This window comes from Rhinichthys klamathensis, unplaced genomic scaffold, assembly GCF_029890125.1.
Source record: "Rhinichthys klamathensis goyatoka isolate OS25496 unplaced genomic scaffold, OSU_Roscu_1.1 h1tg000172l_1, whole genome shotgun sequence".
NCBI classification, from domain to species: domain Eukaryota; kingdom Metazoa; phylum Chordata; class Actinopteri; order Cypriniformes; family Leuciscidae; genus Rhinichthys; species Rhinichthys klamathensis.
In genome coordinates, this window is record NW_026606702.1 from 364,425 (window position 1) to 507,500 (window position 143,076).

Genomic DNA, 143,076 nt, shown 5'->3' on the forward strand with positions numbered 1-143,076 from the left:
GTTAAATTTAAATACACAATTAGATAATACCAATTTAGGTCCACCAATTTCCAAAATTCTTAATTTTGTTCAGTCTGTGGTGTAAAAAGGTTGCATTAGCAATTAAAGAAAAAACACTTAAGCAAAACATGGTCAGATCAAAGTGTCTGAATAATTTTTGGTCCCAAATTTTTATACATTTTACTGGTAGTCCCTGAAGAATTTTTTGGTATAATGTTTGTCACGGTTTACTTTATATTGCTATCCTCACTCACATAAATGAACTAGTGTCCTGCATCCACTAGTAATATATATATATAAAAATGATATCTGGTGTCTGCATAATTTTTGCTTTTACTGTGTGTGTGTATATATATATATGTGTGGTATATATATATATATAAATATATATACACACACAGTAAAAGCAAAAATTATTCAGACACCAGATATAATTTTTATATATAGTTTTACTAGTGGATGCAGGACACTAGTTCATTTATGTGAATGAGGATAGCAAAATAAAGTAAAATAAATATATATATATATATATATATATAATATATAATATATATATATAATATATTCTCTCTAAAATAGAGAATATATATAATTTTGATAATTTTATCAAATTTCTAAATTAATTTTTAGAGACAGTCTGAATAATCAGAGAGAGAAAGAGACACCCAAACTATATAGATCAGACAGTAGAGCCTAATCACAGTTTTACACCTTTATTATAAAAAAAGCATAGAAAACAAATAAACAGACATAAGCTTATGACATCTAACATCATGACGATCTTCACCATCAGTGTCACTGAACAGATCCAGGCTTTGTCACCCAATGACAACAGATCCCTGACACACACACACTTAGACAAAAAAAAAAAAAAAACACAGGCCATGAGAGATGGAAAGTAAAAGATTAGACAAAATAAACTCAGTCTGGTCAGCTCTTTTCTAAGCACACAGCCTGAGGAGGTTAATGCTGTATCCTGATTGGCTGAGAAAAGTCTTTCAAACAGGTCTTTCAAACAGGTGAGGAAAAGCAGATTAGGGACTGGATGGAGAGAGTGTTTTCCATTTCCATTACAGTGCATTAAGAGACAGGAAAAACTAAAGTGAGAAAAGAGGGATAAACAGAAAAAGGTAAGAGAAGGGCAAAACAAAGAGAAAGAGATATGTACCAGTGTGTTAATCACATTTTTGTATACAGCCTTTTAACACCACAAACCAAACTCAGATTCAACTCATGATCTCTTCAATTTATGCACCATCTTGAAAATACACCAATCAAAAACACATCAACATGGATTAAATGAGCACTTGATAATTTTCAGACGATTGTTCTTGTTGTCTCCCTTGTCCAAAACAGAACAGTCTTTTCAGTTATCCATGATAATGGTACAGAAGAAAAAAAGATGAGAAAATAACCATTCTGATGCTCCTCAGATAGTGTGAGGGCACAGTCTTCAATTTACATTATATTTGAACCAGAGTCCAGGATTCAGACATCACCTCATTTCAACCAATCAGCTGCCACATACTTGACATAAAATGTGCAAACATCATCAATACTAATATTCTCCTTACTGCAAGATAAAAATGAATTAAAGTGTATCATACAAGAGTGGAAAAATATAAATATATTCTGTAAAAACAGTCTGAAGTGTTTTTGTGTATTTGAACAAGAGAAGTGCATTTTCTCCTACGTTTCACATAATCCTCCTCGTGTCTGTACTTTAATGGACGAGGAGTAGCACAAGTGATCTGGAAGTAGTTAATGCATCTGAGCGGTTGCACCTGCACTAAATCAGATGACAAAAATGTATTATATTATTGAACAGAGGTAAATGCATTACCTGATTTAATAGTAAAGTCAAGTCAGCTGAATTATATGGTAAACGTAAGTGTTCTCGACCCCCTGTGTAAAAAAAGTATGAAAAGAACGCAAGATGGAGAAAGTGAGGAGAGCAGCACCATCTTTATGACTGGAAAATGGAAACCTAAAGAACCATGATGGGAATCAAAGTCATTCACGAGGGAGGAAGAAAGGAAGGAAGGAAGGACCACTCCGGACTAGAATAAGGCAGAGGTGGCGGATTAGTTGATGGCAAGGTAGTTTCCGTGAAAACCAGAGAAGAAAAAGCACCACAGTCCAGGAAGAGTCATGAACATCAAGTCTCGGAGACAACAATAGTAAAAAAAAAAAAAAAAAAAAAAAAAAAGTCACAAAAAGACAGTACTAAAAACAAAATCCCTGCAGTATCGCTGTAGTGAGTCTGTGTGAGGATCATAAAATGTCAATGTGTCCAACCCATAAGATGGCTAACCCTCGCACGTTCAGTCATGCGACGGACCCTTCCAGAACGTGACATTCCTAGATTCAGAGGGTCTGTCGTCAGCCCCTCCTCTTCAGAGTCATCGTTGTATAGAACAGTCCTTCGTCCCTGGTTACGAGTATTAACCCGCCCTGACTTTGCAGTCCTTTGATTTGACCTCTGACTTCCAGTTTTTGTTGATGAAATGAGGTCTTCATCCTCAGACTCCTCCTCTTCCTCATCCAGCTCCTCTTCTTCCTCCTCAGGTTCCTCCTCTTCATCTGGTTCTTCCTCTTCCTCAGGCTCCTCCTCTTCTTTTTCGTCCGCCCGCCGCGCTCGTTTCTCAGGTTCTGTTGTCTGCTCTTCTCCTTTGCGCTTTCGCTTTGCGTTATCGACAGAGGCTGCTTCCTCTTTGCCTTTCTGTTTTTGTTGCGGGGCTTTGCTGTAGTCATGGTCGCCGCCATCTGCAAAGCCGCCCACCTCAGTCCCGCTGTCGTCGCTCTCAGACGAAGACGACGAGGTTTTGGAGGAGGAAGATGCGGATGTCGAGGAGGATGACGAGCTGGTACTCTCACATTCAGAGACTTCTCCCTCTTCTGCTAATGCTGCTCCTCTCCTACGTGAACTTCGACCTTCATTTGGCAGGCAGTCATTGCCACCTAGGACACAATATCAGAGTCAACTTGGAGGTAAAAAATTCTTTGCAATATACATTATACACTCTTATGCTCACCAACACTGCATTCATTTGATCAAAAATAAGGTAAAAACAATATTTTGTTTTCTATTCTAATTGTTTTAAAATGTAATCTATTTATTATGAAAAGCTGAATTTTAAGCATCATAACCATTCTCAGTGTCACATGACCCTTCAGAAATCATTCTAATATGCTGATTCGCTGAAACAGATGCATTTTTTCAGGATTCTTTGATGTTTGAGAGAACAGCACATTTTTAAATGGAAATGTTTGTAACATGAGAAATGTCTTTACTGTCACTTTTGATCAACATAATACATTTTTACTGAATAAAAGTATTAATTTCTCTAAAAAACCCAACAATCTTAGTGACTCCAAACTTTTGAGTGGAAGAGCATGTTTGTTTGTGTACCTCGGCTGCGTGTAACTCGGTCGGCTCCTGCATGCTCTGATGAAAAGGACGAGGAAGATGAGGAAGAAGAGGATGAAGATGAAGAGGATGGCTGACTGTCTTCATCAGCTTGTGCAACACTCGAATCTGGTGAAAGAAGCAAACACTTTGACTCTCCCATGAAAAAAAACCCAGCTGTGACTTAAGGTGGTGTCTCACTAGCTGACTACTACTAAACCTACAGACAGTTATTAGGGGTTCAAGCACAAAGTGCTGAAACCCTATTGTAATTGTAAGGATTTTTATTATTTTTCTTCTGCCGTAAAACGAATCGTGCAGACCAAACCGTAAAGGCTAGAGACTTCAAATTTGGCCAGATGGTAGTACAAAAATCAAGGAGAGGTTGACAGAGTATGACCCAAATTGGCCAATAGGTGGCGCTACAGCGACCAAATGCGTGAAACTGCTCATAACTCCTAGACCAGGGGTGCCCAACCCTGTTCCTGCCGATCGACTGTCCTGCACAGTTCATCTCCAACCCTAATCAAACACACCTGCCTTTAATTTTCAAGTGATCCTGAAGACCTTTGCTGCATCCCAATTCGCATACTATCCGTCCTAAATAGTATTCGAAAATAGAATTAGTACGTCCCAAATCGTAGTATGTTGAAATGAGTGTTCCAAAGAGACCCAGATGGTCTACTATATCCGGTCAGAATCCGAAGTGCAGATCGATGCACTCTAACGGCTGATATTGCCCACAACCCATCGCGCGTTGGACGAGGATTCGGTTAGAACTACAAACACGAGTGAAAAGTGTTCAAAAACTACAAACATGGAGGACGCGCGAGTCCAGCGGTTATGTAGAGATGTTTAGATAAAGGGGTTTAAGTGATTAATTATCAGTATCTAACCTGACTAAAATGTATTTATTCAATGTTGTCCACATTATATTGCATCTGCAGCAGCATTGTGAACTTTTGCAAAGATACGTTTAGCCATTAACTTTTAAATGCATTATTATATTCAAATTCCAAACACATGAGGAGAGTCTCGGCATGAAAGACCCATGACTGGCAGATGAACGTGCTACAACATTTCTCTCCGAAACCGTAAGAAATTAACTTAGATTGAATGGAGGATTTTAACTGTGACGATATGATTGACAGGGCAGTTTACGGTGACATGATGCACGCGACAGATGGTTGCTTCAGGTGTGTTTGATTAGGGTTGGAGATAAACTGTGCAGGACAGTCGATCGGCAGGAGCAGGGTTGGGCACCCCTGTCCTAGACCGTATATCGTAGACTCAAGTGTTTTATATCATTTGAATCCAGACCCTAATGAAGAACAAAACGTATATCTCCGATTTCATTTCCGGAATGCAAATTTTTCCACAATTTTGAATTGTCTTAAAAAACTACCTTTGCGAACTAGTCCTAGGTTTTTCACCTGATCGGAACCAAAACAGTGCATAAAATGTTCTCTGGAGCAGTGTTGGGAAAGTTACTTTTAAAAGGTAGTGTAACTCGTTACTTCTTAAAAAAAAAGTAATCCGTTACTTTACTTAGTTACCCCATATGGAAAGTAACTTTTTACGTTACTCGTTACTTTTACGTTACTTTTATGTTGCTTGACTTTGGGCAGAACCCAATATCTGTTCCTAAATGTGTAGGCCTACATAAAGTTCTACTATGCATAATGCCATATATAATGCCATAAATGCATAAATCAAAATTTTGAATATCTATGAAGAAATGCGTTAATGGATAGGCATATGCATGGGCGGCGCTAGGGAGGGGCTAGAAAGAAAGCCCCCATGAAAGACCAAAGCTCCCCGTTAGCACCCCCAAAAAGAATTTCTGGAAGCAATTATATTCAGGCTGTATTCTATGGAAGTCCTGAACCGCATGGTGAAGAAAAAAAATAAAACTTATCTTGTTATTTCGACATAAGGGGACATTCTAATCTGCATTAAGCCAAATTAAGCGTTCTTATAATGGTTTTCAATGGGAGGAAAATGCTTAACGTGTAATTAAACACGTTGCGTTCATATTCTGGGCTCATCTGATTTTTTTTACATAGTATAGCCTACTTTATTATGATTTTATATCATAATGATTATAGCCTGGATGCCAGCCCGAACCCCGCCCACAACATTTTTTGGTTGGGAAGTTCGGTCTGGACTCGATCCATTGAGGAGTAATTATGATCGGTTCAGAATTAGTGGGGCCAATCAAATTGCCAGGGCGGGCTTTATACGATGATGGACAGATGATCTGCAGTTACGTAATCATCACGTTATCAAAGAGCGCTTGGGTTGAACTGGTTTTCCTCAAAGATGACTGCAGCTGGAGAATTGAGATGTATAGATTCCGCTATCGCGTCTGTTGTAAAAGAAATCGACAGCGCATTCATTTTAAAAGACGAACAGAGAACTGCAATCAAGGCATTTGTCGATCGGAAAGATGTGTTTGCCGTCCTTCCTACGGGATTCGGCAAAAGTTTATTTTATCAGCTGGCTCCGATGGTCACTAAGAAGATGAGACGCAATGAAAACCCTCTGGTCGTTGTGGTTTCTCCTTTGGTCGCACTCATGGAGGACCAAGTAAAACACATTATTTTACTACTTCTTCCAGCGTGCGTGCAGTTGAGTTCTGTTGACAACTTTGTGTAGCTCATAAAAAAACACTTACTGCGTTGCTCTGATTGGTTGTAGGTCTATCCAATTGAGTGCAGAGTTTTTTTTCCTGGTTCGGTTAAGACACGCCTCATAATCAAAGCCCTATGGAGCAGTGTCAGACTCACATTCTGACTAGAATATGAGTATGACGAAGTCAGGCTATAATGATTAATAAATGCACGCACAATTATCCGTGAACTTGATAAATGTTGCAGATATGTTTTACTATGCACGTAAACAAATGCCTTTCAACTTATGTGTGCAAAATTCAGAATTAAATGAATGTGCAGCAATTTGTACAAATAGAGAGTCTAGGCCTACTATACACGTTGTAGCCATTAAATAAGCGCATTTAGTTTCATATTTGTTAAAATATTATAATGTTTTTTTTTTTTCATCCATGTTGATTATGAAAAGTGAACAGCATGAGTAAGATGGATGCGCAATATATCGGGAGACATTGAGTGGGTCAAACATGATTTTGACCACTTCATTAAGTTCAGTTTTGAAGAAAGCCTTTCTTTAAAGTGAATTTCGTTTTGTATAAATTGTATCTTAATTTTAATAAATTTATCATCAACCAATTGCCTGGATTTAATAAATAAGCAGCAAATATATCAGACAATATAATCATGACATGGAGGCGCCGGCGCGGTCACTTGTTGCGCGTGAACTGGAGCGCACCTCATCATAAATTAACCGAAACTCAGCGTATGCCTCACAGGCATGAGAAATATATCTATATATAGAAAGCTTGAAATGTCTTTAAACGAAACAATTCAAAACGAAAAGAAATAGGCTACTCTCTGATTATGTAATCCATTATGTGCATTTCTCTCTGTAGGCGTTCACTACGGAGATGGCGATCGCTGTCAAATCTGTCAAATGACGGAGATCTCTGTCAAATCTGTCCCTAAGAAAAGTAACGTTTCGCCGAATTGAAAAAGGAACTACGTTTCCTTACCAAATTTTCAGTAGTAGCGCGTTACACTACTTTTTACCCGAAAAAGTAGTTACGTTACTGTTACACACAACACTGCTCTGGAGTCTGAAAATCAATAATTATCAAAAAAAAGTTGAAATTTCGATTCACGGTCGCCATGGGGCGCAAAACGTATGTTGTGGGAGGAGCCTATTTGACTAAAATGGCTATAACTCGAGAATTAAATTACATATCTTCACCAAAATCGGTACACATATGTATGAGTTCAATCTGAGGTCACAATAAAAAAAAAAACGCTACAATTGAACACTGAAATAACACTATAACATGAAAAAAACATAAACAGGACTATGACCACCTGACCGTTAGTCCGATTGACTTGAAAATTGGTATGCAGTGTCTTGGTCCAAGGTGCCATGTATGGCTATAAGGACATTGGCGTAACTCAAAAAATATGGCCGCCATCAGCTAATGAAGTTTGAGCATCTATTAGACAAGGTTAACGGAGCATGTTCGACTCATGGCCCTAGAGGTCTTTAAGAATTTTGAAAGAAATTGGCCACTAGTTGGCGCTAAAGAGTTTTACGGCTCTGTAATCACGTGGTGTTACAAACATCCACCCAATATGCTTATCACTTGATAGGTCTCCTCATACTGATCAAATCATTCATTAAATATTTGCAAATATTTCAAAAATCTATTTTTGCAAACTGGTAGTGCTGCCGTGATTAGTCGACGTGTCGTTTTACTATTGACCGCCTATTTATTTTTGGTCTCCCGTCTCAAACGGCTCACTGTAATTCGCTTCCACACACCAGTCTGTGCGCTGTGCGCACCCTGCTGGTTAATATGCTATCCTCTTTCTTCCCCCTCCCCCGCCTTCACTGCTTTGATATGAAAAATTGTGGAGGCAGGTGACGGTGCTTTCACACTGGGCTCGTTTGCTGCGGTCCGAGCCCGAGCGCGATTGTTCCCGGGGCCCCCGAACCCTGATGCGGTTGCGTGCATCTTACACGGCGCATGATAGAAAACAGAACGCGGGTCAATATATATATACTTTTTTATTAATTCTGTGCTATTATACACAGCTGAGTGAACAACACAGGTGCGTGTCGCATAAGGTGGCCGCCTGCTGCTTGCAAACGGACTCTTGAGGAGCCAGTGGATTTCCAAATTTGTTGCCCTGATTCCACGCACTATGCGCAAATTATTATTTTTTATTAGTCGTTTAGATTAGTCTACTAATCGAAAAATGAGTCGTTAGTGGCAGCACTACAAACTACCCGCTATAACAGGGTAATTTAAAAAATGGGCGAAGCAAAATACGCTCAAAAGCCTATAAATCCTAAACGAAAACTCTATAAAAGGAAATAAAACTTAATGTATTTTTTACGCATGTGTGCTTAAAGGCCATAAATACTTGAACCCCGATAAATGCAGCTTTAATATACATGTTGCTTTCACAAACCTGTCACCTCAAAAACTGGTTAAAAATAGCATTTAAAATCATTAACATTTCTATTCTACCATTATTGTTGATTTGAGGCAACCCCAATTTCGAAAGTCAGGGTTCAAAGAAAACCCAAGTTCACACTGGTAATTACAACATCTCTAAGACTCTTACACACCTTGAGAGGATTTCCTTGAGCGGGACTTTGGAGTCGTCTGGGAGGTTTTCTTTCCAGATTTCTGTTTTCCTTTGGGGCTGCCGAAACACACAAAAGTTTAAAACGGGTCAACAACAAAAAAACTGTGTGTACCATGATTTGATATTGAGTGTACATGTTTTACCTGTTGGGAAGGGAACTCTGCAATCTCTTGCTGCAACTGAGTCTCTGTTGACTCCTTCGCTGATTCTGAACAGCAGATTTGTAGTCTGAGATTATGGGAATGATTTGATTCTCAAAGAACGCCGACAGACTCAGAGTCATACTGTAGATCTAAACAAAAAGCAATATCAGTCATACTGTGGATCAACTGTCAAAAGGCCTAAAACATACTTTATACATGAATGCAATATGTAAGGGTTAATGCCCGACGAGGTGTCCATTGTCAGGTATTAATGGACGACGGCGAGGCGTTAACCTTGCCTCCGGCGAAGTCCGTTAATACCTAGACCATGGACACCCCGAAGGGCATTAACCCACTTATACCATGGTCACTTGCCACATAACAAATTTTTAAAACATTAGTTTATATTTTAATTAGTTTTACAATCGAAATCTAAAGATTTTACAAACAATAACTTTTACAAACAGTAACCAGGTTTTGCTTTTTATTTAGCAACCGGAGATATTTATAGTCCGCTCAGCTTGTAGAACCCTTCAGTTTAGCTAACTTACGAGCCAGAAAGTTAACATTTTTTTTCATGCAAGTTAGGCTGTCTAGCCATGGGCGTTACACTTTTTTTTTTTTTTTTTTTTACCTATAATTAAAACACACAGGTAGGCAAGGTATAACGGCTAACTAGATGTTTGTTTTGATACAATAAATTGTAAACGGATACTTTGACTGCCTGTTGCTATGGTTACTCACAGCTGATGTAGCCAGCGCATTTATTTATTCATTTCGAACGGTAAATACCATAAAACTTCAAATAATAGCCGAGTCCCAAATAGACGCCTGTCTCTTTTAAACGCCTGGTGTGGCTGCAGGTTTGGCTAAATAAAGGCCGGTCTCAAATAGAGGCCGGGTCTGTTTTTTAGTTTCGGGCTGTATTTAATCCTCTAAAACCGCCAGATCGTCCGCTTTTTGGCGGCCGCCAAAGCAAATTTTTGTCCCTCCAAAGCCTTTTTTGGTCGATGAGTGATATAGAATAGAATGACTGCTGCGCCTGACAGGGCGCATACCGAGCAAGAGAGAGAGAGAGAGAGAGAGAGAGGAGAGAGAGAGAGAGAGAGAGAGAGAGAGAGAGAGAGAGAGAGAGAGAGAGAGAGAGAGAGGAGAGAGAGAGAGAGAGAGAGAGAGAGAGGAGAGAGAAGAGAGAGAGAGAGAGAGAGAGAGAGTGCCGAGAGAGAGAGAGAGAGAGTGCCGAAGAGAGAGAGAGAGAGAGAGCCGAGTGAGAGAGAGAGAGAGAGAGAGAGAGAGAGAGAGAGAGAGAGAGAGAGAGAGAGAGAGAGAGAGAGAGAGAGAGAGAGAGGAGAGGAGAGAGAGAGAGAGGAGAGAGAGTGCCAGTGCCGCGCGCACTCTCATGTCTTCAAACAACACGAGCGCTGTCTTGCTCTCTCTCCCTCACGCATATTAATCAAAATCAATTGACGCAATAGTAAAAGGTCGGAAGACCGCAGTTTTACGTGGAGCATTTGGAGATTTTTAGAGATTAGAGACAGGCCTATACACTCAATGAACAACATCTCAACACTAAATTATAAAGGCCCGTCTCATATAGACGCCTGTCTCGAATACAAGCCGGTGCAGAGTTCGACGATTTGGGAAAATAAAAGCCCGGGCTACTATTTGAAGTTTTACGGTAGTCAGTTTCACCAGAACCCCTTTACTAGGTGTCCCTTTAATGGACACCCCTGCAGCCAATCAGAACCGAGTATTCACCCAGACCATGGTATAAACTGTTTTAGTTACTAAAAGGTATCTTTAAAAGCACAACAATATTAGAAAAAAACGTCTATCAACCATATACATTACTCTTCAAAATTTGGGGTCGTTAATAGTATAGAAGTAGTTTTTATGTATCTGAAATACGTCTCTTATGTTCACCAAGGCTGCATATTTATGATTAAAATAAAACCGTTATAATGTGAAATATTATTACAATTTAAAACAATTGTTTTCGTAATCGTTTAAATATATATTTAAAAATGTAATTTATTCCTGTGATGGCAAAGCTGAATTTTCAGCATTATTACTCCAGTCTTTAGTGTCACATGATCATTCAGAAATGATTCTGATATGCTGATTTGCTATCAAGTAACATTTCATATTATTATCAATGTTGGAAACAGTACTGCTTGATATTTTTGTGGATTTTTTTTTTTCTCAGAATACTTTAATGAACAAAAAGTTCATTTGATTTTTGTTTATTTTTTAAAAACAATAGGCTCTGACCAAACATTTGAACGGTAGTGTACATGTAGTAAGAAAATAAATACATCTCATTTCATTCATTGTCATGGTTTATAAAACTGATAATTCCAGGCATTGATTCTGATTGGTTGAGCCGCGTTTGAAGCCATTGTAAAATACTCCACAACCATACACCTGTGACTTCATTAGATCAGTATTACTGCACCACTGCGCATAAATATTTTTATGGACTAACCGTTTTAATAAAAACAATAAGCCTCATGAAGCTGTGGTTTACAGTGAATTTAAAACAGTTAACAACGTCCTAACAACGCGTATTGCTTGATTATAAAAGTGATGAGTGTGATTGCGGGAGATCTGGAAAGAAGGGTGCTGGTCTTACTCTAGACTTCTTGTTGGGCGTGTAGGCCTTTGAATTACTGAAGATAAGCCGCACATCTTTGGCAAACTCTATGGGATTCTCGTAGTTCCCACCCATTAGGGTCTCAGAGACTGTGCCCAAATCCATAGGAGTGTCTATAATATCACGGTAATCCTGATACAGAGAGAAAAAGAATACAATGGAATACAAAAAGTGACAGACATCTTGTTAAATGGATAAGATGAAAAGTACAGGAAGGAAAGGAATGATAGAATGTTGAGGGAAGAATGAGCTACCGGATAGATGAAGAGGTCAACAGGCTGGCGGAACGGCTCTGAATCTGGGCTTGCCATCATTCTCCTCACAAGCTCTTTGCATTGTCTGTGCCATGCGTTTATATCTAGGACCACGCCACGCTTCTGAGGCACATTACTGGACCTCTGTAAATGGTGGGAGGGGTTAAAGAAAACACACCTGGTACTATAACGCTTTCATAATAAGTAGATTACAAAGCTTAATTGACCATGCATGTGCTTGAGTTGTCTCACCCTTTGACCAGTGGAGGTGCCGGGAGTGTCCGAGTCCACATCCACAGTCTCCTACAGAACAAACAAAGACGATGAAGAGTTCATCTTCTTCACACTAAAATATATACAGCAGGCCGCAGCTTTCCCAAAGCTTAGGCACATTGGTCCTGGGTCAGAAGACATACTTATTGTTGAGCTCTGTACACACATAATTCACACACACAGACCCAAGCTCACCTCTTCCTCATCTGCACTGCTGAATTCGGTCTTCATCTTATTGTGCAGATCCAAAATATCTGTACAACTTTGATCCCTACAGACACATGTACAATAAAAATGAAAAAGCTCAGCATGGTCACTGAGCCCAGCAGGTGAACCAAAGGGATCGTAATGTAAAAATGTGTAAGTGATCGTGTCTTCTCTGACCTGATGAAACGCAGCAGGACGTCGCTGACTGTTTTCGCTGCTGTGACAATGGGGCTCTGTGGTTCGTTAAATGTTCGAGCATTGTGTTCGATGTAACGCACTTCCCACATAAGTGCTGAGATTCGCCTACACATACAAACAGAGGCGTGAGAACTCCAGCAGTTGTCTGTGTGTGTACCTGGAGGAACGGGGCACTCATTTATGTCTGATGATGTTGTGGTCAGTGAGCTAAAGGACTGAGTATACCTGTAGAAACGATGCACTAATCTTGTTCTGATGGTGCTGAGGTCGGTGAGATAGGCCACAACAGTGCAGTACAGCGGATATTCCCTCAAATCGACAGGGCAGGAGAATGCCTTTGCCACATCTGTAAAACACACAAGAATATAATTAAGCAAGGAACACGCTATATTATGAATAGATATTTTAAATTGCAACAATATTTCACAAAATTAGTTTTACTGTATTTTTTATCAAAGTTTTTAATGAATACTGATAGTAGCTTTGGGTGGTTTGTGTGCACTTGTGATACCGAGGGTTAGCAGCTGATCTATGGCCGCGATTACTCTCTCGCACTCCTCATCTCGTGTGTGCAGCCCCCACTCTCCCTCCCGTGGGCTGTACAGTAGGGACTGAAGCTCGTCCTCTGTGACCGGGACACTGTCCCCAGTATCCTCTGGGACTTGAGCTGTGGACAGTCAAACACACCATTAGACATGCCAGAATGTGATGCTGATTTACTGACAGAGCTCATGGGTGAAGTAAAGTGTGTCAGTACCTTCTTCAGGGATGGGCTCTATATCCCACGGACTCATCTTCTCTCTCTCTCCATTATCCCACCTGCAAAATAACACACCAATTATTGATACTTACAGCAATAATCAGCAAAAGGTTTAACTTCATACTCTGGAAAAGCGGGTATCAAACCCATGTACCTGACAATGTAGCACTGAAACAGGCTGTCTGGATATTCAGACTGAAATGGCTCCTGACACTCCACAGAACCAAACCACCAGGCATCATCAATGATGCTCCTGAAACGGTGACCTGCACAGACATATACATATTAGCTGTTATTTGCAACTTACATGCTAATTTATGATCATCATAACATTACGTATCAGAAACCTACACACATTTGTCTTTACCACAACAGCATTAATAGAATAATAACCTATGCTATGCAGTCACTAAGGCATTCTACACATTTTATAGCATTTTGCTATGTAGTGGGTGGTCGTTTACTGGCTCAAATCAAAAAAGCCCACCCACAAGTCTCTATGATATTCTTGTATGGCTCGGGTTAAAGGTCTGCAATCTGCATAAAGTCGGGATAAAGAAATGGATTGTGGGCTGCTGCAAAATATAATTATATATCCTAATAATAACAGCACACATAAGTCTGTCACTGGCGATCTGAAGCGTAGTGTGTGTGGAAATTGGAAAAATAGCAAAGTGCAAATTGTAAGCTCAAATCACGAAAAGTAATAGCGCACCTCTCAACAAACCACATGATTTGAGGCATCATTTATAGCCTCAGCGCAAACAAACTGAAGTTCAATACTTTGGGTAGAGGTTAGTTCATATCCTAATCCTGAGCTTGAGCACTAGCTTCAGCGACTCTTGCATGCACCACAATTTAAAACACAAACACACCAGGTTGCCAGTTTCGTGCTTTGGCCTCATTATAAATCTGTTGTAGCACCAGAAAGTCAATGACATCAGGCATATCATGATACCTAAAAAGAGAGATAGAGACAGCCATCATTTACAATCTCATTTTCATGAAGAATCCTATCCTAACATGCATTTTAAATTTATTAATCAGTATTTTAGTAATTATTGTGCTATTCCAATACCAATAATGTTACAATCGCAGTAAACCGGCAAGTGTATTTTCAAAAATAATTCATAAATAAATAAAAATCTAACAAAATGTGCTGGTGTTTTTTTTGTGCAAATATAAAAGCATGCATACTTCAAGCTGAAGGATTCGTTGGTCATTTTCCCTGAGGTGGGGTCCAGGAAGGCCAGTTTGAGGCAGCACAGAGTTGGCGGCCCGACTTCATATTTAATACCCACTACTTTTACAGATTCCTGATCCTAAGAGAACAAACAAACAACATACATGTTCCTGTTGGTCTGCCTGCAGAATGGGTCAACCACGTGTGATGCAGACCAGATTATGCCTAATAACAAGTGAGAATGATCATGAGACAGGAAATTAACTTCTTACCCTGAGATCCAAGCGGTTCCAGGGCTGTTTCTGAGGATTCATGCTGTAGGTTTTGGCACGACACACGGCTCGGACATATGCTTGATGACCCTGACGGAAATATATCAACTACAGAGAGACAGAGAGAGAAATTACTGCAGAAAGATGCATGCATAATGCAAATCCTTGTACTTATTTCTGGTCATTTAGTGAGCATGTTTATATTTATAAGGAACTCACCTCATCTCCCATTTGAGGTACGAAAGGTGATCGTCTTGGAATTGTTTCCATGATCCAAGAGGGCGGCAACCATTCCTCTAATTCTCCAGCAGGCACAGACTAAACACGCACATACATTATTGTAATAGAAAAAATATGGATGAATGAATGATGAATGGATGAATGGATGCTCACCCGCTGTTTAGTCTGTTTCAGTTTCTTTTTCTTTTCAGTCCGTCTACTCGTTCTCTGAGCCTCCCCTTCTCCCTGCCCTGTCCCTTCCTCATCTTCAGAGCTACTGCTCCCGGCGACAGGGGCCGGTCTTCTGGTTGTTCGTTTGGGGGGCTGGAGATTGATTCCCGCATCTGCCGTCCAATCAGAATACTCACTGGAAGAGTCACTGTAAAACAGATTTAAACAGGAAAGAGCTAAATAGACCGCAAAATCAAAAGATGCAAACCATGATCAAACAGCTAATTGTCATTAACTTCACTGAATTAAACACTAAATCAACTCATTCTGAAAGACTGCTAAAACAAACAAAAAATGTATTAATAAATATACAACAGTACTACTTTTATAGTTATTTTAGTATTTTGCCTAATGAATGTTCAATTTGAGAATTGCTAAAAATTATATTCAGTGAATATGAAAATCTCTTTTGTTTGTTTAAGCAATAACTTAAGTTAAAGGGTTAGTCCACCCACAAATTTAAATTCAAAGACTTTCATTCATCTTCCAGTCCTTCCAGGAAAACGCGGAGTTTTTTTGTGATTGTTGCGTGCAAAAATCCTTGATTACGCGGCCCGTTTTCTTTAAAAATGCGATGGAATATGCGGGATATTTATGCAATTTTTTGCAATGAAATTGCGGGAACTTGCAAAAATTGCGGGAACTTGCAAAAACTGCGGTTTGATGAAAAAGAGAAAAAAAAGTGATTCCCCCAACACCCTGTTCTCACTAGGCTCCTACTTTAATGTAAAGAGTCCTTTCTTATTACTTCCTATGATAAGCAAGCATACTACATCACAGAAAGTGCTGGAAATATTTAATTTCTCATCTTGTTTTATTTCAAGAGTGGAAATAAGGTGTGGCTCCTTTAAGAGCTGCGCTCCGTGTTGAACTGTCTGCAGTATTATATTGTGTGTCATGCGCCTCGAAACACCACATGTGTGCGGGTAATTTCTGTTTGATGCTACTTATTTTATCTTATTTTGTTTATTAAGTAACGATGTGGACGGTAGAACGTGTGACAGACAGTTACGAGTTCGATTTGGGAATAAAGTGCGAGTTGTGAGATGCCAATCGCCTCCGTGAGTCTGTCTGGCCTCTGCAATAACTTCAGCTGTGAGCTATCCCTATTTTTCTTCCCGACACAACGCGTTACAAGACCTTAATAAACACATCAAACTTACAAAACATTGATGAGTCAAACATGTTCTGTAGCTTTACTAGGGGAATATGCTACAACTTATGTAAAAATGAATAAATGAAATATTTAAAAATAAAGTGTGCTCCTGTTTTACAGCTTTTCGATGATGTTCACGTCGCGCAATTGCGTCACTTCATAACGTTCCCATGGCAACAGGAGGAAACAGCTGCTCTCGTGTGAAGCCAACGCAACATTTTCCAACTTTCTGCTGAGATATATGTGACTTTTTTGCAACGAAAATGCGGGGATTATGAAATCATGCAAGCCCCGCATATTTTGCGCGGAAATCAGCAATTTATGCGGCGAAATTGCGGAGTATTTGAAAAAATGCGACCCCCGCATAAATATGCGGACTTTGGCTGATTATGCATTGAATTCAGCGATCGCATAATCACGTTTTTCTGGAGGGACTGATCTTCGAAACAAAAATAAAGATATTTAATCAAATCTGAGTGATCTAATCCACATGAATTGACAGTTTAGTCCACGTTTTCTGAAGAGACTCGATGATGATGAACAGATTGAATTGAGGCTTTGATTCACATATAAATTGATAGGGACAGAAATCGCTCAGATTTTATTAAAAAATATCCCCGATTGTGTTTCGAAGAAGAACGAAAGTTACAGGTTTGTAATGGCATGAGGGTGAGTAATTGATGATAGAATTTTCATTTTTGGGTGAAGTAACCCTTAAAAAAAGAAGAAGAATGATACCACTAAATACAATCTCTAACATCTGCCAATATATTGTGAATCCCTAAATAAAATTCATGTGGTTAGACTTTGTTTAATTCCATATGCAGTTAAAAACTAAAAATGAAAAAAATTTAAACCTAAGCCAGTACTAGACCAACTTCACAAGGCTTAATTTGCATTATTGATAGTTTTTTATGTTGTGAAATATATGTGACTAATCGGAGACTGAACCTGGAGCTACTGTCATTCTCCCACTGAGCTTCACCATCAGATGACCCATCACTGTTCTCATTCTGGTCCTCTTCCTGCTAGGTGCACACATACAGAAATGTTGCATATTCAATAAAGCATTTAAAAACTAGCGCTGAAAAAAAAAGTAAACAAAATAAATAAATGTATATCTTGATAATAAGCGCCTATAAAAGATGAGCAGAGTTTGAGGCCAAACACAAACTGCTGTCTTACCTCTGCTTCACTGTCAGACTCTCTCTCACTTTCCTCGTTACGGGTGTACGAGAGCACGCTTGAGCTGCGTCTCCTATCTCGAGTCGAGCGGGTCTGATATGTGTGTCTCCTCTGCTGAGCCTTGCGCTGTGGCCTTCGTAGCATGCGAACGCTGTTACCTACTGGCTCACTCTACAGATAGATGGGGAGAAAGTGAGATTTTTACGTGTTTGTTTGTTTGTTTGTATTGCCATACCAGCATCTATGGCAAATTTCATAGCAAGATCAATGCATTTAAAAAAGAAACAACAGTAACAAACAGTAGTAATGAACAACATCTGACATCTTTGTTTGTGTGTTTGTGTGTATTAAACTCACTCCTATTGTGGGTGCAGATTTTCTCTTCTTCTCAATGTTGTAGAAAGACCGTTCCAACTCTCCTTTAGCAAACCTACTGTCCTCCATCACTCTAAACAAACACAAACATCACATCACATCAGGGTTTGAGCTCACAAAGCTGTTCACAAGAAACCAGCATGAACAGTTTAGTGTCCATGTGTGATTTCTGGACCTGGAAAAGTCATGTATATTATTCAAATCTTATAACTCCATATACATTTTTCAAATCAATTGTTTAGTGTAGAATCAGTATTTTTTTAAATCCTCATCTTTTATCCTATATTGTGGACAAAGGGGTCAATTGTTTATAGTAGCTGCTAGTTTTTGTTTTTTGCTTTGACTATTGCCTTGCTCTTACGTAACCTGAGAAAAATTACGCAAAGATATGTAATATCAAAAGTGAGGCAGAAACAGAGTTGCACAGCCAGCACAAAACTAATCCATTCAGTATGTTACGTTCTTTATTCAATCTATTTTTCTCTTAGTTTTATCTGCGTTTACACTTTAAATAATAAATTCTGGATGTAACAACACTATATTCTACATTCTGTATACATACAATATTGCACTAACAGTTGTTAATTCAGTTTGACCACACTATTCAGATCTCAGATTCGCAAACTGTTTAATTGTCATATTTGTACCTGAAAATGCCAGACTGGACTTCATTAACCACTACGCGCCGGCTCCATGCCAACAGGTCTCTCTCAGTGGCCATCTGACTGCGGGGGGCATTGTTGTGCATCTGCCGTACACCCTCAACTTGTCCGCTACGTCGCAGCCCAACGTTAGGGGGTGATAGAGGACCACCTGCCACTTCAGCACCTACTGATCCAAAAGCTTTAAATGTCACAACCTCTAAACTTACAGATTTCACATAAATGACCTTTAAGCCAACAGGTGACAGTCTTAAAATACAAAATACATTTTAATATATATAAAAAAGTTCCAAATCATATAGTATAGTAATTACATTCTGTGCAGTTTTCCCTCTTCAATGTGTAATAATTTTACCATAAGAAAATACTCCAGCAAACCACTGAAAATACCGTAAAACATTTTGACGGGTTAACTGTGACTTGTTCTCACCTGCAGGATTTCCTGGGTTGCGATGCTCATCTTGCTGGTGCTGGAGCTGCCTAATCAGATCATCCAATGGGCTTTCTTCCTGAGAATCCTCTGCGGTCTGCTGGCCAATCACCTGCTCAACCACTTCGCCATCACCTAAAAACATTAAAAGACTCTCAACAAGCTAATTTAGACTAAACACTAGACTAGTCCTCAAATAAAAGGACTACACATGACATGACAGTAAGAACAGGGAGGATTTCATTTAAAATTAACCCTAATGAGGCCCTCGTCTTCATAGCTTTCAATAGGAAATCAATTTGAGCCAAAGGCCCTGTTTACACCTGGTATTAAGTCGTTATAATTTTTAGGGCTGGACCCAAATATTCAAATATTCGTTCGGTGTGTTGGTATTCGGTTTTAAAATGCAACATTAGAATATTCGGGTTTTTTTGCACACCTGGCATCCCCCTCGAAGCGGTTCTCATTCGCACTTGAATATGTTTTACACTATAAAATCTGGTGAAATATAATACTTAACATATAACTTCGTTATAGCTACTTAATAAATATATTTGCTGCTTCTTAGACTACTAAAAGTGTTCCTGCAACGGGAGTATTCTCTGGCTTGAGCGCAGAACAGCGGAGTTTGTATGGACAGAAGTGCATGCCTGAGCTTGTGTTTTGGGTTAAGCTGCGTTGCTTTGACATTGTGGAAAATAGAATAATAGAAACAAAATGTATTATCCTTTTTACCGTTATTATCAATCTAAATTAATCTACTGTGAAATATTAATAGAAATTTGTGATGTTGTTATTGAAATTGTTATTGCTACCGTGTTCTTTATTTAGACTATTACAGTTCTTCATTTATTTTTCGTTTGTCTTTATTTAAATTTCGTTTTTCTATATTTAAATTTCGTTTTTATTTATTTAAATCTACCCTACATTGTCAGTGAGAATATTATAAGACTATACCTTATTAAAAATACTGCTTAAGTTAAAAGCAGTTCAAGCTGAAGGATTCGTTGGTCATTTTCCCTGAGGTGGGGTCCAGGAAGGCCAGTTTGAGGCAGCACAGAGTTGGGGGCCCGACTTCATATTTAATACCCACTACTTTTACAGATTCCTTATCCTAAGAGAATATCTGTGTGATCCTGATCTGTGTGTTTTATATCACTAGTGCAGTGTCCGTTCTCGGAGCATATAAGCTCTGCTCGCGTGAGGCGCGCCGCTTCTTTATTTAAATCTACCCTAGGCTACTTTGTCAGTTATTTGTTAGTGAGAAAAATATTAGACTACCTTATTAAAAAATTTGCTTAAGTTAACAGACCTGTGTGTGTTTTATATCACTAGTGCAGTGTCCGTTCTCGGAACAAAGCCCTGATCGCGTGAGGCGCGCCGCTTCTTTATTTAAATCTACCCTCTTTGTCAGTAATTTGTTAGTGAGAAAAATATTAGAAGACTTATTAAAAATATTGCTTAAGTTAACAGACCTGTGTGTGTTTTATATCACTAGCGCAGTGTCCGATCTCGGAGCATATAAGCCCTGCTTGAGTGAGGCGCACCGCTTATTTATTTAAATCTACCCTACTTTGTCAGTAATTTGTTAGTGAGACAAATATTAGACTACCTTATTAAAAAAATTTGCTTAAGTTAACAGACCTGTGTGTGTTTTATATCACTAGTGTAGTGTCCGTTCTCGGAGCATATAAGCTCTGCTGCGTGAGGCGCGCGCTTCCCGCTTGCACTGTTCTGTAGTTTATTAAAAGTTTATTAATTCTGAACGTGTTGCGTCTCGCCTGTCTATCTATATTGCACCAAATACGACATTATTCTCGAAATAATCAAAATGCAAACGGACAGACAGACATAGGCTATAGAGATTCCGAAGCTTCGAATATTCGATGTTCATTACTACCGAAGCTTCGAAGCTCAAAAAATGGTATACGGACCAGCCCTAATAAATTTATAAGTTAAATTGAGTTTTTGTCAATCTGATCACAAGTGGATGACGATAAATACAAGTGTAAACGGGGTCTAAAATATTTTGACCTTGTCCACTTTCGACAACTTCCAGAGGTAGTCGAAAACGCATTCGACCGAATTGCTTTCGTAGTGTAGATGCGCTAATGTGGTCGAATGCATTTGAACAGCCACAAAAAGACCGCCTACTGGCCTAATGCTTAAACATTATGGGAAGCGCACTAGCCAGATGGGATTTAAACTTTGTCTGCTGAAGATCCAAGTTTGGTTTGAAGAAAAACATACCAAGCACAATGTTCTCTCACCATTCCTGATTTCTAACACACACTCAGAATATGTGTGGTCTTGCGGCTGTCAGAGCAGAAATGAAAGCGGCTACTCTCCGTATGTTTTCCATCGTTTCGTGTTCATATGTAAATTGTGTGAGCTCATTTTGTCCATTAAACCGAAATTTCTGAAACCCATACATTTACCCACCCATAGACCCTCCCCTCAATACAGAAGTGGTTGAAAGTGGACAAAAGAGACGAATTTAAAACACAGAGGGTAAACGGGTATGCGTCTCCCTCGTCTACTTGTGATCCGATTGAACAAAACGCATCTTAATACCACGTGTAAACATGGCCACACAAGTGGTGTGTGACTGCTTAAAAGGACAAAATAACCAGCAATATTGTTGCTACAGCTATGGCTAGTAAAAAGAAAATCACACAGTATTTTGTGTCGAATAGTACATGCCATCATTTTTATTTAATTAAAAAATGTATTTGGATTTTTTTATTTTATATATATATAAAATAAGGCTGCCTTTTTGCTGTAGCATTGGTATTTGTTTCAAGAATCATGACATGTCAATGGTATAGGCAACTAAAATTCCATTACCATGGAGCAAAGCAGGATGTTTTCAAAATTCCTACTTGAGAAATGATTTATTAACTTGGCTATAATTAGTTGTGCAAATCTATGACTAATATAATTTTAAAAAGACAATTAAAACATTACAACTAATTATTACTATAGCTATACAATTTGCATTAATCGTGAAGCGATGGTTTATGTCATTTGTTATTAGCCATGTAAACCTGATAAATTTACCATTAGCCATGTAGCCGAGCTGTGGCACAAGCTGTTCCTCTTTGCAGTTTTCTCTTCCCGGCACCAGGCGCTGGCAACGAGGTGGGTGGGGGTTCCCATCTACGTCCACCAGGAAAGGTGGAGGCATAAGATGGGGTGCCTGCTGCGTCTGCTCATCTAGAACAAAGTTATTGGAGTCCCGGATCAATGGCCGGAAATCCGTATGGAAGAACATTTGGTCTAGAATCTGAAAGCAGAGAGAAGCATTGGAATGTGAACAAGAGTGGATTCGATCAACTGCACAAAAGGCTAAGAATACCACACATCTGAGACACACACACACACACACACCTTTTCATAAGGCTGACTGCACCCAAAGCCGAAGATGAGCAGATGACCATGAGAGTCTGTGCAGGCAAAGTGCTGCCCATCCATTGAAAATTTACAATCAAAAACAGCACCATGTCCCTGGCCCTCAATCTAAAAGACAAAGAGTGACAGAAAATAATTCAACGTCTGTGATAAGCAGTACTTTTATCAAAATCTAGACTGTAGTATACACTACAGTTCAAACGTTTAGGGTCAGTAAGATTACTTAAAGTTTTTTTTAAAGAAGTCTTGTGTTCACCAAGGCTGCATTTTAATTGATAAAGGTAAAAACAGTAATGTTGTGAAATATTATTACAATTTAAAATAACTGGTTTCTATTTTAATACATTTTATTATTGAAAAAATATTTATAATAAATGTATACATTTTAAAAGGTCATGTATACCTGTAATATTTACAGGTCCATCTATTTTTTTAATAAGCTTTAATTGAAACTGCAGATCTGTCATGTCATCTCACCATATTGAAAAAGTTTCTGATCTTCTGGCCTTTGCTGAGGTCCCAAATGTAGATGTTACCATCATGACCAGCAGATAACAAGATCCGTGAGTCAAAGGGGTGAGCTTCCAAAACAAACACTTCATCATCATGACCCTATGGACAGATAAACATTTGCCTATATGATCCGTACATAGTCACAGAAAGTTCCTCCTATGAATTACAAAACGAGAACCAAAAGGAACAGACTGAATTCTGCCTCTCACACACACATACCGACATCACATGTAGTAATTGGCCATTTGCTGAGCTCCAGACTTTGAGGAGGCAGTTTGAAACAGCTGTGATGATGGACCGATCGCAACGATCCCACGCGACCATGGTCACCACCAACTTTGTCGATTTATCATCGCCTGATATCACAGCACTCCTGTGAACACAATACATATGTCCACATAGACGTAAAAAATCCAATTCAAGGACCAACTACATTTTTTTTTTGTTCTCCAAAAGAACAATATGTAATGTTAACATTTAGATCCAGTCCAAACTGTGCTTGAGAAACCTGCCTGATCTCACAATTAACGAATATGTACACACACACACTGACCCTGGTAATCTGGTGGTCATGTCCAGCACAGTACTCTTCCATTCATGCTGTTGGTAATGCCAAATCCGAGCCGTACCATCCCGACTACCACTCACAAACCTGAGACTGGAGATACAGAGGCAGCCAACACACAAACACACTTAAAAACACCCAAAAATCAATAAAGATACATGGTACATCCCAATGAACAAGCACGAAAGGAACCATAACATATCAAAAACTCACCTGTCGGTGTTATTGCAGAACTGAATAGCAACAACTTTATCCTGTAAAACAAAAACATGCATTAAAATTAATTAAACTTTTAAATCAGCACATTTCTAACATGTTCCTCATTTCCCATTCTACATTATTTTTTACAAGTTCTCCTTTCTATCACTATCTCTCTTGCTTTCTTGTCTGTCCACTGGCTTCCTTCTCTTTGTCTCTCGCTCTCACCGTGTGGGAGTCCAGGTCAGAAAACTTCACAGGCGTCTCTGTGCCGAGGTAGTAAACTCTGATCATGTGATCTGTGCCTCCAGTGGCCAGAAACATTCCACCTGGGGTCAAAGGACACAATGTCAGAATTATAATCTGACTCTGATCATGAGATGATAATAAAGAGACATGAAAAAAAAGTTTATTTGAATCAGATCATTGAGTATTTGGAAGTTGGAGTGTAAGTGTGGGTTAACACACCAGAGCTGAAGGAGCTGCAGGATATCTGAACTCCGGGACGAGAACGTTCCATGAACTTCACAGGCTTTTCACTGCAAACACAAACACACAGCTTATTGCAAAGTTACTCTAAATAATAAAAGTGAATCACTGGCTTCAGACAAAATGTGTCATTTAAAGGACAAGTTCGGTATTTTACACTAAAAGCCCTGTTTCAAGATCGTTTCTGATGAAATAGAACGGCAGCGAATTTTGTGTGAGCATATCAGTGAACACCCCTGACCACTCGGTGAGTTTAACATCTCTTCATGAATTCAAAATTGACCATACTTACTTTGTTTGCCTAAATTGATCGTTTTGTGGTGAACAATTCATCCATGCAAGTCAATCCACACAAAAAAATTTTGGGCTTCATAATCTTTAATCAAAATCTGAAATTTCCCCTCCCCTTTGCATTGGAGGACCTTCCCTGATGACGTAGGTTTGACGGTTTGGGTGTCTGCTTAACATCCGTAACCACGCCCTTCCAACTGACAGTAGACAGGCTGAATGAAAACACCTACTTTTCTAGATCCAATCAGGTGCTAGTTGGAAAAAAAGCCACGCCCACTATTTTGCCTCATTTAGTATTCCGTTTCTCTCGGAAATACGTCACAACACTGGAGAAAAGTCGTTTGCAACTTCCGGTTCACGGGGACTTCATAAGAAACGATCTTGAAACAGGGCTTTAAGTGTAAAATACCGAACTTGTCCTTTAAAACTTACAAATAACACTTACACAAACTTCATGCTGAGTGAGTTCCACTGCCAGAAACACACCATGCCATCAGCTCCAGTGGTGGCCAGATACCGAGAGGAACCTAATGCTGATGGAGAAAACTGCAGAGACAGACAGAAAAATATCCTTTAACCACCAAAAACATCTGAATTAATGTTACTGTAAAATAAAGAGTACTTAAAGTGCCCCTATTATGCTATTTTAAAGGATCCTATCCCAATTCTGTTTTTGAGGTCTCCTACAATATGTATTGCACACCACCTCATTTCTCAAAGAGTCTGAAAATGGTTTGTTCGAAGATTGTCTCTCTAAAGTTTAAACTCCTGCTTTCTGAGAGCCTTCACATTGTGTCTCCTAATCAGGGTTTATTATTATTGGTCTGGTAATGCAGAATTATTTATCTGTCTGTTAGTTGTGTATTGTGTTTGTTTGATGGCTGTATGGTTGGTGGCAAACCAGTTTCCCTATCGGGATTAATAAAGTTTTTTCAATTCAATTCAACTCTACTGTACTCTTGATTGGACAGATGGACGACTCATTTCAGCGATTCTTTCTTTTAGGTGACATTAACTTTATGTCGTGCACGTTGATCTTTAAAACTCTGCAGACCTTTTACATTCACAAACACCCATATTACACACTGCATGATAGGTAATGGGTAAAAAGCATAACTGGGGCTCTTTAGGAAAAATAATAATCTTATTTTACAGTACAACTGTAAAATTGCAATTTATATGTTTGGATGTCTTAATTTTTAAACATTAAGCCATCAAACTTTTATTTTAACGAAAAAACTGCAGAGAGCCCTTAAAGTTTCTTTTTTGCTGAAAACAGCTGGTTTTTAACCACTTCTCATTACAAGTACTGGTTGGTGCATGTTGCGTTCCTAAATGCATGTTATAAGTGACCTACACTCACAGTGCATACAGAGATGAGTTCATGTGGAAAAGCATTTACTGTGAAGCGAGCAGATCTCAAACACTGCCAGGTTTATTAGACATTAAGATTAGGAATCAAGCTAGAAAAAAGAAAAGGTGTGATGTTTGTGTGGAGGTAGGCAGCTTATTCCACCAGAGAGGAGCAGAGATGGTGAAGGTTTTGTGACTTTGTGCCTCTATAAAGAAAACTTGTGTTCACACACCTGTATGGAGGTGATGGAGGCTGTGTGCCCCTGCAATACAGCCACAGGTGCACAGGTACGCAGGCACCACACGCGGACGATCTTGTCACAACTGGCTGAAGCGAGGAGCGTGTTCTCGTAATTCACAGTCATATCTGAAATCTCTGCCGCGTGTCCACGCAAAGTGGCTAGCAGACGGCCATCATCTGTTGCCCAGATCTTCACTAGACAGTCGTCAGAACCCTGACAGAAACACATGTGCATAAACCTTGATTACAAGAGCACACACAGAACATATTACAAAACTACTGATTACAAGACACCAGTGTTTCCTGTAAACACTGATGTAAACTGAGCAATGACATGGAAACGACATCAAAAATGCATGTGCATGGCTTGTAATTGTCTCTGCAAGAGAACAGGAGTCAACAATATTACACAATTCACTTTTATGTCTAAATCAGGCCCAGTTACTGGCCCATTTGATGCCCCATCCTTAACTTCTGAGTGTTATACACACATCCTCTTTACCGTGAAAATGCGCCGTCCAGTGCGGTCAAATGCCACACAGTACACTGATGAGAGATGGCCCAGGATCCTCCGATGCATCTTCATGTGCTGGTAGGTGTAGGAGGGGAAAGCGTGGCCAAATCGAGCCACTCCTGTTTTTTGGCGAGCACCCATAATTGACACTGAGCAGAGAGATTTAGACTGTTACAATCAACGGAACAACAGAAGCTGGTCTACACCGATGGACATTATTCTATCACTAAATAACATGCTAAATAAGTGAAATTCATTCAACAACAGAACAACAACATTGAAGTCGCAATTAAATGACTCTTAAAGGTGCTATATGTATTTTTTAGCGGCCTCTATCGGTGATGTTTCAGATTGCAACCAATTTTTACAAGAGCGCTCGTGCTCTTGCGCATGCTCGAACACAAGAGCAAGCTCATGGTACACGGCCACACTGAGACTTTCAACACACCGAAGAAAGCATCAAACAACATGCTGGAAACTCATGTAAACTCCCACTGCAACGTTACAATAATAGGCTACTTTTATCAGCTTGACGTTGAACTAATGCTCCATGCTCGTACCATGATAACGTTACATTGACGGCATTTAGCCGACATGTGGTGTTATTTAGCATAAGGCATTTCTCTAACTATTCGTGTATATTTCACAATCAACATAGGTGAATGTATAATATGATAATGAAAACGGTGAGTGAACTAGACTGAACAATTTCAGTGTAACAGTAAGATCGTAGGAAGTAACATTACTGTACTGAACATGGCTGGAAATGTGTATTATAAACAATATGATAGTAGTGGGATGAGTGACGTTAGACAGTAGATCTAGTACATAAACTAAAAGTTACATACTAAAGCACCAACTTTTTGTTATCCTGGAACAGTCTTTTGTATTCATTTCATGTCTCATATATGTTGTAGTTTACCTTGCTATTTCATTATAGTTTAACATTATTTCAGCATATCTGAAAACTTGTAATTTATCACAATAAAAATAGCTGAGGTCTCTCCATAATTCAAACGCTCTGCCGATGTTAATCCGATTCACGTTTGGCCTGACGAGCTTCAGCAGATTTTTGTTTTGTTTTGTTTTTTATATTTATGTGGAGTTTGTGTTGGAGTGTGTGTTGTGCTGGAGGCAGGAGTTTTTGGTTGTTATCAGACTCCATGTCGTTAGCTGCAGTGCCGTCGCATAGACTGTATATAAAAAGGAGAGAGGCTCGGGAGCGCGCGTATACGTCACATCTGATGGATTTCGCAGAAAACCCGACCCGGAGACTTCACATAGAAATAGGAATACTGGCGTTCAGAGGTAATAGCAAAACCCGGCAAGTGGATCATTGTAATGTGTGATTACAACCCCTTCACACACAGGCAATAAAAAAAAGGATTCATTTTAGAAGAAAAGTTACATATAGCACCTTTAAATAAGAAATAAGTTTAGGACAGGGACTTGGTTCTATTTATTGGTCATTGATAGGATTTTGAGATGCGAGTTATGAATTTTTTTAATAAACAAAGTAAAAAAAAAAGTCATTTAATACCGACTTTAATCAGCTATCATGAAGCACTATTTTCAATTTGACTCTGCGCACAAACCCAAGTAGTCATTCCTAAAACTAAACCCAAAGGCAGCCAGCACCAGCACCAACACCATACACCATTTAGTTAACAGGACTTACCTATATTTGGTGGTTTGGCACAGTCTATAGGTGGTTCTGGGGGCCGTCCCCTGTGCAGGGCGACCACTGCAGAGCCACTCCATACTGTATGAGAAGAACCTTTGAGAGAGAACAAAAGATTGAATTGTTTTAGATGGAGAAAATGAACGTAAGGGAAAGTGTTAATGTGATCATGTGCTATTCTCAAGTCTTTATAGTACAGAATAACTGAGAAGGGTTCTCATTGTTCACTGTATGTAGTGATCTTGAGTGCATCTCACTTTTTGCCGTCCGTAGTAATGACTGTCGTCCGGTGCCCAGTAAACTGTGGACTCCAGGAACACTGGGAGGAATGTGTTTATCTATCAGTGGGCCAATCTGCTCACACACACGCAACAGGTAATCCGCAGGTATGTGCCGATTTAACAACACCTGAAACATACAGAGATAATTAATACATATGGTGCTTTGATAGACACAGCCAATCTTAATAGCATTAGGATTAAAAAATGCATAGAAATAACTATGCGAGTCATACTATATTAGTGTTAAAGAACATATTGTATTATATAATAATATTGTATTATATTATAGTAATAAACTAGCGTGAATTTTGTTTTATTTCACCAACATATCCCATATCATTCCCGAAAGACCACCCTTTTCCCTCCACAAGCTTCGGCCAATCAGACGGTTTCTCCACCCATCTTTTTCGTCTCCTAAGTAGCAACTGAGGTTTGATTGGCTGCCGCCTTTGGTTGACGCAGCAACCCACCAATCCGCTCTCGATATATCTGCGCTGCAGTAACGCCCCCGGCCGACACGCACAAAGCCTTTCATTTCAAAACAAATACTTTAAATTGAAATTCCTAAAATCAAAACTTTCCCGCACTACAATATAGACTCGTGTATATTATACAAATCTAATTCTCCCCGCTAGCACCACGTTCTCTCATCAGTGCTTTTATAATTTGATGCATTGTAATATAAGTAAGCCAAGCACCTGTGAGAGTTTAGTTCTGTATTTCACGTGCGTGTATGTGTGCGATAGTTTATTTAATCTCACCCAGTCTTCAAAGCTTCGCTTATACAGCTTTCCATCCCAGCTCCAGCGCTTCGGAATGATCTGCACACAAACACAGCGGGGGGAAAACACATCACATGCGGGATTTAGACACGCAGCCGGGCTGGGATGAGGAGGAGATGCTGATGTTGGGATATTTGAGAGAAATAACGGGTTAGAGTGGGAGAAGAGGCATGAAACTCACCTCATATTCGTGCATCTCCTGCAGCAGCATCTGCAAAAACACACAGAGTTACACACACACACACACACCGTAACACACAATCATTGCTACACACCGACACTAACAAGCCATTTTCCGTCTCACCTGAGCGGATTTCTGACATGGTCCTGACTGCAGGAATCTGGCGATCAGGTAATAAAGTTCTGCAGAGAAAAACACAACAACACCAGTCATTAGCTTTAGCTTAGCCTAGCTTAGCCTCGCAGGCTAATGCTAAAACAATGCTTAAAGTCTTTCTAGCGATAAAGACGCAGAAATAACGCCAGAGAGGTGCCCACCGGCTTCAATTTGCGAGCACGGTTCCGCCGCCATGGCCCGGTCCGGGCGGTAAATGGAGGTTGGTGAGGCTCTGCTTGCTAAGAGCGGCCTGTGCTGTATTTTCTCTCAGCGTTTCGGCCTGCAGCCGCCGCTTGCGCTGCTTTGTTTGAGCGCCCCCGCGCGGCGGCCGCACGCCAGTGCCAGTGTAGTACCGCGCTCCTCCGCCAGGGGCGCCATAAGAGTGCACAGGTGAGCTCACAATTTCCACGGGCGGACATTTTGCATGGTGTGTGTGCTGGTGTCTGTTGGGTGATTTGTTGAAACCAAAACATTGATGTATTGCAATAAAAGGACGCATTTCATTTTTAACATCGATTGAGGATCACAGGTCAAGCGTGTGTGGGTTAAACATAAGACCTGTTGAAATGTTCCATACTACAATCAATATAGGCTACCATGTGTTATGTAAGGAATGAGTTATCCATATTACGTAATACAATTATGTAATGTGCATATCGAATAAGTGTTAAAATACATCCATCATACATTTTAGTTATTTAACAAAATGTAACCCTGTTGGATATATGCAGAAATGATTCACCCTCTGTGTTGTTGTTTTTTAGTTTGTTCTTTATTGCATGTTTCACTTCATTATGTAACGTCCATAATACATCTGGTTTATTACAATAAAGTTATTAAGATGTTAATACTTAAATTATTTGTCCTGATATGATGTTTTCTGCATAGTTATGAGGAGCAGAGCAGAATATTTATAGGCTGTCAGTGTGTTGCCTCTCAGATGACTCAAACTTAAGAGGTCATGGATGCTTGCATTCATTCATCAACTAGACACACACAGCAAGGGTCGGAATCATAGCTTTCAAAGCTATCTAAAATGCATTTATGTGCAGTTTTAATGTCTAAGAGACTCAATTTTCTAACACAAAATATAAAAATAAGCTTTTTCTAAAGCAACAAAGTGTTTACATGGTGACTTGTTTTCACTTAATCCTCTGCTCTCTATCCAGTTTGTCTCAAAATCTTTTTATTCAAGATGATAAACAAAATATACATTTATAATGGCATTCATATGTGCAAATAAATAAATAAAGCAATGCACCAATAAAATTGGGGAGGGGAAATAGTACAAATAAACAAAGAGGGGTCTTTTCATATATCTTCCAATAACAGTCCCTTATAATCCCAGCAAATCTGCAGAACTTTTTTACTCTTTCAATGATGGAAAATAGTTGCAAACAAATCTTTAAATCCAGAGAAATAAGATTTTCTTTTTGGAACCTCTTATATTTGTACGGGATGACAGTTTTAATGTATAAATGATTCCCAAGAACGTCTCAGCTTGAGAAAATACTCATCCAGTAACACTGTTTTTTATTCAGTGTAGGCAATGACTTTAAGAGTAAAAACCTATTTTGTCTCATAAGTTATGGCTCAACTAGTATTCACATATTTGCATTTAGAGTGTTTGTCTCAGCTGTTGTGATTAGGATCAATGCAACGTGAACCAGTGGTGAAATCCGCTATTAGTTATATTATTGCATCAACCACTGTTATAAACACTTGATAACTGATAGAACAGCATAACTCTGTATTTAAGACAGTATTTAATATAGTGACCAAATCAGTGAAAAAGACCACAGCAGACATTATGAGGAAAACTCCAATGATGGATTTTTATTGAGTGAGACCGAGAGAATTATAGGGGACACTAAGTACTTTTTCACAGATGAATTTTCAGTGTTAAAAAAACTCCAAAAAACGCTTAAATTTTTTTTTCTTTGAATCCTGTAATTTCAAAAAAGTCCTCTATAATAACAGAAGGGTTTTTCTGGCCTCCTAACAAAGCTCAGTTACCTGTTTCAACAAATTGCAAAGGTGGTATGATTCTTAAAAACGCCAGGAGTCACCATCTAATGCTGAACCTGGAATGTAAGCAGTCTTTAGTTGTTTTCTTTCTTGTCTTCTACATTTGTTGAACTCATTCCTCTTTCTTAAAGACAATCCATTACATTTAAAAGAAAAATAAAACAAACCCCGTACAGAAATGTTACAGACTCCAGAGCAACATCACAAGCACTAACGGACATACAGACTGAGAGCCTCCTCCCACCTCCCACTCCAAAACCAAGCTACAGACCATCCGCTTAAAAAAAAGAAAAAGAATTAAAATCAGAAAATCAACAAAACGAAAGAAAGACGCCGCCTTTTTTCACATCTCTCGTGTTGTAAACACCTAATACAGCCGCGGCCGAACACAAGACTTGTTTAGTCAGCTTTGTTTTTTGTGCTAAAAACCTGAACCAGTATTTACAAATTCGCTGATAAAAATATTCTTCTGGTGTTGATGGGCAGAGAGGAGGTTGTTGAGAGAGCTGGAGAGGGAGAGAAAACTGGGAAAGAGAGGAAGATAAAAGAAAGGAAAGGGGGAAAGAGAAAGAATGGACGGATGGATGGACAGGCGTAGTGCTACTCTGTCTTCGGGTCCTCCTTCTCGGGCTCTCCCTCTTCTTCTGGAGTTTTCTCAACCTGTGAAATAAAAGGGACAAACCAATGAGAATCAAGCAGGATTGCCTTTGCACCAATCAGAATCATTCTTTACAGATAGATTTGGAAAATTCACTTTAGTTTAGGCTATCAATGTCTTCATTTTAGGGAATTAATTGAACTATGTTACTTAGTATTTTTAAAATGTTATTAGGAAGAATTAAAAAGCTTATTTTTTTCTATTTATATATTTCTTTCAAGGGACTAGCCAAGTAAAGGTTGTTTAACAGTGATAGTAATAAAGTGTAAGTATGATTTGAGGTAGACCGATGTGTGTGTGTGTGTGTGTGTGTATGTATTATATATTTACCTCGTTGGTCTTAGTCTCGCCATTTTCTGATTGATTCTCCTCCTTGGATTCATCAGCCTTTGCCTTTGCTTTCTTCTCTTCCTTTTTATCGTTCACTTCCTTCTCCTTCTGTCAGAGAGAGGAAAAGACAGGGCAAAAGAATGACTGTAGAGCAATCCATATGAGACAAACCGAATCATGGAAACAAGTGACACAGAGTATCAGTAAAAGTGTGTTTATTAAAAGTGTAAAAGTACCTTGGGAGTTTTTTTCGGTTTGGGTTCAGGTTTTGGAGGGTTTGGTTTCTGAAGGGAAAAGAAAATATATGATTCATTCACAAACTTACTGTTTGATAAGAAAAATGCACACCTAAACAATGAACATATGAATAGTTAAAATAGAGCACAATATGGTCTTTGTTGTTCTGCCCTATCCTGAATTTTACAGATCATCTTAACGGAAACGTCTGGCAAGACAGTGCTAATAATTTCCGAAACTATGTTTAAAGTTCCTGAAGACATTTGAGGACTTCTTAAAAATAAAATAATTATATAAATGGTAACATTAAAAATCTCTTTAAAAAAGAAAACAACTTACCGCCGATAATCTAGCAGACCTTCTCTGAGGCTACAAAAGGGAGAAAGAAAAAAAATCTATTTATTTGAGGGCAGGTAAGAGAGAACAGATACTTACTGTAATAAAGCCTATTTAAAAAAATCTTGTTCTTTTCCATTTCACCTTCTTGTGTACCAAGCAAGCTTATACTTTAAACTCAGCACAGTTTAAAGTACTACATAAAGGCTATTATTGGCTCTTATGACAAATTGTTTGTGGTGTTTCTCGTTTGTAATTCGATTTAGTAATTGTAATTCAAGAAGTGCCAGCTAAATAAATAAGTGTAAATGTAGATATATATAGGCTAAGTAATGCATTTGTAATGATTGTGATTACTTAAATTTGCAACACAAAATTGCTTTAGATATTCTTAGAATATTCTTTCAGTACCTCCTCCTTGACTTCTCCATCAGTTCCCTGCAAATGAACAAAACAAATATCATAAGTAAAAACATGGTCTATAATTGTATTAACATAAATGGCGGGAAACCCAAAAAGGCAACTTGTAGAAACATTGGGATCTGCGACTCTGCATGTTTGTAAATGTGAGCAACATGCTGGGGTGGCAGAAAAACGTGTGTGGTTAGCTCTATTAAAGTTCAAATATCTTTTATCAGAGAGGCTTTGCGTATAAGTGTATTTGTCAGCGGACGGCAGTGCAAAATGGTGAGCCGATTTTTTATTTATCATTTTTCCCGGAGACATTTCACTTCACAGGCTCCAGACATTTGAATAAGGAGGAGGGGCGCGATTATCCCGCCTCAACGCTGACACCTGGCGGCAAGCAGGCGTTATGACACTCCTCTTCCATGGCGAACAAAGAAAATGCGTTAAAACTGTTTAAAAACGCGAGCGCCTTTTCGCAAAATTGCCCCCATTCAGAAAATTAGAGTTATCCAGCTATTTTTTAATCCCCATTTTACAGCGCCTGAGCCACGATTACGCTTATAATCGTCGGTTTTCGCGTCGCGCTGTGTTGGAGATGGAGAGAGAGAGAGGGCAGCATGGCTGCGGTTCCACGGGCATGAGATCAAGCCGAGCTTCAGCACAGCTCTGCTCCACTAAAACCCTCCTGCTGAACGCACCACCGTCGACTAAAACACCGCGATCCGGCAGAAAAAATCGCAAAATTAACAACGATTTTTTATCTGCCCACTGATTCTAAAGAAGTCGCCTGGATTTTTATTAAAAAAACATTGTCTCGAGGGCTTCCTAATTTCACGACTGATTAGTAAGGGCAAAAGTGTAGCCGTGCGCCGCGCTCGGCTTTTCTACATACCTTTCTCTTGGGCATGTTGAGTTTGGGATATTTTTCTTCTTTTATGCAAAACTAACAGGTTATCTTTTGTGATTCGTAGTTCACAGTTCAGGAGACTGTCGTCCGCTATGCACTAATTCTGTAGTAAACACAGGGCTACATTAGAGAGCCAGTGGTTGAATGGGAGGGTGGGGGCGGGGCCATGTTGTGACTGATGTTCCGCTTGTCCAATCAGCGGGCGTCTGGGTCCGCCACAGAAGAGGCAGATTCTTACCTCCGCTGTGCTTTTACGCGCGAAATCCTGAGGTGTAAATCCAACGGCGGACCTTCCTGTTCAATTTCCCTCCCAACCTGTTAAAATATAGTTTGATGTGAGTGCGTTCTGCACCAAATAATGCTCTGCCATACAGTATTGATGTGAAAAGGAGCTCACGTTTAACCCGAGGAATAAAGACCCTCTTGTGTGTCTGTAGCCTATGCTATAGCTGCATCTGTGAAGTTTTTTAAAGCAGATGAGCAGCTTACCTTAGTTATGAGCTCTTTCTATGAAAACGTTCCTAAGTGCAAATATAATGAAACATGAAATTGCAATCACTGTGCGCACATGTGGCAATCTATAATAGAGAAGAGGAGCCACAAGACTTTTCTCACTTCTGCTTTGTTCGAGCAGAGGCCTAATCTGTGTAAGTGTTTGGGTGTGTGTGTGATCTATAACTGCTTACTTCCTCTGCTGCTACCCAGATCTGAGACGCCAGCTCAGAGAAAACATCTCAGACATAGATATATAGACAGACAGAAGGATATATAGATGAGAGAACTATCTGAAAGTGACACTAGATTGGACATTACTGAGCATTATTGTCACTCTTGAGATTTCTGTTTCTGCAACCATACAAAAAGGCATAGGCCTACCACTCTAAAACTTTTGGTAAGTTTCTTATATCTATTCTTAATAAATAGATAGTTGTGACTAGGCTATAATGATCTGCTTTTGTTTTCTTAACTGGTTGTCTAAAGGGTTTTGTTTAAAATCAGAGTAATCTATATTCTGAAAGGATTTTTATTCATTTTAGATTTTATTAAAGAAATTATTAATGAAGGAAGGAAGGAAGTGCAGTCATGCACTATAATCATTCAGTCCTTTTTAATTCCTCATTTCAGTTTGATTTCATTCATGCTATTTTTAATGTTTGATTTTGCCCTCTTATGTATGATTACTCTGTTTTTGTATTTGATTAAGTTTCTTCTTGAGTAAATAATAAAATGTATATTCACTGGAGCTCGATCTGTGTGTGTGTGTGTGTGTGTGTGTGTGTGTGTGTGTGTGTGTGTGTGTGTGTGTGTGCGCGCAGGGGGCTATCATGCTCGGAGAAGCTTTCCTTCTTGTTCTGAACTGCACAGAAGACACCACGAAACATGATGGACGCTCTCACACACTCTCATCCACCCTCACGACCTGTCCCGACCCCTGCATGACACACGCCACTGCCAGATCACCTCTGACACCACGAACTGTGAGAGGTGAGAGACCACAGAATTCCGGGTTATTAGGATGAGGTTGTGTTAAAAATAACATAAAGTCATGATCTAACTGATGGCATTAGGAGATGAACAATGAAGCAATATCACTTATAGACTATGAATGTGGCCCAGGTCCTGGGAACAGTCAATAAATGTAAAAATAAAATTCAGGAAGGAAGTGTGGTGCTGCTGAGAATTTGAACCCACAAACTGAAAAGCCACTTAAATGCAGGTGTTACATTTGAGCATGTGGTTAAAAGGATAGTTCACCCAAAAATGAAAATTCTGCCATAATTTATGCACTCTCATGTCGTTACAAAGCTGTATGATTTTAATTCTTCTGCAGAACACAGAAGAATATATTTTGAAGAATGTTTCAACTGTTTATATGTCCATACAATGAAAAACCAAAACAACTTTAATTTTATGGAAAAAAAATGCCTACAGGTTTTTGACATGAGGGTGAGTAAACGATGACATTTAAAATATATATAATTTGGAGTGAACTATGTATTTAAAGTCACCATGAAATCAAAATTGACAATGGCCCCTTTTCACGGACTTTGATGACACGTTTCGACAGTTATCAACATTGCAAATCTAGTAAAGTTTTGAATATTTTCATTATTATTATTTACACATTTATAACGCTATACTTTGAGTGACAGTACCTTGCAGTAAATGACAAAAAAACGAATTAACGCTGCAATGCTGTTTCTTATACAACTGCTGAGGGAGTGATGGTAAATTGGACATCTTTTTCTCTTCTGACTGCTGTAATCTATCTATGTATTTTTTTCCCTCTTTTGGAAAGTTGTGGAAACACTATAACAATTTTTTTCTTTTGCTTTTAGAGCAAATGCAAAAATTATATTTGCTGTCATCTCCCATTCACTGCTATAGAAGTTTACCCAACTATGCTGACTTCCGCTTCTGAGAACCCTGGAAATGTGAAAAGGGTCCATTCTTATTTTTAATGAAATATTGCAGTGTTAATTATAAATTATTTATCCATGCATTTTTTAAAAATTCATATGCCCTCATAATCTTTAGCCCCATAAACTTTAACTTCCCCTCCTCATCGCGACAATTCCCTTCCAGCAACCTGTCACTCACAAACAACAACAATCTAATCAATTTGAGATTGTTATTTAAAAAAAAAAAAAGTTGTTTTCTTATTCAAGAACCTGTCACTCATATATACAGCACAATAGAGAATACAATATGATCGTAATTTCAGTTAAGTGCCAAATATAATAGAATAAACCAACTAAATTCCAAGTCCATTTTAGCTAATATTTCAATTCAGTTGAGTGGCTCTGCAGCTACAATACATAAAAAGGAAAATTAAGAAAAATCCAAATACTTCCTCATTTTGGTGAGTACCCATGTGCATTGCACAAAAGCGGCATTTGTATGGAGACATTCAAACTGTCATACAGTGTATCAAGTGAGCTCCAAACTCTGGGCTTTTCTACAAATGTCCACATTTTTTGGCTATTTGTTTTGTGCTATGTTAAGATGAGGCTGGTTATAGCGGTGCCTAAAACATTCTCTCTTCATGTCAGCTGGCAGGCCCGAAGGCCTGGAAAAGCCAAGGCAGTGCCGGTCCTCTGCACCCAGCAACGCTATGCCCATTCTCAGCTGTAGCAGGGAGGAACACTTGGGCATGACTCTATATTGCTCCTGGTGCTGTCCCAGCTTCTACAAGGACTATCCAGACCTCCGGCTCGCAGGTGACCGGCTGGAGCACTGGAGTCCTCATAACCCAGACCGGCTCAACCCACCGGACGACGGACCACTGCTTCAATCTCAGGACTTGATCTCTCTGGAGCCTTCTTTGGAGCCAAGTCAACAAGCAGTGGGTGTAAGCCAGCAGGACGAGGGGTATCTTGTCATGAAGAGTGTTCAGAGCCCAGGCTGGGAGAGAAGGCTCACCAACTCCATGTTGAACGGCTATCTGGAGGTCCAAATGCTGGAGGTGTTTTGTCAGCATATGCAAAACATGGCGTGCTGCGGATCTTCATTGCTGGGCGCTGACGTCATGCCGGCACTGGTGCCCACCAGCCTGACTGTAGCCAAAGAACAGACAGCCAGTCAGGAAGAAGAGCTGGGTTCTTCATCCAATAATGTTGTGCGATACTTGAGCACTTGCTCAGCTCCAGCCACCTCCCACTTCAGCTCACCTGTGCTGCGAATTTCAGAAGATGAGTAGCCACACTTATAAACACACTCCTGCCCTAATAAAACTTCCTGTCTTTTGACCAACACACACATTTTTTAAAGATATCTGTGTTGTTAAAGGAATGTTCTGCGTTCAGTACCCACATCATTTGTGGCATGTTGATTACCAGAGATTTGTTTTGACTCATGCCAGGATTTTTGTAAAGCAAAAATAATGAACATTAACATACACAATGTTTCAAAAGTATAGACCTTATGTAGCCCCGCCCCTTTTCAGCGTTGCGCTCGTTGTGTTCTCGCTTTTCTGGTTTGTATTTCCACAGTATGAAGGTAAGATCTTATGGATTTATGAATGAACCGCTCGTTTTAAATTCTTCCCGGTCTACTGACATTTGTCATGACATCCACTTCAAACATTACAATGCTCATGATAACTTTTGTTAACTCTACAATTAGGTAAATCCATGTCACAAGCTTATTACTCTCCAAGAGCGATGCTATAGAAATATGAGCTAGTGCAAAAACGGAAGTTCAAAGACAAAATTCTAAAGATGGCTGCACGCTTGTTTCTCTGTATACATGTTATCATAGGGTGTGATAACTTGTGCACTTGTCTATGTAAAGTTACACTACTGTTCAAATGTTTGGGGTCAGTATTAAAAAAAAAAAGAAGTCTCTTATGCTCACAATGAAGGCTGTATTTATTCAATCAAAAATACAGTAAAAAACACAATATTGTGAAATATTGTATTGTAAAATGTAATTTATTTAATTTATTATTTCATGTAATTTACAGCCTCATTTCTCCAGTCTTCAGTGTCACATGATCCTTCAGAAATCATTCTAATATGCTAATTTGGTTCTCAAGAAACATTATTAGCAATTCTGAAAAACTACTATGAAAAAACTCTGAAAACTGTGATATAATTTGGTTTTAGGATTTTTTGATAAATAGAAAGATCGAAAGAACAGCATTTATTTGAAATGGAAATCTTTTGTCAAATTATAAATGTCTTTACTGTCACTTTTGACGAATTGAATGCATCCTTGCTGAATAAAAGTGTTAATTCCTTCTTTTTTTTTTTTAAACCTGACCCTTAACTTTTGGACAGTAGCTTACTTCTAAATTGTATACCTGCTATCTAGCATGATATACCCAAGCAATGTGACACAACTATCTGTAATGCCTTGTGTTAACATGGAGCAAACTCCATCCCAAGGAGTATGAATTTGGCTATGTTACAGATAGAATAGTGAATGATGAATGTTTTTTTTTTTTATCATATGAGTGCTTTAACAAACATGAGTCTCACATTTCTATATTTAGACTTTCCAGATTGCTGAACTCTTTACTTCCATTGTAAATACTAAATTGCCTACGTAATTATTACTGTAGCTGCAATTTGTGCTTTTTTATTTAAAAACAAAAAAAAAAACTACTGAGGGACAGTTCTGTTATAATGTTTAAAATGTTTTTTCTGTTATAATAAACATTCTGCCACAAACTCTGTCAATAGAGCTTAACTTTTGTTTAACTCAGAACATTCCTTTAATTTACATTTTCATTAATGCTAATTCATCCTTTCCAGACCTCACAGACTGACAAATTGTGACCAACTGCAAATCCCTCAGAAAACCCACAAACAAGTCCAATGTCATAGCAGAGTGCCTCTTTTCTTTTTACTCATCCACAATCCTCCCCTCTCCTTTGCACTTCCATTGTAAGCTTCCATCAACATGGTTTAGAAGAAGAGGAACCAAAGTCATGCTGTCATGTGTATGCTGCGTAATGACATCTATAAATGTTACCACTTCCTACTAAACAGCCAATCAAATGTTGTTTATCTCCATCAGTCCTGCTGCTAAATGCTACTTTCACTTTCCTTGTAATCATAATAAAGCGGTAATAATGAATTTAAACTTTATTAGCTTATGTCCTCGGTTCTATATATAGTGCCATGATTCAGTTAAATCAATTCATTTTTCCATTAGATGTTTTGGTAATGTTTCAATAATGTGAAACTGGTGTAATAAGTGTTTTTAAATACTGCCACCTGCTGTTCTTACTGTAAAATGACACCCAGGCGCAGAGAACTAATGCTGATACTGTGCTCGCGCCCTCTGCTGGGAGCGTTCGGAACGGCGGCCAATGTCACCATCAAGGGTTATGTCATACTGGCCATGGCATTGTCCTTCACCCAGAGCTGTGAGACCTCAACTGTTGTATTACATCGATGTTTACAGCTAAAATACACGCATTACATTAATATATGCTATATTAAGAATTTCATTTCATTTTATTGTAGTAATGAATGGAAATAGCTTATATGCCTTTGCTGACATGATGTTTTGACGTCACTCTGACGTCACATCCAGGGAGGGTGCAGACATAACTGTTAATTGGCCATAAGTAATGTGTGTTTGTGTGCATGCTGATATCCTGGCACCGGTACACAGGAGCCAAACTCACAGCATCATCAACAGGATTAACTGTTAACTGTGATCTGTAAATGTGTTTGCATGTGTGTGTGTGTTAATCTGATCTGTGCCAACACGGCTACTTCACACTCTTGTAGCTGCTCTGTGGGCATTTAAACGGGCTCTTTAGCCTGGCACCATGTCGCAAACCATAATACCAGATGGACCGCTCTCTCTCCACTAGTCCTGGAAGTTGCCCAGGCCAAAATAACATTTAATCTAGTTCCTTGCCATATTTTGATGTCCTGTGGTGGGACAGGAATGTAAATGCATACGAGTCAATGATGTGATGCTAATTTATGTGCTGGATCTGTAAAGTATTAAGGAAAATACATAAATGGTAAATGAATGCAATTTATAGAGTCAAATACACCTTTTGAGATGTTTGTGCATGTTTTGAATTTCTGAACTAAAATTAATTTTAAAGTAAAAAAAATATATACAGTGGTGTAACTGGAAATAAAAGGATGAAATAAAAATGTAATATATATATATATATATAATAGGCTATATATATTTATGTAAATAGAAACGTATGTACAAAACAACAATCAAAACCTAATACAATGATTATACATTTCTTAGTGGAATGTTTTTTTTAAAGGATTTTCCCTTTTTATCATCTCGCACATTCTTGTTTGTTAGCATACTGTCCCACAGCCGGAGACCCATGCACCCCCAATCTGTTTAGTCTTTCTGTGCATTTGCGATCATTTGAGCAGCACAGACTTGTGTTCTCTGTCTATTTTATCGGGTGACCCGGTTTCCCAGGTTCGGTCGGTTGCGGTTACCTCACTCTGCTGAGCAGCTATTGGTTTAGCTGGCGCACACTCCGACTTTTGCCATACGAGTGATATTGGGCTGCGGTGACGTAAGCGAACGGGCGCGCAGAAATTTTCCAGACGCGGACGGAGGAGCGAGCTCGTGTAGACCCGAAACGGTCCAACCGAGAGAGAGAGAGAGAGAGAGAGAGAGAGAGAGACGCATACAAGCACACATACCAAGTAGCCGTTTACAAGGCACTCGGTTGCGTCTCGCGCTCAGTATCGGACCCAGTGGAGCTGTTCAGCATTTATCGGTAGTGTCACCGAACAGTCCCCACGCTCACGGAACCGCTGACCCATGTGATACTGCAGCGTTGCGAGCGCGGATGGGAGGGGGCGAGAGACACATCCACCCCTGATCTCCACACATCATCCCCCCCCCCCCCCCCCCCCCCCCGCATCTCCACTCGATAGACTGAAGAGAAGCAGGTGCACACTTGGGAGAGAGAGAGAGAGAGAGAGAGAGAGAGAGAGAGAGAGAGAGAGAGAGAGAGCGCGCGCTGGAGGGGGGGCGGGGTAGAGTCGCGCGCGTGGATCTCTCCGTCGCAGTCCTCCGCGAGGATGTATCCAACAGCAAGACTCCTGCCGCGCGCGCGCTGCCGTCAATGTAACGGAATCACATGTGCCCCTGTGATCTAACGGCGGTTCTGATCTGTTTCTCTGGGTTCGGATGGTCCGCGCGCTCCATACACAATTCAACCGGGAAATCAACGCACACCAGCCATGGCGCTGGTCATGGAACCCATCAGCAAATGGTCCCCAAAGCAGGTGCTGGACTGGATGAAAGGTAAAAAAAAAAAAAAACATTTGTCCCCCCGCAGTACCTCTGCATGACCTATAGCCGGTGGGAGAGGAATGGGTGAGCGGGAAGAGCGTCTCGGCTGCATGCGGGCTGTGCTCGTCTCTGCCTGTGCCGTGCAGTGAGGTATTGATCGAGCTTGTGTGCCATTTTGCGCCTTTGCTCGGCGCACCATGGTGTGTGTGATCTGCACAGCGCTACACGCGTCGCGCAATAGGGGGTGTGCGTGTGGTCTGGGGATGCGTGATGTGTATGTGTGTCTGTGTGCGCGCGCTCGCTGTTTTGCAAGTAGATTAGCAAAAACGGTTATGACAAAGGGCGACATGGCGTTTTCATACAGTACCTAAATATACACATACGTGCATGTGCACACACACACACACACACACACAGAGAGAGAGAGAGAGAGAGAGAGAGAGAGAGAGAGAGAGAGAGAGAGAGAGAGAGAGAGAGAGAGAGAGAGAGAGAGAGAGAGAGAGAGAGAGAGACAGTGCTGTTTCCAGCCTCAGTGAATAAATCTCCCTCTCGCGCAGTGATAACTAGCACCATGGACAGATCCAGGCCGTCGCGCGCTGTGCTGCGCTGCAGATGCGCGTAATCTAGGGACTAGAAGAGGGATGACGGTATCTGTGGAACCAGCTGAGGCTTGACAGTCCCCCCCCATGACAAACATTTACTCCTTTAAACTAATTAGTATCTATTTTTATGTCACTAGTACTTGGGGTTTAATTACCATAAGTAATCCATTTGTAGCCTATCATTTTCAATTGTCTAGATTCGTGTGCTTACAGTGACTAGTAGCCTATATTAACTTTGTCACAGTACATACTAGTTCTTATTTATTTGCTTCTAGTCACTATCCTAATATGGACATGTATCTATTCCATTGTTACTGGAAACAGATTGTATATTCAATGCTTCAATTATGTTACTTCTACCTACTGTATAACTATTTATTAGCCTATGTACTAGTTGACCTATTTATTTATTTTGTACTTCTAACAATCATAATAGTTATCATAATAGTGTCAATTTCAGCTTCACTTGTACTTATTTTATTTATTAGATAGACCTTTTTAGACAGAGATTATTGTGTCTATCCCAATTGTACAGTAACATAAAAATAGATGGTATTTATTTTTTAGGAAAACTAGGTAACCCATCCAGAAGGAAGCAGGAGAGTAGGCTATCCGAATGCTGCTTGCCGATAGTTGAAGGCACACCATGCAGGTTTCGTCATGCAGTTATAGCTCAGGGATGTGGACTTGGCCTTTCCTTTTGGGGAAAAACTGATGGCATTTTCAAAAAGCTATGCAATCTGACATGACAATTGGTATCTGATTGGAAATAATTTTCCATTAATGACATGCTCTTCTTTAGATGACATGCAAAGACACACTGATGGATGATGCACAGACGATATAAGTAGAACACAATGGAGCAGCTGTGGTGGAGAGACATAGGGCCGAAATACCAGCAAGATCAGATGCAATCTGAAGTGAAGTTTAAGGGCATTAGTGCACATGACATTCAGCTGCTCATAATCTCTACACATGAGCATTTCAAAGGTCAGATAGCCTTTGCCACCAATCTAATAATGGACAAGTGTACACAGGTGAATCAATAATGGTTGTGATCTGTATGTCCAAAACACCCATACTTTAATGAAATTCTTAAGCCAATTATATGTCCCTCAGGTCTCTCCTGTATCTATTAATGTACAGTGCCCTCCACTAGTATTGGCATCCTTGGTAAATATGAGCAAAGGCTGCTGTGAAAATAAATCTGCATTGTTTATCCTTTTGATCTTTCATTAAAAAAATTCACAAAATTCTAACCTTTCATTTAAGTTAAATAATTGAAAGTGGGGGGAAACTGACATTATGAAATCAATGTTTTTCTCCAATTCATGTTGGCCACAATTATTGGCACCCCTAGATATTCTTATGAGTAAAATATCTCTGAAGTATATTCCCATTCATATTCCCATTTTCTTAGCACACCAGGGTGACTAGGAGCATGAAATTGTCCAGCCAAGACCTCCTGTTCCACTGGAGTATAAATATGAGGAAACACAAAGGCCAAATTCCCTTAATCATCCATCACAATGAGTAAAACCAAAAAATACAGTTCTGATGTGCAGCAAAAGATTGTTGAGCTGTAAGAAAATAGCTAAAGCATTGAAAATCCCCATTTCCACCATCAGGGCAATAATTAAGAAGTCCCAATCAACTAAAGATGGTATGAATCTGCCTGAAAGAGGACGTGTGTCTATATCGTCCTAATGCACGGCGAGGAGGAAAGTTTGAGTGGCCAAAGACTCTCCAAGGATCACAGATGGAGAATTGCAGAGATTAGTTGAGGCTTGGGGTCAGAAAGCCTAAAATGTTTTATTTGAGCACAAAATGAAGCTTCTGCCATGACCATCCCAGTTCTCTGACCTGAACCCTATAGAAAATGAGTGTGCTGAACTGAAGAGAAGAAGCACCAACTTGGAGCTGGGAATCTGAAGGATCTGGAGAGATTCTGTATGAAAGAATGGTCTCTGATCTCTTGTCAGGTGTTCTCCAAACTCATATTTACCAAGGGTGCCAATATTAGTGGAGGGCACTATACTTAGGCAAAAAATGCCCCCATAGTTGATCCATTTCACTAGTCCATAGGCTTCTTCAGGGATTGAACTTGCCGGCCGCGAAAAGTTATTAAAGACATCGTTAAAATAGTCCAAGTGACTACAGTGGCTCAATCTTAAGTTTATCAAGCGACGAGAATACTTTTTGTGCGCAAAAACAAACAAAAATAACGACTTTATTTCAACTATTCATTTCTTTCTCTTTGGGCCTCTAGTCAGTTAACGTAGTGTGATTCCGTAGAGCTACGTCACACGTAGGCTCACTATTGGCCGACGCTGGTCATGTGCGTGATGCGTGTGACGTACAACGTAGGCTCACTATTGGCCGACGCTGGTCATGTGCGTGATGCGTGTGACGTACAACAACAGAAGCTTACGCTATTACACTAGTGAACTGACTCGAGGCCCACAGAGAAGGAAATGAATAGTTGAAATAAAGTCGTTATTTTTGTTTTTTTTGCGCACAAAAAGTATTCTCGTCGCTTGATAAACTTAAGATTGAGCCACTGTAGTCACTTGGACTATTTTAACGATGTCTTTAATAACTTTTCGAGGCCGGCAAGTTCAATCCCTGAAGAAGCCTATGGACTAGTATGGAGGAGTGATCCAGCTCTCAGATTTCATCAAAAATATCTTAATTCGTGTTCCGAAGATGAACGAAGGTCTTACGGGGTTGGAACAACATGAGGGTGAGTAATTACTGACAGAATTTTCATTTTTGGGCGAACTAACCCTTTAACTCTTAATTGTAACATTTCTGTAAAGCTCCTTTGAATCTATATGTATTGTGAAAATTGCTATAACTGAACTGAATTGAATTCTCCCCTGTGCAGGATCACTGATTAGTTCTGTATTTTAGAGAACTAGGTTTCACGGCCAGTTGTGCAGGATGGTTTCCATTTTCAGGAACCCTGTTCACTGTCTCAGATGCAACTGCAAACTATAGCTGCTTGTGCATAATCTTCACAATTACTGCTGACAAAGAGTTTGTCAGACCTTAGAGCACCTGATCCTGGGTCATTTTGCTGGTATTGATGCTTTCTATTGCTTTGCATCACATTTTCATAGAGATTCTGCACTATAGAAAACATCTCTCAGTGTGATTGTTTTGTGTTTATTGTTTACTGTTTATTTCCTAAATTGTAGTCTTGGAGCAACTGCCATTGCCATATTTCTGTTATATGTGTATTTCATTGGTTTTCTTACACTTGGCAGAAGTGTAAATAGAAAAAAACTTGCATGCAGAGATGTGGCATGTGCTGATGGTGTCTAGGGATAATCTGCCGCCTCTAACATTACAGACATCTTGTAATATAAAACTCTGCTGCATGCCCAGTTTTGACCTTTACAGCTTACATTTGAAAAATCATCATGCAGGTTGACATATGATAGGATCTTATACCCAAGATGACAGTTAGGACTGTGGATATGCATTTGGTTCAGCAGTTATTGTTAAAGGGTTAGTTCACCCAAAAATTATTCTGTCATGTTGTTTCAAACCCGTAAGACTTTCTTTCATCTTCGGAACACAAATGAAGATCTTTCTGATGAAATCTGAAAGCTTTCTGTCCCTCCATTGACAGCTACACAACTGACAGTTTGACGCTTCAAAAAGTTCATAAAGAGATCGTAAAACTAATCCATTTGAATTGAGCGGTTTAGTCAAAAGATTTCTGAAGAGACACAATCACTTTATATGATGAAGAAATTTCATTTAGGCTTTCAGGCGTGGGAAACGGAAGCTCAAGCATGTTTGCATGACGTGCAAGAACCAATGAGGTTCATTCTCGTGTTACGCAGCCCGTTTGAGCTTCCGCAAGAACCAATGAGGTTCATTCTCATGTTACGCAGCACGTTTGAGCTTCCGCAAGAACCAATGAGGTTCATTCTCGTGTTACGCAGCACGTTTGAGCTTCCGCAAGAACCAATGAGGTTCATTCTCGTGTTACGCAGCACGTTTGAGCTTCCGCAAGAACCAATGAGGTTCATTCTCGTGGGTCAAGCAGGTTCAGTTGAGCTTCTGTTTATGTTCGCTGATCAATGTTTATATGTGAATAAAACCGGTCAATTCAAATGGATTAGTTTTACGATCTCTTTATGAGCTTTTTGAAGTGTCAAAGTGTCAGTTGTGTAGCTGTCAATGGAGGCACAGAAAGCTCTCAGATTTCATCAAAAAGATCTTCATTTGTGTTCCGAAGATGAACGAGTCTTACGGGTTTGGAACAACATGAGGGTGAGTAAATGATGATAGAATTCTCATTTTTGGGTGAACTATCCCTTTAAGGTTATCCATATAGTTGTAGTTACGGTATGGTATTGATATTTCAGTCCTTTCAAATGTGTTCCGTTTAACAGAAAAAATTGTCAATACAATGTTCTACTTGGAGTGTGTCTCACTGCAGTGGTTCTTCCCAGTATTCCATGCTACTGTTGCTCTTCTGTCACTTATCAGAGCATTTATCTCCACTGTTCTCTGTTAACAAAATGAGTGCACACTCCATAAGCCCTAGTGGCTCACCTGTTTCATCTAATAAAATCTTTCCAGAGGCTTAATTTCATTTGCAAACCTATTCAGCTTGTTTGTATCTCTGTATATTTTAGGGGTTTTAGATGACTGATGTCCATGTGTAAATAATCAAATGCCTCTGCCTTTTCACTTTGTATTATTGCAATGTCAGCAGTATATGTAACTGAACATTGTGTAATCTTTCCCCATTTATCTCCGTTTATTGGTCAACTAAAGTCACGTTTTACTTTACAGGCTTTTGACAGCTCCAAGTCTTTTGTGAAAACTACAGATTGTACTTCCGCATTTTGATATCCCCGGTCACATACAGTTTGTTCGAGCCCAGTGTATTATGGTTGTTAAAGTTTTTATAACTTTCTGGCAAATTGAAACACCACAGCCCGTTTTCTCTGTTTTCTCTAGTCATACAGTTCAGATTGATTAAAAACATTATCCCATTATTTAAATGATCTCAATAAATGTTGGCTGTTTCAAATTCAGATCAGAATAACCTACTATCACATTACTTTCACTGTTGCTGCAGTATACAGCATGCAAATTTTCTGTCAGCATGAAAATCCCGGATGAGCTGTAATACATTTGCCAAAATGTGCGTTATACAACAGAGCTCACTGCCCTGGCCTGAATACTATATTCCATAATGGATTCCATAAGTGCTCAATTTGACCTTCAATTTCCAGCGTGATAAAGAAATCACAAGTTATATCAGCCATCATTTTTTAACACCCTTTTCTCGACTCGTTATTTAAGAATTAAGACATTATAAGACAATAATCAATAAAAATCCTCAATAACCATTTTTTCACATAATAGGTTCATGTTGTAGAATACTTCTGTTTGAGATGTTTATCAATGCATACTGCTTCACATAATGCTTTAAAAAAATAGTTGATAGTTTAGTTTGCAGTATACACTAATATTCTATTTGAACATTGCATTTTCTTATCCAACAGATAAAACTTTAGCACCTCTCCTTGACTTTCAGTTTCATTGCAATTTGGCAGATGTATTCATCAAACTAATCTTATCCCTTACGAAAAAGAAGTATACTTCAAGTTAATTTTATGAAGTATACTTAAGTAATGTTCAAGTATATTTTTAAGTATACTTTATGTAGTAAGTATACTAATGTCAATATGTACTCGTAATAAACTTGTAAGTGTACTATTTTAATACCGCTTGGGACTAAATTGGCCCACTTGTAGTATATAAAAGTATATGTTTAAGTGTACTATAAGTGTAACATTAGTAAACTTTAAGTGCACAACTAGTTCATAATTACGTTTCTCATTTGTACTGCAAGTGAACTTATGGGTATACTAGTAGTTTACTATTTTAATACTTGTAGAAAATTTTTAGTTTATGAAAGTACACTTTGAAGTATACTCATAGTATAAAACTACTAAACTAGTAGTTTACTACGGTAATACCGAGAGTACTACGGTGGCCGAGAGAGCTCAACACGCTGCAACTGAAGAAAACACATGCAAATAGAAAAAAAACTCGTGCAAATAGAAAAAAACGCGTGCAAATAGAAAAAAAACACCCGCAAATTAAGAAAACATCTTCATCAGTTTGTGTGTAGTGTGTATGTTTTTAAAAAAAGTATTTAATAAGCTACTCAATCAACATAGTAAGTACAAGCCAAGAATACTTAGAATACTTAATTATACTTTTAAGTATATCTCCATCAACAAGTATAGGCCAAATATACTTAGACTTTCTGTCAGTATAAGTCAAGTATACCTAAGTGCAATTTGAAGTATATTTCTGAGAAGTACATAAAGTATATTTCTGAGAAGTACATAAAAAGTAGACTGAAAGTATACTTTCTTATTTTTAGTTTAAAATAAGTATACTGATATACTACACTTGAATAAACTTCTTTTTCGTAAGGGATGTCACAGAGTACATAGTTAATACATACCCATGTAATCAAAGTCTGGACATTTGTGGCTTTTAGTTCAATTTAGCTTTGAGGCCATATATTTGCCAGTGTATTCCAAAAACTATTTTATGTATCTATCTTTCAAAAAAAAAAAAAAAAAAAAAAAATCTTTCAAATAGTAATCATGTACTATTTGAAAGGCCCCATTAGAACATACTGTTTCACTATTTACATTTATGGATTTGGCAGATTCCTTTATTCAAAGTGACTTACATTGCTTTGCAGGGTACATATTTTATCAGTCTTGCTTTCCTAGAAATCAAACCCATAACCTTGGTCTTGATAGCACCGTGCTCTACTGCTTACAGGAAGACTGAATATGAAGTAATACTGTGCTCATCAAGCTATTTCGTGGAAATTATTAACAGTCTGGATTTCCGAAAAACTAACATTTAAATAGATGTACAAGACTGGCTGTCTGAAGGCCGGGGGAGATGAGGAAAAAGAGTGAACTCAAAAACACAGAGGTCAAACCGGCACAGGTGATGAGCTCAATTCAAACATTCTCTCCTGCGCTGATTCAGATTCTGCAAAAGAACTTATTTGACGAATGCCTTCAATTTAATAAACCCAAAACAAATTGACTGCATTTGTGGGGAAAGTGCTCTGCACTTCCTCACCTTGCCTGAGCTGAGTGTTTTATCACTCATTATCTGCTATTCCTGAAGCTGTGAAGGTCAGGTTCTCTTAGCCTACTAATACAGAATGCTCCAGGCACTCATTTAAAATGATTTCAAATGGTGAATCACCTTCCATGAACCAAAAACAAATATAGGCCTATCTAAAATGATTCTTCACCACTCATGCATAGACATAAATTTCAGGATTTCAACCTGTCACACCACACGCGTGAAACAGGTTAGTGATAGGAGAAACAAAGCTTTTTGAAACTTTGAATCAATTGTTCCATTTGCCTCATAAAACGAGTCACTGTTTCAAAGCGTTCGAATCGCCAATCACTGGTTTGAAACAAATGATTCGCAAAGGTTTCGAAACTTCATGAAGCATGTTTTGAATTCATTAAAACATTCACTTTCACACTAACAGCGTTTCTGCTTCGTTTTGATAGAGGAAATAGTGATAGGCTATCTAGGTTGCTAAATTGAGTATTTTAAGAGATAAAAAAAGAAAATCACTCAATTTAATTTACATGAGAAATTCAAATGGCAAAAAATCTACACAAAAAGAAACACAAACCCAAAAATACCACAATAAACTCCTCTAGAGAGTCTTTGTGCGACTTGCTGCATTTGTAATTTGCACGAAGCCCGATAGACGAGTTTTTGCAAAAAAGGTGAGTAGTTTGTACATATTATTTTATTTTGAAAAAGACATCTGTTAAACTCGCATGCTACATACAGGCCTGTGCACGAGTAGCACGAAAGAAGCGTGTATTCATTTCAGTGCCCGTATTAACAGGGGTCCGTAATTTATTTTTATTTATTTTTTACTGAAATAAGCCAAAATGCACTTTGAAACTAATTATCTCCACAATGTTTTACAATAAACCTGGCGTTTCTGAATACATCTTTGTTGTTGACTGAATCGCTTGAGTAAATGATTCACAAATTGCTTGAGTGAATGATTCAGTGACTCTCTCATGAGTACAGTTCATGAGTACAGTTGCTTGTTATGTTTCCTTTCTGTGCATTTGACTGAATCGGTTGAATGAATGACTTACTCATTTAATGATGGTTATATGACGCCACCTACTGGCATAATTATAAAAAAAACACCATTCAAAAGACTCCAGTAGATAATATTGTTTTAGTGTTTTTTATTTGACCAAAAATACACAAAAAAAAGAATATTGTGAAATAGTATTTAGTTGTTTTCTATTTTCATACATTTTAAAATGTAGTTTATTCCTGTGATGACAAAGCTGAATTTTCAGCATCATTACTCCAGTCTTTAGTGTCACATGATCCTTCAGAAATCATTCTAATTTGCTGATTTGTTGCTCAGGAAACATTTCTTATTGTTAGGACAGTTGAAAACTGTTGTGCTGCTTAATATTTTTGTGGAAACTGTGATAAACTTTTTCAGGATTCTTTGCTGAATAGAAAGTCCAAAAGAAATATTTCTTTGAGATAGAAATCTTTTGTTAGGCTACATTATAAATGTCTTTACTGTCACTGTAAAGTTTAGTATTTGATCACTAATAGAGTGAGGTTGTACGTTTTGTGATATCATGAAAGAATATAGCCTTGAGAGCAAAGAGACAACATTTATGACATGTTCTGTCATTGATCATTGGGATGGTCAAAGGACTTTCAAGAAGTATGCATACAGGTGGTGAACAGATTTTAAAAAAAAAATCTCCAAGATGTCCGGTGTCCAAAGTGGGGCGTATCAGAATCTGAAACAGCAGCAACTGGGCTTGGAACGGTAGGATGTTTGCGAGCGTGTGTGTCTGAGTGAGTGTTCTAAGGGGTTTCCTCACGATGAGTCACCTCTCTTAGTGGGAGGGACCAGATTCATTTTTCCCTTTGTCAGCTGTTCTTGGATCCGCTAGATGTGTTAGCGCAGATGTGAGATGGTGGGATGTAAACCAGAAGAGTGGACTTGAAGAGATTATGTGTGTGTGTGTTTCTTAAAGGAGGCCATTCTCATAGAGAATTGCATGTAATTATGCATGCTAATGACCGTTTTTTTCCATGGTGAAGTACTCTCTCCTGTCCCAGCTTAATATGCAGAGACGCTGCAAAAGGGGAAAATGGATTATACATCTATCTGATGTGACTTTTAAAAAATACTTTTGGTTGGTGAAATCTTATTTGGTCATGTTAATTTAGTCATATTAAACATTTAAATATTTGTATAAAATAGAAATAGCCAATATATTCAAATATTTTTAGTATGTCATATTTAGCCTATATCTATATCTATATATTAATTTTCTTCAAATCATTTTAAATTTTTCTTTTTTTTTAATAAAACCTAGGGCCTATACCACGAAGCCTGTTTAGGTGGTTAGCCAGGTATGTTTCAGTTTAGTTTGTGCCAACCCTGGGTTTTAGGCACCATGAAAGTGGTTTGCCTTTTAGCAGTAGGCCTATTCATTGCCATAGTAACTTACCGCTCAACGGCTAAAGGTATGCTCACAGTCACACACTACATGATTTTTGGCTGGAATCTGCAGTTTTCCAAGGTCTGCAACAAAATCCTCGGATTGCAGTCAAATTGGTGCTTGTTGCAGTGCCGATGGTCGTAAAGTATGAGCAGGTCACACAGGTACACACGCTACAAGATCACGTGACAATAATATCAAACAGGTTTTAAAAATAACTTAACGTCTGTGACTGCTCTAGACAGGCTAGTATCACGGCACTGCGTTATTTTTTAAAACCTTTTTGATATTATTGCCACGTGATCTTGTGTGTGCAATACAACGACAAGGTGGAGGGACACACAAAGCATTTTGTCTTCATGTCTGAGGCACTTCACTGAATTTGTACTTAGAAAATAAGTAACAAAATGTGGACAATGTCCATAATTGTTTTGGCAATATTGTAAGTATTTATTTGTGTTACTTTCTTGTGAAAAAAAAAATATATATATATACAGTATATATATATAAAAGCAAGATATTTAATAAAAAAACAGACTATAAAGTTATGTCCCTCAGTCTGAACTCAACCCCGTCATGCCAACTATTCTCCACTAACCAGAAATGACATCATTTAGGTCTCTTTAACAGTGGTGCAGGAAATGGCAAGTAATATCCTACTTTTTATTCATATTTTTGAATCGTATTAGTCAGGGAGGGTACTGTCAAGCTTAAAAGGGTAGGCAGTTTCGGAGCAGCTAGCAATAGCAAGCTAGTTTTAAAAGCATTAGATAGATCCCACTCTCCCTTCAGAGCGTTCCCCAAAGCCACGCCTCCTTCAAAACACATGAACGCGCAGGTCGCACACAGCCAGAGCAGATTCAGCTAATTCATTTCGGCATTGTGTTGCCAGAGAAACAGATAAATCCAAGTCTGATTACCTGAACAGCACAGAGTAGAAAGTCACGGTTGCTATCTTGTAATTATACAACATGTCATGAACGAATTATATAGCTCGTTGTTTTGGTTTTGGAGGAACTGTAAAAGGTGGCTGTCTGTAGCGCTGATGACGTGTGATGCACAGAGGTATGGAAAAATACATTTGTTGACTGCCAGGTAGGACATCCTATCATTGCCTTTTGACCCGAATGCAATGATTGGACAAATATTTTTCGGTCCTGAGACTTCTACAGAAGATATAGGCGATGTACTTTTTTTAAAAATATGTAGACCACTTCTATTATTGATTGCTATTAGGATGTGATGAGAGTTTCAACCAGTATAACAAAAAGTGCTTAACAACTCAACCCCATCGCATAAAATGAAGATGGAAAATGATTATTTTTCAAAATGTATAAGTATATACAATGTACTTATTTGATTGCTGCCATATATGCTCTACTCTCCTACACTACAAGAGGAGCAGTGGCCATTTTGTGCAAAATAAACCTCAACCCCATCACACTCAACCCTGTAACATGTATTTCTCATTGTTTCGGGTTGTAAACTAGTGACAGGGTTTTTCACTTCAGTAGTTCACTTATCTATGAATAATTGTAATTAAAAAATAAATATAATAATAATGGTTTCAGTAAAGATATACTTACCAAAATCATGACAACTCATCACATTTTGTTAAAAATAGAATATTTGATGTAATATGTCCACTTGACAAGCATCCTATGTCAGAAATGGCAGCTACTTCAGCAGCAGAAACCCAGAAAGAAGGCCATAAAGACAGAGACAAAATTTGAAGGCAATGTCTCCCTTCAAACCTGTTACAGTCTTCAAAATCCATCATACTATTCTCATCTATTCTTTTGGAAAAAAATAGGGAAGACGATTAAAAATGAAGGCATTTCTTGCTGCACTCTAAAAACGTGTTCAGTTCACTTACTTAAAAAGAATCTAGTAAACCCGTTGGCTTAAAATTATTAAGTAAATAAACGAAATGCTTAATTGAAAAAAATTAAGTTATGTGAACTTGACAATTCAACATTACGTTTTTTTTTTTTTTTTTTGATTAAGCATGACGTTTATTTAGGCCTACTTAATTTTAAGGCAATGGGTTTCCTAATTTTTTTTTAAGTTAAGTCAACTGATCACTTTTTACAGTGCACCTGACATGTTAAGGACTAACACAGTCAAATAGTGGTTTTAGTTAAATATCTAAATTGAATTTTCTTTTTTTACAAAAATAAAGAGACCACATATACAAGATTTGCCTATTTTTAACTTCAGTCCCATAAAAAATAAAAAATGATCATAAAATGTTACATTTGTAGTTATTCAATTGTTATGAGGTACACTTGAGCAGTGGTTGATGTTTGTTTTATAACAATTTATTAGCCATATTTAATGCCTGAGGTGGGAAAAATATAATATGTCGGAGGTTTGATATGTGCCTAATGATGTGGCATATTTAAAAATGAATTACCGCTAGTGTTAAAAAAATCCAAGTTGAAATATTACCGAATCCCAGGAATGACCCTGAAACCAAATCTTTTACTTCTACTGTGTGGTACTGTTAAAAGTAAAGTATCCGATGATCTGAGAGTCCTTACAGGTTCATAAACTGTAAGCATTTTTAAAAGATAGTCTGGAGCAAGTCCATGCAGTGCCTTATAGACGGTTTCAACGGCAACAACATAAACAAACGTTACTGCGCATGCGCGCTTTTGTGGCCCAAACTTAACTTCCGGTAGAGTCAATAACAACAGAGTTCATCTGTAGAAACCATAGACTTTTTGTGAGAAAAAAAGTCTCAATTCTGTCTTTTTTTCTCGCAATTGCGACTTTATTTCTCAGAATTGCAACTTTATTTCTCACAATTCTGACTTCTTATCTCGCAATTATGAGATTAAAAAGTCTCAATTATTATTATTTTTTTATTCTTCATGGCCGGAAACAAGCTTCCATAATTATCTGTTGCTTATCATGAGTTTGTTACCTGTAACGAAGTGAGTGCTACAGATCCTTGAATTCTTGCCTGGCTGCCAAGCCTCTCATCGCACAGCGGTGATCCACGCTCGCCGTCTCCCTTCGTTTTTAGGAAACCGAATTTTTTTATTTTTGATAAGGTATTTGTCCCAGAGCCTCAGGTTGCATCCCACAACACAACAACCTGAGCCCAACTTCAGTCTGCTCATCACCTTAATTTTCACTGCGTTTGTAGTCGGCGCCATATTACCAGAGAATGATATTATGATTATGATATTACCGGTTAACAAACACAGACCGGAAGTTAACTTCGGGCCAGCGCGTAACCCGGGCAACGCGCGTGCGTTCGATGAAACCGTCTATAAACTAATAAAAGGTTTTTAAAATCAACAGGTAACCAATGTAATGATTTTAGTATAGGTGTAATGTGTTCTCTCTTCTTGGTCTTTGTCAATACTCGAGCAGCAGAGTTTTGTATTAATTGTAGTTGATTAATTGTAGTCTTTGGTAGACTTAATCCATTAAACATGAGCAATTTTACTTTAACAATTGATCGTTCGCAGGCCCCTCCCCCAAAACGGCTATTGTCCAATCACACATCATAGCAACCGTTACTATGTGAGCAGGTCCGTCAAACATTGACTCCAAGCAAGATGGTGAAGCGGTGCGGCCACGGCGTTTGTAAATCGGACACTAGATACCCCGAGAGATTGTCTGGAGGAGTTGTGTTCTTTCCGTTTCCAAAGCCGAAAACACAACGTGCGCTGTCCCTACAATGGATAAAACAGTGTGGACGGCCCCACTCCCAGTTAAATGTGTCGAACATGGTTAACTCGCGTGCAGCGTGCGTGAGACTGAGACAATGAGATTGCTAGTCAAAGACACACGGAGAAAGCAGATCAAGACGATCCACAAAGGAAATACGTTTTCTAAAGTGTTGTTGTTAACATGATATTTTAGGGGGGAAATGAGCAGCAGTCACTAGCAGTGGAGGCAGCACCTGCCAGTGGCGTAGGCAGAAATTGTATTTTGGGTGGGCCAGTGAAAATGTGAGTGGGCCTATAGTTTTTCATAGAAAAAAATGACTTCAGTAATAATTAACCTTAGAGAGTAGAAAAATTAATAGACAAACTGCAAAAACAGTTACACCTTTTTTCCGGCAAATCATCATGTTCAACCAACAGAGCTTAATAAAGGCTGGACAAACCAGTGTAGACAATAACCTGTCTATTTTATTCAGCAGTGCAAAGACAGTTCACCCGAAAATAAAGTAAGCTAAAATAATAATATCGCAGCTAGATCGGCGGGTAAACCCGCGTCAGGCTGATCGGGAGAGAGGGAGCAAGAAGCAGCCGCCACCAGCACCTGACTAGCCTTCTTGTGGGTTAATGAGTCTGATCTTCGAAGAACTGGGCTGTGTGGACTCGGTAGATGAAGGCAGTGGTGTGTCTTCTCTTCTTCCTCAACTCTTGCTTTTTTCAAATAGCACATTAAAGAAAGTTGTTTAGCCATTATTGTGGCGCCGACGCCGCTGTGAGTTTTCCTGTCGGAACCCCCAGCAACCATAGCAACCAATAACGTTCCGGAGAGAGTCTACAACTTGCTTCGACAGTTCCATTTTTATTCGGAAAACGAATTAAACACACACAGCAGTCAACAATAAATCAGGTATTAATATATTTTCTTAAATACATTTGAATAAAAATAAACTAAAAATGTATTTTTTATCAAACTTGCCTGGGCGGGCCAGTGAGTAATGTGGGTGGGCCAGTGCCGCCCTGGCCCAATACTGGCTACGCCCCTGCTGTAGACTACAGTTTAGACTAACGTTAGAGGAGTGCACGTTCGCAACGGGGAACGTATGAAGCTTAACAGTTACTTGACAACATCAGTTCATATCAATATCGTAACGAATAGAAATAATGTATGGTTATCTGCATCTTTCCGTCTATTATGTATAGTTACTTTTTAAACACGAAAATCGCATTCAGCATGACACGCAAGCGGTTGCCGTGGTAATGAACAACCTGCTTGTTAAAGCGAATGAATAATCCTGTATCTGAGGCAAAATGACTAAATATGCAGCGCGAGTTATATATTTCTAACTCCAAACAATTAGCCACTGAAACAGCTTATAGAATCTTCTTCAAGGCTGTGCTGGTTGCATTTGAGGTAACGTTACAGGTCATGGGGTTTCTCAGATTTCGCTTGAGACCGGTTTGAGAGCTTGAGAGCATTATTAGCCTCGATAGTAGTCGTGTCTCCTTCATTGCGTATTTTAATATTTTGAATATATCCCTCCACTGCATACTGTAACCCCTTTTGCCTCGATCTGGAGGATATCGCGGAGGTATTGCTCCAAAAAAGGTCACTGACGCACCTCTTCCCGTCATGGCAATCTGTGGCGCTGGTCGTGTTTGACCATTTATTTGACGGGCGTAGCAACAATAACTAGGGGGCGTGGCTTTTGCGAACGGTCAATTATCTGTTAGTTTAAAGTTATGTAAAAATATAAGCTACAGATAATATAAAATTAAAACACGCTTTAGAATCAATATAGATAAAGCTTTAAAAATGACTACATATGAGCTTTCATATTCAAATGATATAGCAAGATATTTACTTCTGGCTGTGTAAATGCATTTATATACTTCATATTCTTCAATCTCTTAATCCTTGGCAGAAGAGACAATTCAATCGCACTGACTCTCTCGCGAGAAGTGAATCACAGTTTTGCACGTTTCAAGGCATGTGATTGGCTGTTTGCTGATGTCACACTTTCATGTGCTCACGCTCCATCAACAACATGGTAAAAAACAAAGCCTGATTTGACTGGTTTGGTTTTGTCAACTCAAAGCTAATCCTGTAACCCTGAGTTTGTTCAACTACCATAATGGTATATGAGCCCCTAGTAAGCCAGAAGTAAGCCATTCCCGCCTGACCAATGGTGTGTGAGTATTTGGCTGGATAATCTGGTCATCCAACCAACTGTTAAATCATTATTGCAATTCCATTTGGTGATGCGAGTGCTAGAGGAAATACACATTTCTTCTTTAATGTGTGTATGTTTGCAGTGTATTTATGTGTGCGCATTTCCAGTATGGATGTGTGTGTGTGTCTGTGTATAGGACTGTAGGAAATGGAGGCCTTTATCATTCCCTGTGCAGGCTTACCTCACCGTCTCTAAGCAACGGTTGCCAAGCAGCCCGTATAGCTGGAGCAGAACGAGAGAATGAAGAGACTGAGCACGAGAGAAAGTCTGTTTAGCTGAAGGACATCCTACACACACACACACACACACACGTGCATGTCGATAAAATATCACATAGGTTATCTTTTGTGTGTGTGTGTGTGTGTTTGAGACCATAGAGCTGTTTATGAAGGACTCTGAGCTTGGGTTCATCTGCAAGTTCAGAATGTTCCCATCTGAAGAGTCTCGGCCAACATCATCCTCTGAGAAAGCAAATGTGTGTCGCTGCATTGAAAAATGCAGGTGTGTCTCTTTCTGAGAGACGTGCCTGTATTCACTTAGTGGTTTATCGGGGATAAAGCACAAACTGTTACAGGAATTAGCCACTTGACATCATTTGCAGGTTTACGATGTGTTTATGCATTGCGTTTGGTGGTGTGTGTGTGTGAGTGTTGCGTATTAATCATCCTAATGACAGCTCTCTGTATGGAGAGAAGCTCCATTATACACTGGGTCACATTTTAAGTTTATTACATGACATAAATGAATTATGATCACATGGTTGTGTTGCACTTCTCTCTCTCTCTCTCTCTCTCTCTCTCAGGGTTGGATGACTGTTTGCTGCAGTATATGAGGACATTTGAGAGAGAGCAGATAAACGGAGAGCAGCTGCTTCACATCACCCATCAGGAGCTGGAAGAGCTCGGCGTGACCCGCATCGGACACCAGGAGCTCATTCTGGAGGCTGTGGACTTACTCTGCGCACTGGTGTGTGTGTGTGTGTGTGTGTGTGTGTGTGTGTGTGTGTGTGTGTGTGTGTGTGTGTGTGTGATTTTGTGAGTGAGGGAAAATGAGACTGGCTGTGATAATGATGTGTTTGTTTTGTATTAATGACACGACAGACATTTTATTCAAACTCCGCTTAACACTGAATGATTAACACCCAGCGGGAATCTCTCAACCAGTATACAAAAAGAGGAGGGAGTTTGTGTGCAAGGAAGGGAAGATGCGTTTTTGGTTCTGATTGGCTGCTGGAGGAATTAATGCATCATAGAATGAGAGGAGGAGTTCAATCTCAGTCAACTAGCTAACTTCCTCACAGCTGTTCATGCAAACCAATTCATCTCAGAAGCAGAATTCAGGTTTATAAGTAGGCTAAAGAGCTGTTTCGGGTGAAAGGATTACATGCAACCGGAGTCTAAAACAATTTGAGATCTTATCGCAGACGACGGCGAAGGGTCGCCTACTCAGTCATAGTCAAATGTTATTTGTCCAGTGTGCAGCAACATTGCAGACAGCAGTACTTGTTGCCTAATATTATTTTTATGCTATTATAGTATTTATTTATTGATTTTTTAATTAGATTTTATTTTTATATTTTCATTTTAGTTATTTATATTTTATTACTTTTTTTATTTAAGTTTTAGTCATTTTGCTTTTGTAATAAAAAAAAAAAAAAAATTTATTTCAATTTTATTTTTAGTCATTTTTGTACTTCAGCTTCAACTTTTACATTTTATTTCCGTTATTTGCTAAAGTAACATTTCCAAGGCAAGTTTTTTAACCTTAAGTTGTTCATCCAATATGTATATTTTATTTAAATTTATTTCTGTTTTATTTAATTCCATAAAAACTATTTTTAATAGTTTTAGTTTGTTAACAATAACAACACTGCTTTACATTGAAATGTGTGTTACACAGGCTTCCGTCTAAAATAAACATTTTAAATGAAATATAAATACGTAAATATAAAATTATAAAATTAATAAAGATTATGAATATCATACCAAAATAGTAATTGTATAAATTAAACATATGAATTACAAAATAATAAATATTATAACAAATAAAAATTGTATAAATTAAATATATACATTTTAAATATTATACATTATAGTCATCAATCAATCAACCACTGTGCTAAAACAAGGGTTTTAAACTGATGTTTCCATTTGGCTTTAAAATAAAATAAAAATAAAATGTGGTGCATTCCTGCCCTCTGAAGCACCATCCCAAAGTCTTTCGCTCCTTATACATTTTGCATTGAACCTTTTTTAAAACAAGAGTCAACTGTCACCAGATCACTCCTAAATTCTCATGGGTTCTGCTGACCTTCTTTTTATTTATTTATTATTATTTATTTGCTTTAGGTCTCTGCTATCATAGCTACCTTGAAACTTATTTAAATTCTAAAGATGCCTCGAAGAGCTTTTAGGTGTCTTGAAGTGATGAACAACATTTCAAAGATCTAACCCGTGAACCTATTTATGTAAGGATCTATTTATAATAGTGGTTGGAACATTGAATGGTGTCTACATATTAATATGCATGGCGGCTGTAATTTATGCAGCGAGGAGCTTGAATTAGATAAAAGAACAACAGTCACAACTGTAGAAAAAGACACGTCACTGCTGCAGATACCAGTTTACACCATATATAGAATAAACGGAGAAGAAGTCCCTCTGCCTATAAATGAGAGATGTTGGGTGCAGCTGATTAACACTATAAACAAACCCAAAGGAAATGTGAGAAAATCTACTGTTTGTTACTTGAAACAGCCAATTGTGAATCAGAATGGTCCGGTTATTGAACTATTTAGCCAATCGATACACAAAAATGATGGGTTCTCCAAGCAGCAGGTCTGAGAAAATGGCATTCATTCTGAGTAATGCATTTTTCCAGATATGAATGGAGACTTGATTGTGTGCTTTATTTCATTCCACAGTGTAGGCAGTGTTTTATTTCTGAGTATCTTTGTTAGTGTGTAGTGATGACCCTCTGAACATGCTGTGAGAATGCTGCTTGATTTTTCTGCTGCTTACACTTAGCTTTTAAGCCTCAGAATGATAAAATCAGCCATAAGATTGACTACTATGCTTCAGACCTTGGACCCTCTTAGGAAAAAACTGCTATTGCACTGTATTGAAAAGAACATTTTAAAATAATAAATCTCTCATGCTTTGTCAGACACACTAACATTCAAAAGTTTGTGGTCAGTAAGATTGTTTTTAATTTTTTTGAAAGAAGTCGTTTATGCTCATCAAGGCCGCATTTATTTGATCAAAATACAGTATAGCTAAACAGTAACATTGAGAAATATTTACAATTTCAAATAACTGTTTTCTATTTTGAAATGTAATTTATTCCTGTGGTGACAGGTCACAAAGGTGACAAATTACTCCAGTCTTCAGTGTAACATGATCAAAGACTGAAGATATACAAAGACGGTTCACTCATATTAGTTATAAATGTGAGAAGCAGCAACGCGCAGTATGGCGCAATACGTCCCGCCTTCTTTTTTATGCTCAAACGCTATTTAAGCATTAGAAACAACATTTTTGGGACAGTTCATATCAGATTTTGTTGCGGATTTGAAATATGTTATTTAATTGTTAGTTCAGCAAGCAGTTTTTTAGATTGAAGGATTCCCCCATTCAAATAGATAGGACTTGATCTTGAATTCCCAAAATAGCTGCCCGGAGGCATTGCAAATATGTCCGCTGAGTGAACAGACTTTCTTTGAAAGGGATTTTGCACATAATCCTTCAGAAATCATTCTACTGTGCTGATTTGGTGCTCAAGAAACATTTATTATTATCAATGTTGAAAACAGTTACTTCATATTTTTGTGGAGATTTTTTACAGGATTCTTTGATGAATAGAAAGCTCAAAAGAACAGCATTTAATTGAAATATAAATCTTTTGAACATTGCAAAAGTCTTTACTGTCACTTGATCAGTTTAATGCATCCTTGCTAAATAAAAATATTAATTTCTTAAAAAAATTTTTGAACAGTAGTATAACTATTTCAATAATGATATTTTTCCTGTTGCAGAACTATGGTCTAGAGACAGAGAATTTGCGGACTTTGTCACACAAACTCAATGCATCCGCTAAGAATCTGCAGAACTTCATCACGGGGCGGCGCCGTGGGGGCCATTATGACGGACGAGTCTCACGGCGTCTTCCAAACGATTTCCTGACTTCAGTCGTTGACCTGATCGGAGCTGCTAAAAATCTACTGGCATGGCTGGACAGGTACTCAAACCTCCCTGAACAGGGAATGAACTCACCTGGGCTGAATAGAACAGACCTGAAAGTCATATGATATCATAGAAATGAATGCAATTGAAATCAAACCTGATAGGTGTGTATTACTGTAAAAGGGAGTCAAATAGCCTTGATAAGCTGTCCAAAATAACAAATAAAAAGCAAACTAATTATATTCTCGTTTGTATAGTGGCTCTGACATATTGTAGTGTGGTGCTCATGAGAGACCTAAGTTTTGAGTCCAGCCCAGGTCTTGTTCCCAACCTCTGTTTAGAATGTGAAAAAAGCCCTCGTCTCTTTATGTATGTGTTTGCTTTGTTTGCAGGTCTCCATTTGTCAGTGTTTCTGAATACTCAGTGCTGAAGAACAACATTGTTCAGCTCTGTCTAGAGCTAACCACTATAGTACAACAGGTGTGTGTGTGTGTGTGAGTGTGTGCGTGTGCGTGTGTGAGTGTGCGTATGCGCTTGCGCGTGCGCGTGTGCGTGTGCACAAACAGCACAGTCCTTTATTATTATTTTAAATGTAAAAATTTTCTTCTCCTCTTAGGATTGCACAGTGTATGAAACTGAAAATAAGATTCTGCATGTGGTAAGTGTTTCTCAAGCCTCACACACTCTTTTACACACACAAACTTGTACACTTATACTTGTGAGGACCCCCACTAACTGTAGTAAGAGCATACTTTCGATTAGCACAGACAATTATTTTGACTCAGTACTGCACATTAAGCAGAAATTCGAAAATTATATTATTGTTAAACCATTTATGTGAATTATTTGTTTAAATGTGTATTATTTGATCTGTGAAGATGTCTAAATCCTGCTGGGACCACTTTTCTAGGTAAAGAACCGTCCTTTAAGACATTCATTTAGACTTTAAATTATCAGGCCAGGAATATCCTCCATCCTCACATGCTGGTTATAAAATATTTTACTATAGTTGTGACTTTATGACATTATGATTTTCAAAACGTATTTCATAAGAATAGTGAACAAGCACACACACACTTTTCATACTCACACACAGGCCTTATATTTATACACTCACCGGCCACTTTATTAGGTACCCCATGCTAGTAACGGGTTGGACCCCCTTTTGCCTTCAGAACTGCCTCAATTCTTCGTGGCATAGATTCAACAAGGTGCTGGAAGCATTCCTCAGGGAGTTTGGTCCATATTGACATGATGGCATCACACAGTTGCCGCAGATTTGTCGGCTGCACATCCATGATGCGAATCTCCCGTTCCACCACATCCCAAAGATGCTCTATTGGGTTGAGATCTGGTGACTGTGGAGGCCATTTTAGTACAGTGAACTCATTGTCATGTTCAAGAAACCAATTTGAAATGATTAGAGCTTTGTGACATGGTGGAAGTAGCCATCAGAGGATGGGTACATGGTGGCCATAAAGGGATGGACATGGTCAGAAACAATGCTCAGGTAGGCCGTGGCATTTAAACGATGCCCAATTGGCACTAAGGGGCCTAAAGTGTGCCAGGAAAACATCCCCCACACCATTACACCACCACCACCAGCCTGCACAGTGGTAACAAGGCATGATGGTTCCATGTTCTCATTCTGTTTACGCCAAATTCTGACTCTAACATCTGAATGTCTCAACAGAAATCGAGACTCATCAGACCAGGCAACATTTTTCCAGTCTTCAACTGTTCAATTTTGGTGAGCTCTTGCAAATTGTAGCCTCTTTTTCCTATTTGTAGTGGAGATGAGTGGTACCCGGTGGAGTCTTCTGCTGTTGTAGCCCATCCGCCTCAAGGTTGTGCGTGTTGTGGCTTCACAAATGCTTTGCTGCATACCTCGGTTGTAACGAGTGGTTATTTCAGTCACTGTTGCCCTTCTATCAGCTCGAACCAGTCTGGCCATTCTCCTCTGACCTCTGGCATCAACAAGGCATTTCCGCCCACAGAACTGCCGCTCACTGGATGTTTTTTCTTTTTCGGACCATTCTCTGTAAACCCTAGAGATGGTTGTGCGTGAAAATCCCAGTAGATTAGCAGTTTCTGAAATACTCAGACCAGCCCTTCTGGCACCAACAATCATGCCACGTTCAAAGTCACTCAAATCAACTTTCTTCCCCATACTGATGCTCGGTTTGAACTGCAGGAGATTGTCTTGACCATGTCTACATGCCTAAATGCACTGAGTTGCCGCCATGTGATTGGCTGCTTAGAAATTAAGTGTTAACGAGCAGTTGGACAGGTGTACCTAATAAAGTGGCCGGTGAGTGTATATTTCAAGTAAAACGTGTTTGTGAAGTCACGTGTATCTGGCCTGCTCTGAAGCAAACGTCAATGTGTGTGTGTGTGTGTGTGTCTGTGTGTGTGTGTGCGTGCGTGCGTGTGCTTTGCCTAAGGTTGGATATCCTGAATAATGCAGATTTTTCTCCCTTCAGGATCACTGCCTGTAGAACAGAGAGAAAGAGAGAGAGGGATGGATAGATGGATACAAATAGACAGAAAAAGATGAAAGAAAGAATATAACATGAATAAATATACATATAGCATGTGACTTATTAATGCAGATTCATTATACATTATGGGTATATTTCATGATGCTGAATGCCTTTCATGTGAATGGTTTGGACTGCTGCAGGGTTGCCAGTATTTACTGCTCCCTCCCAGTTCAACAGCTATAAATAGACTGAGAGATTTACAATGCAATTGCAAACATAGACTGACAACACTGTCTGTTTGTCTCTCATTGTCTTTCTGTCTTTATCTCTCTTTGCAGTGTAAGACTCTATCAGGTATCTGTGAGCACATTATTTCATTGTCGTCCGATTCGTTGGTGTCACAGTCTGCTCACCTTGAGGTTGTCCATCTGACTAACGTTATGCCTAGCGAGGGCCTGGTGAGTAAACAACAGCAATATCCCTTTCATACTCAACAGAAATATGAGAATGTTTAAAAAAGAAGGGTGTAATTGGTTGGATTTTTAGGAACTTTCGCTCATCACAGAGACAACTATAAGAAAGCTTTCTTTAAAAAGAAAACAACTGTTGCTCTGTGGTGATATCAAAAATTGCTCTGCTTGTTTAAATACCCGACATAGCAACATTGACTCAACCAATGGCGTGAGTTTGGGGCAGGACTATTTGTTTGTGTGACCAATAGCAGACAGGGAAAACTGTTTGAAAACAATCATTGTTTTTGCAATTCCATTCAGTGACAGAAATTACACAGTTTAGGACAGTTTGAAAAATCTGTTTAAATCTCACAACACTCTCATTCCTCTTTTTAGGGCATGTACATCAAGTCCACATATGATGGTCTTCATGTTATCACTGGAACTACAGAGAATGTGAGTTCAGAGCTGTATTTATTCTTTACCTGTCTTATAGTGAGGGTCCACCTAACATATATTGGGAGAGGAGCTTTTACATATAAATTCTCCAAATCCAAATCCTAAGATTATAAACCGCTGCTCTCCTCACTTCTTCCCACGGTTATTTAAGAATCCCATCTGGAATGCCAGGATGGTCATTTAAACTTATAGGCATGCCATTTAGGGGTGTGTGATATGTATTGTCTATGATGATATCGTAATTGTTGTTTTAACAATGTGTGAGCTGACATTATTAAGTGTCTCTCACTTTGCAAAAACCAAACCAAACATGCTTTGAGACTCCACATATTCACTAAAAATAGTGAATACAATAGCCAAAAGTAGCCATCTCTAAGCAACACACAGCAGTGTTTTGTTATTGAATGAATCTGAAATCATTTGAGTGAAGGATCCATTCATAAAGACAGGCACTTGCTTCATTTCTAAATGAATGAAAATATTTCAGTAAATGATTCAATGACTCATTAAGACAGGGACTTTCTTCCACCTTCTAAATGTTTTAGTTTCGTATTTAAAAATATTGCTTTATTTTTTGAAGCCCTGTGATGGACTGACCATCCGTCCAGGGTGTTCCCCTCCTTCTGCCCGAGATCCATGGTCTGACCATCCATGACCCTACATACTGTAGGACAAGTTATTTTGAAAATGGATGGATGGATTTTTTTTTATATATATATAATTTCCTATTTCAGTATTCAAAATTTTATTTTTAAAACATCAATTTCATAGTATTATTTAGGGCCAGAGCACCGATGGTGAAAGGTCCCTCTTGAAATTGCTTTGTTTATTATGTATTTGTAATTGCTGTGTACATGCATTTATGCCATTTCTGAGCCACATAAACAGTCTGTGTAAATACATCTAAATGCCACTTTAGATGCAGCTTCTGTGGCACCTCTGCAGTGCAAAAATAGCTTTTGTTAATGCTGCTTTCATTTGATTGGTAACAGCCATAATGGGTCTTATTATTCAAATTAAATAAATAAAAAGTACTGAAATAAGTGTCCTGAGAAATCACACCTGAGTCTGTGACAGCCTTAGGCTCTAAAAACAGCAAAAAATTGTCTTTTTCACTTTTTTAGCCAATCATGGAATGTTCTATACCTTTATGTGTTGGGGATAAGGGAGTCTAATTAAGTGGTTAAGCAGATGTTGGCAAAACATCTAAAAGTTACAATAGCACTTTTTGAACCACCTCTGCTTGTTTCCAAATAAGGTTTTCATTTATGCCAGTGTTTGATATTTATAGTTGATTTATTGCTCATCAGCATGAGACGTGATGTTATAAATACCTACAATAATTTTATCCAGACTGGTTTGTTATAATTGTATTATGTAAAGCACCATCTGAGTTCTTCTACTGTTAGATTAAAACTCCTACATTCTCAGATAAAATGGTAAAAAAGCGGTCACTGGGATGTTACTGGTAACCTAAAAAAGGTTCTAATTTACCATTTACAAGTACTAATATGTACACTTTTGGTACCTTTGAAGTACTAACATGCACTCTTTAGGTGTTGCTTTTGAAAGGGTACCACCTCAGTGACAGCTTTTGGACCTTTTTGTCTGAGAGTGTATAAGTGTTTATGTCAAATCTAAGATCATTATTGATGATGCGATGTGATAGGACTTCTTATTCTGGTCTGGTTTTCTTCATATTGTCAGTGCCCAATTCAGACAGTATTGCTCTATAAAGCACATGCTGTGCTGGAGCTCTTCTGTGGGGACAGCAGAACCAGGTCATCCGCATTGAGCAGGCACTTGATTTCAGAGCTGGCAAGAGTGAGGCTTGAAATGGTGGATTGTTCCAGTGCTGTTGTTAAATCATTTATGTAGATGTTCAGTTGGTTTAAACTCAAACATGCCTTTTTTTTTAGTTGCTGGAAGAACAGAATTCATTGATTTCTCACTCTTAATGCACATTTAGCCCACTGTTCAGCTAAATGGATTTTTACAGATTTTAATGATTTTTTTTTTTCAGTCTATTCAGTCTGTAGAACAACATATCAGAGCAAATGGAAAATCTTCTGAATAACATTCTGGACTGGTGTGGCATGGTTAAGTGGTTAAAGATTTGGAAAAATTGTAAGTTCAAACCTCAAAAGGTTTGAAAATGTCAACCGTTGTACACTTGAGAAAGGCATTTAATCTGAGGTTGCTCCAGGCGGACTGTAAGTCACTATGCATTGAAGCATCATCGAAATGACTGCTTACTAAATTTGAACCGATTATGAAAATATTCTTTAAAATAAACGTTTTAGCTGTTTATGCCTAAGTGTGTGGAGAGAGTAAATGAGCAAAAGCATTGTATGCCTAAGTAGATTGTAGAAAGTTAGAAACCAATGCTCTCCACGATCTACTTAGGCTTACGCAGCCCAGATGAGTGAGATTTTGATGAAAAGACTTTCAAACGTTCTTCATAGGGAAGGTCAACATTCAGGCATGTATGATACTATAATACAACACTGAAATGCCTTGGTAAATAATTGGTGTCAGATTTATCTCTATAATGAGCAGGGGTTATTAATCTCTCTATCTCTCTCCTGCAGTCTCCCGCAGATCAGTGTAAGAAGATCCATGCCGGTGATGAGGTCATTCAGGTCAATCACCAAACAGTGGTGTGTATCTTTGCATGGGTCAGTCATCTGTGCTTGCATCTTAGTGCATAAATGTGCCGATATTATATTGTTTGTGCAGATATTGATTGGCAGTTGATGCTCAAGGGTTTTCAGGTGGACCTCATGAAGCCTGTCAAGAACCTGTCTGCAAAATTTATTTGTAAGAAATGAGAAAACTTTACAATAAGGTTTTATTTGTTAACATGAGTTAACATACACTAACAATGAACAATACTTTTACAGCATTTATTATTCTTAGTTAATGGTAATCTTAACATTTACTAATACATTTTTAAGATCAATTTAATGCTGTATCGGTTAACATTAGTTAATGCACTATGAACTATGAACATTTTTATTATCTAACATTAACAAATGTTAATAAATACTGTAAAAAATATGTTGCTCAATGTTAGTTCATGGTAGTTAACTAATTTTAATAAATGAGACATTATTGTAAAGTGTTACCAATTATATATTTCTAAAGAAAATATTTTTACTTTAGGACCATGACTTTTTTTTGCACTGTATCATTGTTTTCTCAAAAATAATGCACATTCTATTCAAATTCAAAACTAAGCACGTTCCCAGCCACCAATTCTCTTTATTTTAAATTTCAGTTATATATGACAAAAGATTATATTATAGTGTGTGTATATATATATACATCAAATTCTCAGTTATATATATGCCTAGTTCTGTCATGAAACTTAAGATGGCGCAGGCTGATGGGTCCTTAACGCAAGCTGGTGATATTTACAGCTTTAACTACTTGGCACAAGCTGATTGGTTTATGTCGCATCTGCAGGCAATGAGTTTGCTGCTCAACATTTAAATGGCTTGTTACCATTCACTATAGCAGTTTGCAGCGTGCTTTCAGAGTTAGTCTAATACCCTCCACCTTCCCCAGCTCCACCTGTATAGATCGGCTATGGGTAATTGATATGTTATTTGTGCAGCACAACAGCAGCAGTATGTCTTACATACTCACAGCAGCATATCGGCATATGTATTGGCAGCAGCAAGTTCCTGTACTTGCTCTGCAGCAGCAGCAATAATCTACAACTACAGCTAAAATCAACAGCAGCAGTGTAGCAGATCTATTCCGCCAAGACCAAATACATTAACATTGTCATATCCATTACCATGCTAAAAATCTTCAGAGAGTTGTCTATATATATATATAAATATATATATGAGAATTTGAAAAGAAATACAAAAATGTCCTAATTTTGGGTTTAAATATAACCTTCACTCTACCAGTCTAATGTTATTTATGTATTTAAAATGTATTTAATATTTATTTTTAAATCATCTATATCTTTAAGGTTGGCTGGCAGTTGAAGAATTTGGTCAACTGTCTACGTGAGGATCCAAGTGGAGTCATCCTCACGCTGAAGAAGAGGCCACAGAACACTCTGGGCTCCACCCCTGCACTCCTGAAGAACGCCCGCTGGAAACCACTTGCCCTGCAGGTGTGTGTGTGTGTGTGTGTGTGTGTCAGGCTCAGGATAGCTCAATGTGTTTGTTCAAGTACATCCATTTAATATATAGTGCATACGAGTGTGTGTGTGTGTATGAGAGCATCTCAGAGCACTGAATGAGTTCCGTACGGCTTGTTGCCATGGCAGCCAGAGTTCTGTGGTTGCTCTGGATACAAGTATCAGACAGATGCAGTTAACAGCTTGCACATGTGTCCTCTCCTCACAGTCACGACACAGTAGAGCGGAGTGGACGTTCACTCATGAATGAATTCACATTGGCGATTTGAAGGACATAATGATAATTGACATAACCACTGATCAAATTGTGGTAGAACAGGATTTTCAATCCTCTCTGGATGATTAAATAAACATTTATACACTTGTGAATTACTGCATGAAAACAGCACTATAAATAACCTGATGAAAATGACTAAAGAGTAGAAGGGCATATTTACACTTAAATGTTTACATGCAATAAAACGATGCCCATTGATAAATGATAGTGATAAATCGATGGACAGTGTTTTTATGTATGTCTCTCCCGCCTCTTGTTGCCGGGTTGCTTTCTGGTGTTTGTTGCTATGCTTTTCCTCATTGCTAACTGACTGATGCAGCGCTCATGGTTGCTAAGGGCAACACTATCTTCGTTATGAAACACACTCTTGGTCCTCTGTTAATCAAAGGTCTTTAGACGTGTGTGTGACCGATCACTGTCCTGCCCTCTAGTGAAAAAAAACTACAAAAGACTAACATACTGTACAAGTATAATATGATTCATATATGAAAATATATTCCTGCCTGAATACTTTCATAATCCATCATGAGAAATATAAGATGTCTGATATTATGTTTTTTAAATAGCTGATTTTCTTATAATTATTTTCCTTCACATTAAAGGGGCTATATGTAAGAATGTTCATGTATTAATAGTTTTTTTATTAGCTTGTAACGGAACTTAAAAAACAAGACTTCCCTGACTTCCTAGTTTATGAAAGCCTGGTGTAATGATGTGGAGGACGCAGAAGAATCCATTTGCAGCTTTATTTGAATGGTCAACAGGCAGGGTAAATCAGGGGCAGACAGAACGGAGATAACCTTAGAGCAGAAGTGGATGACAGGCAAGGGTCGTGGCCGGCGGCAGGAATCACAGTTCAATAAACAATCCGAGTCGAGACAGGCAGCAGAACAATCAGAAGTCGATATAACAGTCCGAGTCGAGGTAGGCAGCAGAAGAATCAGAAGTCGGTAGAAACAATCCAAGGTCAGTAACAGTTCAGCAAACACAGGGAAAACGCTCAGAAATTGTACGCCGGGGCAATGCAATACTTCGCAATGAACTTGAGAGTGAATGGGGTTTATATGGGTGAGTGTGGATGAGCTGCAGGTGTCTGTGTAATCAGTCCCAGGTAAGCGGCATGATGGGATGTTGAGTTTGTGATGGTTAATATTCTGGTGAAAGTGTCCTACAGTGGTGAAGAGGAGGTGTAGTGGGAGCCTGCTCTGTAACAGAGCCCCCCCCCCCCCCCCCCTGCGAGTAGCTCCTGAGGCGAGAAGGCAAATGGCGCCGGGGTCTTCCACGGGGTCGAGGGGCCGGCATCTCCGGGTGCATATGATGAAACTCTTCTGTGAGTGTGGGATCTAGGATATCTCCAGCGTTGACCCATGATTGCTCCTCCGGACCGTACCCCTCCCAGTCAACCAGATATTGGAGGACGTTACCCCGGCGCCTGGAGTCCAGCAACTTGTGCACACGGTACGCCTCCTCGCCGTCAACCAGGATGGGCAGGGGGTCTGGAGCCGCGACTCCCTCCTCCAACTCTCCTCTCAGACCACCGGCAGGTTTTAGAAGAGATACATGGAATGTAGGAGAAATACGATAGTCAGCGGGCAAATCCAATCGAAAAGACACCGGAGAAATTTGTCTAATAATTTGGAACGGACCAACATACCTGGGACTGAGTTTGCGGCAAGGGAGTCGGAGTCTTAGATTCTTGGTGGAAAGCCACACCCACTGGCCCGCACTGTATTCAGGACCCGGGCGACGATGACGGTTAGCCTGTCGTTCTTGTCGTCTGACTGCATGAAGAAGGTGAGTGTGAGCTTGATCCCAGACCTCCTCACTCTTGTGTAGCCACTCAGTGACAGATGGTAGCTCAGTGGGTTCTCCTGACCAGGGGAACAAGGGAGGTTGAAAGCCCAGGATACATTTGAAAGGGGTAATGCCTGTAGCAGGTTTGACTAAGGAGTTCTGGGCGTATTCGGCCCAAAACAAATATCTGCTCCACTCTGTTTGTTGTTTTTGACAATAGGTCCGAAGGAAGCGGGTGACATCTTGATTCAGGCGTTCGGTTTGCCCATTGGACTGGGGATGGTACCCGGAAGTGAGACTGATGTTGACATTAAGCTGTTTGAAGAATGCGGTCCAAATTCTGGAGGTAAACTGAGGACCACGGTCCGATACTATGTCTTCTGGCAGACCATAAAAGCGGAATACCTGATTGCAGAGGAGTTCGGCTGTCTCGAGTGCAGTGGGGAGTTTGGGTAGTGGTATTAGACGGCAGGCCTTGGAGAATCGGTCAACGATGGTAAGTATGGTGGTATGTCCTTGGGAGTTGGGTAGATCCGTAATGAAATCAATGGCGATGTGGGACCAGGGGCGGTGTGGTGTGGGTAGTGGTGTTAAGAGTCCAGCAGGTAACTGTCTGGGTGATTTGGACGTGTTGCAGTTGGAACAGTTCTGAACGTATTTGGTGGTATCAGACAGTAATGTGGGCCACCAGAAGCGATTTTGGAGCAGCTGTGTGGTAGCGGTGATCCCAGGATGACCAGAACTGGGCATGGAGTGAACTTGATCGAGAAGACGAGGACGAAGGTGGTCTGAAACAAAGAGCAGATTAGCTGGGCATTCTGGAGATGGTCTCTCTTGAAGGTTTGCTTGTTGGATTTCTGTGATAATATCCCATTGTACTGGAGCCACCTGGAGATTTGTATGAAGAATGTTCTCGTGGGCCGGGGTTTGAACTGTCTCCTATGTTGGACGTGAGAGTGCGTCGGCTTTGATGTTCTTGGTTCCTGGTCGATATGTTACTGTGAACTGAAATCTGGTAAAGAATAGAGCCCATCTGGCTTGTCGGGGGTTCAAACGTTTGGCCGAGCGAAGATATTCGAGGTTCTTGTGGTCCGTGAGAATTATGAACGGTTGACCAGCTCCCTCCAGCCAGTGGCGCCATTCCTCCAGGGCTAGTTTCATAGCAAGCAATTCCTGATTACCCACATCGTAATTACGTTCAGCCGGTGTGAGTTTGTGGGAGAAGAATGCACACGGGTACATCTTTGCTGGTTCGCCTTGTCGCTGGGATAATACAGCCCCAACCCCTGTGCTGGAGGCATCGACTTCTACTATGAACTGGCGTTCTGGATCTGGATGATGCAGAATGGGTGCTGACGTGAAACGAGTTTTCAAATCCTGGAATGCTTGGTTTGCCTCCTCTGACCATCTCAGCCGAGCAGTGTGACGCTTGGTCATGGCAGTTAGTGGAGCGGCAATAATGCTGAAGTTTCTTATAAATCTCCTGTAGAAATTAGCGAAACCCAAGAATCGTTGTATCTTCTTCACGGTTTGAGGTAACGGCCATTCCAGAACTCCCTTGACCTTCCTCTCATCCATGGCTACCCCCTCCTGGCTGATAATGTATCCTAGGAATGACGTGCTAGTCTGGTGGAATTCGCATTTCTCAGCCTTGGCGTAGAGTTGATATTGAATTAAACGTACCAGGACCAATCTGACCTGACGGACGTGCTCCTCCCTAGAGTTTGAGTAGATCAGTATGTCATCGATGTAGACAATCACCCATTTATCTAGCATGTCTCGGAAAACGTCATTCATGAAAGACTGGAATACTGAAGGACTGTTTGACAGGCCGAAAGGCATGACCAGGTATTCGTAGTGCCCCGTGGTGGTGGAAAAAGCCGTTTTCCACTCGTCTCCCTCACGGATGCAAATCAAATTGTCAGCATTGCGCAGATCCAGTTTGGTAAAGTACTTGGCTTGGCGGAGCTGTTCCAGCGCTGCAGGAACCAGAGGAAGGGGATAACGGAACTTCACAGTCTGGTCGTTCAGCCCTCGGTAATCGATGCAGGGTCGTAACCCCCCGTCCTTCTTTACGAAGAAGAATCCGGCGGCTGCCGGAGAGGTTGAGGGTCTGATGAAACCTTTGGTTAGCTCCTCATCAATGTACTGTTTCATAGCTTCGGATTCAGGTATAGACAGAGGAAAGATCCTTCCCCGAGGAGGAGAAGCTCCAGGAAGGAGGTCTATGGCACAGTCGCTGGAGCAATGTTCGGGGAGTTGTGATGCTTTTCTCTTACTGAAGGCTTCGATGAGGTCTGCATAATCAGGTGGTATTTTGGGTTCTTCTGGATCTGACGTGGCAGTATTTGGATTTTTAGGAGGAAGGCGAGTGACTCTGGATAAACAGCGGTTTTGACAGGTGGGGCCCCATTGAATTATCTGTCCCTCCCTCCAGGAGATATGAGGGTTGTGGTCATTTAACCAGGGATGGCCGAGGATGACCGAATGATGAGGGGATTGGATGACGTAGAAACTGATATCCTCGGTGTGTAGAGATCCGACGTGTAGTTTGATTTGCTCTGTGGTGCTGTGAATTCTCCCTTCTCCAAGAGGTCGGCCATCTAGCGCCTCCACTGCCAAGGAAGAGAGACAAGGTTTTAGTTCCAGGTTGCATTGTACAGCGAATTTGCAAGATATGAAGTTCCCAGCGGCTCCTGAGTCTATTAGAGCAGTGGTGCTGATAACTTTATCCTGAATCACTAGGCGCACTGGTAAAGTGAAACTAGATGTGGTAGTATGGGTATTGGTACGGGAACTCACCGAGCGGGAGTCAGCAGATGGACGAGCTGGGCAGGCGAATCTCATGTGTCCAGGCTGGCCGCAGTACATGCACAAACGGTTCTGCCTCCGGCGTTCTCGTTCCTCTGGGGTTATGTGAGTAAAACCGATCAGCATGGGCTCGTGCATGGTGGGCGTGTCCTGAGAATAGCGCGGAGGAATTCGCACAGAGCGTCGAGAACGGATCAGGTTATCCACTTGGATGGCTTGATTGATGTACTCGTTCAGGTCTCTTCCCTCGTCACGGCAGGCTAATTCGGACTGGAGTTCAGTAGTGAGCCCCTTTCGGAAGAGAGTTTTAAGCGTATCCTCTACCCAGTTGGTTTGCGCCGCTAGTGTGCGAAACGTGAGTGCATACTCAGCCGTCGTGCTTCTTCCCTGTGATTGAGATAACAGTTGTTCTCCTGCGTTTCCACCCTCCGTGGGGTGTTCAAAGACGTGACGGAATTGTTGAATAAACTCCCCAAACGTGGCGAATGACGAACCATCCGATCTCAAAACCGCAGTAGCCCATTCTAATGCTCGACCCGTGAGTAGTGAGCAGACGAACGCTATGCGACTTGCGTTAGTGGTGTAAAGTGAAGGCTGCTGATCAACAAAGAGAGTGCACTGCAGTAAGAATCCTTTGCATTTCGTCGGATTACCTTCAAAGTTCTCAGGAAATGCCAGTCATGGATTGATTGCCGGGTTTGCAGCGGGTGAGACAGGCTCTGGTGCTACTGGTGGTGATGGTGTGGCGCGAGCGTTGGAAGCATTCCCTATCGCCGTCTGGAGTTCTTGTAACCCCTGTACAAGTTTTTCGGTAAGTGAAGTCAGATGGCTTAACTGTTGGTGATGCAGATTCAAACGTGAAGCTTGTGAAGAAAGTTCCGTAGATAACTGCATGACTGCTGCTGGATCGGAAGAGGGCGAAGAATTCTGTAATGATGAGGAGGACGCAGAAGAATCCATTTGCAGCTTTATTTGAATGGTCAACAGGCAGGGTAAATCAGGGGCAGACAGAACAACGGAGATAACCTTAGAGCAGAAGTGGATGACAGGCAAGGGTCGAGGCTGGCGGCAGGAATCACAGTTCAATAAACAATCCGAGTCGAGACAGGCAGCAGAACAATCAGAAGTCGATATAACAGTCCGAGTCGAGGTAGGCAGCAGAAGAATCAGAAGTCGGTAGAAACAAGACAAGGTCAGTAACAGTTCAGCAAACACAGGGAAAACGCTCAGAAATTGTACGCCGGGGCAATGCAATACTTCGCAATGAACTTGAGAGTGAACGGGGTTTATATGGGTGAGTGTGGATGAGCTGCAGGTGTTTGTGTAGTCAGTCCCAGGTAAGCGGCATGATGGGATGTTGAGTTTGTGATGGTTAATATTCTGGTGAAAGTGTCCTACAGTGGTGAAGAGGAGGTGTAGTGGGAGCCTGCTCTGTAACACCTGGTGACTGGTTTTTCATGTGAAGGACGTTTTTGCCAGGAAAATCAAAAGGATGTGACGTTTACGCATGCTTCCGAGAATCTCTCTTTCGTTCAATGGCACAAGAAATGAATACTACATTGTTCAGGATAATGCCGAAAGAGCCATTCTGTACTGTAATGTGTCATGCAAAGAAATAATTAACTCAAACTATAGTCTCACATAGCCAGATCTATGTAGTTTGTTGTCTCAAATATACTTTATAATCTAACTAACATTTAATGACCTTGTGTGTCGACATGATGCTGGTAAAAAAAAAAATCCACATCACTATGAACGGATGCTTTCTTAACTGCTGCCTTCTCACCGCTGTCATTGTGTGTTTATGTTAACAATTACTGTCACGGATACAAGTACAAAAACAAGGAAGAGAACTCAAGTGCAAAACAAGGAGGATTTAATAACAAAAACAGTACAAACACAAATCAAAAACCCACGAGGGGGAAAACATAATAAATGAACATGAAACCAACACTGACTCTGAACATATGAACATCGACAAGGAACTGGGAAGACGTATGACAACGAACCGACAAAGACTGCATACAAGAGGAGACTTAAAAAGGGAACAAATCAAGAGGGAACAGGTGGAACAACTCAAACACTAATCAGGTAACGAGGAGGAGGGATCAACAATCACAACAGCACATGGCACAACATAACAAAACCCATGTGCAACACAAGACAGGACAGGCATGTGACATAACCCCCTCCCTACGGAGCGGCTACCAGACGCTCCATCAGGCTAGGGCGGGCAGGAAGGAAACATCAAGGCGGAACGGAAGGGACTGATCGGAGGGACTGAAGGGATAGACCAGGGCGGGACAGACCAGGGCGGGACGGGAGGGACAGACCAGGGCGGGACAGGGACATCGGGCGGCCAGGGCGAAACAGAGTCCATAGGGCGGCGAGGGAGAAACACATAGTCCATAGGGCGGTGAGGGAGAAACACATAGTCCATCGGGCGGCCAGGGCGGCGAAGAGCCCTCGGGCGGCCAGGGCGGCGAAGAGCCCTCGGGCGGCCAGGGCGGAGCAGATCTTTCGGGAACAGACACCGGCTCGGGAACAGACACCGGCTCGGGAACAGACACCGGCTCGGGAACAGACACTAGAACAGAAACAGTCACAAAGACAGACACAAACACAGACACAAACACTGGGTCCGGCACCGACATGAGCTCTAGCTCTGGAACAGGCACTGGCTCTGCCTCCGGCTCAGGAACAGGCACTGGCTCTGCCTCCGGCTCAGGAACAAGCATAGGCTCTGCCTCCGGCTCAGGAACAGGCATAGGCTCTGCCTCCGGCTCCGGCTCAGGAACAGGCACTGGCTCTGCCTCCGGCTCCGGCTCAGGAACAGGCACTGGCTCTGCCTCCGGCTCCGGCTCAGGAACAGGCACTGGCTCTGCCTCCGGCTCCGGCTCAGGAACAGGCACTGGCTCTGCCTCCGGCTCCGGCTCCGGCTCAGGAACAGGCACTGGCTCTGCCTCCGGCTCCGGCTCCGGCTCCGGCTCAGGAACAGGCACTGGCTCTGCCTCCGGCTCCGGCTCAGGAACAGGCATAGGCTCTGCCTCTGGAACAGGCATAGCAGAGACCGGCCTCTCCAAGATCCGAGTCAGACGCTCCAGATAGTCTGTCACAACTTTGGCGGCCACGCCAAAAGGGATCTCTGGCTCTGTCTCAGACTGGGCAGACGGGACGTGAGCAGTCTCTCGCTGGGCAGACGGGACGTGAGCAGTCTCTCGCTGGGCAGACGGGACGTGAGCAGTCTCTCGCTGGGCAGACGGGACGTGAGCAGTCTCTCGCTGGGCAGACGGGACGTGAGCAGTCTCTCGCTGGGCAGATGGGACGTGAGCAGTCTCTCGCTGGGCAGACGGGCGTCTCCTCCTCCTCCATCCATGACAGCGAGAAGCCGGCCCAGAACTGTCTTCCACCGGTCCAGGATCGAAGGGGGGCCAGGATGGAGAGTGATGTTGACCCTCCTCTCGACCACCTCCTCCTCCTTTACAACCTCCCCGGGTCCCACGAAAAATTACCTGGCGGGTCCCCCGAAAATCTCTCCTCTCCCGCTCCTTGGCTGGGGAAGAGAAGTCCGAAAACCCCTCCGCTGGAACCCAGGTTTGGCGGAGTCATTCTGACACCGCCGATCGGAGAGAATTGGGTTGATCCAAATGTGGAAATGATGTAATCTGGGCAATCCAAGTCGTCGTCATCAATATACCTCCAGCAAAAATCCTCCATGCTGCTGAGTTCTCAAAGAGGTCGGTTCGTTCTGTCACGGATACAAGTACAAAAACAAGGAAGAGAACTCAAGTGCAAAACAAGGAGGATTTAATAACAAAAACAGTACAAACACAAATCAAAAACCCACGAGGGGGAAAACATAATAAATGAACATGAAACCAACACTGACTCTGAACATATGAACATCGACAAGGAACTGGAAAGACGTATGACAACGAACCGACAAAGACTGCATACAAGAGGAGACTTAAAAAGGGAACAAATCAAGAGGGAACAGGTGGAACAACTCAAACACTAATCAGGTAACGAGGAGAAGGGATCAACAATCACAACAGCACATGGCACAACATAACAAAACCCATGTGCAACACAAGACAGGACAGGCATGTGACAATTACATTGATGCACTTGGCAGACACTTTTATCCAAAGTGACTTACATTGCATTTCAAGGTACACATTTTAAATTCTTATCAGTTCTTGCTTTCCCTGGGAATCGAACCCATGAACCCATGACCCTGTACTGTTTGAGCTACAGGAAAGCTGTACAGGAAAGAGGAAAGCGCGTAGCACATATTTACATATTCATCTAAACGTTGCTCTCAATAGCGTGGACGGCATCGGGATGTTCGTTTACGATATATCACTGCGAAGGTATTTGAAAGGTATACGAAAAACAACTATGTGGTTTGTATATCAGGGCATTGAATCAGTCTGTTACATGTGCACGAGTGTGAGCACGAGCAATAAGTTGCTGGCTGCCATTCACTTAACGGCCACTGGTGTCGCTAATAAGGGTTTCTGAATTCTCCAATCTACATATAGCCCCTTACAATATAACAACAAAGTGCCGTTAGCTTTCTAGTCATGTTATTTTGTGCATGCTTTTGATTGGCAGCCGCTGTCCACCAGTCCGTGCAGTGGTTCTCCTACACCACCGAGCACGCTTGGGTCAGTTGGACTTTCACCTGGAGTGGACACACCTGGGGGACATGATGTTTTTATTCTTTCCCCTGTCTACGGACACAGGTATTTACATATGAAATATATGCAAACCAAAACCGTTAGTCTCTTTAAGCATGTTGGTGTAATTTCTTTCTCTTTTCCTTTTGTTTTCTTTCTTTTGCTCCTGTTGCCATTCTCTTAGAGAGGAGGATCTGGATCGGGGTGGGTTTGGTGTGTTTGGCTCCGATTCTCCAGGGTATTATGTAGAACAGGAGGTACTGGGGGGCCAGTACTTCCCCCTCCTGGAAGAGGATTCTGGGAGAAATACCGGACTGCGACGCAGAGACCGGACCCCAACTCACAGTAAGAACATACACATTAGGGCTGCAACTAATACTTGGATAATACAAATATGCAAATACATAAATGAAAATTCAAATAAATACAAAGTTCTGTCATGAATCTCTAGATGGTGCAAGCTGATTGGCCCTTCACTCATTCTGCTTGCAATGACATCATTCTTTATAGGGCACAGCTGATTGGTTCCTGCTGTATCAGTAGCCAATGCGCTCGCTGCTCAACCTTTAAAAACTCGGTCAGCATCAGCTATGGCAGTGCAGCACGTTTTCAGAAACCCTCCATCTTCCCCAGCTCCACATGTATAGATCAAAATGATTGGATTTAAATGATTTATCTGTACTAATTATTATTATTGATTATATCTATTTTAAGACCACAAATATTTGCATGGAGACAGCATTATAAATGACTGGCAAATGAACAGATGGATAAAATGACTAAACAGTAGAAGAATCTGCACTGCCCACTGATAATAATAAATCAATGGGCAGGGTTTTTATGTCATTTTATAAAGAGAACAAGACCTATTTTCAGATCATGAATATATATATTTTTTTTGCAATTTACCATTATTTTTAATAATTCCAATTCAATCATTTCAGTTCTCTCAACTGTTAATTTAAATTTTATATCATAAAATATGATATTATACATTTTATACATTAAAAATGCATAGTTTACATATCATGGTAGTATTTGTTTTACTGAAATTAATTATGCAAATTTTATTTAAAAAAGCATTGTGTCTGGACAGGATGATTTTGATTGCTGTATTATAGTTTGGATTTAAGTGATTTGAGAGTAATTATTATTATCGATTTTCTCAATTAGTTGTTGCCATCCTAATTCATATAAGTACAGTACTCTAGATTCAAAACAACATAATATTAGGCTACATACGGTTTCTATACACTACAGTATACTGCATTCTCTGTTTTAAATAATATATGAAACATTCCAACCGCACAGTTTCCAACCATGCATTTTTAAATTGTAGTATGCTTGTGCGATGTTACACAATGTACGTCTTACATCATGCCTCGATGGCTATTTTTTAAGCTGGACATAAACGCAGAGTGCATTACAGGAGATTAAGCCACCAGGGAGCTCCGGCTTTAAACTGCAAATCTCAGCCGTTTAGTATGTTGCATCTGTGCTACTGTGTGCATTAATACACACAGAGGAGATTATAGATGCTCTGAAACGCACCACAACATACACACAGACACTCAAATGTTGTATGTCTCTGCCTGTAGGTGAACTCCGACAGGTTACCATGGGAACTGAATGGCTGGCAGAGCCTCAAGAATCTGGAGTTTACAAAAGAGGAAGCAGAGGTGATGATTTTACTTTTTTACTACATTACTTTTTGTTTACTCCACTGGCGCCAAGTTGTATTTTAGATTCATTTTAAACTTTAAAACTTTTAATTGTCACTTTGACGCCCTTTTTACTTGAGCACAACTGGGATTTTGTCTATCTGGCAAGGAATTTGAAAGTGGTTCACTCAAAAATAGCATTAATAGTTCTGTCTTTTTAAAAACAGACAGATGTTGAGGATATTATTTCAGAGCTCAGTGTCTGTAATGTGAGGCTAACATAAATACTCCATCTCTGATCCTTACGGTATTAGTAGGAAAGAGAGGTGTAAGATAAACCAGTGGGTAAGTTGCCCCAATCATATTTCTCCTTTTTTTTAAGTGTCCATCATACTCAGAGATCTGTGACTATATGATCTAATCTAATTATGTTGTGCCAAAAATGTGTGTTAATGTATGTTTATATTTCTAGTTAACGAGGAGCTTCTAGTTATAAACTTCTTCTTGATCACTAAAATCTAGTTTACCAACATCATGTGTCATTCTCAGTTGCATATCCTGGCATTTGCCATTAGTGTGTGATTTGTGCAAGTTGCTTTGACTAACAACACGTCTGCAAAGAACGTAAATGTCACAAAACTGTAGAACTGACATTTTAGAGCATAGGAACTGAGAACACAAACCTGTAAGGCAGCGACTTTTTTCTAGTGAACTTTGAAACCAAAAGCAGGAAATACCGTTATATAGGCTTGTTTGTGAAAGCTGAGGTAAGCAAAGATTTCTTTGAAGAAGCCACCTAAGCTTCAGAAAGCTGGAGGAACGGCAGACAACCATTTCCTTTGCCTTTGGTTGATCAGTACAGCGTAGGACTTACAACTTTTTTCCCCCGGAATATATTTTAATGAGAAAAATATTGTGTGTGTGTGTGTGTGTGTGTGTGTGTGTGTGTTTTTTTAATCAGCAGAACAATGTGAGCATATTGGAGATTACATTTTTAGGCTTTTTGAAACTTAACAGTCCATCACCTTCACTTAATAATAAAAAGAAAGTGTTTACTGCTAAAAATGTTAAATATTAATATAGTATACACTACCGTTCAAAAGTTTGGGGTCGGTACGATTTTAAATACTTTTAAAAGAATTCTCTTCTGCTAACCATGGCTGCGCTTATTTGATTAAAAATACAACAAAAATCAGTTATAGTATTAAATATTATTCCAGTGTAAATCAGCTGTTTTCTGTGTGAATATATAGTAAAGTGTAATTTATTCCTGTGATCAAAGCTGAATTTTCAGCATCACCAGTGTCAGTGTCTTCAGTGTCAAATGATCCTTCACAAATCAGTATAATATGAGGATTTGATGCTCAAGAAACATTTATTATTATTATCAATGTTGAAACAGTTGTTGGTCTGTCAGTTGTACAGTTTTTTGTTTTGTTTTTTGGATTCTTTGATGAATAGGAAGTTCAAAAGAACAGCATTTGTTTGAAATAGAATCTTTTGTAACATTATAAATGTCTTTACTGTCCTTGATAAATAAAAGTATTGATTTCTTTCCTCCAAAAAATAAAAATAAAATTCTCACTGACCCCAAACTTTTGAACGGTAGTGTATATTATTATAAACACTTTAACCAAGTTGTTATCTTTAATTAGTAACTGAAGCAGATGAAATCTAATTTCAGCTGATATTTTTCTTCTTTACTAACAGTTCTTGATGTATGAGAACTAAAAGATTTAACCTTGATGTGTGATATTGACAGTAACCAACTTTCTTTTTTGGGGGGATTTTGAGGTGACAAGTTAACTGTTAACATGTAAACTCATTCATCACTACTTTGTTTTTTTTTTGTGGAAACACAACTTCTAAAATAGAACAGAGAATACGTAGGCGACACTTGCACAGATATAAATAGAAAGCAAACCTCCATTAGAGGAAATAAACCTCACACACACACACACACACACGCACACACACACACACACAGACACACACGCGCGCACATGCACACACACACACAGACGCACACGCGCACGCACACACACACACACAGACACACACACACACACACACAGACACACACACACACAGGAAGGTATCAGAGTAGCTTCATACTGTGGCAAATAGAGTTACAAAGAGTTGAATATTTTGCAATACGCTCAGTATCTGCTACACGCTCCCATTGCGCTGTTTTTCTCTCAGTGTGTGACTCCCTGCTTCCTTTCTGTCTTTCTCCATCAGATTCTGATTCCTCCCTCTTGCGGTTCCTCAGTGATGACAGGATTGTGTTGATTCAGGAAGAGGCAGAGTTTTCCCAACGGGACACAAGCAGGAGATCCAGGAAGAAGAGCCGGAATCCCAGCAGTCCCAGTTTCCCCATCAGTCCCTCTATGCTTGCCCCACCTGTGCGTCTGGACACAGGCCCCCCCGAGGGGCTGCCCTTCCCCGTGCCCGACTCAAACACGATGCCACACTACCATGTAAGTAAAATGTTGAATCTGATCAGAGCTGTCTTTAACTGCTGTGTACTGATGTTTAAATTAATCATTTGATACAACACACTTATTGTGTTCATACATGTTTTAACATTGCCCTTGTTACAGGTATTTAAATAATACCTGCAAGTAATTTCAGTTGTAAATAATTTCTGTAATTACATCTGTAATTATACTATTGACCACACCTTAACTCAGCCTTAAACCTAACCAAACCACGAAACCTTTCCCTAACCTTACCCGTATCGCACCACAATAGCAGCAAAACACAATAAGTACATTATACCTAACAGTTGTTTTATTTAAGTACATAGTAATTAAAGATACAATATAGTATAAGTGACCAAAATTTCAGAATTGCCTCATCTCGCAACATACATTTGATCTATATGGTCATGTGATTGTACATACACAAACTCACACGTCTCTGAAACAGTACTTAACTCAGAACAGGAAATTCAAATCTCTCTTCCTCTCTGTCTCTCTTTCTCTTTGTCATTCTGTTCATTGCCCCAGAGAACGGCAGACACACTTCGAGCAGATGCTGATAGGTGAGTAAATTCATTAAATTTTGAATTTCAGTAAATTCACCTTCCTTAATTTATCATACAGTTGGTATTATTTCTTTATTTTGTATGATATTTTTTATTCCCTGAATTTGACTTACCAAAAAGTTTCAAGTTTTTACAACTAAAAAGTCACAATTTGGTTTTTAGACAATTTTCATCTTTTTTGCCCCTTTTTTTGCTGGTTTGTCCTCAAGAATGTTTTGTGAACGCCCGCTTCACTTGTAAAATGAAGAAAAAGTGCTCTGACAAAAGCTGTAGGTTGCCTCTTTGCATAGCCTGCATTATATTGTGACAGATTCAGAATAGAATGAATAAAGATTTTTAGAGCAGCAGGTGCTACACACAGCCAGATGTGTAGGCGCTATACAGAGCACAAGTTTGCTGGATTTCCCCATCTTTTATTTTTATCATTATTGCTTCTGGTGTTTAGATTAACAGTATCAATTCTGCTTCCTCCTTATTACCAGACTGTGACTGGACTGGCCAAGATTCAGAACATTAATGTCATTGATGTGTAAATGCAGCTGATTATGTTAATATTCGCAATTTCTTGCATCATAAATGCAAGAATGTCAGAACGAGATGTTTCTGGAGATGTTCTTTTTAGACTGGGGAGCAAGTTTTGAGTTTTTAAAGTGACAGCACATCAGTTTAGTATAATAAACTTTATCCCAAAAGATGAAGGAGAGTTTGATTCCTCATGATATCTTATGATAGATAATGGCTTTGAAACCGGTCACTTTAAGTTCAGAATAAGCATTTCAAGAGTTTTGTTTGTTGATGTACAGGATATCAGGATGCTTCTCATGGCTTTGTTCGAGCTTAATGAACTGCCGTTTGTTTATAAATGAGGAACAGAAATTCCTTGGCTGCAGTCTTAAGGAGGTTTTTATTTCCTGTGACTAATGCTGTAAGAGTCTGTGGAGTCTCATTTTGTGGAACGTGTCTGTCTTAACATGGAATGACCTCCGTTTCTCTGCTGTTACGGTGATGCATACAGAGAATTAGATAAAAGAGTGTCTTCTGGGTGGCTAAGATTTTGTGTTTAATTAGTCTACAATTGTGTGTCTGTGTGTGTTTGTGTACAGGTATCACTATAATTGTGAGGTCCAAAAATGTCCTTACTATTTAAAAATATCCTCACTACTGAAGTGAAACCCGTTGAACACCAACTAGTGAGCTGGACCTCACTAGCTAAAATTGGCCAAATCTAGTTTATATTTAAATTTAGTGTTTTGCCCATGCCATGGATGCCTATGAGATGACCTCACTATATTGTGAAACAAACATAAGTGTGTGTGTGTGTGTGTGTGTGTTTGTTGGTTTGAGGGTGTGCGTGAGCATTAGCAGGAGTTTCAGTTAGAATCAGTTTTGAACTCAACCTCAAAAACCAGCATCCTGTCCATTACCTGTGTCTATATTTAAGTTAAATAGGTGCAAAAAAACCAAACATTTTATTTTATTATATATTATTTCTCTTTCTCTCTCTCTCTCTCTGCAGATATGCCAGTTCAGGACTTGACCGACAAGCAGGGGCATCAATGAGGAAGGTAAACCACAAGCACAGTTACAGCATCAGTCGTGGTAATGAGAATACATAGTGTTGGGAACAAGAGGTACAGATACAACTTTAACATTTTCAGTAAAAAAAAGGTGATGAGATACTGTATGCACTGGAGAAGATCTTTATTCATTGGAGAATCTGTATTTGAAGTTTGGCAACAAAAAGTGTTGCGGTAGTTAGAAATTAGTTGATGAACACCAGGTTTGTCATTATATTATTCAGGTTTGGATATTCAACTTAAGGTACATTTTGCACTATTAGACAGGCACAACAAAATATTTTCTTTTTGATATTTTTGATATTATCCATTATATTATTATTGTATTTATTATTGATTATATTATTATATTGCAATGTTTTTGTTTTAATATTAGATTCAATCGTGGTAAATTTAAATCAGGGAACTTTGCAGTAATTAGAATTTAACTTATTTTTTATAATCTAAAATAAATTGATTTATTTGTAATATTTAGATCTAAAGAAGGAACATGTTTATCTGTTATAGTATTTAATAATTAATCATTTCATTATTTAAAAAAAAAAATCCTGCACTTACTTGCAATGCAAAAGTATCACAATTTATTCAGCAACGTTTCGGTCCCATGACCTTCAGCAGGCATTTACCACATGATCATGGGACTGAAACGTTGCTAAAAATTTTGCATTCTTTTAACAAGTTGGGATAGTGTGCGGGATTTTTTTGTTTCTATATTGAGTTTTGGCTATAGCCTTCTCCCCTATCAATTAGCCACAGGTGTGCAAGGTTAATTGTTTATTGATAATGATTTTTATAGAAATCCTCACAACTGTGAATGGTGCAATTATGAGCCTTCTGAAACAAGTAATCTATGAAGCAAGTCCTATATTTCTCATGTGTCCTTTCTCTCCTCTCTCTAGTCTGTACATTATGCCTCTCTGAGGACCAAGCCCAAGAAGAAAAGCAAAGGTATGATGATGAGATCCTGGGTTTACTCTAAGCACTTAGGTAGTGTGTTGTATTACACTGTGCTGTACATATAATATAATGTGTGATTGTATTATTCCAAAGTTATTCTGTCATATGTGGTTGTCATTTAATATGCTGTGTGTGTGTGTGTGTAGGTTCCCTCAGTAGTGCCAGCAGAAGGCGTATTGCCTGCAAAGATCTGGGTCATGGCGACTGTGAAGGCTGGCTATGGAAAAAGAAAGACGCCACCGGCTACTTCACGCAAAAATGGAAGAAGTATTGGTTCGTTCTCAAAGACTCCAACCTGTACTGGTACACCAACCAGAATGTAAGCAAACAAACACAATTCCCTTCCCTCGGGCGGTCAAGGCTGTACAATAGTGTGTGTGTTTAATGTTCTTTTATGATCCATTTCCACTTTTGGCGTCACTGAAAAACCTCATCAGCTCCACATCCAGCAATTAATCTCTACTATTATTACCAATTACACAATTATCAGCACTTTCAGTACTCACTACTTTCATTGATGGCCAAGTCACAGGCTCACAATGCTAGTTTGATGTTTAGTTTTCTTGTCCACAACAATAAAATGTGCATTATATGTTCTCAGTTTCAGAGATGCTGATCTTTGCATTATGTTAACACCTACCATAGTTATGATGCAGAAATGATTTCTCTTGTTCTTTATTTGCTTGCTCAGGATGAGAAAGCAGAGGGCTTCATCTGTTTACCAGAGTTTCGGATAGACAGAGCGATTGAGTGCAGGAGGAAACAGTGAGTGTTAGAAGACAACAATAATAGCTCTTTCTCTCTGTTGTGTTGGGTTTGCTGGTTTTTTGGGCGGGTCTGTGTTTGAAGCCCATCGGCTAGCGGAATCTGGGTCACTGCAGAACTGCTGATCTCTCTAACACAAACACACACACAGTAATTGATTGTAAACTAGACATTTGTGACTGAACATCTCTTTTTCTCTGCCTTTTTTTGTTTCAGTGCCTTTAAAGCATGTCATCCCAAAATTAAGAGTTTCTTTTTTGCCACTGATCATTTAGAGGAGATGAACAGGTAAGTGGTTTCAGAGCTTTTTCAGACTTCAGCTGTCCCTTCCTGTTATTTCCTCTCACGTCTGTGGTTCCTGTTGCAGGTGGATGAATCGTTTAGGCTTGGCTGCGATTGGCTACACGCCTGATGATCCAGTACCACGTCCTGATGAAGGTGAGATCACATCCTGTGATGTTATCATAAGCCCATAGTGTGACTCCATTCCATGAATGATTGTACTTGAAGCAGTTGAAAAGCCTAGTTTGGGTATCATAATCTACTGTATGATGTCATGTACATGTGATCCTGATGTCATTTTTTTGTTTAGATTACTGGAGTGAGAGTGACCAAGATGAGGTTGATGGGTCTATGACACTCAAACAGGAATCCACGTACCACCACAACCCGTCTGTGAGTATAAACACACGTCTACGAACATATATGCATATAATCAGCCAAAAACTCTCTTTGATTTTTTTTAGCACAGACACGCCATCACACTGGTTCTGGTGTCGGTTCCTTATTGACGTTTAAACCTCACATCATGAACCAGTGACATCAGAGGTCAGGAGTCAGGATAATGTCTCAAACTAGTTTTTTTTTTTTTTATTAATTTAAAGGGATAGTTCATCCAAAAATAAAAAGTATTTCATTTTTCATCAATGTTTATATATGAATTAAATTCATATTGAATGAATTAAAGCCTCAATCAAATCTGTTCATCATATAAAGCAATCGAGTCAGAAAATTGAATTGAATACGGATTAGTTTTACAATCTCTTTATGAACTTTTTGAAGCATCAAAGTTTCAGTTGTGTAGCTGTCAAAATGGAGGGACAGAAAGCTCTCAGTTTTCATCAAAAAGATCTTCATTTGTGTTCGAAGATGAATGAAAGTCTTACGGGTTTGGAACGACATGAGGGTGAGTAATTAATGACAGAATTTTCATTTTTGGGTGAGCCATCCATAACAAAACTACATGGTACAAAACTAGATTGTTTTCGTTACAATCAATTAATCTAAACACAAGCAGCCAGTGAAGTGCCTCATTCCTATTCCTATTCACTCCAACCACTTTTTTCCTCATCGGTCTGAAATAAAAACATTTTTGGACATATGCAGCCTTGGTGAGCATTAGAGACTTCTTTCAAAAACCTTTAAAAAATCCTACCGACCCCAAACCTTTGAATGGAAGTGTACGTCATATTAAATCCAGCTCATGATGCCATAAAGATGTTAAATTACATTACTTTAGATGAGAAAATGAGTTGCAAACAAAGACTGATTCACTATGTTTGTTTGTTGCCAATATATGATGTAACATAGTCACTCACAGTGTGTCGTTTTTTGGGCTCACGTCACTGGAAACATGGGCCGGCTCTGAGAAAGGTTTGCTGAGCACCGGCCTTCACACCAACACTATTGTGGTGGAAAACATGTAGCAAACTCACTCTGTTGCTCTCTTTGGCTATCATCTTATACCTCTAGCTCTCTTACTGATAGATTGACAATGCTAATGAGCAGTGATTCTGTTGTCCTCAGGGAACTTCATCCAGTCCATTTCCTGAGCGTCATTTTTCCAGCGGCTCCACATTCTCGCATTCCTCTGCCGAGGAGTCCCATTCTTCTTGCCGATCCTCCCATCGAGAACGCCGCTCATGGCAGGACCTGATTGAAACCCCCTTGACCAGCACAGGTCTACACTACCTGCAGACTGCAGAAGAGGAGGTGCCATCCCTGCTGTCACCTGACCAGCACCGGCAGGCTACGCTTCCCGCCCAGCGCCGGCGTCCTCTGGAACGCGATGGGCCATTTCCATTGACGGACAGCGAGGAGTCCCGGCCCCGCCATCACACTCACAAGCAGCGCAGCCAGAGCCTCCCACGCCACCGCGACACACACGGAGGACACTCGCACCGCAGCGCTCGTACGCACACTCACGCACACACGCACGGCACTCTGAGGCCAAGAACTCATCTCCATGAGGAAGAGGAGGAGGAAGAGGAGGAAAAGCAGATGAGGAAAGCCAGCAGCAGGAGGCCTGAGAGCGAAGAGAAAGTGTCTGACGGCACGGACGGCCTGCAGGAGTTGTACCGATCGCTGGAGCAGGCCAGTCTCTCGGCTTTCGGCCAGCAGAGGCCTTCCACCAAACAAGAGTTCAGACGCTCCTTCATCAAACGTTGCAATGACCCCGCCACCAATGATCGACTGCACCGCATACGGGTTCTCCGCTCCACGCTGAAGGTATGAAAACACAGGGAGCAATGGACCCTTTCACACATGTGGAAGTAAACTATAAACTAGGAAAAATCAGGAAAGTTTGAATGTTTTTAAAAGAAATCTCATGCTCACCAAGGCTGCATTTTATTTGATCAAAAATATAGTAAAACGGTAATATTATCAAATAGTATTACAATTTAAAATAACTGTTTTTTTATTATTTTTTTAATAATTTAAAATGTGATTTATTCCTGTGATTTTCAGCATCATTACTCCAGTCTTCAGTGTCACATGATCCTTCAGAAATCATTCTAATATGCTGATTTGGTGCTTAATTGTTTATTATTATTATCAATGTTGTAAAACGTTGTGCTGCTTAATATTAGTCAGATTCAAAGTTCAACAGAACAAAAACAGAATTTATTTGAAATAGAAATCTTTTGCAACAATATAAATGTCTGTCACGTTTGATCAATTTAATGCATCCTTGCTGAATTAAAGTTTTTTTTTATCAAAAAGATCTCAAAATTTGGAATGTACATTCAAATTTTAATAATGAATATATAAAAAATTATTGCAGTGTTATCACTGTCTGTGAATCTCTGTAAACAAATCTAGAGGTATCTAATGGACAATTCTAGCGGATCTTCATAAACATTTAAGACTAGGACATTGTCAGCTGCCATCTTGACAAGTTATAAACCTCATCAGCTTAGCTCATGAATATTAATTGAGTGGCTTACTGTAGTGTTAACAGATTAAAATTTTTTTTTTCCAAAGCAAAATAAAACTTATGATAATTTCCCACAGTTAGACATTTCTGAAAGCTAAACCAATTACACTTGTTGCTACTCCCCTGCTAGCTGATATTTGTTAAAGCCTGTTATGCTTCATAAAGCAGATTTTTGACGTTTCGGTAACTTGCAGAATTTCAAACGCTTCAGCCAATCAGATGCTTTTTGTACAAATAATGAATTGAGCATCTCGTGTTCTGAATCATCTATTTTCCACCTCTCTCTCTCTCTCTCTCTCTCTCTCTCTCTCCTCCCTTTCACCCACAGGCAAAGGAGGGCGACTTGGCGATAATCAGTCAGGTACTAGACGATCCTTGTTTGACCTCGAGGAAGTTTCGTGAATGGAAGCAACGTAACCACGAGCTCTTCCTGGATATCTGTGAGTTCAGCTCTGCTCCATTGGAACCGCCCAGCGATTCCAACGACCTTTCACCTCTCTCGCCAACGTTGATGATGCACACTCACTCTTTCATAGAAACGCACGTGTGAAAGTCACTGTCACGCACCCGCACGACAAACAAACAGTCACATGCTGAAAATACAGACATAAAGGTATATGAATAGCCTGAGTGGTGTGTTTCAAACCCACACACACACAGACACACACTTTGAAAAACACTGTGGATCCAGACTGTCTTCACTTTTTCCTTGACGGATGACCTGATACTGCCCTCCTCCCGAGCGTGAGTGACACCAGATTGAACCAATACACTGTAAGATCAATGTCAAAGAAGTGACCCAGCCTCCAGAACTACGGCAGACACACACGCAGGCACTGACACCAGAGGGTGACTCGAACTGCTCGTCGTAAAAAGCAAAGTGTTACCTGCACATCTACGGCTCATTGCAAACTCTGTACAATATATTTCATCACAGCCACAGTTTAAGACGGATGGAAGAAAGGCCCCGTGAGGTGCCCGCTGCATGCCTGAAGACTCATCTTTTCAGATTAATTGACCACCAGTTGAACAAAATAGGACCGTATATAAAAACGAATCTCTTATTTTTGTCTCTGATTGGAGTAAAAAAAATGATCTTTTTTTATATCTTCAGAAGATTTTTGTTCATTTGTTTATTTGATTTTTTTTCCCTTCCCTCGGAATGCTGCAGGAAGAGCACTCATGTAGCCATGGGCAACAGGCTTCACTCTGTTACCAAGCAACACCGCCCTACTGTGTTACTCTATACAACTCTCGAAGCAAGCAAGAGTGTTGAAAAGTGTGTGTGTGTGTGTGTGCGTATGTGTGCGTGTATTAGAGAAATGAGAGAAAGAAAGAGAGTCAGATGGATGCAGAAGAGTCTCTTTTTGAGAGTTTGATGACCATTGCGTTCGTATATGGTAAAAGATGAACTCCTGGCAGGTAGTAACGTGTTTAATTTGGCTTCTTTAGAATATTTATATTATAGCTAAACTCATGCATGGTTTAAAAAATTATTACTATATGCTATCAGGCCAGAGAACAGTCTGTATATAAGATCATATTATTTGCATAGCTGCATCCTCTGTTTAAAACTGTGAATTGTACTCGTGAATGCAATCTTTCGACTCTGCCAACGCAGAACCTTTCTACTCTCTATTTTTTTCTACAAAAAAAGATGACAAAAGATGAAAAGCTTTGCTTCTCTGATGTTATGACTGTTTTTGCTTGTTTCCGGGTCTTTGCTGGTCATTACCTCTGAGCTATGGGCTACATTCAGGTTGTTAGTTTTCTGTTTGCTAATGTACGTGTCCCTTAGACAGACTCCACCAGCCTAAAGCCAACGTTTTATTCCCTTTCGCAATTCTGGACGTCAGTGGCTCAGGATTCTAGAATTGGATAAAGTGCAATGGGAGAGAATTTGAGGTTAAAATACAAAAAAACAAACAAAAAAATCCAATTGGTTCATTCCAGGCTGTGGAGTGCAAAACGTACCCCTGCTAAATGTTGTGTGTGTGTGTGTGTGTGTGTGTGTGTGTGTGTGTGTGTTCCCATTTTGTTCACATTAAAACATCATCAAGACACATTGGTTTTAATGCAGCCCTGCATATGTGCTCAGTGTTACAGTTATGTTTGATTGTCACTTTTTAGAATCTCGTGGGATGTATTTTAATTGAATAGAATGTACTCATTCAATGGCTTGTTAATTGTAAATTTCATTGGAACAAATGACACGCACTACCCACACACAGACTTTTATGTCCGTGGTCGATGCTTTCTTACCAAAGCGAGTCTCAAATTCACATCTGCCTGTTACAGTTACTGTTTTAATGATTCTTTTTATGTAGAATGTTGGTTACACTTTACTGTGCTTCATCTCATGGTGTGTGTGTGTGTGTGTGAGTGTGTGAGTGTTATCCAGGCCATCGGGGTTTCACTGTGGTTTTAAGGGCATGTCCCCCCTTCTCTCCCCCACACGGCTATGCTGTATAAGGTGTAAGTTGCACTGCAACATTGAGACGGAACATATTGCTCTTTTTTCAAGGTTTTCTTTCAAAAATGTCCCCTTCTGTATATTAAGACACCAGGAAAAGCCTGATATTTATTCACAGTATTATTCAAAGCTAACCCTCTTTGCTTTCAGAAATATAAATACATATATAAATATATATAATACAGATTGTAAAATGTTAAACTAATAAACTGAGTTCTCTGCACTCTGCATTTGTTTGTTGTCGTGTGATGCTTCCAATATCCATCATTTTTGATGTACTGTACATCCACTGACAAGCAATACCAATTTCACTTGGTTTATCTAATAAAGGGTCAGTTTTGATTGGGCTCTCATCAACAGGAAGAATCTTACCACTAAACCAACATCATATATAGATTTATAGATTATCTGGTCATTCTTATTTATTTTCTTTTAATTTTTGCTCCCCCACATCTAAAATCAAAACATTAACGCCTGATTACTTACAGTGTCTCTGCACATTAAACTGCAATGGGAGACAAAACAAATTATACACTTGTAATGTGTAGCCTATATATCGTCAAATACCCCAATTGGACCATAAGACGGTCTTTTCATATGTCAAGACAATGGAAGCTCGGTTTACATTAATAATAATAAAATCAATAGCAATAATAATTGTTATTATTATTACCCCTTTCATGCATGAATTATGATAACCTCAGTCAGGATCAGAAAAAAAAGTAGGATAGAAGGAATGGGTGGATATTAAGGAGCAACTTGGCATTTCTGACTGACCATTGGCCATCTTGGTTTGGAGGGGGAGAAAAATCGACACACAACGGCTTGCCACTTGGTTGCAATGTATAGGATGATGCACCAGGGTCCATTCTAGAGGTTGATGTCCAACCATGCCATCAAAACCCGTGCATTGTAATGACCTCTATGCATGAAAGAAGCCAATCAGGAATATTCTCTCGCGTTTTGAGGGCTTTCGTGGCTCCTCCTGCTTTCCGTAGTGAGACCGAAGGGGGCGGGACCGGCATGGCGGCCAAGGTGAGTTTACACTTCCAACTGAGTTAGTTCAAATGATCATGTGTATTCTTTTATAATATGTCCATTCTGCAGCAGAGTATCACACATCTCGTCAAGTATAATTTCTCATGAGTTGCATGATGCAGCTGTTAATCAGAGCGTGAGCGCGCTGTTTGTTAAACCACAGCGAAGAACATGCTGTTCCTAAACTCACTCTCACACATAATGATCTGTTTGAGGCACCTGTCTCTAGTTTTCGGGAAACGACACTCTCTCTTTCGCTTTCTTTTACTCAGAAGACTCAAAAGACAGCTTTTGGTTTGGGATTATTACACGCAGTAAAGCGTCTTCTCTTGCTTCAGTCCATTAAACTAATACAGATAATGTGCTTAAGGGAAGATCAAGAAGCTGAAAGGGGGAAAACGCTCAGCCAGGACAAAGCTGATTGTTATACTACAAATGTCATTATATTATTATAGGCATTATATTACTGCAAACATGTTCACTGAAAACTACACAACACATATGTACCATATCATATTCCCATGTTTTGGGCATGAAATATGGTAGTAACATTTAAGTCCTATGGTATGAATATGCAATACTTCAGCATGATGGTCAACCACTGAAGTGAGTCTTTATTAATAAAATATTGTGTTGATCCTCAGATTCTAAAGTACGCAGCGCTTCCTGCTGCTGCTGCAGTGGGTTTGGGCTCACTCAGAATTTATTCCATGAATGAGAAAAACAATGAGGAGCTAATATCTCCAAGAGAGGTAAGAAGTCATGTTTGGAATAGAGTACACCTATTAGCAGTGTTTATTGATGTACGTATGTGCATTATTGGGGATGCATTAATTTAGCAAGGATGCATTTATTGGATCAAAAGCAACAAATATTTATAATGTTACAAACGATTTAATTAAAATAAATTCTGAAAAATATGTTATGTTTTCCACAAAAGTTCCTGAGCAGTAAATCAGCATATTAGATTTAGAATATTGATCATGTGACACTGAAGACTGGAGTAATGATGGTGAAAATTCAGCTTTGCCATTACAGGAATAAATTACATTTTTAAATTGTAATATTTCACAATATTACTGTTTTTGATAAAAATAAATGCAGCCTCAGGAGATTAAGAGACTTTAAAGACCCCAAACTTTTGAACAGTAGTGTATTAGTGTGAAGTAATGCATTATGTTAAATATATCAGCATGACCTCTCTTTCTGTTTCTGCCTCTGTCCAGTTGTCTATCTACTCCCCAGATGTTCCTGCTGTGCCGTTAGTGGAAGAGCCCCCTGGTGTAGTGCAGACGGGGCTGGGGGCCGTTAGGACGGGCCTGCAGCCGTATGTCAGAGCCGCGCAGGTCTGATACACATGCTGTCCTGTGACCTGTCACACTATGATAAGGAATTAGTTTGTCATTAGCCATGTTTCCGTCCACCTATTTCTATGCAAATTTTGAAATATCGCATAAAGCGCTGGATGGAAACACCAAGATTCACATACATTCTAAAAATGTGCATAAAAAAAAAATCTTATTCACTCAATTGAGTTGGATAATTTTTTTATCCAATAAGAAGACATGCGCATAAACTACGATGTAAACACATTTACAGAATAAATCCCTCGATGCTCAACAAAAAAAACAAAAACTCAGAGGATGTGATTGGATAACTGGATCACCAGCAGATCGGTTTAATTGCACAGCATCTCTTATGTTGTTCTCATATTCTGAAATGCCTGAGCCAAAGTCTGTCATCAGAATCATTTGGTATAATAACCTCCCAGAGCCGCCTCACATGATTGCATTTACAAACACCAGGCATCCAAACGCAAGATAACATGACAGCATTTATTGCGTTTCATTTTCCCGCTCTGAGACAGTCATTTATGATGGAGGAAGAAGAGCCGCAGTGGCTTCCCTGATTCCTTGTTCTCTTTAATACATGGGAAGGAAACTGCTTTATTCCCAGATGTTTTATGCGATATTCCAATTTAACGTACAAGATAAATCCGCAACTTTGGGTGGAAACATAGCTATTATAATATGATTGACAGAACAACAAAATGATCTGTTAGCATTCTCTCTTCTTTTTACAGAGCGCCTTGACTTCAGTCAAAGTTGGTGTGATATCGGTTTACCAGGCCGGGCAAGGTGAGTCTGATGTGTGCGATTGAGCGAAAGGTGGGAAATTACTGTGAACCTGACCTTTAACCCCTGACCTTCTCATTTCAGACACGTATCACTTCCTTCGAGATCCACCCCCTGGCTTCCTGCCAAGAGTGGGTGTCATCGGTGTGTCTGGATTGGGTGGCCTGGTTCTGGCACGCAAGGGTAAGCTTAGTGTGCGGTCACTGCATGTTGTTTTACTGTTTAAATCGATTAAAGGGATACTAGGGATGCACGATGATATCGGGACAACATCGGGATATGAATATTTCTGCCGATGAGCCTTGCCGATAGGGTGGCGTGTTTCCTATGCGCACGTGACGTGAACGAAGCATGAGCGCCAGCAACTTAAACTTCCAACTAGGGGTGTGCGTCTCACGGTTGTTGATCGTGGACGATTAAAATGTCTCCACGATCTGCTTTTGAAGAAAAATCATAGTATCGTGCATTCTATCAGTTCAATTCTGGCGCCTTCATCTCAACATACTGTACAACGCGACGTACATTCACATCACATCACATGTAAACGCAGAGGTAGAGTTACACTCATGGGACACTGCAATTCACAAAAGGTCATTATTTGCATGTGCGTCAAAGTCTTGCTAGGTAAACATGTCATTCACGTGCTGATGCGCTGTTCTAACATCCGCTTTTCTGAGCGCGGTACACCCTCGCTCACAGGAACTAAAGCAGTCACAGCGCCTGCATACTGGACTAATCTTTCGAGTCTTATTGCGCTGATACTGTCAAATACACACAAGGTTTACATAAACAAAGTTGGTTATGTCTAAAGTGAAAGCAAACAGAGAAAATCTGCTTGTCAAATGCGTGTATATTAGACGCGTGGCGTTACTCGCGTGCAGTTTTTAAAGAGACAGTAATAATATTCTGCCGCTTGTCTTTAAAGAGATACTGCACCCAGAAATAAAAATTCTGTCTATCTAATGTTGTTTCAAACCTGGATTCATTTCTTTCTTGTGCTTAAATATACTATGGAAGTCACTGGAGTACAGCAACTGTTCGGTTAGCCACATTCTTCCAAATAACTTTTATTTTCAACAGAAGAAAGAAACTTGAGAGAGTAAATGATGACAATTTAAATTTTTGGGAGAACTATCCCGTTAATGTTAAAACAACAAAACACAGAGGAAATCACTCGCTGCTCTTGACTGAGAACATTAATAGAAACTTTAATAAGCTTTTTTTGCACTTAAAAAAAAAATACAAATATATCGGTATCGGGCAAAATTAGTTTGAAAATATCGGCATATCGAATATCGGCCAAAATCCTATATCGTGCATCCCTAAGGGATACTTCACCTCTGGAAAGATGAATGTGTATTTAAAATGGGTCATTTATTTAGAAGAAATGTGAAATTATTTTTGAATTTGGAGCTTTCTAGACTGAGAAAAGCCAGAAAATGTATTTTTGGCTTCTGTGGATGAAAGACAACAACTCCCAGAATTCACTTGCTTCGCTGCCCTAGGAGGCCACGCCTACCGGTAACAGCGCAGTAGTTAAACAACAAGTCTAGGCTACTAGTGAGTCTCCGTGACGAGTCTGCCCGGGATTTCGAGATCGCCCAAAATGTCTGGGATTCGGCTTTTGCGTTCTACAGTCGCCATTCATTATGTTTACTGTGGCGAGTAGGACGAGGCCGAGGGCGTGATTACCGATGAGCGACACCTGTGAGACGCACCGGTCTCGTATCTCTCACGGAGGAGCGCGAATTTTCTTAGCAATGTTAAAACGCACATCACCGATCACTTTGTTTAGCGTTCATGTAAACATTCAGATTTACCAATCGGAATGAATTCAGTTTGATTGAAACAAAAGGTGTGCATGTAAACAATGAATGGCGACTGCAGAAAGCAAAAGCTGAATCCCGGACATTTTGTACGATCTCGACGGCCGGACATGTCCGGGAAAAAGAGGATGAATGGTAACCCCTACTACTCAGCTTTCTCCTACTAAGTTACTCAGCTTTCTCCACAGAACAAGAGCCTGCTAGCTTAGCTTCCAAAAAAGATGGCTGACACTATGTGTACATTCTGTGAGTGAGATCCCACCCTCTATGGGCGGGTTGAGAACATGCGGAACAGCTCCTTCTACTTGCTGTAGTCTTTAGCCTCTGGCCAAAAAATCCTCCGATGACGCAAAATGACGATTTTTGCGTCATCGGAGGATTTTTTCCAGACGAAAAATACATAAATCTCTCGTCTCAGGGGGGATATGAGGGTGGAAAGCGCTGTAATTTGAAAATACTACAGGTTTTCTACTAATACAAAGCTTAATGCTAAATCCTGAAGTATCCCTTTAAGAAGCAGCATCTGTGTGTGTGTGTTTTTGCCCAGGCTCTCGTTTAAAGAGGATTGTCGTACCTCTTGGACTGGCTACTGCTGGTACTGCTGTCTGTTACCCCACACAGACTGTAGCAGTCCTGAAGGTACATTCTTTCTCTCTCTCTCTCAAAAATATTTTGACTTAATGTAAATTTTTCCAAAAACCTAGGAAATCTTTTCTTCTCCAATATATTTCTACTTCATTGTTGCTCTTTTTTATTTATTTATAGATCACAGGTAAAAAGGTGTATACTGTGAGTTCATCTGTTGCTTCAATGTTGAAATCCAAACCAAAGGAAGATGTCATCATGTCTGCTGTTAGCGTGGAGGTAATCTACATATTTCATATTAAAACCAAGTTATGGTAGTTTTTATAGTACATATCGCAAATTTGGAGAAGTGTCTGCTAAATTAATAAATGCAAATATAAGGGCCTTAAAGTTGGCTTTTTCTAAATGTTGTTGATTTTTTTAATCTGTGCACTTTTTTTGACATTGTAATTTTTGATTGAAGTATGATAACTCGAACTTCTCCAATCATCTTTCTGCTTAAACCCTCTTTCTTATAATCGACTAGAAGCTTGCGTTAAGATCTTTACAATCAACCGATGAATAGAACCAATTCCCCACCCTACTTTTTCTTTTTTTGATAATCTGTTTCACAGATTTCAGATGTACGTCACAATATGGAAAAGATATGTCGCTAATTTAAAAAACTTGACACAAAATTAAGTTTTATACTAATTAAGCGTAACCAATTAGCCTGTCAAGATCATTTTGCATTTATTTTGCTCCAATGTTAAAAGTAATTTAAAATATTACTATATAATTTGTTTTTTTACAGTCTGCTGTTGCTGTAACGAGCCCAGATACAGAATCACCCGTTAAAGCACTTTCTGAACTCTCACCCGAGTCTGAGCCATCCCCTGCTGTTTCAGTGGAGGAAGTTACACCAATATCCAAAGCTGAATCAGTGGAATTATCTCCAGTAGCTGATATTGTATCAGAAGATGTTGTAGAACCTCCCTCTGTTGTTGATTTAACAACTGGAATTGCTTCACCACTCTCTGAACCTGAATCTCCCCCTGCACTTGAGACTGCCCCAGTTACTGACACTACCCCTGAACCTGTTGATGGTACTGTCCGAGATGCAGAATCCACCCTAGAGCCTGTTGCTGAAACTGTCAAAGAAAGCACCCCTGAGCCCCCTGTCCCAGAGCCTGTGGTTAAAACTGCCCCAGAAGCAGCACCTGCTGACTGTGTTGAAGACACTGCACCTTCCGCTGAAGCGAATATTACTCCTCTTGAGGAGTCTGATCCTGAAATTGTCCCAGAAGCTGCCCCTGCTAGTCCAGAATTTGAAGTCCCTGCACCTACGGTTGGTATAGAAGAGTCTACGCCCTCAACTACATCTACAGTAGAGGAAACCACACCCCCTGCCCCCATCCTTCCTGAAGATACCACCCCTACCACAGTAGATGAGGAACTGGCTTCTGTTGAAGAAGCCATTCCCCTGAATCCTCCCCCAGCAGAAGAGGCTCCACCTTCATCTCAACCTCCTGTCCTTGAGCCAGCCACAAGTGAGAGAACTTTTTTAATATATATATATATTCCTCCAACTAGTCTAATGCAGCCTTCCTAGGAAATTCCTGTAGAATAAAATGGATGAATTGATCAATTAATTTTTTTTGTACCTGACAAAGACAGGAAGGGTTAATTAAGAGCAAAATATGCACCTTAATTTGTATGTAATTTATCCTTTTTATATTATATATGTTTTTCTATTTTATCAATCTCCTGCTTTCCAAATAATGGGAAATGTTGTTTGGTCATGTATTTATTTGAAATAGAAATGTTTTGTAACAATGTAAAAGTCTTTACCGTCACATTTGATCAATTTTAATGCATCCTTGCTGAATAAAAGTATTAATTAAAAGTTAAATTCTTTCTGACTCCAAACTAGTTTTTACTGGTCATTAAATACCAGTTTGCTTCCACCATGTTTGTTTAATTATGACATTTTGGTGCTGTTCGTGTGCATCTTCATGTTTATCTTGCAAATGCAATCATTCTTACATGACTTGGCAGCATAAGCACGTTCTCTTCTCCACATACTAATATCCCCCTTTTCTTTTTATCCTAGTAAAGTCACGCTTTGTTCCTGACCCTTCTCTACTGGACCACGGCCAGTCTAATCCAGAGGACGCAGACATGTACAGCACACGGAGCTGAATGAGTGATAGAGTAACTGCAGATGAGGGAAATGATGAGATGTTTTAATGTGCCATGTTTCCAGCAGTTTAAACGTTTTGTAATTGGGTTTAATTACAAAACTATTATTTTACCAATAATGTGATGTGGCATAATGGCATGTTTCTTTCTTTCTGTGATGCTTCACTCTTATGAGAAGTTTCTTACCTCAGCAGGGATATCAAACACAAACACACACGTTTCTTTGTTAGTACACGTTGTCCACATTGTTTAGTAGCTCTTTCTCAGTGTGACACTAAGCAGGAAAATCCAGGCCCAGGGTTACAGTATTTTAATAAAAAGCCTGTGGTCCCTTAGTCTCATCTCCAGGTTTATTTCCAGTAGCAACAGGAAGTTTGTGTTAATTTTATATAGTTAAAATTTGCATTTAAAACTGGACCACACCAAAAACTTTTCTTTTTTTATATATGAACAAAAAAAACATTTGACTTATACATGAGTATTGTCTAAAAATATGCATTTTACAGGGGTTAGGAGAAGATATCAAGCTTATATCTACAAAATATTGTAATCAGACTTGAAAAATGTGATGAATAATCTATGCAAATATTCGTTCACGCCACATTTTAAATTTCAAAAGGGCTTTTCACACTTTGCGTAACGTTGTTCTAAACCCCGCTTTAACACCGGGTAAAGGAACGGTTCACACTTGTAATACCGAAGCGAGGTTAGCACCGCTTTTTACCCGGGTTATGACTAATTTTGCGTTGTTAACCTCGCATTGCGGTGCCAAACTACAGCGTAAAACTTTTCTACAGAATGTTACGGCTAGATGCTTAACAATAGATAGCCAATCGCTTGCCTCATTCACGTGCTTTGGACAATCACACTAACACCGCCTGTTGTACTAAACGTTTCTGCGATTGAGGGGAAAAGTGACTGAGTGAAAACACGCGAATTGGAGTAAAGGGAGACTGATTTATTCTTACCTTTTATAATCCAAAGAGCACCTTCAGGGACAATAACCCGGTAATATATTGAATGAAGATGCGCAATGCCAGAGCCTTTATGTAAACAGGTCCCCTTCTGCGTTCGTCCAATCAATGACACGTCACGGATTCAGCAAATAAGAACGTTAACCACGGGTTTAGGAATGTAGTGTGAAACGTCAGGATTAATTGTTAACCCCGGGTAAAGAACAGTGTGAAACGTAGAAAGACCCAGTCAACTATTTGAAGTGTGAAAAGCCCTAGTATTTCTCAGAGGGCACTGACGGTGCAGAGTGAATGTTTTACATTAAAATATTTAATTTATACTGTCTTTACATGAATCTGTTGTCTGTGCAAAAGAAAAAAACAGGACATGAAAATAAATAGATTTAAAGAACGTTTTGAGTTTATTTTTCTATAACGTTTCCTGAAATTTCAAACAAAAGATTATAATCATATTTTATCTATACAACTAAGGAACAAAAACAACAAAAAAGCCATTTTACACTTTCAGCTCCCTAAAATGACAACTCAAATAAGAACACACTGATATCAGTCCTAGCACATGACTTGTACAGGACTTTTCTTCTTTCTTTCTTTTGCATGATTGATTTTTTTTTGTTAGACGTGTCCTCTCATTGAGTGCTGTTGGGCTGGCAGATGTCCGCTGTCCTGTAGAGTTTAGAGCAGATCATTTCCACCCTGCCTTCTCCAAGCAGACACAGATCAACAATACACACCACACGCTCTGACTCCAGTGTAGGGGCAGAACTCATCAACGACTCTGCAGAAAACACACACACACACACACTTTAGTTCTACCTGTGACTCACAGGTTATTCAGCAGAGATGGAGGATGTGAACAGAACAGAGTGGTAAAACACACACACACACACACACACCTGGTGCGGGAAAGCTGCCGTCTGGCCGAACACACAGACGTCCTGATGAAATGCAGGACAGCAGTGAGTTGTCATGCTGAGTGTGTGGCACTCCAGCAGCTCTGGGGTCATCAGATGAGGCGACGGGCACAAACAGAACATCTACTGCAGCCGTTTGATTCAGCCCTGAGAGAAAAAGAGAGGTCCAGTTATTACCTGAAGCTCCATTCCACAACATAGTGAGCTGCAAGTGCTGCTCTTACCCAGAACTGTGAGCATGAAGTAACCGGGGCAGGCCACAGGTGTGTGCGTGTGTGTCTGTGAGGTCAGATCGGGGTTCCATCTCGCTGGGCTCAGGTTGAGGTCATGTAGTAGAACTTCTCTGTCGTCAAAGTGGAATTTTTCAGGAATACTTTCCTGATCGAGTCTGCCACAGCAAATGTGATCTGCCACTTGCTGTTTCACTAACGGCCAGACTCTGCTCTCCCATAATGCAATGGGGTGGCTAGCAGCTTGCTGTACATCTGGGACTTGCGATGTCTGGTCAGTCTCTTTAGAAATAACAACACAATATTTGATATTCTGCTCACCAAGGCTACATTTATTTAATCAAAATGCAGGTCAAACAGAAATAATGTGAAATATTATTAAAATTTTAAATAACTTTTGTTTTCTGCTAAACTGTAATATATTCATGTGATGGCAAATCAAAGCCATTACGTCTTCAGTGTCACATGATCCTTCAGAAATCATTCTAATATGCTTTTTTGGTGCTCAAGATACATTTCTTCTTATTATTTTATCATTACAAATTACTCCAGACATTTAACACATTCAATTATGTATTATATTATAAATGTGTCAGTGATGTTCAGAAAGTGCAACACCTTTTCCTACAGCTGACTGTCTAAATGATATGTGTTCGTCTATACCCTCAGATTCGTCTGACTCCAACTCCCCTTCATCCTGTTGTTGTTCTTCTTCCTCTTCATGAGAGGTAAAGGCCACCTGCATACCTGCATTGTACCTCAATGGAGAAAAAAACATTATGCATATTGTGCACTTACAATGGGAGTCAATAGGGCAAGACACTCAAATGGAATTAATGCTAAATATACAGTTTTCAACTGTGGCCGTAATAAAAAAAAAACAGGTACATTTCCAGATTAAAATATATGATACTTAACTAGACGATAAAAACAAAAACTGCATATAGATATTTTGTTATCAGTATGCTTAGCTGAAGAGTGATTTGTTTTATTTATGGGCTTTAACACAATATTTTAATTTAGAAGAATTCTTTACTTAAAAAATAAACATGTAGATGTAAAATTGAATAACAAATTCTTACGAAATTCTTCCTAATTAATTCATTCAAGTGAGACTAAGTGTAATGTGCTTAGATTACCTGTTGGACTGCATTTTGGATCTGGTGAAATACTGACAATGCACTCTAAACAAAGAGGGGGAAAAATTATTGGTGACATACTAATGAAATTAAAAACTTTTTATATGAAGTAATTTCACTAATTAAGCAATATTTGTTCAGCCTTGTTGCCACACCTGCCACTGGCTAGTAAACCAGCCATAAATGTCTTACCTGCCAAGAAACAGTTTTTTGCATTAATATTTATTGACATATATTTTTGTCCCTTTGACAATGGATTTGTCTGTAGACTCTTCCTTAAACATTTACACTGCTGTTCAAAAGTTTGGGGTGATTTATAATGTTACAAAAGATGTCTATTTCAAAGAGATGCAGTTCTTTTTATCAAATAATCCTGACAAAAATGCATCATGGTTTCCACAAAAATATTAAGCAGCAGCACAACTGTTTTCAACATTGATAATAATAAGAAATGCAAAGCAGCAAATCAGCATATTAGAATGATTTCTGAAGGATCATTTGACACTGAAGATTGGAGTAATGATGCTGAAAAATCAGCTTTGCCATCACAGGAATATATTACATTCTGTAATATTTTAAAATATAAAACAGTTATTTTCATTTGTAATCAAATTTCACAATATTACTGTTTTTACTGTATTTGTGATCTAATAAATGCAGTCTTGGTGAGCATAAAATACTTCTTTAAAAACAAAAAAACCTCACTGACCACAAACCTTTGAACAGTAGTGTATAATGAACAAAATCATGGATCTGATTCACTTTGGCTACTTGTACTGGTTAAGAATGCTTTACCTAGAGCCTGTCTGCACTCTCCTACGTTTGGGTGAGACTGTAATATCCGAATCAGGTGAGGTTGAATCTGTTTCTCTCTGTGACAGAGTCATCTCATCCTTTGTGGAGGAATGAATGGCAGCTACAGTGTTGCTGACCCCTCGTACTGAGACACCCTCCTGCTTTAAAGACATCACCAATGATGTTATTATTTTTGTCAGCACATTTAGATTCTTTCTAAAAAATGTAAAGGGAAATAACAGACTGTCCTCATGGTGGCTGCAGCTGACTGGCTGTTTTCATCTTGATTCAGAAGTACAGACCTGCCGATGGCTGTGTGGTGGCCAGATGTGGAACTGCACAGCAGCCACGTGACCCTGTACAGCCACTCTCCTGTGCTCCCTGTACTGCAGACTCTCCAGCTCCCCCTTCAGCTCAGCCACTGCTGTTATAGAAAACTCATCTACAACACAGGATTAAACATGTGTTTAGTTAAATCATTAAATGCCTCAAGTGGTGAAAATCAAGTTTGTAATGTTGTTTATATGTCTATGTGGTGTTTATAATATGCTTTTAGACAAACCATGTGCAAATTCATTCATCAACACCATTGCTGAGTATTTTCTCCTTAAAGGGATTGTTTACCCCAAAATGAAATTTCTGACATTTCTGTCATCATTCTGTCATCAAGTTCCAAACTTGTATGAATTTCTTTCTTCTGCTGAACACAACAGAAGATATTTTGAAGAATGGCGGTAACCGAGCAGTTGATGGGACCCCACTGATTTCCAAAGTCAATGTTGCCCATCAACTGTGTAGTTACCAGTATTCTTCAAAATATTATCCTTTGTGTTCAGCAGAAGAAAGAAATTTATACAGGTTTGGAACAACTTGAGGATGAGTAAATGATGACAGAATTTTAATTTATCCCTTTAAAACTGCGGGGTGTACTAGACGGTCTCAAAAAAGTGGTCTGAAACCGTCCTAGTCTCCTACCGTCAAACATGTAACCATCCCGTCAACATGCGGGGCGGGGCTTTTCTCCACTGGCTTTCTTTGATGTTCAAAGCGTTTCTAAGGATGCTGATTTTTAGAAGACAGCTGTCTGACTCTGAGATGGCGAACGAGAACAGGGCTAATTTGCATATTCATGTGCGCGTATACTAAAAGAACCAAAGGGGGTAGAGTAACATTCAAGCTATTTTAAGGCATGAAGAAGTTATTTTCACAGGAAAAAACTGATATGTCAAAAATATGTCATTTTGATGAGTTTTAAAGGGGTGGTATAATGCCCCTTTTTACAATATGTAAAATAAGTCTCTGTTGTCCCCAGAGTGTGATGTGAAGTTGTAGCTCAAAATACCCCACAGATAATTTTTTACAGCATGTTAAAATTGTCCCTTTTTGAGGGTCAGTAAAAACGCGCGTGTCCCTTTAAATGCAAACCAAAGGGCAGAGCTTCAAGGCCTAGTGTGTGTTAACAGCTCCGATTACCTCACGCAGACAAGCACTAAAATGTCAGACACTGTTCTGTATTTTATGTTTGGAGTTGGACAATGATTGAGAGACTCAAGAAGAAGTGACAACACGTAGAATGGAACAGGACGTTTCTGAATGGTTAGTTGATGAATTTATGTTGCTGATGTGGAGTGAACTATCTTCAATTAGCATATTCTGTCATGATAATCTATAAAATTGCTTCTGTGGGAACTGTTGTAAATGCCTACAGAGTGACATGCTATTGCATTTGTGTTACGTACTGTATTGTATGTGAAAAGACGGATGCGACAGCTTGAGCAGACTCACAAATGTGCTCGACTACAACAACTCTTCCTCTTCTTAACATGGACTGCATGTTCCCGGGGGCGGAGTTTATGTAAATTTTAGGGTTAGTGATGTCACTAACCCGGGAGGAATGTAGTGTAGTCCCTACCAGCCGTTTGTTGTAGTCCTTAAAAAACGATTTCTTTAAAAGCAAATATCTTCCTTTGCTTTGAACTTTGAGCGTTGTAACTTTACAGATGTTATTTATGCTCAAACAGCAACATTACACACTAACTAAAGTTAGAAAAGTGAAATCATAATCAACCACCCCTTTAAGGGATACAATTATTGACTGCAGGCAGGGGGACTTTAAAGGTGGCGTAGGTGATTCTCTGCAGAAACATTTTTTGTTATGCTGGTTGAAAGTCTCCTCATATCCTGATAGGAATCACTCTGTTAAGCGGTCTAAATGTATTTTTATAAATATGTCGTCTGTGGAAGGTATAGGACCATAGAATGTTTGTTCAATCGTTGCGTTCGGGCCTGTCGGTCAATGTGTGTTTGCATTCCACTGCGCAGACTGTTCACGCAGACGACACAAGTCATCAGTGCGTTCACGTACGCTGTGCAGACAGAGCGAGAATGGCAGGCAAGCAGCAACAACCACCAGACTCTCATCGTGGAACCCCTGGCATGCAAGAAATATGACACACTGACAGGTTTTGCTAGCTAAACAAACCGAAAACTTGCTGCATCTAATTCCGTTTTTAAGAATTTGTTTTCGTTTGGTATTGTAGTACTGTTATTAACTGTACTATAAAGTTTTCTCACCGGTGAATAACACATGATGTATTGCAGTAACGTTGTCTCCGGTCTTCTTGGCTGTGCGTGTTCATGCTTTCAGGAGGTGTGGCTTTGGACTGCGATTTGCAGGGAGGGTGGGACGTACGCTTTTAGTGCTATCAGGCTAAAATTAGCATTTTCCCAGATGTCTTACAGCACCTTTAACATTAAAATCTTCTGAACATTGGAAATAAAATAACATGACTGCATGCAATGATCTTATTCGCAACAGTAAAACGGCTTCTCGAGCAGAAAAAATGTAGGGCGGGAATTGATTTTGTCCATTGAGAATTGATTGGATTGTTGTGGTTTGCTATTGCTGTGATCTCATGTGAGTGACAGGTTGTCCCGCCCCCGCCCTCATTATCAGAGAAGTCTTGATTAAAGATTATGAGAAAAAAAATAATAATAATGTAAATAAAAATAATAATGTAAACAGATAAATCATGTATAATAAATATTCCATAAAATAATTGATTTCATGGGGACTTGAAATTCTTACTGGTCATGTTGCTATTGGTGGTGGTTGGTGTGAAGGTGGGTGGGGCAGGAGGGTAGCGGTAATGTCCTCCAACTGCAGTCCTCCGCAGCATGACACTGTCCTTCAGTGTCTTGGTCCACTGGATGAACGCTTTAACTTTTGGCTCATTGACGTAGGGCTGCTTTTTATGGCAGCCTGTTAATGCAAAAAAAATACATATAAACAGTTGAGCTGATTGTGGTTATTTATCTGTGACCTCATTGTAGCTGAAATTTACCCGTGATGAAGAGCTGTGTTTCTGTGCTACTGGTCAGATACACAGAACAGCCTGTCTGACACACCCTCATCTGAGTGCACACCAGATACGTCACTGAGAGAGAGACAATCAAATCATTCAGCATTGGAGAAATACAATGCTTGTGGACATAAAGCCATGGGTGGGTTTTTTACTAGGACAGATGTTGTTGAAAATCTCTGGCTGGGATGAGGAGAAGATCTCAAGGATAAAGGGAGAGTCAGTTGTCCCATCCACTGCATGTACCCAGCGATACGCCCAAAACTTTTCAGGTCCTGACACACACACACACACATGCAGATGTAACGATGGATGGATTAAACAGTCAACCCTAAGTATGAATATTAATAATGAAGCTAGCATTAGCAAGCATAAAGGAGCTGGGAGAGGAGTACCTGTATAAATTATCTTAACTGACAACCAGCTGTTCAATAATAGCCTATACCTGTCTTTTCCTTGCTCCTGATTCGCTCAACCCGGCCCACATAAGTCACTAGACCAATGACATCACAGGCTTGGTTACTGTTCATTGAGTCCACCTCTGACCTGATCACAGAGAGAGGTTTTGTTTAGTTAGGAGACTTTATTATCCACAATGTGGAAAAATATTGTTTGGCTTCATGACAAAAGAATGTGTATTGTAAATAAGAAAAAAACAGTAACATTAAAGGTATTAAAAATGAAAACCATAATGCAATAAAATAACCCTAAAAATAACATTAACTATGCTATTACTTAAATTAACTTTTTTTGTTGTTGAAAGAACCCTCAAGGCTGCATTTATTTGATTAAAAACACAGTAAAACAGTAGTATTATTGGGAAATAATATGATTATTTTTAGTAATATATATATATATATGGCATATCTAAAAATGTAATTTATTCCTGTGATGGCAAACATGAATTTTCGCCAGCCATTAACCAAGTTTTTGGCACATGAGCCTTCATAAATCATTCTTATATGCTGATTTGATAGCATTTGTTTTTATTATCATTGTTAAAAACAGTTGTGCTGATTAATATTTTTGTGGAAACCATGAAACATTTTTTGATGAATAGAAAGTTCAAAAGATTGGCAGTTGTTTAAAGTAGAAATCTTTTGTAACATTATAAACATCTTTACTGTAGCTTTTGATCAATGTAATTCATTCTTCCTGAATAAAGTATTAATCCGAATAAGTATTAATTTTTTTAAAAAAAACAACAACAACTTACTGACCCCAAACTTTTGAATGGCAGTGTACATCTAATGTAAAAAAAAAAAAAAGGTCCTGTTTCAAACCAATACACTGAAACCAAAAGTTTAAAGGAACAAATTAACCAGTGTTCATTTTGACCACAAATTTTGATTTTGTTTTAGTCATAGTCTTTTGACTAAAATGTCATTTAGTTTTAATCATATTTTGGTCATCTGAATTGTTTTAGTCGCCTAAAACCTAATGGGTTTAGTTAAATTGTAATGCATCAATTAAGCATTTCTCTAAAATGTCCAAACTCATTAGCTACTGTATATACTCCTGGAGAAAACATCTAGGCCTATTAACATGAATGATATTAAAGGTGCAATAGGTGATCAGGGAAATGCTAACTTTAGCCTGCTAGCATTGAAAGAAGCGCTTGCATACATAAGTATGTGATTGTAAAATGATATATATATATATATATATTATACATATACATGGTATGAAACCAACTTTTTCACTCACCGGCCAATTTGGCTACTAAATTTTTACCGGGCATTCAGAACTTCTACTAGCCAAAAAAAAAAAAAAAAAACAGAGAGAAAGAAATAGGCTAAACAGATGAACTACATCACAGCTTATATATATATATATATGTAGGGAAATATATAAGCTGTCACGTAGTTCATCTGGGTTATTTCCTTTTTTACTTAATTTTTTCTTTTATATATATATATACACTCACCGGCCACTTTATTAGGTACCCCATGCTAGTAACGGGTTGGACCCCCTTTTGCCTTCAGAACTGCCTCAATTCTTCGTGGCATAGATTCAACAAGGTGCTGGAAGCATTCCTCAGGGAGTTTGGTCCATATTGACATGATGGCATCACACAGTTGCCGCAGATTTGTCGGCTGCACATCCATGATGCGAATCTCCCGTTCCACCACATCCCAAAGATGCTCTATTGGGTTGAGATCTGGTGACTGTGGAGGCCATTTTAGTACAGTGAACTCATTGTCATGTTCAAGAAACCAATTTGAAATGATTAGAGCTTTGTGACATGGTGGAAGTAGCCATCAGAGGATGGGTACATGGTGGCCATAAAGGGATGGACATGGTCAGAAACAATGCTCAGGTAGGCCGTGGCATTTAAACGATGCCCAATTGGCACTAAGGGGCCTAAAGTGTGCCAGGAAAACATCCCCCACACCATTACACCACCACCACCAGCCTGCACAGTGGTAACAAGGCATGATGGTTCCATGTTCTCATTCTGTTTACGCCAAATTCTGACTCTAACATCTGAATGTCTCAACAGAAATCGAGACTCATCAGACCAGGCAACATTTTTCCAGTCTTCAACTGTTCAATTTTGGTGAGCTCTTGCAAATTGTAGCCTCTTTTTCCTGTTTGTAGTGGAGATGAGTGGTACCCGGTGGAGTCTTCTGCTGTTGTAGCCCATCCGCCTCAAGGTTGTGCGTGTTGTGGCTTCACAAATGCTTTGCTGCATACCTCGGTTGTAACGAGTGGTTATTTCAGTCACTGTTGCCCTTCTATCAGCTCGAACCAGTCTGGCCATTCTCCTCTGACCTCTGGCATCAACAAGGCATTTCCGCCCACAGAACTGCCGCTCACTGGATGTTTTTTCTTTTTCGGACCATTCTCTGTAAACCCTAGAGATGGTTGTGCGTGAAAATCCCAGTAGATTAGCAGTTTCTGAAATACTCAGACCAGCCCTTCTGGCACCAACAATCATGCCACGTTCAAAGTCACTCAAATCAACTTTCTTCCCCATACTGATGCTCGGTTTGAACTGCAGGAGATTGTCTTGACCATGTCTACATGCCTAAATGCACTGAGTTGCCGCCATGTGATTGGCTGCTTAGAAATTAAGTGTTAACGAGCAGTTGGACAGGTGTACCTAATAAAGTGGCCGGTGAGTGTATATATATATATAAAATAAAATTTGGATTTCATACATTCATTTCTTATCAAACAAAATCTCCAAACAACAAAATCTCTTTCATCCTCATTCTTTTCACCAAACTGTATTTTAGGTGGACAGATCAATACAGTACAAAGAACATCAAAAATATTTATTTGTAGGATGTTGAAAAATAACTGTCTTTTCTGTTAATCAAATGCTTTTTAATCTTCGCTATTGCTTTTTAACGCAAATGAACAAGCGCACTGTTAGTAACACACCAAATTGGTTAGTGAATTTGACAGCGTTCTCCGCCACAGCTGATTTTTACCCACTGACGGGTGTTAATTTCAAACCCTCTATGTATATATATTATATACATATATACACAGGGTTTGAAATTAACACCCGCCAGCGGGTCTGAATATATATATATATATATATATACACTCACCGGCCACTTTATTAGGTACACCTGTCCAACTGCTCGTTAACACTTAATTTCTAAGCAGCCAATCACATGGCGGCAACTCAGTGCATTTAGGCATGTAGACATGGTCAAGACAATCTCCTGCAGTTCAAACCAAGCATCAGTATGGGGAAGAAAGTTGATTTGAGTGACTTTGAACGTGGCATGATTGTTGGTGCCAGAAGGGCTGGTCTGAGTATTTCAGAAACTGCTAATCTACTGGGATTTTCACGCACAACCATCTCTAGGGTTTACAGAGAATGGTCCGAAAAAGAAAAAACATCCAGTGAGCGGCAGTTCTGTGGGCGGAAATGCCTTGTTGATGCCAGAGGTCAGAGGAGAATGGCCAGACTGGTTCGAGCTGATAGAAGGCCAACAGTGACTGAAATAACCACTCGTTACAACCGAGGTATGCAGCAAAGCATTTGTGAAGCCACAACACGCACAACCTTGAGGCGGATGGGCTACAACAGCAGAAGACTCCACCGGGTACCACTCATCTCCACTACAAATAGGAAAAAGAGGCTACAATTTGCAAGAGCTCACCAAAATTGGACAGTTGAAGACTGGAAAAATGTTGCCTGGTCTGATGAGTCTCGATTTCTGTTGAGACATTCAGATGGTAGAGTCAGAATTTGGCGTAAACAGAATGAGAACATGGATCCATCATGCCTTGTTACCATTGTGCAGGCTGGTGGTGGTGGTGTAATGGTGTGGGGGATGTTTTCCTGGCACACTTTAGGCCCCTTAGTGCCAATTGGGCATCGTTTAAATGCCACGGCCTACCTGAGCATTGTTTCTGACCATGTCCATCCCTTTATGGCCACCATGTACCCATCCTCTGATGGCTACTTCCACCATGTCACAAAGCTCTAATCATTTCAAATTGGTTTCTTGAACATGACAATGAGTTCACTGTACAAAATGGCCTCCACAGTCACCAGATCTCAACCCAATAGAGCATCTTTGGGATGTGGTGGAACGGGAGATTCGCATCATGGATGTGCAGCCGACAAATCTGCGGCAACTGTGTGATGCCATCATGTCAATATGGACCAAACTCCCTGAGGAATGCTTCCAGCACCTTGTTGAATCTATGCCACGAAGAATTGAGGCAGTTCTGAAGGCAAAAGGGGGCCAACCCGTTACTAGCATGGGGTACCTAATAAAGTGGCCGGTGAGTGTATATATATACAGTATATATATATATACACATACACAGATTTAGACCACTTAACATAGTGATTGCTATCAGGATATGAGGAGACTTTCAGCCAGCATAACATAAAATGTTTCTGTAGAGAATCACCTACTGCCCCTTTAAGGTTTGAACATGCAATTTAACTGCTTTATTTATTTTAAAATTACATAAAACATGGTCTCTTCAAATTAATGATATATGCATTCTTTATAACAACTTGCATACAACATTCTTCATTCTTTCAAGCAGATATATTTGTAAAAATTATTATACTATTAAAATTATTTAGTCGAGTGCATTGAGTGATTTTCTCTTTTTCTTTTGTTATTTTATTACATTAATGATGACGGACAGCAGCAGGTTTAGGCCAAATCCACAGATACAATACACTGATAAACATCCAATATTCTACCAAATGTTTACGTGAATACTTGGCAAAATTGACATTTTGACATAATTGTGTTTATTTGTACGTTCAAGCACGAAAAGACGCAAAAGAGAGCTCAATTCAGCTGTCTGAGAAGAGGCTTTTTGTGTGAGCACAGAAAAACGGACTGAACTGAGCTCTCTTTCGCAATCGTCATGCTTTTTTTTTTTTAGATTCATCAATTTTCAGATTCATCCATATGTCTGCTCTTCTCTTTCTCCTAGACGTTGACGTTTTATGACACATGCAAGTGTAGATCAGCGCGTTACAATTCAAAAGTGCGCATCATCTACCACGCAGGACATCAGTTCTGACTGGATCTCTTCCCTGCCTAACATGTTCGTCTCGTTTTTATTAGTTGACAAAAATGTCAAAAGTTTTTGTCATTCAAAACTGGTTTTTATTTAGTTATAGTCTCGTTTTTGTCAGTGAAAAAATTGTGTTGACGAAAATGATGATGAAAATGATTCATCATTGAAATTAACAAATGAAAATGTTTGTAAGTGGCGAGTATGTGTACCTTGTGGCAAAGTTGTATGGGACATCAGGCAGACCCCACTGAGGCTGAACACTTTTTGGTGGAATTACCGTCACTACAGATGCAGGACTTCGAGGATTTAAGCAGATCTCTACAACACAAAAAACAACCACAACCAAAGAGCTGAAATAATGTAACTTTTCCATGAAATGGTCCAATATTGAACCTGTATAAAGGCCCTTGCGCACTGAGTCAGAAATTTTCGTATGCGTTTTTTCGTATTCGTGATTCTGTGGCTCTGAATTGTCAAAACACCATTCAAACTGCTTTACGGATGTGAAAAACGCAGAAAATCAAACCCAAATCGATTTTTTTATGACGGACGAAAGTTTCGGAGGCAGTGTGCAAGCGTGACTGACATAACGTGAGGTTGTATTTATTTTTTAACGTGCGAAAATTTCGGACGCGAATTTCACACTTGGTGTGCAAGGGCCTTAATACAAACCCAGCTGAAATACTTGCATAAGAAAGCTAGCTTTGGAAAAGCTCTGGAGTTCATACCAATAGAGTGGAAAGTCATAAGAGAGAGTGTGTGGATCTGTGGTCTAGAGCGCTTCTGATAACTGTGTTTCAACGAGTACTGCTGCAGATATAGAACTGAGCCGACTGTCAGTCGCTTGAACCACTCAGGACAAAGATCATTCCATACAACCATAGACATGACGCCACTCTGATCAGCCACCTCACAGTACACCTGAAAGAGTGGAAGAAAGAGGGAACCGAAGAAAGAGATTATGTTTGGCACCGCTGAAATAATCAATAGCTGCAGACAAAAAAACAATGTAACCTATGACCTCAACTCACCTGAAATGGGAAGTCAATGTTCTGTCCTGGTTTTCCATAGTACCGGATTCTGGATCTATGCAGAATTCGGACCAGTAGTGGGAGAGGACGTCTGGAGCTGTGAAAGAATGCATCCAGATCCGCAAGAAGAGTGATTCTAGAGACTGAAAAAAAGAAAGACAACAACATTGACCAGATATAATGAAAGGATTACTATTTCGCTATAAATTGTGTGTTGTACAATTTTTGACAAACAACTCCATTTGTCAAACTCAATTATCCAACCCTTTTAAGCTAGTATTATTTGAAAATAGTTTTTAGTCTCCATGAAATCAAGTGACAATTCTTATATTTTAAATGGAATATTGCAGAATTTATTATAAGTTATTTATATGTGCACATCATTTTCTTAAATTTGTGCGCCCTCATAATCTTTAATAAAAATAACTTGCAATGATATTTCTTCTGAATATTCATATTCTTTCTGATGATGCGTTTACTGGCGTGAGGGCGGGGCAACCTGTCACTCACAGATCACAACAATAGCAAACCACAACTACCTAACAATCCATCAATTCCCGATGGACAAAATCAAGTCCCGCCCTACAGTTTTCTTGTTCAAGAAGACGTTTCACTCAGTTATAGGTCACAATAAGAAAGAAAAGACTATTGCAACTTTCGTTTCATGTTAATTTTAATATTACTATATTAATATATATGTTTTAATATTTATATACAAATATATATATATTGTTTGTATGGCACTTATACGTTTATTAATAATTACAAGCAAACATTTTGCCCCTAAACTAACTAGGCTTTTTAGGCTAAACTTTGTAACTTACCAAACTTTAACTTAACCTAGCAACCTAACTTTTATTTGAACCTTTAATGTATGCATGTATACATGTATGAACATGTATCTCTGTGTGTGTAATGTATAAATATGTATGTGTTTATGTATGTATGTATGTATGTATGTATGTATGTATGTATGCATGTATATAATACACACACACACACATATATATATATATATACATATATATATATATATACACTTTTTTTTTATACCACTGCTGATCTCATACCATCAATAACCACGTCTGGAGGTGGGTTGTTAGGAATCCACACGCTCCCAAAAGGATCATCGTTTATCCACAGTGGTAAATAATATTTTCTGCTCAGCTGCAGGGGTCCATCGGATCGGGTCACATAGTCCTGGCACCACTGCGGAATTGTCTCAACGTCTTTAATAGACAGAAATCTCTCAGGAAGCTCCACGACGCCGTGAATCCCGTCTATCCTCAGGTAACTGTGACTCAGTCTCGTCTCATCGTGAACCAACGACAGCAGGGACACCAGGACCCCCGCCCCGCAGCGCAGCGAACCCGTCCGGACCCAGCGGGTCAGACTGTCCGCCAGCTGACACTTCATCCTCCATCGGCCGTCCGTGATCGTCAGGTCGTAGCTGTAGCTCTCACCGGAGGGATGTTGTAAGCTCAAGTACCGGTCCAGAGCGACGACAGCCAGGCACAGCGGCCTGGCGAGGGTCAGGGAGAGAGTGTGAGCGGACCGCAGCTGTTCAAACACAGCCTGAAGAGCAGAACCGGACGCGCTGTCACTGTGATCCGCTGGACCTGCCATCTCTGAAACCTGAGACGGTTTCAGAGATTTTCAGACGGTTTCTAGACCCAAACCTCTACACGATCTGGCCCGAACCAGATGGAAGCATTTAATGAAGTTTAATACGTGTAACAGTTATAAGTAAGTTAACTTATATGAAAGCGAATGACTTGCTAAGCTTGCGTATCTGAACTTTACACTGTATTATTCTTTTTCATTTTGAAACAATATAAAAGTTAATGCGATTTTGTAGCTCATGACACTCACTGTCATTTATTGAAATCTGAAGTCAGCTCAATCCTCACGGAATGTAAACAAACTCCAAGCGCGGGGGGATTTCGTGTTTCTTCTTCCCGAATCACGAGCAGTAGCAGAAGATTAAACACTGAAAGTAACCGCAGCGGCACCTACAGGCACGGAGGACACGACCGCGAGACCGTCTGCAACTTTGAACCCACTGCACAGACAAGGCGGCTAGTCCAGACCAAATTGCATGTTTGAGCTGTTTTAACTGAAAGTAACTTGCACTGACATATCTTAAAATATTTTTGGAGAATACCACCAACACTTGTGACGTCAAGTGGTCAGACCAAACAAAAGATGGAGCTGAAAAAGTAATGCTGGTTTATTTTGTCAACGCCGCACATGGGGCTTCATCAGGGCGAAAATGCCATCAGTGCCATTGTTTTGTCTGAAGATGCACACCTGTAATGTTTTTTTTTCCCTAAGGCACCTTTTTAAAAGCTATACTTAAATGTCCTAATTAAACTAAGGTCTTATCCTGGCTTTATAAACTCTGTCTGTGAAACCAGGCCTCAGTTTAGTTTTGTGCTGCTTGTGATTCGGGAAGAAGAAACATGACCCTAAGGATAATGCATTTTATGGTTACAAATTGCATTACAATCGATTTTTAAAATTGAATATTGTTGGACAAGCATATTTTTAGTAATACATTTTGCGACACAAATTAAGCAAGAGGTTTTGTTTATAATTATACGTTTGTTTTTTTAATAGTGTGGATTGAAAATAATGAAAGTCACTATAACATCCAAGCTGTTTCAGAATGTAAACTTTTTTATTATTAATTTCTTTTAAAACAATATTAACAATATGTTAAAGCTTGTTGTGATGGTATATGTACACAGAAGAGTAAAAGGGGGAAAAAACAAGCCATACATCATTGACTGTGCAACATCAACTCGCTGAACTGACAAACAGAAAGCTTTACGTCCCCCAAAGTAAGACACTTCAATAATCTGTTACAAAATACCTCTGTTTTACTTTCAAATCATACACTGTATATAAATTTATTTCAATCTATTTAACATCTTATAAAATAAACAACTATATTTTTTCTAAACCTTTTTGTGTCTTATATTACAATATCTTCCATGTATTTTCTGCAGAGTATCAGCAGAGATGGCTGTTTATACCAGGTTTCGTTTTCGTCTCATCCCCACACCTGGTAGAATATAAATGCATTGACGTTCTCGCACCCACAGCGAGAGTTGTCACCTGAAGTCAAATGTTCCGGTAACACACATAACGCATACACTCACAACGCACACATAACACACACTCGCACAAATCCATGAGGCCTAAAACCTCATCAGAGCAGACACTTTTGGGGAGAAATCCAGGCCAGAGACAAAGAGAGAGCAAAAAGCAAAAGACATAAAGAAGGGAAAAAGAATAAAGTGCAGTCGCCTCAACCAGAGCATAGATTCACAGGATGAAACGAGAAAGAAGAAGAGACTGAGAGAGCCAGTACAGGTATCGTCTACCATTCACAACCCAATCAATGAACACAAAGAGCAAAAACTAAACCTGCATGTGCAAACGACACCGCAAAAACATGAACGTCTGCAAAACAACCAAACCTTTAACCTCAACAAACATTTGAGACTAAATGTTTGAGCCTGGCTGACAAAATATTTCATGAAAACACCACAAATGGGCATTTAATGAAGGACGAAGCAGCTGGTTTTGTTCGGGGGATGATGCGCACATTCTAAAACGGCGTCACATGAAGACTGAATCAGATTGGCTTAAATCGCAACCTTTGGATTTATTCGTCCTGCTCATTTTGAAATCAGTCTTTGCAAGTCTACTCCACTGGAAAATCTATATTAAAACTGGTTTTGGAACAAAACCAGGAGCTGTTTTCTAGCTCCTCCAAAATCCACTTTGACTGGTTACTATCTGGTTTGTTGATGGTCCTGTATGGTTTTATCAGCTTGGACCAGCTAATCTTGTTTAGACCAGCTACAAGTGTTCCAAAATTCACCTTGAGATGGATTCTTAGGTTGGGTTACTAAAAATATAAAAGTTAAATCTGACTCAAAGTGTAGTTTCTCTCACGTCTACAGACATAAAGAGCATTTGTGAGACCCAAAGATAATCTCAGAGCAGCAGAAGATGATAAATGGGAGGCACTGATGCAGAACACCCTGACACGTCATACTTTGTGCTAGCCAGCATCTGAAACACAAACACGCCAAACACCTTCCTCGTCTTTTCTAGTGCCACTCCAGGAAGGCAGAACAAAGCACTGAGATGAACAAGTCACGCAATTCAGACTCTACACAAACCTTTGAAAAACATTTAGTAATGGTTCAGATGGCCGTAAATGATCTCTTGGAAAAGTCTAAATCTCTGAAGTGCTTCCTTTGAATGTAGTTTGATCTGATTTTGAGCTAAAGTTTAACAAGCTACACCTGCGTGAAGAGAGCGTGAGGGAGTTTCACATTTCTGTACATGACTGAAGGAATGTTGAAGATCTTTGCATACAAAAATACTTTTACTGTTTTCATTCAAACAGCACATTGGCTTTTACTAATATGAAGTGTTTCTAGCTAATACAAGAAAATATACCTGACTAAAAAACTAAATTATAAGTATAAATTACACACATTCTTGTTTTTCGATTCACATCTAACAACAGGCAGAAGGACACACGTTTCTTGAATGGAATTTTCTTAGTTTGAAAAAAATTCAATAATCAGCACCAGTCTTTAATTGTGCAGCGTGTGACAGGACAGAGGAAAGCACAGCTTGAAGTCTCCGCACAAAAGAAACGGATTGAGATTTTTCCGATTGTCAGATTTTGTGTGTCTGTGAGTGTTCACAACATTCATGTGTCTACACCAGAGATGCCCAAACCAAAGTTGGCCCTTGATGACCTTTGACTTGCCATGAGGGGGAAAATATAGCATAGGAAAAAAAACATGCCATTTATGTAGATGTGTGCCGGTATTCTAGATAGCATATTAGCACAATTCTTTTAATTTCTCTCAAAAACTTAGTCAAGATTCAGAATGCTTTAACGCAACCCTTATGAGCTGTTTGGCACATCCATTCTGTGCCCCATCTGACAGAGAACAAGAGTGTAAACTACACCTACAATGAGAAGCCTGTCTGAAGGAGGATCGCTTTCAACTATAGGGGTGAAAAAATGACGTGTTCAGTGTGTAGTGTTTCTTTACAAAGAGACATCGCCAACTACTGGCCTGGCATGCATTATATAGCGTTTTTAGTCGTTTTCGCGGATCATAATTGATATATTATTAAACATAATTTTTTTGTGGATTCATTCAATATGTTCAATTAGTTTCTTAAATGTTCCAGATTCTTTTCGTTTTTAGTTTGTTGTTAATTTTTTTTTAAATGTAAGCTGGTGTTTAAAAAGTAAGAAAAACATCATTACAAAAAATAATACTGCAGATTACAGTGTTATATTTTGATATTATGAAAATCACAAACGAGGGGAACCAAGGTTAGACACTTAGAAATTAAAGATATAGTGCAACTTTTACTTTCGGCCCTCAATCAAGTCGTTGTAAAGTGTTTGGGTACCTCTGGTCTACACCATCTCCCCGAAAATTATATAAAAAAAAATAATTTAAAAAGAGAAAGAAACTAAGTGCATTTTTTTTACTAATATTTGTGAAACACAGAGCCCAAGTGACACAGGCAGATGAGAACATTTCCATTTCTGCAGGCCTGACAATTATGATTGTCTTCAATCATTGTCTTATTTTATCTATATTTGTTCATCACAGTTAAACTGCTGCACTTCCGCCCACCACCGTAAAACGATCACAAAGTCCCTCTTCTACGAAGCATAAATTAGACAGAGCTTCATCCCTGTGTAATACTGAAACTAAATATTAGCTCATCTGTTTATATTGACATCAAATCATTAGAGTTATGCTGTGTGGACATGCAGACCACATTAACATCTGAGAAATCAAAGAACCGTGTGATCGGCAAACATGCTTCTCTTGAGGAGTTATGTCTAGATGCTAGCCTGAAATATGACCATCCAGAACACATTATGTGGATGAACTTTATGTACAGTAAAGTGGATCCAGGAGAAAAAAAAAGAGTAACAGGGATTGAGTTGACCTCAACAGTAGGAAAATGTTGCCCTAGTCTGAACTTTTAAATTGTTCTTAAATATTTGAAATATACAACGTGATTCAAGTTTCTTACGTTAGCATTAACGTTACAACAGGAGAGGACTGAACTTGCTCTGCACATGATAACAGGCAGTCAAATTTATGCATTTTTGAAATGTTTGGGTCTTCGCTGAACTGTGCTCAGCTCCTCTCATCAGCATACACATATGAAATATGATGTGTGAAAAGCAGTTCATGACCATGTATTTTTCTTCTTTTTGGTGGGGCCATTTCTCTTTTAGCTAGTATTTTAGTATGCGTTTGAGAACAGAACATGTGACAGCAAACTCAGCGGACTCTGGATTGAGTTTAAGCTCTGTCAAGGCATTACTTGATTTTGTCTTGTTTGCGTGTGTTTGTATGTTAAAAAGTCCAGATAAAGTCAACGGGCTGTAACATTACAGTGCCAAAACCCTTCCGGCTTTCTGTCCTTTTTCTATCAATCGGAGCATCTGCTCGACTGCTCTGTGACCCGTCTCCATGAATAACAGATGGGTCACGCCCCATGTGGGCTCCTCCTACATATCCCAGCATCCTCTGCGTGCAGTCCGGGCCAGGCAGAGCCCTTGGGCCTCGTGGCGTTATCACCATCATTTGCTGTCATGGGAACTTTAAGGGACTTTGGCTTTCTCGATTTGGTTTGGCTCGGGACCGAGCCTTCCTCTGAGCCGAGAGAGAGTCCCTTCCCATCATGCCTTTCAGAGCTAAATGCTCAACGCACTTTCCTGGCAACCTCTTGTCTTCTCCCAGGGGGCGGGGCTACCGTTGGAGCATGTTTCTGTAGTCCGACAGGTTGCTGGACTGGGAGTGATGATGCTGCTGTTGCTGTTGCTGCTGCTGTTGTTGTTGTTGCTGCTGCTGTGGCTGTACGTATCCCACAATGCTTTGCTGTGGAATGCCAGGGGTGTGGAATAAGGCCTGAGTGGGAGTGCTGTGAATCAGACCCTGAGGCTGCATCTTCAAGAGAGAAAGAATGTTACCAGAACGTTTATGAATCACAAAACATGATTCAAGATGATATGATACAGTTGATGACTGAGAAGAACTGTAAATCTGAATCACAATTAATCAAAATTGTGTTTGTCTACCTGAAAGAACTGCTGAGGTTGCTGTAGAGGTAAGCCGTGCGGGGCAGCCACCGGGTGAGGCGTGTAGGTAGGTGTGGCCTGATGGGTGATGAAACTATTATGGGGGATCATGATTGGTGAGGTGAAGACGGGGGACGGGACAAGCACAGCGTTACAATTCACCTGCTGCACAGGGAAGGAAGGAGCCATCATCTGCTGGTCCAGAGGATATCTGTAACACACAGACAATATTGGTGAATTCAGAATAGTATACTCCTCATACTATCTCTATTATGGCAGAAATAGTTAAACGTAGTACTGTATACTAGTATGTTCTTCCAAATTCAGCCCAACAACCGGTCTATGACTTTACTTTCATTTTGAATGGGGCCATCAATCCCACACACACTTACTTGGTTTGTTGAATAGTTGAGCTGCACTGGGAAGACTGAGCCCCCCCATTGCTGTCTGATACAAGCGTCTGCATTGGCTGGTTTAGCAGCATCCTACTAATCCGAAAACACCCTGTATTATATTACTGATCAGATCAGGGAACAGGTCTTGTTACAATCACACATTCTGTGATATAACCAAAATCAGCCAATCAAGGAAGCTCCCTCACTCTACCAATCAGAAATCACCTCTCATTCTGTTGTCCCCTGCACAGTCATCACTAAATTAGATTGTAACTACTGTATCATGGATCTACTAGAATCTATTATTTATTAAGAAACAGATAAATAATATTTATTGCTGAAATTATTAAATATCATTAAAGGGGTCATGACACGAGAAATCAAGTTTCTTGACGTGTGTCGCGTCAAAAGCACTGATGCCCTCTATGTTGGATACAGTATACAGATGCACGTTCAGTTTCTGATGTGCTCCATGTATTTGAGTCTATCGACAAGAGGACAAATTGAAACGTAAAGAAATATTGGCTTTGACGTGTCCTGTTTTTTAAACAGCTTCAGCAGGATACCAGCGTCAGGAACAAGTGGATGGTTTGTTTAAATGGCATACCGGATCACATCGGAGGATTGCATGTTTGTTCAGAGCATTTTGTTTTGTGAATGAGGCACAGTGTAATGGAGAGTTTGCAAATAAACTTTTGTTGAAAGATGAAGCAGCCAGTTGTATTGGATCTGACAGCAGCTGCATTGCAAACCGTACGTAAATGATTTCATAATGTGTAAATGACAGTTTTATATGGATAATGTTTTCAAAACACTTACTCAAGTGCAATACTGTGTGGGCGTTGATACTGTTGAGTTAGCCAATCATAACAGTGGCCGTTTACAGACAAGTTTTAAAGGAGCCGCCCATTACAATTACAGAATGAGGGTCAGAATGAAGGTGAAAAAATAATAATTCCCCACATATATATTTGTTGTTTTGTGCAAAAAACGTTATAAACTTTAGGTGAACCTCAAGGAACATATTAAAATAATTTTTAAAAAATCCATGTCATAACCCCTTTAAAACTGCCTTTTCAAGCAGAGATAATGGTTTAGCCTAAAGGTTTTTCCTCTGATTTCTAGAACATAATTTCCAGAATATAAATGTCTACCTAATTTGATTTGAGAGGTATTATAGCTGGAATATTATAAAAGACAAGAAGCAACTCCAATGTTTGAACAAAAATTTGGTCTGATTTTCATATATGATTTGTCTGTTCAGACCAACGCATAAGCAATGGCAGACGGGTTGAATGAAAGTGCAAGAGTTCCAGGTTCTTTTTCTGCTATTCACTGTCCCTTATATGTGAAAAATGTATGTGAGCAGAGCACCACCAAATTGTAGTTATGCAACAGCCAATCACAGTTTTATTTGTGGTGCAATAGAAAACAGATTAGAACAACTCTCTGTTAATATTTTTTTTTTTTAAATGTTGCATTGACAGATTGTTCATGTCTGTCTGAACAGACACAAACACGTTTATTCAAATTAAAATGTTTATCACACTAAATTTTCTAACTGAACAGTCGTCTTGATACGGACAAGCCTTTACGATGTACTTCAGACACAGTAAACTGTGTTTTCTGTGTGTTAAGGTGTGTTGTTACCGTAGCTGTCCATCCTGGCTGTAGTCGGTGTGTGTGTTTCTTTGGCAGTGCGTGTCTTGTTGGGTTCTGTGTCCGTGGTTGGGGGAGAACATCATTGGGTTGCTGTAAAAGGGTGTGGTGATACTGGTGTGTGTCTGCATTGGAACACTGACGGCCTGCATGTGTCCAGTCTGAACCAGTCTCTGCTGCCCCTAAACACACATAAACACAAGACAACCATCAGTGTGTGTCACAAGTCTGTGAGTGAGTAATGTGTGTGTGTTGTGTAAAGTGTACCTGAGCAGATGAGCTACTGGGCTGTTCTCTGAGCAGTGTGTGTGATGAATGTGAAGCACAGTGTTGAGGTTTGGGGTGTGTGTTTTGTTGGGCTGGCCTGCCTGGACCCTGCGACTGTGAACCAGAACCGGCAAACTCTCCCTGTATCGGCTGCTGGAGAAACATCTGCAAGACAGCGATCCAAACACACTGTTCAGAATCAGACCACTTTAGTTCTAATAATAAATAAAGTAAGACTTCCAAAACAATAACTTCGTCTCTGAATACAGTAGCATTTTTTCTACAGAGAAGGAATATTGTATATCTACTGTACACTACTTTTCAAATGTTTGTGGTCAGCCAGTAAAAAAAGAAAGAAAAAGAAATGAATACATTCATTCAGCAAGGATGCATTAAACTGATCAAAAGTAACAGTGAAGACATTTATAATGTATAATTTCTAAATAAATTGTTCTTTTGAACTTTCTATTTATAAAAGAATCCTAAAAAAGTTTTCAATTAAGCAGCACAACTGTTTTCACCATTGATAATAATAAGAAATGTTTCTTGAGCACCAAATCAGCATATTAGAATGATTTCTGAAGGATCATGTGACACTGAAGACTGGAGGAATGATGCTGAAAATACAACTCTGCCACCTCAGAAATAAATTACATTTCACAATATATATTCAAATAGAGAGCAGTTATTATATAATAATAATAATAATAATATAATTATTTTAACAATATTTAAAATAACATTTCACAATAATACTTTTACTTTCAAGAACATAAAGTTCCGTTTGTTAACATTAGTTAACTACTTTAGTTAACAAGGGAACATTATTCTAAAGCATCTATTAATCTTAGTTAATGTTCATTTCAACATTTACTAATAAGTTATTCAAATCAAAAGTTTTACCTGTTAATATTATTAAATGGAACTGAGCTGACATGAACTAACAATGACCATCTGATATTAACTAATATTAACAAAGATTATTACTGTAACAAATGAATTGGTCATTGTTATTCAATGTTAGTTAACGCATTAACTAACGTTAACTAATAGAACAAAAAAAATCAGTAGTGTATTTCTTCCTCTTTTTACATCACATTTTCTATTTTTGATGTATTTAATCTGACCCAAATTTGCACAAATAAATATAATACTGCAAGTTTATGATTATGTGTGCGCACCTGTAGGTTGGCGAGCTGTAGTTTCTCTTTAATGTCGTGCAGCTCTTGTTGTTGTGTCTTGATGTCGGCCTGTAGGATGCGTGTCCGCTCCTCTAGCTGCTCTTTCAGCTGATGCATGACGCCTAACTGAGGCTGCTGGAATTCGTACAGAGATTGTGTCTGCAACCCACATGCACACGGAACATTGAGAACACACAAAAAGACTCGAGAGCAGCAACATATATCCCCTTTTCAAAACTGAGAACTTCTCTCAAAACCAGCTGTTGTTTCTCAACAGGATCTAGATTTGGCACCGTTACACAGTCGTTGGTAAAATGTTGACAATCTTTCTATTCTAAGATTAAAACAAACACTAAACTGTAGCTATACTTAAACATGGAGGGAAAGACAGAAGAGAGGAAGGAATAGAGGGGAAAGAGAGAGGATACTGACCATGGTGGATTGCTGACTGCAGGAGGGGGAGAGTGATGTGGCCTCCGAGGAGCTCTGCCTCTGAATCAGGGTCTAAAACAAACAGACACACAAAACATTCAGATACACACACAGACTGGTGATAACAACACATACAATACTGTATAAAAAGTAGGGGTCAGTAAGATTTTTGATCAAAATGTTTACGAAAGATTTAGATTTCAAATGAACAGTTTGTTTCCTTTCTATTCATCAAGGAATTCTGAATAAAATATCACAAGAAATACTTTTACATCATTAATAACAACAAGAGATGTTTCTTGAGCAACGAATCAGAATATTTGAATGATTTCTGAAGGATCATGTGACACTAAACACTGGAGTAATGATGCTGAAAATATGGCTTTTAAAATAAACATTTAAATTGTAATAACATTTAATAACATTACAGTTTTATTGTGTTTTAGATTAAATGGATGATGAGTATAAGAGACTTCTTTCAAAACTGTTAAAAAATATATTACCACCCCTAAACTTTTAAACAGTAGTGTACAGAGCCATAAAAGTATTCAAAGTGGTTTTAGGGAGTCGCTAGTTATATATATTATGATGTTTATGCATGTTTTGGGGTGGATTTTTAAAAGAATGTTGCAAAATTGTACCGTTAACTATTACTATCTGTACTGCCAAGAGTAGTGTTACGATACATTTCAGAGTATGAGCTGCAGTTGTATGTAGTTTTAACAATATTTAGTAATGTGTATTGTTTAATGGTTACATTTTTGCTACAGTTGGTCACTTAGATGAATTCTGCTTTTCTCATGTCTGAGTCCTTCATAACTCACCTTGATATTGGTGGGGACTTTTATGTGTTATTAAACATCTGATGAGACAAACTAATGACCTTATGATACAGATCTAAGGTCATCATCCATCTGCCTGTCTAATCTACACACCCTCACCTGTTGAATTCTATCTGCAAACACCTTTCTGTTGAATTAATTAAAAATAAAACACAAAAAAACTAAAATAAATGTTTATTAAATCACAACATTATAATGTACAGTATGAAAAAACGGACAATTCATTTTGACAATGGCTTAACAGTCTTATTAAATTACTAGTGTTTTTACAGACTTTAAATGAAAGTTAGTCTATATGTCAGACCCTGTTGGTTTATGAAATTGTTAACTGTTGCTGAGACTCAGCAAAGAAGATTTATAAAAATGAAAAAATAAATAAACGGAGCAGTTCTTATAGGGTCCTTGCACCATTGGGGCTTGTGTCCTAAAAAGATCACTGCAGATCCCCACCAGATCACGGCACATATAAATGATGATAATGAAGAGGATGATGAGGTGCATGTTTGTACCTTCGATCCACTATGTGGCATTCTGCTGGAGCTCTTCTCAGGACCAATGGAAGCAGACTGCCGTGATGACGTGCATGCTTCTGTGTACCTCACCGATGAGTTCGCTATGGACACAGACACACACAGGTTACATTCACATGACCCTCTTATGCACATGTACACCTCATAAGGACAGAAGTGTTCGCAGAGGTTCGTGTTTGTACTTACATGCAGAGTCGGACAGTGCTGTGTGTGATGATTTTCTCGAGCTTTGTGATGACACTGATCGAGCGCTGTTGATTCTGTCCCGTGTTTTTTTCAAAGGAGGACACATGTCCAAAAACACCTCCTGGCCCTACACAGACAAAACTCATTTGAATAACTATTCACATAAACAAATAGGAATGCAAACAAAAAAGCTGTGTGTGTGTGTGTGTGTGTAGTAGTACCTTGACTGAGGATGTGGCCATATCAGATGAGCTTTCCTCCAATCCAAACTCTCTCCTTCTCTCCGCTCGGACTTCAGCATAACTTTAGAGAGAGACAAAGTGTTTTGTTTTTACTTTTCATTCTTTCAACTTGTACATCCACTGTGAAAAGCTGTAGACCAGTGGTTCTCAACTTTTTTGACTCCAACACTGTGTCTACACCTGCGCCGCAACAGCTCGAGGCTGTCAACGGTGGACGCGACAAAGCGACCGTTGCAAATCCATTTGTTCTTCGTGTCAGATGTAGCGTGAGCGCTTGAAGTATGTCAGAAATAGAACGGGGCTTCAGTTTACTGTCGGGAATTTGTTGTGTCACATTGCGCCGCATCCAGTGTAGACATCATCACTCCCCATTGACCACAACAATTTTTGAGGGCCTCTTTTTCAGTTGTTTGTGATTTACTGGATAAAAATAAGGATTTTTTTTTTAATACATAAAATATACTTACAATTTCTACCCAATAAAATATTCTAGAACTTGTCATTACTAGAAAAATGTTTATTCTTTAGAAAAATGCCCATAGAGTTGTAAGATTTTATGAATTTTAAATAATAATCCATTTACAGGACTTTTCCAGGAGTCTTTCTCATATATCCAAGATTTCCAAGACTGTAGGAATACTGGTTCTTCAAGGACAAAAAAATAAGAAATAACTTGATTTGTAGTTGCTTTTTCATTTTTTTTTTTTTAAGTCATCTTGAGGACCCTGTGGAAGTTTTCTGATGCCACCAAGTGGGCCCTGGGCCCCTGGTTGAGAACCACTGCTGTAAAATGACCCTGTAATGTGGTGCATTTCTGAAAACAGGGTACATTTTGAAGGCCAAATCTGTAGTAACACAAACTAACCACTAGATGGAAACTGAGGCTAAAAGATAATAGACATTGTAAAACAGACTCAATTAATTGAGCTGATAACCATATTAAATACTTGGATTTTATTTTTTGAAGTTATGAACAGGCATTTGAACACAGATATCCATGTTACAAATATTAATCCTAAACATTTTTAAAATGCTTCAATATGCTTGTGCGAGTGAAGTGTTTTTGTTTATACGCATATAAAATTGAGTGTGTGTACTTTCCAGTGTGTGACTTAGACTTCTTTATTGTCATTGTAACAGAGACACAACGAAATTCTCTGTGACACAAGCATATAAAAACTACAATTCCGACAAACATTAAAATGACAAAGAACAACAAATTTCAATTAATTAAATCCAATGATATATATAAAGAATATATAAAAATAGAATATAATCAAGACATGTCAAGTCGAAACAAGCTATTTGGTTTCTTAAGGTGCTTTGCTTTCCAATATACATGTATGATTTTTTTTTTTTTCATATGAATGGTGGTGTGTTTTACCTGACCACGTTGTGTGTACAGACGATAAACTCTGGTTTGGAGTTCCACTGGTGGTATGTGATGTAATAGTGTGTCTGTAGCCAGATCCACTGCTGCCCTTTAGTCAGGAACCGATAGTAACAGGATTTTCCTTTCCCAAATTGCATCACTGCAATACACACATCCATGCACACAAGCTCTCAAGATCAAAAGTCTCTAAAAAAGATTAGAGAGCTTCTCACAAGGTCTCTCATCTTGCCTGGTGGGAAAGCTCCTCAAGTTTTCAGCTCCTCTGTGATTCACACAAACAGCACAAAATTTCCAAGCCAGTACACTGACCTAGTTTTAGAAGAGAGCGAGAGCGAGAGAGAGAGAGACTTTGAGATAACACTCACATTGTTTATGACACTGAGCAATCAGCTCCAGGTCGTCCACATGGTAGTAGTCGTAACCAGAGGTCCCCAAAACCTCAAACGGTAGGTACCCGATGATAGGAGAGGCCCTGCGAACACACACACACACACGTTCAGTACATACTATCTGCTAATTCCAAGCATTGGCCCAATTTACAAAACACAAACTCAAATCGTATGTCCTTTCAGACCCATTAAAAAAGGCTGAGCATTTCCCCTTGAGACTAAAGGAATGAAACATGGGGGCTCAGATGAGCCGGCAAACACTCATCGCCATGGAAACCACTGAAATAAGCAAGAGCTTGGTGTCCATAGCCTGCCTGAGTCTGTAAGTGTTTGTAAATAAAGAGGCATGTAAGCTTAACAGTGAGGTGTCAGTAAGATTAAAAAAAAAATGTTTTATCAAAATTACAGTAAAACCGTAATATTGTGAAATTTATTACAATTTCGTTTTCTATTTTTATATATTTTGAAATTACATTTATTCCTGTGATGACAAAGCTTCATCATGACTCCAGTCTTCACGGTCACATGACGATATGCTGATTTGGTTCACAAGAAAAATCTTTCATTATTATCAAAATGTAAACCAGTTGTGTGTGTGTTATACGTTTTATAAATTCCCCAATGTAAACACTCTGTCTCACAAACACTGTTTGTTTGACAATTTGGACCAGAGCAACACTGGCTCAACCAATTGTGTGAGTTTGGGCGCAGGCAGGACTATCTGCATGACTGACCAATAGAAAATGCAGGGAGTGTTAAGGAAACCTGTTTGAAAACCACATTATTTTTGTTGATGCTGAAATTGCACACTTCCCCTTTAAAGAGAGAGTTTGACGAGACAGCTCGAATGTCCAATTATAGCTCTGTGGGGAACAGGACATCCAGTACTCACACACACACATGGTTATGTAACTCTCTGGGGGTCAGAAAAGCCTCCTGAGTAAATAATCACTATCCTGAAATTTATGAATGGCCACAGCTGAATAAAAACATCACATTAAAATAGGAGTGTGAGAATAGATTCAAGCACACGCAACATCTGATGACATCCCTGGCCCTCGCAGCCGTGCGTGGGACAGCGGAAAGTCTGAATTAGCAGATGTAAGTGGGTCAGAGACTGATGAATGAATTAAGCAAATGACAATCAGAAAGAGTCACGAATAAACCTACGAAATGGACCTAACGGAGTGCAGTACAACAGACCATGCAGAACCACAACATCAGAGTCATTTGCATAATTGAGCGGCATTTGACTCACCTGTGATCTAAGAAGAGAAATTTCCATTCCAGACTGTGTCTTGATGTGAATTCATCACACACATCCTCCATGTTGCACATATCCTATAACACACACACACACTAAGTCTGTCCTTCCTTTGACGTAAGGATGAATGCAAGTAGTGTGTGTAATATTGATTTTGTGCATGTGTGATTCTGTGCACTGTTACCTTCAGAAACTGAGGGGTCACGAGTCTCACTGTGGCTATGAGACAGATCTGCTCCTCTAATGAAGACTGCAGTGTGCGCGGGAACGCCAGCTCATAACCGTTACATGTAGACAGAGGCACTGCAACACAGAAAAAACATCATGTTCTGTTTAAAAAACACCCACAATGACCAGATTTCAGAGATTAAGTATTAAACTTGGCACAACTTAAGGTATATTTTATGTATATTACACCAACTTCTAGTGAATGGCAGTGAATGAATTTAAAATGTATTTTTTACTTCTATTTCTATACTTATTTTACTACTATTTTGTATTATTATTAATAATTTATACACAGTTGCATAACCATAGCCACTATGTTAAGCCTGTGCTTTAAGAACTAGTCTGACCAACTAGCAATTAGTTAGGGGTAATCAGTCTTACCTTTCAGATTTAAATTAGAACAATCTGCCTTTTTATGTAACTGACTTTTAAAATTCATGACCAGTCTTGAAGAAGAAAAAAATGAGATGACTAACTTGTAAGACTAGTCTAAGCAGTTTATGCAACCGGCCTTGATTCTTCAATACAAATCTTGATTCTTTAAAAAAATATATATATTTAAATATTGTATTTATTTTTATAAATAAAAAAATAATTATATTTTATTATATTTCAATGTAAAATTATATATATATATATATATATATATATATATAAACAAATTTTAACTTTATATTATTCTAAAAAGTTATGTTTCAAGCAGTGGTTATAATATTGTACTTGAACTTTGACTTCTTAAACAAGAAAGCTAAAAATGTTTACAGAGAGGACTAGCATTGTTCTGGTCTTCTTCTCATTTTCACATTCCCTTTCAGTAAAAATGTGACCTCATAATGACATTCTACATGTAAATCAGGAGACAGACAAATAGTTCCAACATAGGCAAATCATCCTCCTCATTAAATCTCTTCCTCAACCAAATACACAGGAAGAAACACAAATGCATGCTCACTCCAATTGCTTACTAACACAGCTAAAGTTGACTTCTCAAATCAAGTAATAAACAGAAATATAACAATATCCATCTATATCCATCAATTATTAGTGTCTATCTTTGTGTTGCATGTAGCTCTGGTAGATGTAAAAAATAAATAAAAACCCACCGTTACTATGAAACTTGAAATCTCCAACAAATTTGACATATTCATATGTGGGCGGTTCTTTCGGGTTAACATTCCCCCTCGCTAAATGACAGCAGAACTCGACGTGCGTCTCATCTGAAAGAAAGAAAGTGTGCACAGGGAGAGGAAAGAGACTGTTAGCAGCTGATGTAACAGCAATTCAGTTTGCCAGACAAACCCACAAGGTTGATGTTCTATTATGGCTGTGGCCTAAGTGTGACTTTGATGATTATCCAAAAATACATACAATGACCTGACAGACCATACAACAGTGTGTGAGTGTGTGTTTGTTTTGTTCACAAGCGAGTGTGACCAGTGAAACAGAGGTGGTTCTGGTGATCGAAAGAGATCAAAAAGTCAACAGTGACTGTTTTTTCTACCTGTATCTCTCAGTATTAGTGTGTGTGTGTGTCTCTCTCAGGGATTGGGGTCAGAGCTGTATGTGGGATTATCAGGGTGTTGTAACAGATAATCTCTGTTACACTGCACACGCAGAGCCTCTATAATTAGCCTTGAGTGTAATCATAGAGCACAATACATCCAGGCAATAAGACGGCACACTCTCACAGCATATTGCATCTGTGTTTTCAGGTGTGTGAATGTGTGTGTATACACTCACTGCTGTTGAGTAGGTCCACAGCAGAAGGCTCCGTCAAGAGCATGTGTGATGACAGAAGTTTGTACACCTCTCCGTGCTCTCGCTCTGGCAGGAAGTTCAAAATGTTCTGGTCCACCATATCTGACTGAGACACAGCAGTATCCATAGCAACGTCACTCCCAGCTCGCTTCCATCAGTGCTACACAATGCACTACATTTCCCACAATACTAAGCACTTCAGTATAACATGATTTCACAAGAAATTTCATTTTGAATAATTATTCATCATTATTAATTGTAATAATAATTAGCTATCCATGAAAATTCAAAAGATAGGTCCTACAGCATCATCAGCTTGTGGCAGTGTTGTTATTGTTAACTAATACCGAGGGCCAGATTTACTAAACAGGGCAAATTAGCATGAGGGTGCAATTCCAAAAAAGCGCAGATGGGAGTGAAAATTAAAGAACACAGACGCAGCCGGATCATTTTCATAATGACCAGCGCAATCTACCAAGAGCAGTGCAAATTAGCATCTGGTTTAGGATGCTTTTTTGGGCGCTAAATAATGGTGCAAATACCAGTAAATTGACTAGTGAAAACCTTAGTAAATAGCGTTGTGTGATTAATTTAAATACTCTTCTCCCATAAAACTCCTACAAATGCATATGCAATAAGGTCAGCCGCAAAAATACTTATTTACTATTTTTATAAAAAATACTATTTTTAACGCCAAAAGAAGGTTTGTGCTGGGCAAGCTGTTAGTAAATCTGGCCCTCAACCTATTAAAAAACATGTTTGGTAATTCAAAATAAAGTTGAAATAAATCATATATTAGATGAAAATTTGAAAATGTTGCCTTGGCAACTAATTGAAATGAATAAGTTTAAGTGTAAGCATAATTAAACTAAAACTCAAATAAAAATAACTTCAAGCTATACAGAAATATAAAAGAAAAGCTAATAAAAGCACATACAATTACGAAAAACTAAATTCAAAATAATAATAAATACAATAATAATATATAAATAATACTAAAGCTGCCTTGTTGCTTGAACCAGCATTCTGCTGTAACAGGAACTGGCACCATCTCAACAAAATCATAAGAGTATTAGCACAATCTGTGTAGATCCATAATTGCCACACATGACCTCAGTGCCACCTGAGTTCAGCTTGTTTGATTCCTAAATAACAAGAGTCTGCTAAGCCCACCTCTCTGCTTGAGGTCAAAGGTTATGGCTTTGACAGTGATGGAACTAATCATCATCACTATTATCAAACCGCATTTGTGACCCACACACAGCAGGAACCGAACTAACAGTAAAGTTTGGAATAGGGCTGTCACTTTTGTGAAAAAATCCTGATCGATTTTTGAGACATAAATGTTCATTGAATCGATTGTAAAATCGATTTTCCATGTCTAAAAACGTTTCCATTTTCAGCGCCAAATATAGGCAAATCCACGGACAACTAACAGGCATTAGGACGAACGTAAAGAGTGCGCTTGAGACGCGCACAAGTCAGCAATATTTCTGATGATTTATTGGCATGAAGTTTCGTGCACAATGACAAACAGGAGTGCAACGTTCTCGAAAAACAATAAGCAGAGTGGACTGCCATAACACCAATGAAAAACATTACTGCAGGCTTCGACATGGCTGTGTTTACGATTAGAAATGTCAAACAAATTTCGCCTACGTAGGCGATTGTAGGCCGAATCTGTATCTGTATGCATGAGACTGTCTGAATACCGGCAGAATTCACATTTTTGTTGTAAAAAGAGACACATTATGCAGAAGTATAGTATAGTTTGTATGTGTGTTTGTCAGAGCCTGCAGTTGCTGTGTGACGCGCGTTCGCTGCGGGCGTGTCGTCGTGACGAGCTGGACGCGCTCCGAGAGAAGGCCGTTAAAATCGATTCCCTATTTTCGTTTTCGATACTTGTGTTGGTTGGTCCGATCGATTGTGCAATCGATTTTCGAACATAAAGTGACAGCCCTAGTTTGGAAGCAAATCTCATTAGACTGGCAGCATGGGATCACACTCTGAATGGATTTTGACACATTTGCAGAGTTAAGAAGAGAGGTGCATTGATTCAGGTTTATGAAATGTTTGTTTTTTTCTGTAATAAGTTAAACCACTTGACTGGCAATAAGCCAAAGCACTTGACATTTCATGATTTTCAGATACTGTACAGTTCTGAACATCTAATAAAAATCTGCAGCATTTCCTAAGGACTGTTGTCAACCGCTTACAGAAAATCTGCTGTGTGTGGGCTGTCTTAACTATGTTTAGAAAAACATAGGCAAAATAGCATGAGTTTGCCTGACTAGTCATAATAAAACAGGGTTTTATTCTCAGAGGTAATGAGTTCATCCAAATCAAGTTCTCTTTAAATCCCATTGGACCCCACCCCATCACTTACCGGCAGATGGCCAATGAGAGACGAGACACTGTCAGATACATATATGATGTTCCCATCTGTGGTAAGAGCTATTAGGAAACCATCCAAAGCCTGCCATCACACAGAAAATTACATTCTGAATCAGCAGAAATTCTCATAATATACTGATGAAAGTTTTCCCTCTGTTATTTAAGAAATAGTTCATCTAAAAATAAAAATTCTGTCATTATCGAGTCATCATTCAGTAATTATTCAGTGAATGACTGAGCTGAACTTTGAATATTGGTCTTGTCCCCACACAAAATAACGGATGGGTATTCAATTTGAATCTAATTAATGTGCAAGATAATTTATTCATCTAGAAATTCTTTCCTCAAAGCTGAGAACGCTGGTTAAGAAAAACCTTTGTAGGTGCAGAATGCTGCCTATCAGGCTCTTGAAGTTGCACAATATTTTTTCATTGTTTTCTTAACGTAACAAGAAATACACAAAGGATTCCCCAACGCATAACATCTTCACGTGTCACTGCTTTTATAGGCATGATTCACTGTACTTGTACATTGGAAAGTCTGAGACTGGGAACTGACAAGAGCCTGAGCTTGTTTTTAAAAGGAAGTGTTCATGTGTGAATGTTTCCTTAATGCAGGAAACTCTGGGGATAATTAAAAAACGCCCCATACAAAGCGCAACATCCGGTTTTCAGGCTCTAGGAATGCTGTGCGCAGTTCAGACTGACTCTGTATATTCACTTCATGTATTTCTGCTACTCTACATGATTAAAGTTAAACATTTTCCTTTATTTGTAAAATGGGTTTTCTTCAAGGAGGCAACATGGTTGAGCCTGAAGCAGTGCTATAAGGCATCTCATAGTCTCACAAAACACATGATGTGTTGACAGCATGGGGCTTAATAAATACAGCTGAAGTATGGAATATTCCCACAAGACTACAGAAAAACTGAAGGTGAATGAGGCAGATATGATGCTTTACCTCCAACATTAACTGGGTGAATTCCTCATTGCTGAGGAAAGAAGGCTTCCAGTCCTGCCGGACCTCACAAGATTCTGTTTGACCTGTGATCTCTGGAAAACACCAAACGGCAGGAAGAATTTTTTTTAGGAAGGCTGTAAGAACATGATTATGGAATTCTGAGAAAGGGAATGTGTGAACTAACAAGTTTGGATGGAACGGATAAAAATCTTAAGAAATTTATATCAAGCAGTAAGTAAGGTCTGAGATTGGGGGAAGTTGGGAATGGCACTTGAACTGTTTATAGGAGCAGTGAAATCTGCTGCCAGTAAACGTTGTGCCGACGGCCTGACAGCTGTGCCCTGGATTCAGACAGGAAATGGAACTGGGCCCATCACAGAGCAGCTCCTGGCACTCAAAGGTGTTGGTAGTGGCACCCCCAGGAGCTTGCAGCAGTTTGCTCCTCCCACCAAATGCAAAAATAAAGTAAAAAGTATTCTGTTCTTCAAACCAGGGTCCAAAATTAATACTCGCCAAATGTGCGTAAATCATGGGCTTAGCGAGTAAATAAAATGGAGTCAATGTTTTAAATCAATTGTGGCAATGATAATACGATCATCACTGGTGTGAGGTGGAGAGATTCAAAACAAATCCAACCGTCTCCCAAAACAAACATCTGTGACTCTTTGAGGTTTACCTCTCTGGAAAAAGTTTAGCTGAATGCCTTAAGGATTTTTTTACACCAGAACTCCACCCTTCCATACACAAATAGGAGGAACAAAATCATGATTTACGTCTTCATGTCTTTGTGCCAGGTGCAGTTTCACTTAGAGGTGAAGAGTAAGACTGGCTAATATTGTGTATGACAGTTAAATTAATTAATTAAAAAAATTAAAATATATAGAAATATTTGTCCTGGATGATAATATTTAGACATTTACAATAAAATAAATGTATTTAATACACACATATATACATGATGTTTTATTAAATATAACATTTATTGCAGAATGCTGCTATGGTTTGAGCTGGGTATCATTCTGCTTTTTTGACTACATTTTCTTAAAAATTTCCAAATGAAATCAATGAAATAATTCATATAACAAGGCATATAAGGCAATGAGAATGGAACACAAACATAAATTTCCATTAAACTGCTTTTTTTTTTTCGTAGACTGGGAGCAACTCTGAATATTTTAACATGATTTTTCCCTGACCTTTCTGTTTCTGCAGGAAGTCAATGGTCCTCTGCAGGATGGTGGATTTGTCCATCTTGCGGGGGTGACCTTGACCCTGCAGCATAGTACACAGCTCTTTAATGAGAACATTGAACTGGTCTCTCCTCTTCTTCTCTGATTTATTACGGGACGCCCTGCAGAGAGATGGGCAGAAAGAGATGACACTCACATTACTTCAGACAATCAGAGATTGAAGATGGCATGTTTGTGTCTGTGTGTATTGGTTTGCATGTAAGAAAAAACATGAATTAAAAATGCATGTACACATGCTGACTACGGAACAAATATATAAAATGGAATAAAAGAAAATCTTAATGGCGTAATTTTACTGACAGTTCTGTTCTGAAACTACAAGTCAAAAAGAAAATGTCTGTATGTGGTGATGATGGTGTTTGTGTATGCTTTCTCATGAGGATCTCAGATAACTGTAGAGAATTACAAACATTTCTGTTCTAGGCATCCGTATCTCTTATATACCTTCAACAATTTTACAATTTCATTTCAATTACAACTGAGGATAATGATTTTAGGCTTCCAGCTAATGGTTTATACACTTGCAACATGATATAATAAGTAAAATTGGAAACACCTGTGCACAATGTCATGCAAACTGACAAAAATATTGTGAGGTTTTATTTTTTTCAGATTGCTTTTTTTGGATTGAAGTTTGTTATAGAAAAACGTTTTTTTCCCCCCCCCTAATTTTAATAATAATAATGCCTTCTCCCATCAAAAAAACTCTTTCAACCCTTTCCATTATCTCCAATTTCCATTACTCTCTTTCTCTCTATATATATCAGCCCTAGACACTCACAAGTAAAATCTATTGTATTGAGTGAAAGTGTGAAGAGCTTTTAAAGGTGTGATTTCTTAAACGTCTCTGGGCACAATTAAAGTTCACAGGTTTACAGTCTAATGTGGGATTTTATAATTCAACATAATCACACAATAATGTGTAGCCTACCATCACTATAAAGAGCAAAACACACACAGACCTTTTTGCTCTGTCCTTCTCATCTTCGTCCATTAAATCATCCACACAGCTGCTTGTGCTGCAAGCAGAGGAAAATGTTTTCTACTTAAAATTCCTATTTGGCACCATCAAAATCTCACCGAACAATAAAACATGGCAAATTAATTATAAATGGACAAAAAGGACAAGCATATTGTGACATTAGTGTGGACTCACTCCCATTCCCTCCGGCTGGATGGACAAAGGCCTCCAAACTCCGAAAGGTTGTCCATGCTCACTCCTTCTCCCATTCAGGCCGTCTGTGAAGGCTGGCGTGTCCCATTCGCGTTTTCTACACTTAAAACACCCACAGAAATTCTAATAGACGCCACACGCTAACCACCTAATGCTAGTGGTAAGCCACTACTCCCAATTCTCAGATGGCTTGCCGTCGGTGTTACCCCACTGATGATTGGCAGCCGATAGATGCTGAGGTTATGTCCTTATGGCTAGCCAGTCCTTGAATGCTAAAAACTGGCTTTTCATCAAGATATCGTTAATCGATATCCAGCCAAAAAATGCTAATGTACACTTGCAGAACTTCGTTCTCTCTCCATGAAGTTAGTGGTGGAAACAGTAGACCCTGTGGAGGAAAACAAAAAGGGGGTTTTAATTTTCAGTATTTGGCTGTATTTATGATCGTTTTTATTCTGATTCAATTATACTGCAGCTAAAATTGTTTGGTATTGTTAAAGGCTGGGACACGCCAAGCTGACGGTCGGCGGTCGGGCAACGTTGGGCTGTTTTTGAGCGTCGGACGGCTCTGGGTTTTTTTTCGGTTTCTGCCGCACCATTGGCACTAGTCGGATGCGTCAGGTTTTTTTGGGTCGATTCAGCATGTTGTACAGGCGTCGGGCCGTCGGCGAGAGAACTCTGATTGGCTGTTCAGCTTAGCGAACGAGTCAGTGCACAATCATAAAAGGGAAAGTGATAAAAGCAAAGTCAAAGTCAAAACAGTACAGAAGCTGTTAGAAATTTACGTCATCTTATCTGAGCATTCGAATGCACGAATATTATTTTCATAATAACGTGAGCCAACTGGATCAGCATGACTGATATTCAAAATGGTAAGCAAGCGCTGCTTTGTTTTCGGTTTATATATCTGCAGTACTAGTTTCGGTTCCCTTTTTTTGAATGACGAAAATTGACTATTGATAGGCCTACCTGCTGATATAGACAGATATTTACTTACACACAGGTGCAGAACGAGCGCATATGCTTGTTGACAGTCACCTTTAGTCATTTTGGTGTGTTCAAGTGCGCTTTTGGTAACACTTTATTTCGATAGTCCACTTTAGACATTCTACTAACTATAAGTAACTTTTCAACTTCATGCCAACTAACTGTCATTAGAGAATTAGTAGACTGTCTGCTTAATATCTGCTAACACTTTATTTTGTTTGTCCCCCAACAGATATTCTGCTGACTATAAGTAACTTAGCAACTACAAGTCAACTTGTTCTCCTAACCCGAACCCTAACACCTAACCATAACCTACCAGTCTACTGACAGTCTACTACAGCCTACTAATACTCTAAAGACAGTTAGTTGACATGTAGTTGAAAAGTTACTTATAGTTAGTAGAATGTCTAAAGTGACTATCGAAATAAAGTGTAACCGCGCTTTTTTGCAGAGACGCCATCGATGAGGCGCAACGACACAGTTCGCTTTCGTCGCCGCTAGTTCTTTGATGTTGGCTTGGTGTGTCCCGGCTTTAGTACCACCAGGTTGGTCATGTCATCTCAACATGCCAACTAAAATACATCATTTTAAATATATTTTTTATTTTTCTTGAATACGGTTTTGCGTCATCCACTGGACTTTCGCCTACAAATAAACCAGCAGATCACGGTGTATGGAGAATATACTACTGATATTGTAACTTCTGGTTGAAAATCGGCAACCCTGCTTTAAAGGTGCAGTAAGCTATTCCAAAAAGGAAAACACCCCTATCTTGATAGCTCCACCCCCAAATTTACTGATTTACTGATGCAGCACAGGCCCCTTACTGCTGATTGGCTACAAGTGTGTTTTGATGCTCAGTCCGATCCACTTTCAACAGCTTTTCTCAGAAATCACTTACTAGACCTTTAATGCACCTTAAATAGTTCACCTAAAAATTAAAAATGTTGTCATCATTTAATGGTATCCATTGACTTCCATAGTAGGAAAAATATATACCATGGAAGTCAATGGTGCCCATCAACTGTCTGGTTACCAACATTCTTTAAAAAAAAGTTATTGTGTGTTCAACAGAACAAATAAACTCATACAGGTTTGGAACAACTTGAGGATGACAACATTTACATTTTTGGGTTAACTATCCCTTTAATACCTGGCACAAATCACAAAGTTTCATTTTACAATAATAAACAATAAAGAAAATATCACAAAAGCAGAGCATTTGTTCATTCCCTCGTCATGAAGCTGCAAACTGTATTGTGTATAATCAACAAAAAAGTTCAAATGAGTGAATTTTTTAAGAGTGTTAAAATTAAACAAAATTCTGTTTAAATGCATGAATTAGAAAAAAAGACCAACAACATTAATTAGTTACTCTCTCTCTCCCACCCTGTCAAATGAATAAAACATTGGCACCTCTCCAGATACATTACAGTTCAGCAAAGCCCGCAGACACCACATGCTGTGTGCTTCGTGATCAAAAATCATCCAAAAGTACACAGCTGAAAACTCATCAGCTGATTAATATATTATGTTAAAATTATTATATTCATTTAAAATGTATATTTCAGATAATTACAACTGAAAAATCCCACCCAGACCTTTACTTTAAACATTGTTCATGACAGCTAAAATAATTTATATAAAAGTGCAAACTAATCAGTAATATGAATAAATTCAAAAGCTAAATATTAGCTTGAAGTGTCGTCTTACTGGAGGCACAGTGAGTTAATTAATGTTTCAAGTGTTACAATTTGCCCCAGCCACACTGATAGTAACACTCTTCTTGAATTGAATATTATGATGTAATCTGTAAGTCTTACTTTTTAAAGTAAAAGGTTACAATTGCCCCTGATCTCCCTTACATTCACAGTGAATAAAAGGTATAGAATCAGTATATGAAACATGAAAAATATGGAATGTGCTTCCAAAACTGATACATTTTCATCATTATCTCACCCCTGAATCTGTTGAAGCACTACAGAACCTGTTCATCATCTAGACCTACATACTCATGTCTCATTTAATAACTGCCTACTTGTTTCTCACGACAACCTCTGGAATGATGAGGATTTTGGGTGTACCAGAGCGGTTATAGCTCAAGTCTAATTACATACAATCTCCACCTTAGTCCAGTCAATAATCCTGCTTCAGACTACAGCGTAAATGGTTCAAACTGAGGTGCAAACATGTTTAATGCAATATCCAATGACAAAGTAAAGAAAACTGCACGAGAAGTATTGTGATGACACCTAGGCTTAAGCGTTAATGCAACATTGGCACAACCCTCAGGAAATGTTGAATCGGATTCGGCAAGGAGTGCCATGACCTAGAAACATCTTTTATGCCAAGCTCATAAACCAACACAACAGCCAAGAAGAAAGAGAAAAAGTGGGGGAGAGAGAGGAGTAGTTAGAGTGTATGAGAGAGTTAATGGTGCATTGTGTGTGTGTTACAAATCCACCAACAAGATAGAATACTGCACACCTTATCAAACAGCACTTGGAAAAATATATTTCTTTTTCAGTTTTTTTTTGTCTTACGCTGGCTCTGTGACACTATAGAGGATAAGCGGTTTGGAGAATGGATGGATAGATATTTTTATGGGAAATAAGACAGAAATACTAAAAACATAAAACAAGATGAATTTACTTTAGATAAAATTCTATAGTTTTCAAAGAATATCTCTTGATTTCATTTTTTTCTTACCAAACTAAAAAAAAAAAACTTTGTCAATGAGAAAAACAAAATAAACTTAATTCAAGAGATTGGGTCAGACACATACATGGATAGATAGTACAGAAGAACAGAACAGTTGATTTTACAAAACAAACAAACTGATTCCTGCTTCGAATGACAGATTTTCATCAGTTATTATTAGGAGGATAATTTAAGTTAGTTAGAATATACATTTGTATTTTTTTAGGAGATGCTCTGCAATTAAAGGTCTAGTAAAATAAACTCTGTCTATTTTTGGCTGCTTGTTTGGACATTTTCCAGTAATGTAAGTCAATTTGGTAAGAAGCGCCGGCTACACAAAGAATATAAATGGAAAAGTATAATACAAGCAGAGAAAATACTTAACAGCAGATGAACTAGGGATGCACAAATCTATGTTTTCAAAACAGTCTGCCTGAACAACTAGTTGACAATGACATATTATATACACACACGTCACATCTCAACTGTGGTTTGTGGATATAATTCCATAAATCTGACAGTTCTTACTTATCAGCTGAGAAGAGGTGTGTGTCAGACAATGACTGACCTATATTCTCTCACACACACACACTTCATTTATATACTATCTTAAAACATGTTTCGCTCTGCAAAACATCACACTGACAGACCTGTGAGATTAGCCAATGGCAAAGTTCGTATT

At 39.2% G+C, this 143,076-nt stretch overlaps 7 protein-coding genes and 1 long non-coding RNA gene across 16 annotated transcripts; 4 read left to right on the forward strand and 4 right to left on the reverse strand.

The window, feature by feature from the left end:
* Nucleotides 1–1,030: 1,030 nt before the first annotated feature.
* On the reverse strand, nt 1,031–29,844 carry brwd3 (bromodomain and WD repeat domain containing 3). 5 transcript variants are annotated; one of them, XM_056260042.1, is made up of 40 exons: nt 29,683–29,844; nt 29,489–29,547; nt 29,366–29,395; nt 29,164–29,223; nt 28,379–28,529; nt 28,119–28,217; nt 26,429–26,589; nt 25,919–26,140; nt 24,778–24,878; nt 24,021–24,091; nt 23,781–23,881; nt 23,568–23,608; nt 23,343–23,447; nt 23,009–23,162; nt 22,754–22,888; nt 22,256–22,384; nt 21,926–22,151; nt 18,866–19,000; nt 18,421–18,601; nt 17,756–17,846; nt 17,399–17,569; nt 17,165–17,241; nt 15,001–15,205; nt 14,827–14,925; nt 14,608–14,715; nt 14,350–14,474; nt 14,028–14,110; nt 13,307–13,418; nt 13,150–13,211; nt 12,904–13,059; nt 12,618–12,738; nt 12,372–12,497; nt 12,183–12,258; nt 11,967–12,017; nt 11,715–11,858; nt 11,440–11,592; nt 8,808–8,956; nt 8,645–8,724; nt 3,413–3,538; nt 1,031–2,961 (listed from the first exon to the last, which is right to left on the reverse strand). In XM_056260042.1, the coding sequence occupies exons 1-40, from the start codon at nt 29,714–29,716 to the stop codon at nt 2,285–2,287; spliced, it is 5,187 nt and encodes a 1,728-aa protein (XP_056116017.1). In that variant the 5' UTR covers nt 29,717–29,844; the 3' UTR covers nt 1,031–2,284. The 5 variants fall into 5 exon arrangements, with proteins under 5 accessions (XP_056116017.1, XP_056116018.1, XP_056116015.1 ...); XM_056260043.1 differs by having other exon boundaries at nt 17,165–17,238; nt 18,421–18,604; XM_056260040.1 differs by having other exon boundaries at nt 18,421–18,604.
* A 1,485-nt stretch (nt 29,845–31,329) lies between these two features.
* Nucleotides 31,330–34,581, reverse strand: hmgn7 (high mobility group nucleosomal binding domain 7). Its single transcript, XM_056260045.1, has 6 exons — nt 34,411–34,581; nt 33,522–33,548; nt 33,114–33,143; nt 32,774–32,821; nt 32,538–32,645; nt 31,330–32,209 (listed from the first exon to the last, which is right to left on the reverse strand). The coding sequence occupies exons 1-6, from the start codon at nt 34,423–34,425 to the stop codon at nt 32,150–32,152; spliced, it is 288 nt and encodes a 95-aa protein (XP_056116020.1). The 5' UTR covers nt 34,426–34,581; the 3' UTR covers nt 31,330–32,149.
* Nucleotides 34,582–35,235: 654 nt separating this feature from the next.
* On the forward strand, nt 35,236–38,686 carry si:dkey-237j10.2 (uncharacterized protein LOC568721 homolog). Its single transcript, XM_056259991.1, has 3 exons — nt 35,236–35,317; nt 35,742–35,910; nt 37,479–38,686. Exons 2-3 carry the CDS (start codon nt 35,751–35,753, stop codon nt 38,123–38,125), a joined length of 807 nt encoding a protein of 268 aa, XP_056115966.1. The 5' UTR covers nt 35,236–35,317; nt 35,742–35,750; the 3' UTR covers nt 38,126–38,686.
* Nucleotides 38,687–39,321: 635 nt separating this feature from the next.
* LOC130091865 (uncharacterized) lies at nt 39,322–40,379 on the forward strand. Its single transcript, XR_008807870.1, has 2 exons — nt 39,322–39,834; nt 40,179–40,379. It is a non-coding gene; the product is annotated as an uncharacterized LOC130091865 (long non-coding RNA).
* A 1,491-nt stretch (nt 40,380–41,870) lies between these two features.
* On the forward strand, nt 41,871–91,651 carry si:ch211-26b3.4 (connector enhancer of kinase suppressor of ras 2). Its single transcript, XM_056260047.1, has 23 exons — nt 41,871–42,183; nt 59,086–59,249; nt 62,317–62,519; nt 62,857–62,944; nt 63,081–63,122; nt 65,286–65,405; nt 65,796–65,855; nt 68,450–68,518; nt 69,847–69,993; nt 79,520–79,650; nt 79,769–79,929; nt 81,183–81,263; nt 83,487–83,725; nt 84,257–84,291; nt 85,811–85,859; nt 86,771–86,819; nt 86,975–87,147; nt 87,520–87,593; nt 87,810–87,881; nt 87,961–88,031; nt 88,186–88,268; nt 89,400–90,101; nt 91,139–91,651. The coding sequence occupies exons 1-23, from the start codon at nt 42,120–42,122 to the stop codon at nt 91,358–91,360; spliced, it is 3,099 nt and encodes a 1,032-aa protein (XP_056116022.1). The 5' UTR covers nt 41,871–42,119; the 3' UTR covers nt 91,361–91,651.
* A 2,605-nt stretch (nt 91,652–94,256) lies between these two features.
* On the forward strand, nt 94,257–101,174 carry apool (apolipoprotein O-like). Its single transcript, XM_056260101.1, has 9 exons — nt 94,257–94,318; nt 94,966–95,073; nt 95,548–95,667; nt 96,405–96,459; nt 96,541–96,639; nt 98,830–98,921; nt 99,048–99,146; nt 99,661–100,396; nt 100,960–101,174. The coding sequence occupies exons 1-9, from the start codon at nt 94,307–94,309 to the stop codon at nt 101,046–101,048; spliced, it is 1,410 nt and encodes a 469-aa protein (XP_056116076.1). The 5' UTR covers nt 94,257–94,306; the 3' UTR covers nt 101,049–101,174.
* A 1,437-nt stretch (nt 101,175–102,611) lies between these two features.
* Nucleotides 102,612–116,974, reverse strand: radx (RPA1 related single stranded DNA binding protein). Of its 2 annotated transcripts, none has more exons than XM_056260048.1 (16): nt 116,883–116,974; nt 116,081–116,645; nt 115,011–115,153; nt 114,708–114,900; nt 114,189–114,297; nt 108,908–109,008; nt 108,618–108,737; nt 108,445–108,537; nt 108,189–108,362; nt 105,403–105,542; nt 105,101–105,261; nt 104,306–104,350; nt 103,830–103,924; nt 103,161–103,448; nt 102,917–103,083; nt 102,612–102,798 (listed from the first exon to the last, which is right to left on the reverse strand). In XM_056260048.1, exons 1-16 carry the CDS (start codon nt 116,886–116,888, stop codon nt 102,652–102,654), a joined length of 2,547 nt encoding a protein of 848 aa, XP_056116023.1. In that variant the 5' UTR covers nt 116,889–116,974; the 3' UTR covers nt 102,612–102,651. The 2 variants fall into 2 exon arrangements, with proteins under 2 accessions (XP_056116023.1, XP_056116024.1); XM_056260049.1 differs by having other exon boundaries at nt 116,081–116,638; nt 116,883–116,963.
* A 4,035-nt stretch (nt 116,975–121,009) lies between these two features.
* npas2 (neuronal PAS domain protein 2) lies at nt 121,010–138,989 on the reverse strand. Of its 4 annotated transcripts, none has more exons than XM_056260052.1 (21): nt 138,690–138,989; nt 138,496–138,552; nt 137,480–137,634; nt 136,284–136,375; nt 135,316–135,405; nt 132,912–133,035; nt 132,275–132,388; nt 131,128–131,246; nt 130,938–131,020; nt 129,656–129,762; nt 129,282–129,429; nt 127,877–127,958; nt 127,656–127,782; nt 127,449–127,552; nt 126,098–126,169; nt 125,666–125,824; nt 124,485–124,649; nt 124,209–124,399; nt 122,556–122,648; nt 122,164–122,374; nt 121,010–122,032 (listed from the first exon to the last, which is right to left on the reverse strand). In XM_056260052.1, the coding sequence occupies exons 1-21, from the start codon at nt 138,761–138,763 to the stop codon at nt 121,835–121,837; spliced, it is 2,565 nt and encodes an 854-aa protein (XP_056116027.1). In that variant the 5' UTR covers nt 138,764–138,989; the 3' UTR covers nt 121,010–121,834. The 4 variants fall into 4 exon arrangements, with proteins under 4 accessions (XP_056116027.1, XP_056116025.1, XP_056116028.1 ...); XM_056260050.1 differs by having other exon boundaries at nt 122,556–122,651; XM_056260053.1 differs by lacking the exon at nt 122,556–122,648.
* Nucleotides 138,990–143,076: the final 4,087 nt, after the last annotated feature.

What these genes read in the sequence shown, in the direction of transcription:
- npas2 (XM_056260050.1), bottom strand. Translation starts at nt 138,763, where the DNA reads ATGGGAGAAGGAGTGAGCATGGACAACCTTTCGGAGTTTGGAGGCCTT. An exon ending in TGCTCAGTGTCATAAACAAT is followed by an intron (nt 129,430 to 129,655) that starts GTGAGTGTTATC and finishes TGTGTATTGCAG; the next exon opens with TGATGCAATTTGGGAAAGGA. An exon ending in AACCTCAGCAGTTCTTTCAG is followed by an intron (nt 122,033 to 122,163) that starts GTAGACAAACAC and finishes TCTCTCTTGAAG; the next exon opens with ATGCAGCCTCAGGGTCTGAT.
- radx (XM_056260048.1), bottom strand. An exon ending in CACCACACAGCCATCGGCAG is followed by an intron (nt 105,262 to 105,402) that starts GTCTGTACTTCT and finishes ATGTCTTTAAAG; the next exon opens with CAGGAGGGTGTCTCAGTACG. An exon ending in AGAGTGCAGACAGGCTCTAG is followed by an intron (nt 104,351 to 105,100) that starts GTAAAGCATTCT and finishes CTCTTTGTTTAG; the next exon opens with AGTGCATTGTCAGTATTTCA.
- si:ch211-26b3.4 (XM_056260047.1), top strand. Translation starts at nt 42,120, where the DNA reads ATGGCGCTGGTCATGGAACCCATCAGCAAATGGTCCCCAAAGCAGGTG. An exon ending in GCCCAAGAAGAAAAGCAAAG is followed by an intron (nt 86,820 to 86,974) that starts GTATGATGATGA and finishes GTGTGTGTGTAG; the next exon opens with GTTCCCTCAGTAGTGCCAGC. An exon ending in ATTGAGTGCAGGAGGAAACA is followed by an intron (nt 87,594 to 87,809) that starts GTGAGTGTTAGA and finishes TTTTTGTTTCAG; the next exon opens with TGCCTTTAAAGCATGTCATC.
- brwd3 (XM_056260040.1), bottom strand. Translation starts at nt 29,716, where the DNA reads ATGGCGGCGGAACCGTGCTCGCAAATTGAAGCCG. An exon ending in TCACTCAGCATGAAGTTTGT is followed by an intron (nt 24,092 to 24,777) that starts GTAAGTGTTATT and finishes TTGTGTTTGCAG; the next exon opens with TGAAAAGCCTGTGAAGTTCA. An exon ending in GCACCTCCACTGGTCAAAGG is followed by an intron (nt 11,859 to 11,966) that starts GTGAGACAACTC and finishes CACCATTTACAG; the next exon opens with AGGTCCAGTAATGTGCCTCA.
- apool (XM_056260101.1), top strand. An exon ending in GGTTTACCAGGCCGGGCAAG is followed by an intron (nt 96,460 to 96,540) that starts GTGAGTCTGATG and finishes TTCTCATTTCAG; the next exon opens with ACACGTATCACTTCCTTCGA. An exon ending in TGTCCTTGAGCCAGCCACAA is followed by an intron (nt 100,397 to 100,959) that starts GTGAGAGAACTT and finishes TTTTTATCCTAG; the next exon opens with TAAAGTCACGCTTTGTTCCT.
- hmgn7 (XM_056260045.1), bottom strand. An exon ending in ATGGAGAAGTCAAGGAGGAG is followed by an intron (nt 33,144 to 33,521) that starts GTACTGAAAGAA and finishes TCCCTTTTGTAG; the next exon opens with CCTCAGAGAAGGTCTGCTAG. An exon ending in GGTCTGCTAGATTATCGGCG is followed by an intron (nt 32,822 to 33,113) that starts GTAAGTTGTTTT and finishes TTTTCCCTTCAG; the next exon opens with AAACCAAACCCTCCAAAACC.
- si:dkey-237j10.2 (XM_056259991.1), top strand. Translation starts at nt 35,751, where the DNA reads ATGCTCGGAGAAGCTTTCCTTCTTGTTCTGAACTGCACAGAAGACACC. An exon ending in GACACCACGAACTGTGAGAG is followed by an intron (nt 35,911 to 37,478) that starts GTGAGAGACCAC and finishes TCTTCATGTCAG; the next exon opens with CTGGCAGGCCCGAAGGCCTG.